The sequence below is a fragment of the Mustela nivalis genome (genome assembly GCF_964662115.1).
Source record: "Mustela nivalis genome assembly, chromosome: 10".
Taxonomy (NCBI): domain Eukaryota; kingdom Metazoa; phylum Chordata; class Mammalia; order Carnivora; family Mustelidae; genus Mustela; species Mustela nivalis.
The window spans coordinates 78,545,761-78,689,939 of NC_139029.1; the positions used below are offsets into that span (position 1 = coordinate 78,545,761).

Genomic DNA, 144,179 nt, shown 5'->3' on the forward strand with positions numbered 1-144,179 from the left:
CCTCCAGGATACCATGTTACATTTAGTTATATCTCCTTAGACTCCTCTTTTTTGTGACAGTCCCTCAGACTTGGGTTGTTTTTTGAGGTGTTTTTGAGTACTGGTCAGGTGTTTTGTGCAATATTTCTCATTTTGGATTTGTCTGATGTTTTTCCTCATGATTAGACTTGGGTTATGGGGTTTTGGGAGGAAGACTACAGAAGTAAAGTGCCATTCTCATGACAGCATGTTAGGCTTCCCTGCTATAAACACGACTTAACGCTGGATGTTTTCCTTGTTCACCTGGCTGAAGCAGGTTTGTCAGAGTTTTCAATTTTAAAGGTACTCTTTCCATCCCACTTCTATCCTGAACTTTGGAAATAAGTCACTGTGAGTAGCTCCCCTTTTGGGGAGGGGGAGTTACACCTTATTTCATTGAGAGTGCAGTATCTACAGAAATTATTTGTAATTATTCTGCATAGGATATTTATCTTTTCTCTTCCAATCACTCATTCCTTCATTCATTTATAATACTATGGATTCGTGGATATCTGTTTACGCTTCAGGTGGTTTTAATCTAGTACTGCATTATTTATTTATTATTTGTTCAAAATGTTAGAGCTTTTGCCATTGAGCTCTTTCGGTTGGTTTCTGTGTACCTTTGGTAGAACCTCATCATTTTGGTTCTTGAGTACTTCCTTACTTTCTGGCAGTAAAAAATTTGCTGGATTCTTATTGTATATTCTCTGTTCCAGCCCTAGAATCAGCTGTGTCTCAAGGAGCCCTGGTTCCTTTTGTTGGAGAATGGTTATTAGAAACCAAGATCTAGGCCCTGGGTCTGCTCATTACTGTGGGGCGTCATTGTTTCTATGTTCTTCCAGGTGACAACTTGGAAGTATACTAACCTCTGTATACATAGCTAGCTATAATTATTTCTGCTACATCCGTATTTATATTAAGCTAAGAGTTCACACTGATGTTTTCAACTCTAATCCAGTAGCATATGGATCAGTCTAGCCTTTTCCACTCACTTGTCTGTAACTTTCCACTCCAGCAGTGAGACACTTGGACCCCACTTCACTATCAAACAGATGTACTTATTTGCTAAATCCCAATATATATGTATATTGGTTTCAGAATTATTAACCTGTTCTTCCATGACACAAAACTTTACCAACTGGAGTACAGTGCATGTATACAGTTTCTTTTGTCTTTAGTCTTACAGCTACCATACATTTTCATAGTTACTTAGAATACCTGTTTTGACCCCACTTCCTACAGTGAGGTTATATATGTATTTGTAAAGCAGTTAGATTATTTTGTCACAGTCTAGATTCCATCCTGGCACCCCCAGCCTCCTAAGTGACATTTTAAAATTTTAAAATCTTCATGCTGTTCTGTGGATTTTGACAAATGTGTAACATCATATACTCACCAATACAGTATTATACAGAATTGTTTCACCACCCTAAATTATCTTTTATGCTTCACTTACCCCACTCTCTCTTCCTTTCTCCCTGAACCTCTGGCAACTACTGACCTGTTTTCTGTCTTTTTAGTTTTGCTTTTTCTGAAATGTTATATAAATGGAATCATACTGGGAGTAGCATTTTCAGACCGGTTCCTTTCATTTAGTAATATGCATTTAAGAGTCATCCATGTGGTTATGTAAATTGGTAGCTTATCCTTTTTATTGCTGAATGGCATTGTGTTATGTGGATATACCACAATTTGCTTATCCAGTTTTCTTATCTTGAGAGAGATCAGGGGAGAGCAGAGGGAGAGTGAAAGGGAGAAGCAGACTCCCAGCTGAGCAGAGAGCCTGACATGAGGTTCCATCCCAGGATCCTGAAATCATGACCTGAGCTGAAGGCAGATGTTTAACCCACTGAACCACCCAGGTGCCCCCTCCATTCACCTATTGAATAACATCTTGGTTGTTTGCTTGCTTCCAGTATTTTGCAGTTATAAATAAACTTGGTGTAAACATTTGTGTGTAATTTTTTGTGTGGACTTAATTTTCAAATCAGTTGGAAAAATACCTAAGAGAGTGATTGCTGGATTATGTGCTATAAACATGTTTAGTGTTATAACTGCCATATTGTTTTCCAAAGTGGCTTTATCATTTTATTCTTGCTAGCAAGGCTTTAAAATTCCTGTTGTTCCATATCCTTGCTAGCAATTGGTATTACTAGAATTTTGGATTTTAACCATTTTTATAGGTATATAGTAGTATCTCATAGTTTTAATTTACAGTCTTCTAATGACAAATGATGCTGAACACCTTATATTCTTATTTTCCTTTTGTATATCTTATTTGATGAGGTGTTAAGGTATTTTGCCCATGTTTGAATTAGGCTGTTGCCTTATTATTGAGCTTTAAGACTTCTTTTTATATTTTGGATACAAGTACTTTATGCTGTATGTATTTTGTAAATATTTTTTCCCAGTGCATCGATGTCTTTTTATTCTGTTTTAACAGTGCCTTTCACAGAGCAAGTTTTTAATTTTACTAAGAGTACTTTTTGTAACAATATGTTTTTCTGTGATTTTGCTTTTGGTGTTATATCTAAAGTACAATTACCAAACCCAAGATCATACAGATTTTCCCCTATGTTTTCTTCTAGAAGTTTCATAGTTTTTCATTTTATGTTTAAGGCTGTGACTCCTTTTGAGTTAATTTTTGTGTAAAATGTGATGTCTCTGCCTACATTCATTTTTCTGCATATGAATATCTAATTGTTCCAGTTGTTTGTTGGAAAAACTATTCCTTCTCCATTAAATTGCCTTTATACTGTAGTCAAAAATCAGTTGAGTAAACTTGTGTAGGTCTATTTCTGGGCTAACACTGTTGATCTATTTGTTCTTTTACCAATGCTATGCTGTCTTGAATACTGTAGCTTTATATAGTAAGTCAGTCTTGAAGTGGGTAGTCCAAGTCTGCCAACTTTCTTCCTTTTCAGAATTGTGTTGGCTATTCTAGGCCCTTTGCCTCTCTATATAGATCTTAGGAGGATGTTCACTGAATTTTAAAAACTAAAAACTAAATTTAAAAAGTTAATCTTTGGAGATGCAGAGTAAATGTGATGCTTTTGAAAATTTTTTCCAGGTGGTTCTTTGAAGCTCTGAAGTATCCTAAGTTTTCCAAGGCTAACGTCATCAATGGAATACTCATGACAGTGGTGTTCTTCATCGTACGGATTGTCCCAATACCTCCTTTTTATAGTTACATATATTCCTTGTTAGGAACAGAAGCCTACATAAGGCTTGGATTTTTAATCCAATGTTCCTGGATCTCTACCTGTGTTGTTTTGGATGTGATGAATGTCATGTGGATGATCAAAATTACAAAGGGTTGCATCAAAGTCATCTCTCTCATCAGACAAGAGAAAGCCAAAAGTAGTCTGCAGAATGGAAAACTTGACTAAAAGTGGGCTACTGATAAGCAAACTTCCTTACTACCCACATTATATCTACTGATAGGATGAATTCTTGGCATGTTCTAGTACTTCTTATTAATTATATTTGTTAACGAGGGTTTCAGTGCTCTTTTTTTTTAATCTTTAGAAAAGAGAAACTAAAACTTAGTTTTTATTCCAAGATTTCTTTTCTGATTTTCTTCTGCATTGTAAGCATGGATAAAATCTTAAAGATTTAAATAAAAAATTATACATATAATGGTGAATCTTTTCAGAAATCTGTTAACCTGCATTGGTATTTTTCTCTGTGAAAAGACAACTGTGCTTATTGGGTGCACTTGGTTTTATGTCATCAATTTTGCTGAAAGATGGGAACTGCTTTTATATGTGTAAATAGCTCTCAACCTTTTGTTGTACTGCACTCATTTCCCACTGTGGCTGTCAATACCCATTTAGAGCTTAATTTCTAAATTGTTGAAATGTTTTCTTCAGCTGTTAGAAATGATATATTTTTTGTTTAGATATGCTGTCGTTTATGAGTGATGAAATATTTTGCTTACTTTGGGAATATTAGTTCAATCATGGAAATACTTCTTTAATTTTTAAATATTTCAGATGTCACTTTATTATTTCTATTTTTAACATTTTATCAAAATACTGCTTTTTAAATTTGTAGTAAGTCTTAAGACAGATCTTAACAGAGCTCCTTAAGGGACAAATTCCTCTTTCTAAAAATGCATGTTATGTATGACTATTTAGGCTAATAGGAGGAATCATTAAGAAAAAAGCTTTAACACTGCTGTCTCTGTTTCCCTTGCACTTTTTCTGTGAAAAATATATTATTTCTACTTGTAAAACCTTCCCTAAGTTCAGAACATCATCAGTACCAAAGTGTTATCCAATGTATATTTGTCATGCTCCTAACATGACATAGGCCTCTTCTTAAGGAGACCAAAACTCCAAAAAGTCAGTATTCACATTTTTACTCACAGTTTACATCCATGCTTGCTTAACCAACATTTTGAGTGCTTTGAATTTCTGTCTTTCCTAAAGGACAGGAAAAAAATCGATAATTTAATCCAACTATTCCGATCATTAATATCCTTGTCTCATGTGATGATCAATGGCTGGTGACTCTGGTTTTTTGGTTTTGGGTTTTTTTTGTGTGTGTGTGTGTGTGTGTGTAAGTATATGTTTGCTTTTTCTTTGATTCTTACAACCCAAATATAGAATCATATATTAGCTATTACTGCCTTTATTTATTTTTCTCAAGTACTTGATTTTAATGATTGTTCTTACCTAAGAAAGAAAGAAATTTAATCAGTGATGGCTGCCTGAGTTTAATTGAACCCAAACCAAAAGATCTAATCCACTCAGTTTCTCAGCTGACAGGAGAATGATTCACTTTCACTGTCCATGTTATGATGGTGAAGGGAGGCTGGCTGAATAGATCAGACTTTGATTTGATTTGATTTGATTTGGCTGTCTAATGCAGAGAGAGCCTGATAAGTTTTAGAACATTTAAAGAAGGTAATTGAAATCTCAGTCAATAACTCAGTGAGAAAATCAGACTGATTGGTTTATAGTAGGTACACTTATTTTTGAAAGACTTAATTAAAGTAATGTAAAGTATAGGTATTTGTTTTTAAAGCTACTAATATTACATTGATAATTTGTTACCAAATTTAGTACTTTTGACATCATAGTCACTTAAGTGCATATTGGTTGTTTAGGGGGGTAGGAAAGCACATGGTTTTATCTTGCTCTTTTCTTGCTCTTTTGCAAGAAAACTGGATTTTTAAAAGGAAAACATTTATATTAGAAAACTATTTTGGAAATTCCTTTAAAAAGAAACAAAACTTGAAATAAATATTTTTGACTCTTGGGATATTTCTATAGTTTCTGAACACAGATTTTAAACCCACCATCAAAATGAAGATAATATAAAGCAATATATTGCAATGTATCATAATATAAAACTCACTCATCAGTGAGTTTCCATATAGCAGTTTCAGTTTTTATAGTTGCTATTTCATGCTTAAAACTTTATTTTTACTTTCACTGATAGCACTTTTCATTAGTATAGTTGCTCACAAAACAAGTGTTTAAAATATCAGTGTTTTGAACTAAAGTTCATTATCCCCTTAGTCAGCAATTCTTATTTTATGCTGACTGCATCACAGCTAATTCAACGTCCACATTCAATATCCAAAAGTAGAAGCTACATATTTCCTTGTACAACACGCATGAAATGGAAAAGACACTATCAACTGCCATACTACTTTAAGTCATATCTTTATAGGAGCTATACTTCACTGTTCTGTGATTGTATACACCTACCTAAGATACAAGGAGTTAAAGACAGAACATGTCATTTATTAAACGATGAATTTTTCATTTATTAAATGACAAACTTTTGCTAGACATTTTACATATCAAGTATTTTGACTACACAGATTAATTTAAATGATCCTATTAGGCATTCTGAATTTAACAACTATTAAAATATTTGTAGCAAATAAAAGCAAATTGGATAAATTTTTAAGCAGCTCTATTTTTATAGAAAAAGATTAGTGACAACCTATAACTATAAAGAGGTTCTTTGAATGTGTAGTAGGCAAAAAAATAACAATTCTTACAAAATTTTGAAAGTGAATGAAAATCAACTAAATAGCATGCAAGATCATGGATTCTGCATTTGATATTTTGTTTGGGAAAATTTAAAAATTATGAGCTTGAATTTGTAGAATTTGCATTCTTGTCTCTGAAATCCTTCTAGTGAGTATTGTTTGCATTTATTTAAAATTCAAAATGAAGTCATATATGAGTGCAAAAAAATTAACTCCTGCGTAAGTTGTGTCTTGATACCTTACAGTAGATTAAGACGCAATTTTTATTCCAGCTGTTTCGTTTTGTTGTTTCATGGGTTAGTGCTATGTTTAGAGAAATAATAATGTCTTCACCATTCCTGAGGGTGACTGATATACCGTGGATGCCCCAGTACGATTGTAAAGGTCTGGTTTTAAAAACTGCCTCATTTATAGGTGTTTGAATCAAATTCTTTTCTAAGTTTTAATCTGTTCGACTCAACTTTTTGCGGAAGTGTGGGTTTTTAGATTGTACACTTTCTGTGAGGTGCGTTGGGTGTTTGGAGAACAGTTCTTCATGGATGTGAAGGGCCAGTTTTATGGTTGGTTACACCATTTGTCATCATGCGTTAGAAACAGTCTTGTTGTGGAGATATCAAGGGGAAAGCGTTGTCATACTCATATTTGTTCTCTTTCATTTTTAAGGGAAATAAACATGTCCCGAAAGGCACTATTAAAGTAAATGTTTGAATAAATTTCAGTTTCTAGGTTACTCTTAACTTCAATATGGAAATAAACATACAAATTGGCTTTCAGTGGTTGAGTCTGTCACTTGAAAATTGAGAAATCCATGTCATTGTTGGCCTCATCAGTTATACTTCATGGAGCACTATGTGTTTGTGTGTCTTGGGTTCCAGAAGAAGCAAACTCCTACAATTTTGTCAGAAATGTGGCACAGTGTTTCTCCCTAGGTACTATCCAGCACAGCAGCGAGACCCCTCCTGTGTCTAGAAACCTTGGGCACACACACAAACCACCCAGCCTTGACCACAGCTTGGTTGACCACAGGCACACTAAAGCTCCTGCAAGGGATTTTTCACAAGAAGTACATAGGGGTCTGTGTGAGAACAGTGAGAAGCCAGCAGCACCTGGAGTTGGAGACGCCACGACTGATTTTCTTTTAAAAGGCATGATGCCTCCCACTCACCTACAAGTTTTTCTCTGAATCCTTCCAGCCCTTCTAACTTGTCCTCCTAACACCCTTAAGATTTTACCAGCACCTCCATCCCTTGTGTCAGCACCTTTCAAGATCTTCTTTTGAGGCTTCCCCATACCCATAAACTTTCTGGTCCATTGTGGCAAACTTCAGAGTTTTCAAGTATGTTCTTCCATTGGTGGGGGGGGGGGGGGAAGCACTGCAGTAAGTTTAAGTAGAGTTCAGCAAACCATAATTGCTAAGAGGCTATCGGAAGCTATTTAGTATTTAATAATACTTGTTATGAGATGAAACAAGGCTAATAAGGGTCTGGTTTTATTGAGAAACATCTGTAGTCTTTTTCTTAAACTGGCTTAGCAGTAAGAGCTGTATATGTGTTTCACTGAGGGATTCATTGTAGGCCTGTAAATTATCTAAATGTTCTTTCTTAGTCCCCTTGGCAGCAGAACAAATGGACGTAGCTCTGTTACGAGGCTGTTAGGAGGAGGGGCTGCTGGTCTGTGGCAGCATTCCTGAGTCCTGCTCTTTAATTGAGCTGGTTTAGTTATGGTCATGTTTCTTTTAACTTATCAGCAAGTGGATTACTCAGCATGTTTTACGAATGTAATACCCAAGGACTTGAGCCCTATTCCTTTCTAGCCCAGACCTCAAACTGCCCCTACCAGCCTTGGTAGTAAGTTGTACCTTTATTTGAAGATATTTTGGATAGCAATGGAGAACTGAAGGCTAGCTGCTAAAGATTGGTTTGTTTGCATTGAAAATGTTTACACTGGCTCCCTTGTTGGTTACACCATAAACCATTTGTTTGCACTGAAAATGTCTACAGCAAACTAGACAGTTTCGGTATCAGGCCCTATATTTAAGACCAAAAACAATGAGAAGTATTTCTAAATCTTAAAGATATAATACCTCTGGCTGAAAACTCGTTAATGATCATCTGTATATTTTTTTTCTTTCTGTCTTTACATAACTCTGTAATTAAGTATGCATTAGATATTTGCTACTTCTTGATTAATGAAGCTTAAAATATGCTATATATTTTTCTGTTTCTTGCTTGGTTTGCTTCGATTATAATTATGTCTGCTTTTTACTTAAGGAATTTTTGCATAGATAATACTCTTGTTACTAACTTGTAACTAGGATGCATTATAAGGTTTTTTTTGGTAATTATTAGAATTTGTAATAACTTTTAGACATAGATTTCATTTGAAAAAGCCGCTTGAAAATTGCAGCAAATGTGATAGCTCTAGTGATATACACATTTTTTTTCTGGGAATATACAACCTTACTATTTAATTGTTATAAAGATTTTGGAAGTCTTTCAAAATACATTTAACATTTTGAGAACACATCTCCTAATTTATTTCTGTAAGGCTGAATGAAGAACTTTGTCTTATTTATAAAATGTGGGACTTGGTAATTTATAAATCAGTGTTATTCAGATTTATCAGCAATTAAAATAGCAATTTAGTATTCTTGGTCTCTGGTTGTGCTTAATTTGAATGGGATTAATGAATATCTCTAGGTAATTCCCTTAAAATTTAAAAATGTCTGTATTCTTTGTATGTGTGTCAGTTTAAAGTATATGCAAGTTCTAAGCAATAATCTGCATGTTCTACAAGGTTGGCATTCCTTTGTCCTGACATTTTATTTAATATTAATTTTAAGAATGTATATAAAGTCAGTCCTATATGTATAAAAATATCCCTCCTCCCAATGAAAATCTTGAGATTTTCCTGTGTTAGAACACTAATGTGGTAAAAAGCTTTGTATTTTGTGAAAAAAAAATAAAATAAAATCACAATCATTTAGTGCAAAAGTTTGAGTCTGCAAAGTGTACACTATAACCACAATTAATGAATAGATGATAAAAATTACTTTCCTCAAGTCATCTCTCCTAGCATTTGAATCCAAAAGCTAATATTTATTCTTCAAGATGTTTATAGAGTTTGTTTACCCTCTTTCCTCCCTTTTGTCCTTGGGGTCCCTGCCATGTAACAAACCAGGAGGCATAGCAAACACTGTAGTCATGCTTGTTGATGGGAGGGATGGTGCTATCTAATCAATACACTCTTTTAGATTAAGTAAGACTTCGGCAGTTATGTTTTTAATCTGCTTCCCCGTGTCCTTTAGACCTCTCATATGGTCTTGAATGTTTTTTGCCTAATGTCTTGGTTGGAATTCTTCCCTTCTTAAATTGTCCATGGTCTTCATCTTGCATCTTGGTCCGAGAATATCCAGTGGATCGGAAGCAGAGAGCTAATTGCCTAGAATACTGAAGTGATTTGGCCTTTACAGGCGTATCATGAGTCATGCTTCAGAACATGCCTAAAATGTTGTGTCAAGACTGGCAAAGGAACAGCTGAATTTCAAAATTAAAATAGCAGCCACAGCTGTTCGTGGAGAGAGGCCACAGGTAAAATTACAAGGATTCAGAACCCCTCTAAGCAAGTGTAAATGGGTGTTCTCTCTTACACCTCAGGCTGTCTCAAAGATGAGCTACCCTTTATTTCCTAGTCTTTACCAAAGTTAAGTGATTTCATTCTCTCCCTGTCGATGGTACTTAAACATGCACAAAATAAGCAAGTTGGCAGATTTGCAATTTTCCCCATTGTAGTAACTTATCATCTGTTCCTAGATGCTTCTCACAAGTTGGACTCTTCAAATAAGGCCTAGGCACACCACATCTGCTTGAGTAGCTCATTGTTGTTTATGGCACAGTGCTCCTAGGCTTGGAGTTTGACTCTGCATTGGCTAAAAAGCCTCTTCCTCTTTTCATCTACCCTCAGCCAAATTCCACCACATCTAGTCTTGTCATCTCAACAAATTTTTGATTACACCATTCGAGAAATTACTTGAGCAGAACTTTCTAAGAAGGGGACTTATAGGGAGAAACGAAGGGCAATATGGATGATGGGCTGCATTTCTATGGATAAAGTTCAAGGATAGATAGAAATTTGGGATGGCACAGAAAAGGAAAGATAAAACAAAGTAAGAAAAGAATAAAAATCACAGAGAAAAAAAAAAAAACAAAGAAAATGCTACATATGTAAACATTGCATTTTGGGTGACATGAAATTACCAAAAATAATGTAATGAAATTCCTGTACCATTATAAGAATTTATTAAAATGCAATGTAAACATTCATTATATATGCCTTTTTTCTTCACTTTTTGTTTAAATTCCAGTTAACATGCAGTGCAATACTGGTTTCTGGTTAGAATTTGGTGATTCATCACTTACATACAACACCCAGGGCTCATCCTAAGTGATGAGCTTAATCCCCATCACATTTATCCCATCCCACCCCCCCTCCCCTCCAGTAACCATTTGTTTTGTTTCTTAAATGCCACATTTGAGTGAAATCGTATGGAATTGTCTTTATATATGTATGTGTATATATGCAGGTAATGGTATGACAGATCTGTCATTTGTCTCTCGTGGCAGTGTTTTCACCCAGTGCTGAAAGATGCCTCCATACAGGCAGGAATGAGGGGGCACCCCCACGGAGCAGTGATTCTAGCGGGCAGCTTGAGTCTGTGGAATATCCCAAGTCTTGGTCTGTTATAGTTAAACAAACAAACAAACAAACAAAAAACAACCAGCTAGGCCCAACAGTTAAGTTTTGTGGAATAATCTGTGTTGTCAGGCTCATCATGAGAGGTTTTAGGAGATGAAGTGAGCAGTTTTAAAAGTATGCTGTGGGGATGCCTGCCTGGCTCAGTCGTTAAGCGTCTGCCTTTGGCTCACGTCATGAGCCCAGGGGTCTGGGATGGAGTCTGGAATCCGCATCAGGCTCCTTGCTCATCAGGGGGCCTGCTTCTTCCTCTATCTGCTGTTTCCTCTGCTTGTGCTCTCTGTCAAATAAAATTTTTAAAAAATCCTTAAAAAATAAATAAAAGTATTCCGTGCTGTGGGCAAAAAGGATGAATGAATGGAAGTGGCACAAGGGGGTAGGATTTTGTTTGAATTGTAAATTAGAAAAGAGCAATTTGCAGAGAGTGAAGTGGCCAAGAGTCCAAAGTACCTGTGAAGACGTATCCTAATCTCTGTGAGTCTTAGTTTTGTTATCTCCAACATTCCTTACAACTCTTCCAACCTATGAGTAAGAGCTTTAACTTGAAACACAGCAATTAGAATGGAGCAGCAAGTGTAGCTTTATGGCTTAGTAATATGATTGGACTGGCATCTGAGGGAGATTCTCAGTGTCAGGTGAATGGGAGTACGGAAATAGGCTAGGGATGGAGAAATTGGCCAAGCAACTGCAGTGGTTAAAAAGTGATGCATGGCCTTGGACAAGGAGGAAAAACACAAGGGCCAGGTCTGCTAAATATTGCAAAGAGAGAACCAGAAGGATTTAGAAAACCGAATGTAACTCACGAATAATACTGTGGAACTGAGAGGTGACAGATGCCACTAGATGTGATGTCAGAACATGGGGAGCAGAGGACTCAATGGGAGGTTGGAGAATGGTGGTAGCTCTTAAGGGGCTACTGTAGACAAGAGGAAAGAGGGAAGTCAGGGTTTCAGGCATTCTATAAATGAGGAAAGGTTAAGGTACAGTAGTTAGGAAAGCAGAGTGGAGCCTGTGGTAGACTTTTAACATAATGGCCATGTGAAGAATTCATTCTTGGGGAAAGGAAAAGTCTCTCTCAAAGTGCCTCATGGTTGTAGCTTCCATCGGTTTTTCTCATTTCTGAACCATGGTCTTGCCTTGACCTCTTGCATCTGTGTATTCCAGGCTCCTGTCACTGACCCATGGTTTCCCCACAGCCCTTTCAGGTCTGCTCTCTGTCCTCATGACTCAGTGCTGCCCATGGTGTCAGCCCAGCCTTCTCTAGTCAGAGATCTCAGGCAAAGTCTAGAGTTGATGCCCACAGAAGGGCATCTGGGGAGTCTGGCTGCAGGTCTAGTAGTTGGAGACTGCTGCAGACGGAGAAAACTGCAGCCTTGCATCGGGGGCGGGTGGTGGTGGTTTGACTGCCAAGGTGAGGTGGTCATTGGATGGTGGGGGTTGAGGGGGGCAAAGTTCAAAGCAGGGAGCAGAAGCCTGTGTAACCTGGAGCAGGTGCAGCCAGGCTGCCACGAATGTGTTAGGTCTCCAGTTTCTGTGTCTGAATTGCTAGAAAGGTGACATGGAGAAGCACTCTAAAACGTTCCTTCTTCAACTGCCATACAGTCTCCTAATAGGCCTTTCCCACTTCATAGTCTCTCCCTGCCCATCTGTCACACACGTTACTGCCTGGCTCATTTTCAAACACATCCTAAATGTGTCACAGCCCCGCTCAGAATTTATGAACATTCTGAATAGAATACTCTACTCCCAAGTCAAAACTCTATCAACCAGATTTAAAGTTCTCAGTGATTTTACCCCATCCTATCCATCCAACATTCAGCAGGTGGATGCTGCATCCAAGCTGCATGCCCTTATACTTGCTATGCCTCAAGCCTGGAGGCCCTTGCCTTTCACAGATCTGTCACCTACTTTATCCTCAAGACACATATTAAGAGAATTGATTCTTCTCCATATAAACAAAACAAAACAAAACAAAAAACACATTCAGGTAGAGTTGAGAAGAATATTAAATCATATATATATATATATATATATTTCTAAAGATTTTATTTATTTATTTATGTGATAGAGCAAGGGGAGGGGCAGAGGAAGAGGGAAAAGCAGATTCCATGCTGAGTGTGGAGCATCATGGAGGGCTCGAATCTCATGACCCTGAGATCATGATCCGAGCCAAAATCAAGAGTCACATGCTTAACCAACTGAGCCACCTGGGCGCCCCAAATCATTTTAATATTTATTAAGCACTGGCTAGATTGCCAAGTGAGTTCCTGGAACAACCAGGATAAATAAATTCATTCTTGACTGAGCCTAGATCCCAGACCTTTGTGTCCTGGAGAAGCTTCTGTGGCCATAGCCAAGCTGTTATGTTTTCACTCAAAAAAATTAGTATAGCCACCTCCACTGGCTGGGGCAAGTAGTGGGAGCTCAGCCCACCTCAGGCTTCTGCACAGACTTTGTTATTTTGAGTAACATGGTGGAAAAACTTCATCTGGGAATCTGAAAACCTTGATTTCGGTTCCAGCTCACCACCTACTAGTGATTAGTTTAGGGAAGTGTTTTCACCTTCTTGGCATTTGTTTTTTTTTTTTTTTCATCTGTAAGGTGAGGAGTGCAACTGAGTGAAGTTGAAGGCCCCTTTTCTTTTCTATGAGAAGAGTAATTAGAATCAAGTTTGGGGTATAGCCCGGGTTATGGCAGGCCAGGAACAGCAATCCTGTCAGACAGCAACCCTAGAATTCTAGGGTTTCAGTTGCATACAATTTTCGAGGTGGCTTAAATTCTAACTTTGATTGTGACTATGTGCCCTTGAGTAAGGCCCCTTGCCGTGAGAGGAGATGGTATCACTTGCAATCGATGAACCTAGCCAAAAGAGTCTGAGTGTAATATTTGCTGAGAGCTTCAAGATTCTTCGGGGAAAGAGATAAAGTTTTAATGATGTACTTTCCCACTATACTTGAAGCCAAGTTCATTTTTAAAATACTCTTCCTAGTGTTAACCTTTGAAAGATATAAACATCTTGATCATGGTATCCAAAAATGGAACCCATTTTCTTTATTTCCCCACAAGAAAATATCAGAAAGGAAAGGGGATGACTAATGAAAATGTAAACATAAGTTATTTATTCCTTTTTCACCAAAACAAAACCTCTGAACCCTCCAATTATCTTGAGAAGCCAGTCTACCACTAATGGGTCAATTACCTTGGTTGACTCAATACTGGGTATCAGACTTGCCATAAGAGTTCTGTGTTCTTAGTGACTTTAAACATGGCCTGCTAGGGTTATCTGGTGGGCTCTGTGCAACGTCAAGGCCAGGATGAACTGGGATGGGGAAACTATTCTGACATTTGTTGTCTGTGACTTGGTTGGGTGGTACACTTAGTTGTTTCCTGTAACCTCACTGGTCTTTGGCTGACTGATAAAGGAATTATCTAGAGTAAAGATCCACTCCAGTTTTTACAGTCAGTAGATGAATTCTCTAAGACACCATGTCAAGAAGAAAAATAATGAAATAAGTAAATCTGCATTGCTCTGGGGGAAAATATGAATGATTCCTTAGCATTCTAATTAGTAAAAATAAATGCTAATTGGGATTTACATTCTAAAGAATGGAGTAAGAACATGGATGTGCCAGTATATTATTTTTGTTCTTTTCAAGTGACTAAACTAAAAACTTCTGTAACTTTGGGCCATTCTTTTTAGAAAGGCATCTAAGTGTGAAGCCATAAAAAAAATCTACTCCCCACTGTCCATCCCTTTCAGGACACCAGCTTCAACTGTTAAATATCCTTATTCCAGATCTAACCAAATGCCTACATTTTGTATGTTTAACTCAGGCTCCAGAAACCTGCTGGAAAATCTTCAACTCTGTGTAACTGGAGCCACCACAAATTCATGGAATCAGTCATTCACTTTAAAAACATTGATGCTTTAGGTATCAGGTACCATGCAAGCAGACAGTATAAATGGTGAACAAAACTGTCAAGTCCTTCCCCCACAGGAAGCTGGAAGGGAGAGGTAAGAAGCAGGGAAGCATATATATGTCAAGTGACTCTGTGGGTGTGTCTTTCCTATGACCCCGGTTCTAGCATAGTGTTTCACGTCTAGTAAATCACATAATCAGAAAACATCGAGTCAGCACTTACTATGTGCCAGGCTCTATTTTAGGCTCTGGAGGACATCAGTGAACAAGGTAGACAAGGAAGGTTCTGCTCTCTAGAACTTATATTCTAGCCATTGGAGAACAATAGTAAACAAGCAAGCAAGCAAGAAAGAAAGAAAGAAGAAAAGAAAAATGAAGAAAAGGAAGGAAGGAAGAAAGAAAAGGAAAGAAAAAGAAAGGGAGGGAGGGAGGAAGAGAGAGAGAGGAAGGAAGGAAGGTAGGAAGGAAGGAAGCAAGCAAAAAAATATACAAGGTAATTTCAGGTAATAATGAGTGCTAGGAAAGAAATAAAAGACAGTGGGGATTGGAAGGCATTTTAGAAAGGCCAGTTTGTGGAGATGACCCTCGGACTAAGACCAGGAGGAACCTGCAAGCGTTGTAATGAGCCTGCTAGGCAGGGGCAATAGCAGGTGCAAAGTCCCCGAGGTGGAGGTCCTTTGGTGTGTTTCACATAAAGGAAGCCACTGTGACTGGAATATGGTTAGTGAGAGGAGGAAAGAGAGACGATGTGGTCAGAGAGGTAAGCAGGCACAGTTCACACTGGGTTGTTAGGCCGTTGTAAGGTCTTGGCTTCTCATCATGCTTAGAATAAGCATTTCAGATTTTAAGCAGTCCAGGGGGAAAATGATGTGGGCTTATGTGCAGGCTCTCAAACATTTTTTAGCACAATACCCAAGAAGGCACATATTTTATGTGGTGACTCTGTATATAAACACATATGCATAATCAAAAACTTCATGAGACAATCCCCTTAACCGTGAGTGATGCACTCAGAGATTGCTATTCGATTTCATCATAAAACAAGACATCCTGGCTGTCACCTACTAAACTGATTTCATAACTTATCAATGGGTTGCAACTCACAGTTTTTGTAAAATGCTGGCTCAGACTAAAGTGCTGACAGTAGAGATGGAGAAAAATGAACAAATTCAGGGTATATTTTAGAAGTAGAGTTGACAGTGGTTATTGATGGACTCAGGAGGAGGTAAAGAAAAAAGCCTGATAAACGATGATTTTCTATGATTTTGGCTTGAGAAAAGGAGAGGATGGTCTTACATCCTGAGGTGGGGAAGACCAAGGAAGGAATATTTTTAAGAGAGGAGTGCAGGGGAAATCAAGAAATCTTTAAATAATTGAATAATTAAATAATTGAATTAAATAATTTTTAATTTTTCTTTAAATTTCTTTAAATAATTGAATAATTAAATAATTGAATAATTCTAATTACACATGTTCATGAGCATATAGAATATTTGTAATATTAATTGCTTACAGTACAAGCCAACAAAAAATCTTTTTTTGTAGACTCTTAAAAATACTTTAAAAATGTTAATTTTATTTTCATCATAGAAGCAAAATCTGCTTACTAAAATAAAAGAGAAAGAAATGGGATCCATGATCTAGCCACATAAAAATGACCATGAGTAATTTTTTTAAATGTTTCCTTAGTGTAACTTTTTTATGCATTTTTTTTGTCATCACCTAAGCTTTTATACAGATAATCATTTGGGATTGGAATTAAGTTAAGCAGTTTAGGGCTAATCAGTGGATTTGGAGACAATGAGGTTCATGGTAATTGATGTTCAATGATTAGCTTTATTTCTATAATAATAATGTGATTTTAATGGGAAACCCAGTGATTTAGTCCACTGTTTCTCAAACATTAAATACCCACACACATGATGACATCATATTTTTTCAAGCAGTCTTGTATATGTGCCCAGATTGGGATGTTTATACTCTATATACCCTCCAACGTCCATCTCCATACCTACTGAGAATCCTGTATAAAGATTAAAAATTTTTTTTCTAAATATAAAATAATAACTAAACATGCTTGTCCAAATTACATGTATCATTTTTTGGGCTCCTTCACTCTTCATTCTGATGCTTCCCTTTAAAAGCTACAAACTTTGAAACCTACTTCCTGACTCCTTTCCTTGATGACCAGTGATTTCATCAGGCCTAGTTGGCCTTTACATACAACAAAGCTTACACCACAGTTCTAATGACTATTAGATGCTATGTCTATAGTAATCTTAAATCCACAAAAATACTTTCTCTTACATATCAACACTTATTAGTTCTTCTGTTGAAGCATTGTCTTAGGCTTTATGTAAATAAATATGAGGAAGAAGATGGTCCTTACCCTCAAGGAGTTTATAATCCAATCTCATGATCAAACAACTTTTAAAAAATAAACTTTGAACAGCTTAAATATACTGAAATATTGTGAAGATAGTACTGTGCCCATGTACCCCAAACCCAATTTCCCCGTTAGTATGGTACATAGTTTTACAGTCAGTTTGAATCATACCATTTACAGAATTTTGAATTTTCCTCTTTTCACTTTATAGTAAATCATCAGTATTGTTTCCACTCAAAATGAATGCTAGTGGTGGCCAGTTGCTCTACATACTACCTATGCCAACCACCACATTCATCAGATGAGGTTAAGACCAGCATATGAAGTAAAACCACAGCTTCAGGCACCCGTCCCCAGGTCCATGAGTGTAACGTGGCTGCTTCTCACCTACCAGGGAGATGTAAAGATGTAGGGAATAGTCCTTTATGAATTCATTTAACCAACCAATAGTCCCTGAATGCCCAGGCACTGGGCTGGTACAGAAAGAGAAGTATTACTTGTCACTCTCTATTCTCCAGGAATTTACGTTATAAATGGTTTTTGAGTTGAATTCACAGAATCCAAGCACATTGAATTTCTGCTTTCCTTCAGTGAGTGGGAAGAGCAAAATGTACTGAGGAATGGGGAACCGAACATAATTTCAGAGGGTTTTTGTGGTAGGCTGATAATGGCCCTCCAAAGGTGTCTATGCCCTAATCCCTGTAATCTGTGAATGTTACTTTACATAGCAAAAGGAGCTTTGCAGATGTGACTAAGGATCTTGATTATACAGGATTATGCAGATGGATCCAATGTAATCATAAGAGTTCTTAAGTTACAGATGGTCCCTGACTCACAGTGGTTCAACTTACAATTTTTCAACCTTACAATGGTGTGAAAGCAATATGCATTCAGTAGAAACTGTGCTTTGAATTCTGAATTTTGATCTTTTCCCAGGCTAGTGACGTGCAGTTTGATACTCTCTTACGATGCTGGGCAATGGTAGCCCCAGCTCCCAGTCAGCCACGTGATCATGAGGGTAAACAACCAATACACTTAAAACCATTTTGTACCCATTCAGCCATTCTATTCCTTACTTTCAGTACAGTATTCAATACATGAGATATTCACCACTTTATTACAAAATAGGCTTTGTGTGAGATGCTTTTACTCAATTGTAGACTAATGATGGTGTTCTGAGTACTTTCAGGGTAGGCCAGGCTGAGATATGATATGCAATAGGTTAGGGTGTATTAAGCGCATTTTTTACTTATATTATTTTCAATTTATGATGGGCTTATCAGGACATAACCTCATCATAAATAAAGGAAGAGGCAGTGGATGTGACTAGAGGCACAGATGATAGGAATGGGATTACCAGTCAGAGGCTGTGAATTGAAGAACATGGGCAGCCTCTAGAAGCTGAAAGAAGTAAGGAATAGTCTCTCCTAGAACCTCCAGAAGGAATGCAGCCTTACCAGTGCTTTTATTTTAGCTCCTTAAGACCCATTCTGGACTTCCCACCTCCAGAACTGTAACAGAATAAATTCGTGTTGGTTTCAGCCACCAGATTTGTGGTAATTTGTTATAGCAGCAATAGAAACTAATGCAGTTGATAAGCTGACTACTTTTTATGAAAAGAAAAATTATTAGTAAGAAAGATATTGTAGGATTATAGAATGTTAGCCTCTAAGGTTCAACTCTGCTCTAATCTAATAGCTTCACTTTTTTAGAGGAAAATAATGATGGAAAGGAAAGTATCTGACAAACTTTTCCTTATTCAAACTGATTATATTGCTTTGGCTTTGAAACCATATATGTAGCAGCATGATTCATAATAGCCCAAACTGGAAACAACCCAAATGTCATCAATACTAGAATGGAAACCCATTCCCCATCTATTCCCACAATGGAATACTACATAGCAATGAAAATGTATGAACTACAATTACAAGGAATAATATGGGTGAATCCTGTGAACTCCTGTTATTGTTGAGTGAAAGAAGACAGATATTTAGAGTTAATGCCATATAATTCCACTTACATAAATTTCAAAACAAGTCAAAACTAATCTATGATGTTAACAGTTACCTTGGAGAGGGATGGGGCCTCGGTAAAAGGGAGGGGGCAGGATGGAAGCTTCTGGGATTCTGGCAATGTTCTGTCTCTTGATCTCAGTGCTGGTAACATGGGTAAGTTCATTTGGTAAAATTGATGTGATTTGTACAAACTTAGGGATGCTATAAATCAAAAAAAGTTTACTTAAGATAAAACCATATGAATGTGTGCTCCCAATGACTGTTTTAATAAGATTAATATAGGGTGCCTGGGTGGCTCAGTGGGTTAAGCCGCTGCCTTCGGCTCAGGTCATGATCTCAGGGTCCTGGGATCTAGTCCCACATCGGGCTCTCTGCTCAGCAGGGAGCCTGCTTCCTTCTCTCACTCTCTATCTGCCTGCCTCTCTGCCTACTTGTGATTTCTGTCTGTCAAATAAATAAAATCTTAAAAAAATAGTAGATTAATATAAAGAATATGAGCTTTCAGAATGAAAATAATGAGGAAAATCCCTTGCTGGACCCTTTTTGGATTCATTGCCCCCAAAAGGAAGAAACAACCCTCTCTGGCTTTAGAATATTGGATTTAAAAGGTTGTTCTAAAACATTTTAAACACCTTATGTTATACTTTTTAACCTCTCCTTTCTTCTCCCCTCAGAACATATTATTTTCAAGCTGGTGTTTAAAAATATTATTTAATTGTAGGGAAGGAAAGTCTTTAATAAGTTAATGATAAATAACTTGATAAATAAATATCAAATAACTTGATAAATAAATAACCAATTGCCTAACTATGGCTCTGTGGAAGAATAAGGCTTTCTGGTGTGTTTGGAATGAAATATTGAGGTAAGGTATCTGTACAAATCTGGTGGGTTCATTTACAGAATGCTGAGCAGTGTAAATTTAAATACTAAACAATCTATTAATTAAATGGTTTAAGTAACATTTAAATAATAAATATCCTACAGATTCAGAGTAGTATAACAGGAAAAAATAATTTCCTATAACAAATATTATTTCTATGGTGCGTGGTCCTCACATAATTTTTATTTCCTGTAAATAAACAAAACTATTGTAGTTAATAGTTGGATATCTTGGGGAACTTCTTGCTCTTCAGCAAACATTGAAGTGAAGTGCAATTAAATTTAAATAAATCTTTACCCCAGCAGGCTAGTGCTCTCTGTTTATTGTGTTTCTGAGGTCATTGGAATGGGAGCACTTCCAACATTCTCTTATCTTTGGTCAGGAGGATGATAGCCGGCATAGCACTTAGAATTCTCAAAGTACTTATATCAACAGGACTGCTCCGGCACAAGGTTCATTACCAAATATGATTGTGACCTCTAGCATTTCTTAAATTTTACCAAAGCCTGAAAACAATCTTGAAGGGCGCTTATAATTTTACTTCACACTGTTAAGGGAGCCAAAATTACAAAGTGAATATTGACTTAATACAGTTTATTTTTGGCAACTTATTTCCTACCAAAACAAAATGAATGAAAGTTGGTGCCCAACGCCAGGGGAGAATAGTAACGACAATAGCACCTTAAAAACATAAACCAAAGGGAAATAATATGAAAAAACTGCAATGCTGATCTGAATAGCTAAGAAAGAGAGAATACTGATGCCCTTATTTTTGAGGTCCAAGTTGGCAGCATATGTCAAATTAAATAATAGAAAAAGATGATTTCATCCATAATAGCATTTTTGTTAAAAAAAATTAGTTGGGAGAAATTTTGTGACAATAATATGAGATATTAGAGAATAAATGGAATAAAAAGAACATGTCATGGACTACATAACCAGGCAGGTTAGAAGGATGTTTAGTTAATTTCTGTGGCTTGCACAATGTTTATGTTATGACTGTATGCAGACATTCACGATGGAGTGGACTTTATTTTTATTGTCCTGACCCATCATGGTCACAGAGCAGCCTTGTCTGATGCTGGTTCTTTGGAATTGTTGATATTCAACAGGAGAGCCCCAAGGCCTAGCTGATAGTAACCAGGCAAATTCCTGGAGGCTGAGAGGTGCTTTCCTCTCCCTCAATACATTTTATTTTTTTATTTTTTTAAAGATTTTACTTATTTATTTGACAGAGAGAAATCACAAGTAGATGGAGAGGCAGACAGAGAGAGAGAGAGAGGGAAGCAGGCTCCCTGCTGAGCAGAGAGCCCGACGCAGGACTAGATCCCAGGACCCTGAGATCATGACCTGAGCCGAAGGCAGCGGCTTAACCCACTGAGCCACCCAGGCGCCTTCCCTCAATACATTTTAGAAGAAAAATATCATCACTCCCCCCCTTTTTTTTCCCCCTCAGAGTAGTATAACAGGGAGATGATAAAGTGAGAGATTGGATGGAATTATCTAGATGAAGCACAAAAATCATCAAAAATGGAATATTTATGTGTTAGGCAGACAGCAAAACTTGTGTGAGTGGTGCAACCTTCACAAACATGTGATCACATGTTTTGTTTAATAAATTGAGTCCATGCTAGGAAGCAGTTTCCATACTTTTCTTCCTCAGTAGTTTCTAATAATGCCAGGTACAGATTCAACCCAAAGTGGGGAGCTTTGTGGGTTTGTCCTCTTTCAGACATCAAGTGGAGAGAGCACTTGAATAGGATGAATCTACTGCCTTTGAGTCCCCAGGGTACCACCATTGAAGACTGGTCCTGCAGTTTGATAGGTGCGGTTGGGATGCCCTCACTGGTCTGACAGAGGAGAGTCGTATCATAGACGGGGTATTAGAGGTATAGCTACTTTTTCTGCTTGTTTTTCAGCGTATCTGTATCTCTCTATAGGGCTACAGTTTCCGGAGGTTGGTGGGGCAGCCAGAGTTGCCAGCAAGCCAGAGAGATGCCTGTCTGTGAAGTAATAGCTCAGATCTATGACCCAAGAAGAGCATTCAGTGCCCAGGGTAGTGTCGCAAGACACCAGTCCTTTCTTCTTGTCTTTTTCTCTTTTTTCTAAGGGAAGAAATGTGGGCTTTTGCATCTAGTAGCTTTACTTTAAATTCCACTATAGTAACATATGAGCTGTGTATTCTTAGACAACTTACTTAGTCTATCTGAGCCTTTTCTGTCTGCTAAAACTAGGAGTAATAATGGCCTTGTGCTTTCTGCTTCCTTTGTACATGGCATCTTCCTCCACCTAGCAAGTCTCACCTGTTCCTCTCCTTACCACTTGGTGGGAATTCTACCCATCCTTGAAGATCAAGTTCTAGTCACTCTTCCCTCAGTGGCTGCAACCTACTGTGATCTCTACTCCTTTTGAACTATGTATAGTAAATAGATACTCAAAGTACTGCTCAATTAGCACTCACCAGTCACTTCCTCTTAGAACATTATTCTTAAGGAGAAAGAAAAGAGCCAAGAAGTACACTTAGAATAAATTGTTTTGTTTATTTTTTTCACCAGTTTTCTGTTTCAGGCCTCCTGCTTCAGCATTCTTGATCTTCCAGCAGCAAAACAGATTTCCCTGGCACTTCTTAGATATTCCACTGTGTGTTCTCTCTTTCTCTGGTTATAGTTTGGAAGGGGGGAAAAAACAAGAAGCAAAATGCTATTGGACATTGCTTCTCCACCAGGGGTGTGAGCTTTCTAACTTTCCTGGCATTTCCCTCACCTCCCACTAGACCAGGAGAGTTACAAGTTTTCCCCTGAATGACTGAGATCAGCTCCATCATTGCTGCCAAATGACAAAACTGTTAGACAAATTTCTCACCAGTGGTTAGAACCATCTGGCTAACATAGACCCCAGCTAAACTTCAATCTTTTTATTCCTGCTGGTCTCCAGCAAAAACTTTCTCCAAAACATTCCTGACACTGCAACCAGTGTTATTTTCTTGGTCCCAACTCTTTGACCAGGCTCTGCAGTGATTTAAATGGTCATTCAGGAGCTCTACCTCCATTTCAAAGCCAAACGCCAGGCTATAAACAGCTTGTTCACTCTGGCTCTGCATCTGGACCTACTCCACTTCTGTCTGGGATTGTGTTAAACCATTAGCTTGCAACAGTATTTAGTTATTATTAAAAAAATTTTTCTACCTCTTGACCCCCTTCACCCTTTTCTCTTACCTCCTTTCCCCCACCTCTGGCAATCACCAATCTGTATTCTATATCTCTGTGCTTGTTTTAGTTATTTTTTTTTCAGATTCCACATAAAAAAGGATCATATAGTATTTTTCTTTCTCTGCCTGACTTACTTCACTTAGCATGAGAAGTTCCATCCATATTGTCCATCCATATTGTCACAGACAGCAAGATTTCATTCTTTTTTAGGGCTGAATAATATTTCATTGTGTGTGAATATATACCACAATTTCTCCATCTGTTTGTTCATCAGTGGACCATTAGGTTGTTTTCATATCTAGGCTATTGTAAATAATGCTGATTACATGGGGGTGCATACATCTTTTCAATTTGGTGCTTTTCTTCAGATAAATACCCAGAAGTGGAATTACTGCATTATATGATAGATAGTTCTATTTTTAACTTTTAAAAACACCTCCATACTGTTTTTCATAGTGGCTGCACCACTCTTCAGTCCCACCAACAGCACACAAGGGTTTCCTTTTCTCCACATCTTTGCCAACAACTGTTATTTCTTGTCTTTCTGGTAATAGCTATTCTAACAAGTATGAAGTGATATTTCATTGTGGTTTTGACTTGCATTTCCTTGATGATTTGTAATGTTGAGCATCTTTTCATGTACTTGCTGGTCATCATGTCTTTTCTGGAAAATGTATTCAGATATTCTTCCAGTTTTTAAAAACTGGATTGAAATTTTTTGGTATTATTTGTGATTTCTTTATGTATTTTGGATATTAGCCCTTTATCAAATATATAATTTATAAAAATTTTCTTCATTTAATAGGTGGTCTTTTCATTTTGTTGATGGTTTCCTTTGCTGTACAGAGCTTTTTAATTTGATGTAGTCCCACTTGTTTATTTTTACTATTGTTTCTTTTGCTTTTGGTGTCAGTTTCAAAAAAAAAATCATTGCCAAGATCTATGTCAAGGAGTTTATTGCCTATGTTTTCTTCTAGGAGTTTTATTGTTTCAGGTCTTAAGTTCAAGTCTTTAATCCATTTTGAGTTGATTTTTTGTGTGTGGTATAAGATAGTGGCGTGGTTTCATTCTGTTGCATGTGGCCTGTCCACTTTTCCTTACACCATTTATTGAAAAGACTATCCTCTCCCCATTATATATTCTTGGCTTCTTTGTCATAAATTAATTGAGCATATATATGTGGGTTTATTTCTAAGCTCCTTATTCTGTTATATCGAATAATGTGTCTGTTTTTTATGCCAGTATGATACTGTTTTAATTGCTATAGCTTTGTAGTATAGTTTGAAATTAGGGAGCATGATGTCTCCAACTTTGTTCTTTCCCAAGATTGTTTTGGCTATTCAGGGTCATCTTTTCCTTTTCCTTTTCTTTTTTTTTTCCTTCTTTCCTTCCTTCCTTCCTTCCTTCCTTCCTTCCTTCCTTCCTTCCTAAGAAAGGGAGAAAGAGGGAGGTAGAGGGAGAGGTAGGGAGGGGTAGAGGGAGAGAGGTGTTTTTTTTTTTTTAAGATTTTATTTATTTATTTGAGAGAATTAGCTGTGGGGAGAGGCAGAGGGCAAGAGAGAGAGAGAGAGAAGCAGACTCCTTCTGAGTAGGAAGCACGATTCCTGGCTCTATCCTAGGAGATCATAATATGAACTGAAGGCAGACACTTGACTAACTGAGCCACCCAGGCCTCCCCCACCCACCGCCCAGAGAGAGAATCTTAAACAGGCTCCATGCCCAGCATAGAGACTGACATGGGGCTTGAACTCACAACCCTGAGTTCATGACCTGAGCCGAAATCCAGAGTGTCCCTAAGGGCACCCAGGTTCCCTATACAAATTCTATACAAATTTCAAGATTATTCTATTTCTGTGAAAAACACCCCTGGAATTATGACAGGATTGCACTGAATATGTAGATTGCTTTGATTAGTATGGACATTTTAATAATATTCATTCTCCTAATCCATGAGCAAGGACTATCTTTCCATTCTTTGTGCCTTCTTCAGTTTCTTTCATTAATGTTTTGTGGTTTCCAATACACAGGTCTTTCACCTCCTTGGTTAAATTTGTTCCTGGTATTTTATTATTTTTGATATAACTGCAAATGGGATTGTTTTCTTTTTCTTTTAAAGATTTTTCAAATTTAGGGGCACCTGGGTGGCTCAGTGGGTTAGGCCGCTGCCTTCAGCTCAGGTCATGATCTCAGGGTCCTGGGATCGAATCCCGCATCGGGCTCTCTGCTCGGCAGGGAGCCTGCTTCCCTCTCTCTCTCTCTCTGCCTGCCTCTCTGTCTACTGTGATCTCTCTCTGTCAAATAAATAAATAAAATCTTTAAAAAAAAAGATTTTTCAAATTTATTTGATAGAGAGAGACACAGTAAGAGACGGGAATACAAGCTGGTGTAGTGGGACAGGGAGAAGCAGGTTTCCTGCTGAGCAGGGAGCCAGATGTGGGGCTCGATTCCCAGACCCTTATCATGACCTGAGCCAAAGGCAGATGCTTAACGACTGATCCAACCAGGTTCCCCAAGTGGGGTCGTTTTCTTAATTTCTCTTTTTAATAGCTTGTTATTTGCAACTTGTTATATGCAACAGATTCTTGTGTATTGATTTTGTATCCTATAACTTTACAGTTTACTTATTAGTTTTATCCGTTTTTTGGTGGAACCTTTGAAGTTTTCTATACATAACAGGTCATCTGCAAGTAGCAGACTAGATCACTCCTTTTCCAATTTGGATGCCTTTTATTTCTTTTTTTCTTTTCTTCTTTTTTTTTTAAAGATTTTATTTATTTATTTGACAGACAGAGATCACAAGTAGGCAGAGAGGCAGGCAGAGAGAGAGGAGGAAGCAGGCTCCCTGCTGAGCAGAGAGCCCGATGTGGGACTCGATCCCAGGACCCTGCGATCATGACCCGAGCCGAAGGCAGCGGCTTAATCCACTGAGCCACCCAGGCGCCCCTTATTTCTTTTTCTTAATGGCTCTGACTAGGACTTCTCATACTACATTAAATAAAAATGAGGAGAGCAGGCATCCTTGTCTTATTTCTGATCTTTAAGGAAAAAGCTTTAAACTTCCCACCATTGAGTATGATACTATTAGCTATGGGCTTATCATATACAGCCTTTATTACGTTGTGGTAAATTCCCTCTGTACCCACTGTTAAGAGTTTTATCATAATGGATATTGAACTTCACAAGTGTTTTTTCTACCTCCTTTGAGATAATCATTTGATTTTTGTCTTTCATTTTGTTATTGTGATACATCACACTGATTTACAGGTGATAAACCATTGTTACATCCCTGGAATAAATTATACTGATCAAGGTAGGGCTTGTAATCCTTTTAATGTACTGTTGAATTTGGTTAACTAATACATTGTTAAGAATTTTTGCATTTATGTTCCTATTCTTGTGGTCCTTGTCTGGTTTGGGTGTCAGAGTAATGCTGGCTTCATAAAATAAGTTTGGAAGAGTTCCCTCCTCTTCTATGGAATTGGCTTCTGATTCCAGTTCATGAGAGCAATGTAGGAAGATCCTGAACTCACCTCCTCCCACAGACATACTACATATGGAATAATTCCTCTTTTAAAAAACCCAAAGTATAGCTGAGTGATGATTACTCATTTTGAGCAAATGAGGAGACCACACTAAAGCAGCTAGGAAAGCCTGGCACAGAATCTCCCCATAAATCCCTCCATCCTCGGCATGTTGACCCACAACCAGGAGAAAAGTCAAAGACTGGAAAATTCCAAGCCTCTTCACACCAAAGACCAAAGGCTTAGCACCCTGTATCAGGCAGCTTAATTTTAAAGGGTACCCTGAGAGATGGGACCCCAAACATCTAACTTTGAAAACCAGTGAGACTCGTGTCTCAGTATCCACAAGACTGAAGGGATATGAGAAATAGCTCTTAAAAAGCCTGTGCATTCAAACTCATCCAGCCCCAGACTCAGGGCAGAGACAGACAATTGCACCCAGGCCTAAAGTGAATAAGGCTCATATTAAAGCATCTGCTTGAAGGGCAGGCATCTAACTTAACACACACATGTAGGAACCCACTGGAACATTCTCTGGGATGGACTCCTACAGGTGCCACTTTTGCCCTATCCCTTTGCCATGCTCTAGAGTATTTGTATCTCCTGGAAGGGAGCTTTTTTTGTGTCTGCAGCCCAGGGGCTTCCTTGGCCACCTGGCTCTGGAACCCAGGGCGGCTTGTGTTCTTGCTCCCATAGGATTGCTGTAATTGGTGCCACCCAGAAAGGAGCTCATACCCTTTTCTGGTGTACCATTTTTGCAGCTGCTACCATGGGTCACTTCTAGGTCACCTGGCTCTGGTAGCCAGTGGGGCTATGGTTGTGGATCCCATAGGACGGTAATGGAGGTAGAAAGTCTTTTTAAATAGTACTACCCCCAGGGCACAGCAAGAGGTCTTTCTGTGAAACAAAGTTCTGTTGACTAGCTAATCATCATGGCTGCGTCAGAGGGAAGGGAGGCTTCTAATTAAACACCCATCTAGGGCTGACTAGAATTGTTTCCAGATATTCTATCTTTATGCTCTCCCTGTGCTGTGCTCCACAGTTCCAGTGTCTCTGGGAGGGAAGGTTTACATGCATCTAGTTCCCTAGTTTTTATGTCTGGTGTCCTGGTTCTTATGACTGCTACCCCGAGGACAACACCTGATTGCCTAGCTCTGGTGCCCATGGGAGTTTGCATTCCTGGGACCCACAGGATTGTGGCAATCAGACATTCTTGGGAGGCTACCACCCCCAAGCCTTGCACAGGCAGCAGAGTCTTTTTGTTGACATGTCTTATTTTCCTGGTGCATTCAGCTCTTGGAATATTTGATCAATTCTCTTTCTAGCAGACTTTGGTCAGGACTCCTTGATGAACCCTTTACAAGTTTTCCTACACTCGATTCAAGGAGATTGGAGTATGAGGCTCTGATGTCTTCTCTGCAAGAAGGCCCTAGGTTTCTTTTATAGGGACTGAGTCATCTCCTTCCCAATGACCAGCTCTGCACACCAATGGGAGAGCCAGCTTTTGTTGGGACAAAAAGAAAAAAAGAAAAAAAATTCCCTTATTCCAGAATGATGGGTGTCTACTCATGTTATATTTCATAACTGAAGGATTACTCAAGTGACCCTTCTCTAATCCAAGAAGCTCAAGTTCTATCAAGTTTAAAAAGGCAGAAATAAAAACAGTGGACGGTAGATATCCTGTGATATTAGCTATCCTGTGATATTAGCAAAAGAAAAGAAGAGTTACAAAAAGAATAGGAAAGACCGTGGTAAAGAAAACAGGCATTTTATAGAAATGAGTGATTAACAATTTCAATCTTTATCAGGTTAAGAAGTGGGGACTGAGAAGGACCCACTGGATTTGGACCTCAAGTCATTGTTGGGTAGACACCTGACTGCACTAGTCTTCAAATCAATGAGGGGTGAAGTAGAGACTGTTAAATCTGCACTTTCCTTATAAGAAACTTGCCTGTGAAAGCAAAATGAGAGGGGATAACTGTGTATATGTTGTAGTGGGGGGGCAGACAGTGATGTTGAAGGTAGGCTTTCTCAGAACAAAGACAGTTTGAAGGAATTCCAGCATTATCTAAATACTAAAAACATTATCTGCTTCTTTAGGAATTTTGAGTTCACTGAAACCTGGTGTTTCTTGTTACGGAATTCCATCCAGGCTAACATTTAGTCATCAGGGCCCCTTAGTCTCCTCTCAGCTGTGACAGTTTCTCAGACCTTTCTAGTTTTAGATGACTTTGATGACTTTCTTTTGTTTTTAAGTAGGCACCATATCCCATGTGGGGCTTGAACTCACAACCCTGAAATCCAGAGTTGCATATTCTAAATAAATAAAAATCTTAAAAAAAAAAAAAAAAAAAGAGTTGCATGTTCTACTGACTACACTAGCCAGGTACTCCATGACTTTGGCAGTTTTGAGGAGTACTGGTCAGGTATTTTTTGTGTAATGTCCCTTGACTGGAATTTGTCTGGTGCTTTTTTCATGATTAGACTGGGATTATAGGTTTCTGGGAGGAAGACTCAGAGAGTCATTTTAATCACATGATAATCACTATGGATATGAAGCTTGATCCCCTGGCTAAGGCAGTATTAGTCAAATTTCTCCACTACAAAGTTCCTTCCCTCCATCCTCTTGCATACTGTCCTCTTTGGTTGGAAGTCACTATGCAAAGCCCATACTTAAGGAGTCAGGAGCTAGCTTCTACCTCTTCAAGCGTGGAGTATTTACACAAGTTATTTGGAATTTTCTAAACAGGAACTTTGTCTCTTCTTTCCTGGATAAGCCAATTTTTAGTCCCCCTATGAGACACTCAGTAACTTCATGCCTTGCTTACTGAGATTAAACTCGCAGGATAAATTTCATCCAGAAAGTTGGCTCTTTGATTCATATTTTTCAATACAGATTGCCATGCTGACAGTAGCAGAAATTGAGAGCACTGGAGAACCTCACAAAAATAATATTGAAAGTGTTCACATATTTCACATATCTTTTTTGCTAGTCGTTAACATTTCCATAGGCCAAGAAAGAAGTCATTTAATGGGAATGACCTGTAACTGAGAGATTTGAATAATATGAAGTTGAAATACTGAATCAACACTTTTATTTGTCAGTTTTCATTTTCTAGTTTCTGAATACATAAGATTGTTTAAAAAATTAAAGTTACTGAATTTCACCTCCTGATAATTAGCACTGATAATGAAAGAAAAACTATAGGATAAAACTGGTTGTGTGAAGCAGCCATAATTGATCTAGGCTCTATCACTTACTAGTTGTGTGACCTACTGCAATTTAGCTTCTGTAAGCAAACCTCCATTTCCTCAGCTATAAATTAGAAAAAGAATAATGTCTAAATAACAAATTTTTGAGGAGTAAGTGGGAAAAATATGTATTTATATATATTTTTAACCAGTTAACATACAGTATAATATTAGTCTCAGGTGTATAATATAGTGATTCAACACTTCCATACATCACCCAGTGCTCATCACAAGTGCCCTCCTTAATCCCCATCACCTGTTAACCCATCTGCCCTCACCTCCCCTCTGGTAACCATCAGTTATATACAGACTCTATAGTTGAGTCTGTTTCTTGGTATGCCTCTCATTCACTCTCTTTCTCTTTGTTTGCCCTTTACTGATTTGTTTTGTTTCTTAAATTCCATATATGAATGAAGATAGTATATTTTAAGATGCATTTATAACCTATAAAGTTGCCCCAGGCCCTAGGGGTGACACTCAGCCAGGGTGCACTGCCGTAGCCAGCGTGTTTAATGCCTCATGTTCATTAGATTGGTCGGGGCCCAAGCTGAGTCAGTGCTAAGTATTTTGAACATCACTGCTCTTAGCTACTTGTGAGACACACAGAGTCAGTTTCCTCCTGGCCCTCCCAGCCAATTAATTTATGTACTGTTGGAACTAGCGCTGTGTCTGGGCCTTGCTACATGTGAATAATTAAGATGCCTTGATGCCTGTAGATCTGGAGGTGGGGAGCCGGGGGTTCACCTTGACAGATTTTGAAAGGCAAACCTTGCTCTTGCTGAAGGGGTACTGGCTATGCCTGAATCAGCAAGTCCTGCTGGGAAGCCCTTCCCAGTGTAAGCACAGACAGGTAGATAGACATGCCCATGTAGTCACGCTTGTGGTTCTGTGGTCCCCTGTCGGCATGACCATTTCAGGCAGTGGACATAATTAGTATTCGGTAAAGATATCCCTTGATTTCTTTTTGTGAAAATGTTACCCAAAGCAATGAACATAGAAGGAAGACTACTCCCTGAAAAATTTCCTGAGTGTGTAAGCAAGTTAGAGATCATAGAAAGTTACCAAGAATTCCAAGCCATATTTAATACTGAATTAGGAAATAGTTGCTCCAGGTGATTATGTGATGCCAGCTAACAACAACAACAAAAATATTCAGGAGTCTCTCCTTAAATGTATTATTAATTGAAGACAGTTTATGGAATCAATTCCACTTCTGTTGAAAGAAAGATTCTTAGTACTTTTGGAAGAAATACTTAATAATATCGTAATTCCAATCACATTCCATGGTTTGTTTTTTCCAAGTCAACATTTTTGCTAAAGAGTTTTTTATTTATAAAATTATATTGACTACCAAAGATTGAATATATAATTTTTTAATAATTTCAAATCATTTGTTAATCTATATTTTTAAAGGTGATCATTCTGGGGAGAAAAGCAATCATATATTCTATTTTGGTATTAAAATCTGAATTCAATAGTCCATAAAGAAAAACAAGGACCCTTCAGCCTCCTTCTTATTTCCTAATGTTAAAGATCTGACTTCCTTTCAAGGATATATGCTGGGGTAAGAATAAGAACTCAGTGAACCATTCCAGAACTTGGTGGGTTTCCCTCTTTCCCTCCCTGAGTCACAAGTCTTGTGGTAAAAACAACAACAACAACAACAACAAACCAAAAAAACTTTCTTCAGATAGTTTCTGGAGATAAGGTTTTAAGCATAATTTATTTCTTCTCATCCATAAATATTTTATAGTTAAAAAAAATTCTTACCACTGAACAAAACCATCTTAATTTTGTTAAAACTATCACTTGAAATATTGAATTTGAATTCTACTAAAAAACAAATACATATTACCGAAGAAACCGGGGGTGGAACTGGCCATGAAAACCACCGGGTTTATTTACACATAGCGCAATATCTGGATGGCTTTCATTTGTGCAAGAGCCACAAATCTTAAAACCAGCAAAGTTCTGCGAAATCATCTCGTGATTTGCATCTTCTTACAGTTGGGGAAACTGAGTTCTCAGAGTTAGGTGGCTTGTGGGGAAACAGCTGCTCACAGGGAGACTGAGTAGGTTTGTGGTACTGCTTGCTTGCTTGCTTGCTTGCTTTCCCTTTCTTTCTTTATTTTCTTTATTATTATTATTTTTTAAAGATTTCATTTACTTATTGGAGAAGAGAGAGATTGTGAGTGGGGAGGGAGAGGGAGAGAGAGTCTGAAGCAGACTCCATGCTGAGCTCAGAGCCCAACCTGGGCTTCCATTCCATCCCACAACCATAGGATCACAGCCTGAGGCAAAACCAAGAGTCAGATGCTTAACTGAGTGAGCCACTCTGGCTCCCAGTCCTGTGTTCCTGGCTCCCTGCTCCCCGCTGCTGAGGGCATACAGCAGGCCCCCCTCGTCTGCAGGCATGTGTTCCAAGACACCCCACCCTGCCAGGGCGCCCGCACCTGTGGGTGCCACTGAACCTTCTATATACCACGGTTTTCCCTACCCAGACAGTCCTATGATAACATTTAATTTCCAAATTAGACACAAGAAGGGATGAAACATAATTACTAATAAAATAGAATGATTATAATGAGATACCTGTAATCAAAATTATGTGACTGTGGTCTCTCTCCCTCAAAACATCTTCCGGTGCTGGACTCCACGTGCCTGTGACGGTGGGGGCCCTGGGGCGCCTCGGTGAGGAGACGATGAAGCCACGTGAGTGACGCAGGCGAGTGACGTAGTGGTGGGCGACTCCTGACCTCCCGGGGATTCTTCAGGAGGAGGATCGTGGGCTTCCACACCGAGGTGGACCTGGGTAAGTGAAACTGCGGAAAGCAAGCCCGCGGGAAAGGGAGCACTCCGCGGGAAAGGGAGCACTGCTCTAGTTGCTCTAGTTGCTCTAGTTGCTCTAGTTTCAACCCAAGCCGACTCAGGCGCCTCCGGGGCTGCCGGTTGTCCCTGAAACAGCCAGCTTGGTGTGGCTCAGTGCAGCGAGCCAGCTGCGTTCGGACCGTGTGTTCAAGGTGTGTGAGAGGTAGTATCTTCTTTTCACTAGTGAGATGTGTACATCCGTGAAAACTGGCAAGTGTTACAGTAGTATGCCCTTTGCTGCAAGTGATGCAGTCCCCAAGACAACTGGTGAAGGCCGAGAAAGAAGGCGTTTTGGTGTTAGGATTCTGGGAGCGCTCACACAATGGAAGGAAGACCTGCGCTGCCAAAAGAAGGTAAGCTGTCTTCCAGCACAACCCGACCAGAACTGAGTGCTGCTAGGACTGTCATTCTCTCTCTCTCTCTCTCTCTCTCTCTCTCATTATCTTCTGTCTTCTTTAAGCTTTCATTTGAACTTCTGGGGATGGTGGGGTAGGGGTGTTACCCAACTGAGAACCGGTTCTGAACTCAGGTTTGACTGCTTGCATCTCCAAAGTCAATACCTGAGAGACAAGTGACGTGGGAAAGAAAAGCTTGCTCTGCTCAGGAAGCTGGCATCCTGAGAAGATGGTGGACTAACATCTCAAAGACCATATTCCCTGCCTAGGGGAGGCCAGACGGTTTGAAAGGGGAAAAGGGAGGGGGCTACTGGCAGGAGAAGCAGGTGCCCAGGCAGTTAGGTGTCTGTTGAGATGACCCTGAACAGAGTTGGTGGTATCTCTGGCAGCTCTTTTCAAATGTAGTCAGGCCTTACCTTCTGGAAAAGTCTGGTCCTTCACTCCTTAAGACCAGTGGTCTTCAAATTTCATGGAAAGGAAGTTAATTTTGCTACAGACCAAAGGGTTTAGTTCAGCAAGCAAGGAGTGCATAAGCTCGAAGCAAGTTAATCCTTCAGTGTAGTTTGATTGCTGGGATGCCTGGCTGGCTCATCAATAGAGCATGTGACTCTTGATCTTGGGGTTGTGGGTTTGAGCCCCACACTGGGTGTTGAGAGTACTTAAAAATTAAAACTAAAAAAAAAAGAGAGAGAGAGAGAGAGTGAGACAAGAGACTAGCTGGAGTGCTGTTCAGGGGAGAGGAAGGGGAAGAAGTTACTATATAAAGTCAAAACAAAGTTCACATTCAGCTTTGCAGACTTACTTAGGCCGTGTTATCTAATGGCTCTGACCTGATAATAGTCAGTTAAACGGTAACTTTCTCTCAGACTTTTTGGGAAGAATTACATGTAGTGATATGCATAAGTCACTTAGCATAACACTGGCCTATAGTAGCAGCTAGTCAATAAATAGTTTTTTGGTTACCATACACTTAAGATTCTTTCCTGCCTGGTCTTTCATCTCCCCCTGGCAGAAAAGCCAACATAAAAAAATTGTGAAGATCAGCTTCAAGAGCATCTAAGATGACATCAATTGTAAGGTAAGCCATTATTTTATTTACCTTTAAAATATGCTGCCAAAAAATATGTTGCCAATTATACTATGGCTCATCACTTGGGTTTTTTTATACTCCTTGAAAAAGCTTTTTTAGACTTATTTAGATGTATATTAAAAAGAAGATACACGGACGCCTGGGTGGCTCAGTTGGTTGGACGACTGCCTTCGGCTCAGGTCATGATCCCGGAGACCTGGGATCGAGTCCCGCATTGGGCTCCCAGCTCCATGGGGAGTCTGCTTCTCCCTCTGATTTCTCCTCGCTCATGCTCTCTCTCACTACCTCTCTCTCAATAAATAAATAAAAATATTAAAAAAAAGAAGATATGCAAAAAATTGGTTAAAATGTTCCTGAAACTCCTTCACATTCTGTGTCTGATGGCTGTGAATCAATGTATCAACTCAGAGGCATCAGTGTCTGTGTTTTTCCACATGTATCATCCTTTATTCCATCAAGAGCATCAGTAAGATGGCATTTCTTTTAAAGAAGTCATTGCACCAATGCTAGGATTCTAGAACTTTTTCCAAATTGCTAATACCCATTCTGCCATTCTGCAACTTTTGAGACTGCTGCTTTCATGATCTCCCCAGAAATCACCTGATCAAGGAAAACATCCAAGTTAATGCATGTGCGAGCTATGGAGGTGTCTGCTGCCTGGCCAATGGCCAGTGCAAAGTGCCGTGAATGGTGTAAAGAGACCCAATTTCAGAGCTGTTAAAACGTGAAAATATGTGCATCTAAGGGTTGATGTACAAATGGTAGACAGCGCACATCATTATATGTCCCACACTTAGAAAAAACAGGTCACCATAAAATTATTTGAAATAGTGAGCTCATTTAGTGCATTAAAAAGTATTCGAATAACCCCTCTTTAATCTATATAAAATGAGGTGTACTTGTCTTAGTCACATTTTCTTTCTTTTACATCAACAGGAAATGGTAGACTGAGTTTTAGGCTAAAAACAACTTACCCTAAGTCAAGGAACAGTTTTCTTCAGTTCCGTTAGCATCCTACTCACAGAGACAAATTGGTGCCATTGGAAGATACTTGGGACCTGCAGCCCCTTCTTGCCAACATTTGTTGTTTTAACATAAAAATCGAGCAGCAGCAAAGCTTAAGAGTTTTAAAAGAACAATTTCCTTTAATTTTCAAGTTGAGGGCATATTTAGCTCAAAATCAGAAATAAAAGGAATCTTATAAAAATATGATGAACTTACTAACCCGTATTTTCCTCCCAGCACTCTTTTTTTAAAAATTGAGATACGCTTTATGTAAAATAAAATGCATAGGTCTAAAATAGTACAGTTAAATGGCATAAAGTCATATAACCACCACCCCAGTCAAGAAATAGAATATTTCCATCATGACAAAAATGTTCCCTGGGCCCCTTTTCAATCATTTCCCCCGTCCCCTTCAACATAGTAGTCTTTTAACTTTAGACAGTATTCTTTTAACTTAAATCATGGGTCATGGGTCAACAACATATTAAAGTATCAAAAAGAAAAAAAAAGAAAAAACTTCTTAAGTGATTGTGAGTTATAGGGAGAAAAATCTGTTTTGTAACTTAATCTTAATTGCTATGGCTATGTTGTTATATATAATAACTATCCTGTCTTGCTATTTTTAAAATTATTAATATTAACCTGAATAGTAAATAAAATGTATACCCTAGTCACACATGCACAGGTGGAAATATGATCTGTTTTTAGCCAGGCTGGATCAGGTAGCTTGTGGTGTCCCATTTCAGTTTAGGACATAAACACTATATAGATTTGCCTACCACATGACTTTCAGGCTTAGCCCAGCAGTCTCAAAACTTTATATTGTGTAAATAATTACTTAAAATTTAATTTTCCTTTGCATATAACAACGTGAAGTGGAAACTGTGGGAGACCATTACTGGCATGTAAAAAGTTACTGTGGGTGACAATATGTTTCTCTTTTTCACTCCCCTGTATGAAACCAGGGGACTTTAGTAGGAGTAATTCACTACTTTTTGCCCAGTTGTACTTTCTTTATTCCAAATGTGATTCCAGTAAAGACATGGGTAATAATCTGCTTGCTTAATGTTGATGTGTGTTAACATGTTCAAGGGCTAATAAAATCTGGTCAGAATCAGAGTAGAGGTAATAAGAAAAAAATGAGCCACAGTCTATTTACTTTGACAGTAGGACTACGGGTTCACTCATTCTTGATTTATTCTACAAACATTGAGTGCCTTTTGTATGCCAGTCACTATACTAAAGTTGGAGGTACAACCAAAGATAGAATAACCAGACCAGAACCAAAGACAATTTTGGACAGAGTGGGATCTCAAAACTTGTCCACCCAACAAGAAGTCAATCAGTTCCAACAAGGAGTTGATCTCCCTGGACAATCACTTGTCCAGAGAGCGAGGACAAGTACAATGTCAATTACTCATCGCATCAAAGTCATACTCTACTGGGGTTATAGACACATAAGCAATTACAATACAGTTTGACAAGAGTGTAAATATGATAAATAGTGGGGAAATATAGGAAGAGTCCTCATCTCAGACTCTGATGGAGGGGTGTGATTCAGATCTAAAGAATGAGAAAGAATTTACCAGGTAAAGACGGGGGCAAGTAGCTTATAAGAAAGGAGAAGGAGATGGGACAGAGTATTTGGTAACATGATCCCAATAGTAGGAACTCTGGCCATGCTTCTTCTCGAAGTATAAAGTTCCTTTTGAAACAAATGAAGCCATCAGTGAAGAAATTACTGGCCAATCAAGGTTTCAAAGAGAAATGAGAATCACATAAATATAGCAGGATTTTACCTGAACAATAGACCAAGTATTCTAGATCCACTTTTCTATTCTAAGATAGTTTTTATATTCCTAGGGAGAGACAGAGACCCTTCCAACTGATCAAAGTGCCACAAAGGAATTTTGTTGTTGTTGTTGTTTTCTTGGTTTGATTTTTCTGTCCACTGAAAACAGAATGAAACAAAAAAGTGAAAACAACAGGGAAATACAGAAACCCTACCACAAAGGGACTATTGTCTTGATCCAGATTGCGTTAGAAAAACTGGCAAACTAGTGCTTCTCTGTTCCGATTGCTGGGAAACACATCACTGTCATTATGAAATTCTTGAGATGCACGCAGGCAATTTCATCTATTTCCATGATTTCAACAGGTTGCTGATTACCAGATGAGTTATCTCTTAAGACCTGTCTCTCCCTCTACAATACAACTTCCAAGGGGTATGTGTCAAAAAGCCATCATTTCCCTGGGGCCTGGTGTAATACTTGGCACATAGTAAGGTGTTCAATGAAAGCTTGTTGAATGAAAGTAGAAATTTCTTCCCAGCCATCTTTTTCTCCAGCTTTCCTCCTTGTACCCTGTGATGGGGAAATTCAAACATGATGGCCAAACTAGAATTCCTTGGCCTACACTGACAGCCCTCTGTTCACCTGGCAGGACACTTACCAGCTGGCCCCAGGAAAGGCTGCTGTCTCTCCCAAACTGGATTGGGAGCTTCTGAAGGATGGTGGTGGTGTCTTAATCAGTCATGGAATGCCTGAGATCTCCTAAAATCACTAGGATATAGTAAGTGCTCCTAACTTACTGAATAAGGAATTGTATAAAGAGTTTGTGAACTTTGCAATGAGTTTATTTGTATCAACAAATATTCACTGCATTCCTAATTCACTAGGTACTGTTTTAGGTATGGAGGATACAGAGGTGAAGAAGACTGATAAGGCCCCCAGCTTTATGGAGGTCAAAATTCTGGTGGAGACAGACAATAAATATGTCTGACTCTGTTTGACTGCTGACAGCTTTCAAGCCCCAGCCCTCCCTCTTTCCTGGTGTCCCGCCTCTGGACAAGTGGGTGAGGAAGTCTGGACACTCCCTCCTTTGTTCAGACCATAGAAACCCCAGCGATGTATAGGAGACTTTTAATTTTAATTTTAACCCTGGCCCCACCACAATGAACACCAGAACCTTTCACCCCTGACTTCAGTCAGGCCATTTTGAATTGCCCTGTTCTTCCCAGAAAGCCTCAGCATGTGAGCCATAAGCCCTTTGGATCCTGCTGGTACATGTATGTGTCCTCATCATTCTGGACACCTGAGCCATTTTGGTGGTGCTGGTGGGGGACTGATCCCATTTTCTGTGGAGCAACCACAAGACACATATAAACAAACAAGGTGATTTCAGGTAATGGTAAATATTATGGGAAAAATAAAACAGGACAGGACAAGCAGTGAGAGGTGGCAGCAGTCAAGGCATGGGAAAAGGGTAAACTCTGCAGGATCAGGTATGTGACAACTTAATCTCTTGACTAAAACTCCACTTGATGTTGTGGGGACTGCCAGCTGACTCCTAATATTTTCCCTTTCTCCATAGTAAAGGAATAACAACAGTATTTCATTTCCTCCTCCACTTTTAGCTGGACCTAGAATAAAAATGCCATTTACCAACCCCTTAACTGGGAGTGGTCATGGGACTAAATTCTAGTCAATGGGATTGGATGGAGTCCCATTCTCTTGATTAGATGCAGACTTGGTGGTTGGAGCTCCAGGGACCACCCTGGAGCATGGTATGACAGTGGACCCAAACTGTGCACAGCAGAACCACAGAAGGGAAGTACCATTGGTCCCTACCTTGCAGAGCACCCCAGCTTTGCTTGCCTCCCTCCACTGAAACCTCTAAGACAAAACCCCTGTGTCTTGTTCAAGGTGCTGAAGTTTTAGGTTTTGTGCTTTTCTCACTTGAATGAATCCTAAACCATACATTTGTTGGACTTATCACTTTTGAACCTATTATTTTCTCTTCATGCCTTTCACCAACTCTGTTTTCTTTACTTAGTCCATTTCTTTTCTTTTCCCTTCCCTCCCTTTCTGTTCTTTTCTCCTTATTGAGCATTATACAAAACTCAAATACCTTGACCTATTCTCTATTGAATACATTTTAAAAAGTAACCTATTATAGAGAATGTAAAATACACAAAAGTAGACAGTATAGAATACCAAATCTTTCTGCACTCACAACTCTGCCACACCAATTTGTAATCTATGGTCAACTCAGCCACAGCCATACTCCAGCCTCTCGCCCCTTTCTACATTATTTTGAAGCAAATATCAGATCTCATATTATTACCAAATGGAGTTTCAGGTCTCCCTATTGCTTAAAAAGCAGATGAAGCCATACTTTTCTTCTATAAATAAAGCCAACTTTTAAAAATTCATTATTTTTATTAACATATAATGTATTATTTGCTCCAGGGGTACAGGTCTGTGAATTGTCAGGCTTACACACTTCACACTACTCACCTTATCACATTCCCTTTCCAATATCTATAACCCAACCACCTTCTCCCTAACCCCCTCCTTCCAGTAACCCTCAGTTTGTTTTGTGAGATTAAGAGTCACTTATGGTTTGTATCCCTCCCAATACCATCTTGTTTCATTTATTCTTCTCCTATACCCTTAACCCCCCATGCTGCAACTACACTTTCTCATATCAGGGGGATCATATGACAGTTGTCTTTTTCCGATTGACTTATTTCGCTAAGCATGATACGCTCTAGTTCCATCCACATCATCACAAATGGCAAGATTTCATTTCTTTTGATGGCTGCATAGCATTCCATTGTGTATATATACCACATCTTCTTGATCCATTCATCTGTTGATGGACATCTAGGTTCTTTCCATAGTTTGGCTATTGTGGACATTGCTGCTATAAACATTCGGGTGCACGTGCCCCTTCGGATCACTACGTTTGTATCTTTAGGGTAAATACCCAGTAGTGCAATAGCTGGGTCATAGGGTAGTTCTATTTTCAACATTTTGAGGAAACTCCATGCTGTTTTCCAGAGTTTAAAACCAAATTTTTAACTCATGTTTTTCTTCACCTCCTTTTCATATTATCTTAAGTGTTCACCTTACTATTTCCCTGCTCTTTGCCCCCCCATTCCTTTTTTTCTCCCTCATTCCCCTCTCTTTCTGCATCTAATACATCATTTGCCAATAGCCCCCCCCCCACATTTTTTTTTAAAAAGGAAGTCCAGGTCTAATTTTCTCAGTCATAGATGTAGTTCTTTGATCTACCTACTTCTTTTGATTTTCAACCACTGAGAATCATTTTGCCAAAATGGCAGAATTTCCTCATTTATAGTTCCTTTGTGAGTTTGAAAGTATTTTTAAAAAGTCACATAGTCCCCAAACTACTCTCCCTCTGTCCCCATAATAAAAACTGGCTATACTAGTAGTACACTGTGAGAAAATGTAAAAGGAATCCAGTTTACAGTAATAACAAAAATTAAGTATTGGATGTTATTTTAATTATACAAACTCTAAAACCCGACTGATACTGAGGACTTGTTTTTATAATATAGATAAGGCATTGAACTCTTATGTCATTGGACCTGGGCCATGTGGATGTTTTCCCACAAAGCAAGCTAGAACTGCTTCAATACCACTCATGGGTAAGAATCAAACATGTTTCTCATAGGCAGAATGTAACCAAGCTTTTGGAGTGAGTACAAATTATTTGGACATGGTGGAGGTGGATCTTGCCACCAAGTGGTATGATTACAGAATCACTGTCAAATTCTTACAGATTTTATTTGTTTTTATTTTGTTTTCTTGGTGAAAAATCAATTTGTGACTTTTCGCACTGTAACAAAACAAAAAGAACTATGACCAATTAAACCAACAGTCTTTGTGTACCTTTGGAAACAGACTACGTTCCTAAACATTACAAATATATTTCTCCTCTGGGAAGTTGTGGGAAGTGGGTGTTACTCCACCCATTTCTTTCACCTACTACATTGACCTTAATACCAATAAGAAAATGTGAAAGAACTTGTAATTGTTGCTCGTTGTGTTTACTTGTCTAACTTAATACTCAAGTCTTTGAGAGCAAGGGCTTGTTGCTTTCATCTCTATTTCAAAACACTAAGCTTGTAGGGTCAGGCCAGTCAACAGTCAATGTGTGCCCAGAACATTTTATGAAATGAGTAAATACAGAAACTCTTCAGTAGGAGAACCGCTCACACAGCTCATTGAAGTTCAGGTTCATTTCGCAAGTTGGCATTTAATGCCTCTTTTATTCTTTACTCTTAGTGGTTCTCTCTCTGTCTTTTAAATTCCAGTTAGCTAACATAGAGCGTTATATTAGTTTCAGGTATACAATACTCTTAGTAGTTCTTAAAAAGCATTTTTACTTTTCTTATAGTCTTAACATGATCATTTTCCTTATCATGTCCCACTACTTCACTATTCTTAGCTTTTTTGACATGATACTAACATTTAACCAACCTCTCCTAATACTCTTAAAATTGTGTGTTCTCACTTCTATGCCCCAGTGGGGTTTGACATACATTTTCTGATACAGTGTATTTAGTTCCACATACTACTCATGATGAAGTGAGAAGAAGTGTTTTCTCAGAAAAGCTAAAAGAACTATTTCCTGAGCTAATGGTTTTAACTGGAGGTGAGAGATTTAAAACTTCTCCTCCTTATGGTCTTGGTAAAACAACTGTTTAGAAAAGTTGCATGTATAAATATTCTAGCAAAACATACACTGTTTAAGGGAGGAGAAGTATGGAGAGGGAGAGGCAGAGAAAAAGAAAGTGCTCTAACTAGATATTCATCTACATGTCTAGACATTCATTCCACATTTAAATATTTAGAATTTTCAGTAGCCTGTGAATACAAGAAAATTTATTACATTAAGGTAGGCTGTAGATATTTGACATGTAGCTGATATTTTCATAGTGTGAGAAATATCAAGCTGACATTATGCTTTCTCTGTGATGATTACTTCCAAATGTCAGAGAGTAGAAACTTATTCATGGGATTTCGGGGCCTTAGGATAGTGTCAATTTAAAAGACATTCACATCGACTTCTTTTTTTATTTAAACATGCTAAATGGAAGATGAAAAGCAGGTTAAGAAATCAACAGAGAAAGGAAGAGCAAAGAAGAAACATATTGACAAGAAAATTTTAAATAGATTGATGTACTCTTACATCAATTTCATGAAACCCTAGCTGACAGCAGGTTTTGTGATTGCCTCCTAATATTTCTGACAAGTGGAGCCTTGCTGTTCATATTATTTCACTCCCATCACTTATGTTGAATTTGGGAAATTAAAAATAAGATATGAACTATTTGACTTTTTGTAGACTATCCTTAATAAATAAGGCTAATAACTAAAATTTGTATTTTAATACTGGCATTGGACTTCAAACTAAAATCAAATAACTTATTGATATTTTAAATTTAAAATGTATTCTTTTGTTTACCAAACTCCTTAGAAGTTAATTATGAACCTACTGAATTGCTATTTTAGAAGTAACTCAAAGAAATTTTAAAAATTATTAAACAAATTGGCCACATCAGAGATAATTATGAGTTTAAATAAGCCTTTGTCTTTCCCAATTATGTGCACAGCAGTGCTCCTAATTACTTGGGGTCACCGAAATCCCATGGCATCCTGTGAAAAGCATTTCTCCTGCAGTCTATCTGGTTAGATTTCCTTTCTTTTGTGGGGGAAGCCAGCGTCTTCTCCTTTTTAAAAACCCCTTTTAGCAACAGTGGGAACGATGTTGAGGATAGTAACATGATTTTTGTTGTGACTTGTGTAGGTCAATGACAGGAGTCACCCTGTAGCCGTCTAAGTTCTCTAATTCATCTTACAAATTTATTTCTGACTCAAAGAAAAAAATTGTGGAACCTCAGTGAGCTAGACAAGCTACTTCCTGGAGCTGCAGAATTTGAAATTGTTACTTAGAAAAACAAAAGGACAAGCCAAACATGCTGGCTGATAGAACTATCTCAGAGGATCTTCGTAATCTTGTTCACTATATCAAAGCTGGAACAGAATGGATTGATAATTCTCTTATCCTATTGGTGTTGCTCAAACTCTTAAACTGAAATGCTGAATTCAAGGACGATCATTCCATTATTAAAGCTTTAAGTGTCCCATTGTTTTGTATTCATCGAGTATCCTAAAATGAGTAATACTGAAAAGCTAGAGTTTGCTACGTTTCCACACTTGATGTACTCCTCCCACGGCCAAGGAGTCTGGGCTGTTCCCTGTGAAGGCAGGAGACAACTGGGAAAGTTAAGACGTTGCCAGCACCCTGGCACATAACGACCCACAAAGTCCACAGCCACCCCAGTGACATCCTTAGAATGGCAGGAGCTGTAGGCCCTCTGCGTTTGCAGGGTTAAGAGAAACAGGTCTCAGGAATCCGACTCTGGCTCATAGTCCCAGTGCCAGGTTCAGCTCAGCATCTGGGCTCGTTATTGCCCCCGGCCTTTTCCGGGTGTCTCACACTGCCAGAGTCACCAACAGCTTCATCCGGACAGAGTGTTTCCTGCTGACTGCAAAGTCCCCAACACCCAGCTCCATTTTGGGCCGGACCAGGGCTCACCTCCTCACTGATCACTTTCCTGCTTGTTTTTGTCTTTCTAAGCTTCAAGTTCCTTTCTTCCACTCTGTCCTCTACCCCGAGCCCAGGGCCAAGTCTGGGTGGGAATGGTGGGCGTTCAAAGCCTGGGCTAAAGTTAGGGGATTTCGGGCTTTGCTGGGAGGCCTCCCACCTTCCTCTGTTAGAAAGCAGCGGGGGCGCTGTACGGTCGCCTCTGGCTTCCGAGAGAAGTCTCCCGGGAAAAGTCCCCCGCAAAGAGACCGAGCCTTGCGCCAGGACTGCAAGGAGCTTGGACGGCAGACACTTAAGCCAGCGTCCTCACCCCGCGCGTCGACCGTGGAGACGCAGGGCGCCCCCAAGTGGCCGCCGAGCCGCGCGGCTCCGGGCTGGTGAGGGCGGCGGCAGCGGAAGTGGAGGGGCGGTGGCGGCGGCGGCGGAGCCTGGGCGGCCATGGCAGATGCCGCGCGGGAGGAGCTCTCGGCCCTAGCGGCGATTTTCTGCGGGCCGGACGAGTGGGAAGTGCTGAGTCGCTCAGGTGACTACCCCGGCGAGGGAGGGCCCGGGCGTCCTTCCCCGCCACTGGGACCGGGCTGCCTGCCCCAGGGTCCACCCTCGGGGACCCGGCTAGTGGAAGGATGGAACGGCACGCCCCGGGACTGGAGATGTGTGGGAGCAGCCGGCAGAGTGACTCAGACGACCCCCTCCAACGTGGACTGTGTGTCGGCGTGCACTCCGCCCCGCAGGGGACCGAGACCGCAGCGCCCAGGCCGGTGCGGCCCGCCGGCCGGCCCCCGCCCCACCGCCACCGGCCGAGCGCCGGGCCCTGCGCCTCTGCAGCCTGGCCCCGGAACGCACTCCGTCCGGGTTCCCGGGCCGCCCGTGTTGACTTCAGGTCTCACCTTGAAAAGAGGCCTGTCCTGACACCCCCAATTTAAACCCAGCTACCCCAGATTACATTGTGTCCTTCCTAAGCTCTGTGCATTCATTATTCCTTCAGGGCACCCACCATAGTTGTAACTCTGTTAAGGGCATTGAGGGTGCCCAGCAGCAGGTGGGCGGGGACCCTGTCTGTTACGTAATCACAAAACTCTAAGCTCCTGGGACAGTGCCAGGCATATGGTGGTTAGTTAAATGTTTGTTGAATGAATGTTTGAATTGGCTCTATGCTCTATCCGAACCTTTTCTCGGTTATGTTTCCTAGTCGATTGCTCTTCTTTTGCGTTTTTCTGGCCCGCTGAAAGGTGACTGTCAGAGGCTTTTGGCGTGTTGATCTTTCAGCCGGCATGTACTGATGCCCTGTAAACCCAAGGTTTCAGAGACACAGCCCTTGTCCTCTGCGAGCTTACAGTCCAGAAGGGTTCTTTTTGGCTATTTTTTGATGATAGTTAAAATTTATTCTGTCCCTGTCTGTGACTTATATTAAGTAAAAACCAGAACTGCAGATTTTGAAAAAAGTGCAGTGATACAAATAATTTTCAATTTTCACTTAGCTTTTAAATACATTATGTAAATTCTTTGGCATGGGATTTAGCCTTCTGTTATGTTTCAGCAACTATTAAAGTTGCCTTTCGGACCATAGATTGGTTGACCTTTAAGAAAGTAGTCTAAAAATGTTCTGGGTATTGTGAGAAAACCATCTAGGACTAAGATGGGTTTCGTGGTATCATTTGGTTGGTTATTCACACAGGAAGCCAGAGCCAAGACTTTTCATTCTTTTTTCCTTGCATCACCTGTGTGACCACGATTATGTTCTAGGCACTGTGAACCAATTTGGGTAATGCAGCTGCTTCCTTTTCAGTGCCTGGCCTGTCTTGTATCCTATATAGAAACTGTTGTTGACAGTCCATCCGAAATACTTTATTTTTAGTGTTTTCTTGTCACCCTCCTTCTGATTGGAGGATTCATAATTCTTCATCTTTCTTACTGTCTCCATGTGTCTCTTTATTGATAATTACTTCTGCCTGAGGCAGTTATTTAGGAGATCATCAGTTTTTCTAAATTCTTTCATGATGGCTCAGTTGAAATATCCTGGAAAAATGAACACAAGATTTCCCATCACACCTTAAAGAGGATGGAGTGGTGGTGAGCTGGGTCATGAGTACATAGATAGCTATGCATGATACTGCTGACCAGTCAGAGAAAACCTAAAAAAGTAAGCATTGAAAGAAAGAGAGCAGATTTTTAATAGCGAGAACACTGTGGACCCTTTATCTGCTGTTAAATTGAGCATGACTTTCAAGCCATGCCTCCTAATTAATTTAATTCAGCATTCTGGCATCAATAAGTAATTGAATTATAAAAGAATTCAGTGTAACAACTTAGGACATTTTGTTGCTGAAAGGTTCATTGGAGAATAGAACAATTGAGTGATTGAAATAAGGATGTTTGATATCCACAACTGGGAATTAAGGGTAAGGTAAGGCTTTCTTTAATAGACCACAGTAAACATAAGTGGGCTGCTGGCTGTCGTTCTCACGGTCACTGTCAGCCTGGGTTGGACGATAGAAGATTGATACCAGAGCATTAACACCATCAGTTCCATTCTGGCCTCCCCACAAATAATGCTGCTTCTTGTTGCCACTGGAATTAGGCGAACATCCCAGTAGGTGGGATTGCACTTCTGGTATGAGATTGCCCAGGAAGGGTTAGGCTCCCAACCCAGGGGTCAACTATAAAGGCCATCAGATTGAAGAGGCTGACTAATTGAAATCAGTTAAGTTGGGCTAATTTATGTTGGGAATTTCAGGGGATATAAGCACATGGCCTCTTTACAGTGGTTACAGTAAGCCTATAGTAAGAAGCATCAGGTATAACTGTCTCTTAAAGGTACAAATGATGTAAATCCCCACACTGCTGTCTACTAGGGAGGGCTATGGGTAGACCAAATCAGAAGTATTCTGCCCCTCCTTGTATAGTCCAGTCAGGCCAGGTGCCAAGTTTAATGGGGTCACCTTCCATGTACCTCATACTTCAAATGAATCTTACCTGATGAGGGGTACTCTTAGCTTTTTCATAGAGAAGTTAACAGATGCTCAGGCTGGTTAAGTAACCATCAGGCACCAGAGTATATGGACCCTTAATAGAGATGGGGCTGCTGCATGAGGAAAAGAATTCTTACCAAGGGTAACACTTACGAAAGAGCAATAAGAGCCCCCATAGAAAGGAGATGGGTGTCACCCAACTTATGTTCAGAGTAATTCTACAGGGGTGTGTGTGGGCATGCATCTGTGTGCACACCTATCAGGTAAAATGGATACTGTTATAAATCCTCATTTTCCTGATAGTTGAGGGTCACAGATTATATTGCTGTAGTCAGTGCTCATTATATGTGGAGTTGTAGTTCTGGAAATTATCTTGTGGATCAGAAACTTGTAAAATGGGAGGTATATAAGACTCAGTATCATATAATATGTTGCACAGTAGCTTCAGCATGAATTTTTGTCTTCTGCTAACACTCATGTTCAGATTGGATTGGGCCCTCTTGCAAAATGAATCATGACTGTCACCCACTGACCCCTCTAAATCTGCTCAGCTCTGTTTCCTGCTGATTGTCAGTACCGTGCTCACCTCTGCAAAATCAATTCAGCCTTGAACTTAACTTCTAAAGGAATGGGATTGCCACTTTTAGCTTCACTTATTTTTAGTTTTCCTTTTGCTTTTTTTCCCCTGTAACCACATTTTTAAACACATATAAAAACCCAGCTATAGCATAAAAACAAGCACGAGGGGATGCATACTTGTGGTGAGTTGCCTGGGAGGAAGAGGAAAGAAAGCCCCGTGCAATGAAGTACAACAGGGGACTAGGGCCTGCTTCTTGGTTTTCTGAATAACGGCTTACTTTGAGATATCTAAAAATTGAAGAAAAAAAAGAAGCAAATAAAAGGAAAGTCAGTTGTATGTGATTTCTTAATGGCCTCCAAATAAATCTTGAAGAATGCATTCTATTAAATTGTTTACATTTTCCAATGTCTTCTGTTATTGGACAGTATTTATTAAGTTCCTATTGTGTAGCTATTAAAAACAGAAATTCTTAAAAATAACACTGCTGTGGAATTTGGGGTTCAGTTCAGTTTCTCTAGTTTGATTTTCTGTTGTTTGGAGTGTGGTTAGGTATACAATTTCTTTCATGTACTTGTAAGGAAGAACAAGGTCTGAAACCTATTTTGGTTAGTTTTCTATTTATGAAATTGATACACTTATAAGGCAGAGTGACTTACTTTAAAAAAAAACAAACAAACTAGGGAATTTATATGTGAATTTCAACCAGAGGCAAGGCCTACATCTTTTGGTAGGTTCTTTAGGTCTTCAAACTTAGGAATCCTAATTTCAGTTTTCTAGGGCAAGTGTAAATTTTCTAGGGCATAGGTGTTTATTGACAATGATGAGTTTGTAAGTTAATGTGTTTTTTGAGCTCAGGGAGGGGCAAAGATTAGTGTTAGATTTAGAGCACGATTCTTTTTTCTGTTAATCACTCTAAGCTGTTAATAGTCTTAAAGCAGATAGAGGCAATTTTGTTTTTTGTGTCTCTCTTTTCCTTTAATGAAAAAATCAGATAGACAGTACATGTGGTTATATGAAAAATTCTGACATGAGAGAGAGCCAGTTTAATTGCCTGTACAAACTAAAGCAGATATGAAATGGAAAGGTAATGCACATACTTCTAGAGTTTTAGGGAGAAAATGAGTTTTTAAAAGAATATAATTTTATTACCACATTAAATATCAGCAGAGTGAGGTCATTATTGGGCTTTTCATTTTCCTATAGAGATAACAGCATTTTGTGTAATTTTAGTTTGCAGCCCCAGTATGTGTATATGTGTTGGGGTGGGTGGGGGGAATGGGCAGAGTCACTGTCTCTGAGAAGACCAATTAGGAAGAATGTTAATCCTTTCCAGTTCTTGAAAGAATCAAAGCAATTTTTCTTCTAAACATATAACTAATAATTTTATAGTTTTCTAAGGCAAAAGTAAGGATTTCTCCCATTGCTTTTTTTTTTTTTTTTTTTTTTTGAGAAAGAGAGAGATGAGGGGTAGAGAGGGAGAGAGAAGGGAGAGAGAAAATCCCAAGCAGGCTCCACACCCAGCCACCACCCCGAGATTATGATCTGATGCGAAATGGAGAGCTGAATGCCCAGCCAACTGAGCCACCCAGGTTCCCTTCTCCCTTGTTTTCTATTTGCTGCCTAGGACCAGAAAATCCCTAAGAGAGAAAAATGAAAACTGGTAAGGATTTGAAAGGCCAGCTCAATAGCATTTTCCTACTTTCTCCCTGAACTGCCTGTTTCTGTCAGTTGGTTACCTGCACTGGGGAGGAACAGGTATATACATACTTACATGGCAGAGATTGAAACACTGTGGGTTTCAGGGGTTTGATCAGAAAGGGATTCTTGCTTGAAGGGAAAGCTTGCTTTGTGGACACAGGTACTGTATTAGTTTCCTGTGGCTACTGTAACAGATTTCCAACAATTGGTGGCTTAAAATAACACCCATTTTTTCCTCTTGTCATCCTGAAAGTCAGGAGTCTGAAATCAGCTTCACCAGACTAAAAGCAAGTGGTCAGCAGGGTTGTGTTCCCTCTGGGGGCTGGAGGGGGAGAATCCACTTCTTTGCCTTTTCCAGCTGCTAGAGCTCATTTCTTGCATCCCTTTGCTCATGGTCCTTCTCTGTCTTCAAAGTTGGTAGCATGGCATCTGACTGCAGTGATTACATTGCCTTGGACACTTGTGATTACATTTTCCTTGTGATTACATTTAGGTCCCTTCTCGGGATCCATAACCCAATCACATCTGCAAAGGCCCTTTGCCATGTTCTGGCAATTAGGACATATACATTGTGGGACCACTATTTAGCCTATCACAGGTAGCAGGGACTTCTGCACCTGTGAGCCCCATGGTTACAAGCTAGCGCTCAGAGCTATTTATCTGTAAAATTTAAAAGCTTCTTATAACTTATGAATTATTTCTTGGCTATTGTCTAAAAAGAAAATTTTAGATAGTCCAGTGGTGAAGAAAGTAGTTCATTTGGTTAAACCATAATAATTCTGGTGTGAGAGTACCACAGAATTAGTTCAAAATACCATGGAAATCATAAGACAGAGTTTATAGGGGTGATGTTCATTTATGATGAAGGTATGAAGATCTTTAGAAGTTATGCCTCCCTTTCAGGGAGAAAGTAGGCTCCCTAAAGGATTTCTGGAGAATTTATTCCATCTAATGGTCATACATTGTCTGTAGGTGTATTTATAGTGCCCATTTCACATAGTGAAATGTACTGATCCAACTGACATTTAGGGACTCTATTTAATAATAAGATATTTTAAAAAATAAGGAACTCAGTGGAAGAAAGAAGGGTTTTGAGAAACATGATGAATTGTGGAGGAATATGCTAAGGTTTGGAAAATTTTTCTTTATCCATACCCATTTTACTTAGGTAAACACATTTTAGTTGTATCATTTTTTTTTTTAGAAATATTTAATTAATTAATTTATTTGACAGACAGAGATCGCAAGTAGGCAGAGAGGCAGGCAGAGAGAGAGGAGGAAGCAGGCTCCCCGCTGAGCAGAGAGCCCCATGCGGGGCTCAACCCCAGGACCCTGGGATCATGACCTGAGCTGAAGGCAGAGGCTTTAACCCATTGAGCCACCCAGGTGCCCCTAGTTGTATCATTTTAATATGGTCTTTATAATGGTTGCTGTCTGTGTTTCTGGGTAGTGTCTTTAAATAGTAGTTCTTTGCCACTGATACCAAAAAGTCTATTTAAACAACAACAACAAAAACCTTTCTGTAGCAGATGTGTTTGGTCCTGTGTGAATCAACGTCTGTAACAATAGCTTTTACATAAGTGGAATCAGGTGGCTAGAAAGCCACATTAATGTTCTGTTTGGTTCTTCTGGGGCGGGGCGCGGGGCGTAGCCAGGTTCCAGTTGTTGAGGCTGTTGAGCAGCAATCCAAGTATGAAAATGAGAAAGGTTTGCCTGTTTCTGTCATGAAGGAGGATGGAACAAGGGCTTGTGGAGAAAGAAGCAGGGGTAGAGAGAGGCAAGTTAGCTTCAAAGATACTGGTCTGCACCCAGTTCTCTTCTACTCTGCTCTTCTGATGTGTGTGCTTCTGCCCCCTGCAGAATGAATCAGCCTGACGTTTTATCAACTTTTTGAAAAGTGGGGTGAAGCGGTGTGGAACACATCAGAGGGGTGAAGTGGAGCAAATCTGAAAGGGAGCAGTGTTTCATCTCCTAGCCTGTGTGTGCCTCCCCCTCCTCCTCGTGGAGCCAGAGAAGGCTGAATTGATGTCCGCCCCATTTTAGTTCATTCTGCTACCTTCATGTTACACTGATACTAATACATTTGAAGTCAGAAAAGAGCAGGGCCGGGCAGTTACTGTTTCATGCACAGTCATCAGTTTCTTGGGCCCTGCAACTACACTGCATTGTGGTGTTTGCTTTGACTTGAATCTGCCACCCGATGACCTGCCTTGGATGCACTGTGTAACTTTTAAATTAATCACTGATTTTATGTATATGCAGCACTGTTTCTCTGTATGTTCATGTGAGTTCATTACGAGTTTCCAGAGTTAGAACTAAGTGAGGGTAGGAAAAAAAAAATTGTGTGATGAGAAAGCCTTCTGGTAAACCTGACCAGAAATGGGGCACTAGCCAGTGGAAATGCCTCAGAAGCTCTGGATGCTTGGATGCAGGAATCCATGTGTATATGTGTATGGTTGAAGAAGAGAATCTGTAAATCATGGCTCTCTTGGGATTATGTGTCTCTTTGTAAAATATATCCAGTTTTCTCATGAAACATCAATTGACATTGGAAATGAAAATCTTAACTTCTTAGTGTGCCATTCAAATCGAATTATGTATAGCTAATCATTATTTTTGGATGCTTTCCAGGGACAGAGGGGACGGTGTTCAGAATTCTCACAAAAGCTGAAGGCCTCATGGGTGCCGACGTACTTTTAGAATTGGTGTTCCATTTGCCGGTCAATTACCCTTCGTGTTTACCTGGTATCTCAGTTCACTCTGAACACCTGACCCGGGCCCAGTCAGTGACTGTGAAGGAGAAGTTACTTAAGCAAGCAGAGAACCTTTTGTCGGAACCTATGGTCCACGAGCTGGTGCTCTGGATTCAGCAAAATCTCAGGCATGTCCTCAACCAACCAGAAACTGGAAGTGGCAGTGAAAAGTGTACTTCTGCAACTGGCATGACTGTGGATGATGGACTGTGGCTAACTCTTTTGCATTTAGATCACATGAGAGCAAAGACCAAATATATCAAAACTATTGAGAAGTGGGCTTCCGATTTAAAGCTGACAGGAAAACTGATGTTCGTGGGTAAAATAATACTGATTTTACTACAAGGAGACAGAAGCAATATCAAGGTGCCAAAAAGTTTAATGTTAAATATGAATTGGGCTATTTTCTGCTAAAATGGTGTGTCTATAAGTGTGTTTTGTGACAGTGGGGCAGGTTAATCATTAAGATGTTAATGGATCTCCATTTTTTTTAAAGAATGTCTCTAACTTCTAATTACAACAACAAACTTGCAAGCCTTGAAGAATAAGTAGATTATATTTTAAAAAATTATTCCACATAATGAAAGGGATAGGTCATTAAAAAAATCTCTATAGTGCATGAATTTTGTTTCTTTAGTTAGCTTTGAGCCTCAACTTTATTAAATGTGCACTAAAAGTTTGTGCATATCTGTATTCCATTCCTCAGGCACAGTGTCTGTCTGTGGGTACTGTCTAACTTTTTGGCAGTTAAAAACATATTCAGACACTTTAATTTGGCTTCTGTAATACCTGGAAAGAGGAGCTGATTCCTCCTAACCAGGATTTAGTGTTAGTGGAAGTAGCATCGTTACGCTGTCAGCTTGTCACCTCCTACCTAACTTTTGTTTTCCACCTGACTTGTCTCAGCAGCTGCTTTCAAAATCATGATCTTCTTCAGATTCTCCCAAGTTCGCACGCTCAACTCACCTAACCTATTTTATGTGGGACCAGACAAGGAAAGCTGCTTATTATATTTTAAATCTTGAAAGCACTACAAATCACTTAATAGGTTTATGCTTTCAGATGGGTTGGATCAAGAATACTTCAATTGAATTTATTCAAAACAGATTTAGTTTGCACAACCTATAATCTGAAAGATTTGTAGAATAACTACCTAGCTTTTTCAGAATGGGTGCTTATCACAATACTTACTTGGCATTTGGCTAACCAGATTAGTGCTGGGGTTATAGCATATAGATACCACAAATAATTAAAGCTGAATCAGTCTTGGTTTGAGGTCTGACCGAAGTACCAGATACTGCAAGGTGATTTATAGTATATCTATAAAACTTGACATTCTGGGTAAACTCCTGGCTGACAGAATGAATACAAATTAATTTCCTTGTTCATATTTCCCTAAAAGGCTCAGATTTTTCTTTAAGCCAGCTCAGGAGTGTTAGGTTAAGGCAGCTGTTTTGCAGATTGGATCCTTCAATTGATAAGTATTTATTTCATATATCTAGAATGTTGCTAATATAGAGGAATTGTACTTTTTATTTAAAGAGTTCTTTCTTTTTTATGAGCTTTCCCTAAAATGCCATTTAATATAAATATCTCTGTTAAAATTTTTAAGATTATATATCAGGATTGAGAATTACAGGTACGTATTTATAGATGTCATCCAATTTGGACAGGTAAGTGCTGTGTGCCTGTTAATTTCTTTCAGATGCAGAAGTAGTCATAACACTACCATTAGCTGGTACTGTTAATTGTGCCAAAGCACTTTGTGCCAGGGTGTCCTCTGTGTGCTTTGCACAAATTAACTTTTTTAATCATCACAGCTTCCCATAAGGTAGGTACCGTTCTGAGTACCATTTTTTGGAGTAGATTCCTGAGGCACAGTGGGCTTAAGTAACCAGCCTGGAATCAGATTTAGGAGGCTGTGCAGTCCAGATTTAACCCTGCATTGTTTGAAGGCCTCCTTCTACCAGCACATTCTGCTGCCTAGTATAGAAAGACAGTGTAGCCCTCTTACTGCTTGATTCAGAAAGAGAGTACTCTAGGCAGGAAAATAAGCCTGCAGATGCATGGCTCCTTTAAAACTAGGACTTGGAGATTCAGAGTAAGATATGTACTTAATGTACTGATTTATCATTTAGGAGTACCTGCTTCTTCAAAAAACCTCCAAAGTAGATGTGGACTCAAGTGGAAAGAAATGCAAAGAGAAAATGATTAGTGTACTGTTTGAAACAAAAGTACAGACAGAACACAAAAGGTATAATTTAGTACTATTGCAGATGGAAAAGTAACTGAATCGATAATTATACTCTGACAAATCTAGGCATATTCATGAGTTTCTCTTGTATAATGCAGGTTTCTGGCATTTGAAGTCAAAGAGTATTCATCGTTGGATGAGTTACAAAAGGAATTTGAAACTGCAGGACTTAAGAAGCTTTTCTCTGAATTTGTGCTTGGGCTGGTAAAATGAAATGGAAGACAGGAATCTTTTAGTCAGACAGCGGTGGCTTTTTGTTTTGTTTTGTTCTGTGTTTTACAGTGGATTTTGGGAATGGTTAATTGAAATTATCGTAAGGAAACAATTTTAAAGTTTCTCTGAAGCAAAATGATAGACACCATTCTAACTTCAGGAACAAAAGCCCATTTTGCTTATGGATTATTAAACTTTAAAAATGCCCATATATTCCAATTTTTGCCAGTAAAGGCTAAGTTTAATAGATGGAATGTTATTTGAAAGATAAATATGAAATGATGGTAAATGAGCCCTTGTGATTATATAGAGGATTTGTTTGGAACTGTGCAATTTTCTAGCTAATTTTCTTGTAATTAAATGAATTTTTTAAAAGATTTCTTTTCATGTTTACTTTTTTCATGTTTACATTTTTAGCATTTGGTCATGATTTTCCCCAATTCAGCCTATTATATCTATGTTTTAAGTTGGATGTTATGAAAAATATAACACTGATTTCTTTGTGCAAGTATATAAACTGTCAGTTTAAATACAGAACTTGACTTTTGATCACTTTCTATGGGGTCCTAGATAGCATAGTACTTATTAGTACACTAGTTAGTTATAGGACTAGGGAGTCAATTAAAATTAAAGTTAATATTATTGTTTTGGGGTCAATTAAAATTAAAGTTAATATTATTGTTTTGGGGAGGAGGGGCAGAAGAGGGAGAGAGAGAATCTTAAGCAGGCTCCATAATGTGGGGTGTGCTCTCAAGACTCTAAATTCATGACCTGAGCTGAAATTAAGAGTCACATGCTTAACTGACTGAGCCACCCAGATGCCCCTTAAAATAATTTTTGAAAAAACTTATCTTCAGGTTTTATAAGAAAAGAAATGTTTCACATAAAATGAACTTATTAGATGGAGGAAATGATATAGAGATACTATTTTTTATTTCTTAGGAAATCTGTTAAACTATGATAATCTTAAAACATATAATGACCTAAGGAGAGAAGAAGCCATAAAATGAAGGCTTGTATTACAATCTGTAACAAAAGCGTAAGGAGGCATTTATTATTTGAGAAAAGGTATTTGTGTTCATAAAGCCAAGTGTGCTTCCAAAATAAGGGGCCAGCTGATAGAGGAAAAGGCCATGCAAATCCCTCTCACTGCAATCTGTGAAGTATAGTGATGTCATTATAAAATCATGAAATGTTGTAGCATGCAGGTAGTGTTTCTTTCTTTCTTTTTTTAATTATTTTTTTTTGCAGGTAGTGTTTCTTGACAGTGCTGTTCTGGGACTTTGGTGGTTCAATTTGATTGTCTCACTTTCAGGCACCCTTATAATTAAATTGTACCTCCTATTAATCATCTTATGGGGTTCTAATGAGAAAGGAATTTTGATTCATTTTACCTCGTTCCAGGGTATTTATGATTTTTTCTTGGAGAACAGGTAAATATAGTTAGGTTGTTCTATGGGAACAGCAGATGGCAAGGAGAAGCTAGGCTACTGATATGCTCAACTGAAAATAGGCTGGAGAATTGAGGCTGGTCATTATTACTACTACTTCATTTGATTTACTAAGTAAGGAGGTTAAAGGTTATTGCCATCAAAGCTGTAACAGTAAAAAGGCTGTAACAGTAAAAGTAGTAGGGGGCTGGTCTGAATTTTATCACAACAGAACAGCTAGTCCATTATTTTACTTTGATTCTTCTTTGTTCAAGTGTTTTCCGCACCATGCTTTGTGGCTCTCCCAACTTTCAGCTTCAGATTTGACCCTCTAGAGAAGAAGTTGAATCAGGCAAAATTGAATATTGTTAGTGACTTTCTCCAAATTAATTAAATTTCTATTTGCTAAAATTATGTTTAAAAAGTATTAGTTATGATTAGTTTCTTGGATGTTTACATCTGAGTCTTTCACAAATACACATATCAGAGTGCAAAACTAACCTTGACAGTATTAGAGACTTACATTAATTTAATTTGACCATCTCTGGATAAAAGAAAATTTAAAATTATATGCAAAAAATCTTTAAGAGTCTTTCTGATAGTTTCTTACCTTTAGAGGAAGAGAATTGCTTCCATTGATATTTTTACCTCAAACTCTAATGCTTTCTTTTCAGCTTGAGGTACTTATGAAGAGACAATTAGGGCTCCCAGAAGACAGAAGAGGTGAGGCCAAGGGCTGGGACTCCTGAAGGACTACACTGTAAGAGTAAGACTGAAGTATAAATAAACTAATTGTCCTAGTACTATAGCTAAACTTTGAGGATTCTCTTAGGTCCAGAAAGTCTTAAACTTTGAATTTGGATTAAAGTAGTCCGTGATTCTAATGCCCCCATATCCTCCAGATCTTTGGAGAAAGATAACATTATCCTAGGCATCAAATTTTATCTATTTTAAAATTTTAATATTTTATTTTAAATTCAATATCCAGCAAATTTTAAGTTTTAAAATTCAGTATCCAGCAAATAATCAGATAACTGGACTCATGAATAGACAAGATATTATCAGCAAGAAACAACAGAAAAAATAGACAATAGAAATAGAACCACAGGAACTCTACTGCTGGAATTATTAGACATAGATCATGGAAAAGTTATGCTTAGTATATTCTAATAGACAAAAGCCAAACTTGGAACTGGTATTAGAAGCCATAAAAGGTGACATGGTATATTTGTATTTGAAAAATAAAATAAAAAACAAATAGAAATTCTAGAACTGAAAAATAAAATAATTAAAGAAATAGCTAATGAGTTAAAGCCCAGTTAGGAAATCCTAAACCAGCTTAGGTATTTCAAACAGTGAATTTAAAACAGGAATTGGTTAGAAGGCTGGAAGATCAAAAAGGAGAAGGAATGGGACTGGATGACAGAAAAGAAAAAGAGGGGAGGGTGATGTTCTCAGAGTTCAGAAATGGCCAAGAGTGTATTCCTGCTGCTGCACTTTAAAAACTGTTGTAATTGGTCCCAGATCTGCTCACTTGGTGCTGCCTAGACCAGAGCTAAAGGTGCTATCTCTGGTCTGTTGGAATTGCCACTTGCTACCACTACAGCAAATGCCAGCAACTATCACAGAACCCTGTGCTGCCTTCAGATCTTCCAGCAGTTCCTCCAAAATTGACCAAACCCAACAGGAATCCAGCTGGCAAAAAAGTCCGGGAAATGTAGTTAGAATATCCCAACCCAGATGAACAGCAGAATAGAGGAAGATGTGTGTGTGTGTGTGTGTGTGTGTGTGTGTGTGTGTGTGAAGTGAGGGGAGAGACCCAAGTGCCCATAGGAGGTAACCAGCACAATCTTCCTTTTAGCTATTAAGCTTTCCCACATACTCCCTACCCATATTTAAATTTCTGTACAATTTTTATGCTTCCATCTATGCAGACTTAGCTATATTTTGTACAAATAAAGAGGTTTTTGCCTTTTCCCTCAAAGGGGGAGAACTAAAGTGTCATCAGTTACTATTATATTCACCAGTGTTAATTCTTCTAGTTCAATCACAATTTCACAATTCCACCTGGATGTTCGGTAAGCTGAAGATAAAATTATAAAGTTCACCACCACCACGATCTCTTATATCTAACTTGAGGGAAGGAAGGGGAAGAACTTGAGGGAAGAGGGAAGGAAAAATAGTTAATAAATACAAAGATAAACAGAAAAAACAATGAAGCAAATTTTCATGAGTACTTTGGTACTTCTATAACTGGTCATTAACCTATAGCTGGTATTTATAACTTCTTCCTCTACTCTTTGCTCTTGGTCAGCACTTCTACTGGTCAAGGCTCTCTACCTAGTATAGTGGCCAGAACTTCATTTTGGAAGGATCTAAGTCCTCAGTAGTTGAGTTGCTTATTAACTTTGACTATAGAACAAGAAATATTAAGAGGCAAATCAGAGGATTTCCTGGGGTCCTGACATAGTTCTTATTGACCTCACTGTATATCAGTAACCCAATTTTGCTGGATCTGGGTCAGCACCCCAGCCATAATGGGAACCTCTTTCTTTGCTTGTTGGTTTAATATCATAAGGAGCCTAATATATTTGAGTGTCAATCTCAACTTCTAATTGATTTGAGTCATTTTGCGTGCCCTGGTAGAAACATTCTTTCCATGGGAACTAAGATTGCCAAATCAGCAGAGCCCAAGTTTACAGAGGTGAGAAAAAAATTCAGTGAGTGGATTATTAAATATAATATGGATAGAAGTCCATCCTATTGTTATTCCCTGATTTCTGGACCCTCGTATTCTGGCAGTGGGAGAAATACATCTTATACTGATCACTGATTCAAAATACTTTTTTACCTTGTATAATAGTACCTCAGCTTTTCAGAATCTTGCCTCCCAGCTGGCCAAGTAACTGAGTTTTTTGTAGGTCACTATATTACTTTATCAAGCTGGCTACTTCTTTGTGATTTGGTACAGGGAAAGACCTATGAATTTCATAGTCATGAGCCCATTGCTACATTTCTTTTGTTGTGAAATAAATTTCTCATTTAGATGTTGTATTTTGTTCTCACAATGTCTATAGTATTGTGGTTGGTAGTATTATAGGAAGGGACTTCTGATTCATATCCAAAATAAGGCTTTCATGTTTTTATAAAAACAAATTGCTGGCTCTTGCACTAGAGAAGAGATCCAATGTGATTAACTAGCAACTAGGCAGATGGTATCTCCCAGGAAGTGAGGCCCTACGGGTAGCTCAGCATTGATATCTGTTCAGAGCAGGTTAGGCACTTGCCAGTGATAACAGCAAGGTCAGTATTGGTGAGAGAAATTTTACGTTGCTTAGCCCATGTATAACTTCCATCCCTGCTGCCACATTTGCTTTGTAGAAGAGCCCACTGAGCAGGCACTGGGATGCTAGGGAAAGAAATTGACTGATGTCTACAGGATGAGTCAACCTGTCCATTTGATCAATGAAGACTTTCTTCAGAGTGGTTGCCCTTTGATAAGCATCACATGGGACACAAATATCCTCATATTTTGTGCTTGTCCCTAGGCGTCCATTCAGGTATCTCTGCCTCATCTCCTTGTCATTAGTCTTCTGATCTCATTCTTTCAAAGGGACTGATTTTCTGGCCAATCCATTAGCCACTGCCCATGAAATACTGTAGATCTATACCATGGACATTTCTTTACCTAGACAAGGTAGATAGCCAGAAGTATTGCTCCAAGCTCTGCCTACTGAGAAGATTTCACTTCAACCTTTCAGAGATATTCTAGATTGGAATGGTAATTGCTGAAGCATATTGTGAAGGACCATCTGTATCGCAGGCCTGAGTTCGTCCTTCCTTGGCTAACATGTTATGGGTGCTGCTCATGACGTGAGAAGAATCTCGTGCAATAGTTGCTGTAAGCATCTGAGCCACTTGATCACGAAGCCTGCCTGTGCCTTCAGGACCTGCTTGAGCTTGATCTTGCACACATCACTTCATTGTACATACTCAAATTTAAGATTTCATGGATGAAATAATACCCAGTTCATGGTATAGGTAGCTTGGGTCACATGGTCAGTTGGTATTCCACAGTCAAGTGTTTAATCTCATCCAAGATCCAGGAGCAGGCTAGGAGGTCTTTTTTAAGAGAAGGATACTTAAACATAAAAGAGAGCATGGCTTTGATTTAAAACCCTAAGTTCCACTGTGCTTGTGAGGGGCTCTACATAACATCACCACAGGCCATAACGGCATTGAGCTTCATTGGGTCTTCTGGGTTGCAAGGTCCACTCAGCAAGCAACTTGTACTGCAGTTTGGATCTGTAATTTTTTCCTGCTTTGGGCCCCACTCAAAACAGGCAACTCCATGGGTTAATCATCAAATGGGCAGAACATCACATTGAAAGACAAAATATATTGCCTCCAGGATCCAGAGATGCCTAGGAATCACTGTACTTAAGTGGCAGGCATAGAAGGGCAAGCAACTTGTGATATCCTGGGATATACCTGACAACACTGGAGCCCTAAAAACTTCATCATGCTTTTGGGCTTCTGAATTTGTGTGGGTTTTTATCTCCCTCTTTTGGATAAGGTATTTAGAGTACTTGCTAATTTCTGTTTACCAGGTTTAATTGGCATGATGTTCAGAGGGATGTTAAAATGAATGAAGTCCTTGAATACTGAATTATGAGCCAGAGCTATGATATAGTCCCAAAGTAAAATATAGTTGTGAAGTCAAAGTGTCAGGCTGTACTTGCTAGGTAAAAATAAACTGCTTCTAATGGGCTTTATGAATTGATACCAAGAAAAAGCATTTGCCAGATCCAGAGCTGGATACCAAGTACTCAGGGCTATTTGATTTGTTGCAGGATAAGACCACATCTGGAATAGCAATTATGATTGGAATCAATTATCTACCCAAATTTGATATTCTACAGCCATTCTCTGAGACCCATCTGCTTCTGCCAAGCCCAGTTGGTGAGTTCAATGGGGATGTTATAGGAATCACATTTGGAAAGGACAGAACATGGTCCTGGAACAATTGGTTACCTACATGGAGAAAAAACAATTTTAATTTTGCTCCTACCTAACATCATAACCAAGATTAATTCCAGATGTATTAGAGACCAAAATTATGTATTTTGGAAAGGCAAAAATATTTTAGAAGAAAATACGGAAGCGTTTTTTTCTTGACCTTCAGATCCTAGTGTTAAACGGGACACAAAAGTAACATCTTGATGGGAAAGATTGGTAAATTGGCACCATTAAAATAAAACACTTCTGTTCATCAAAAGATATCATTAAAGATCATGGAGAGGTAAGCCACAGAATGGGAAAAGGCGTTTAGCATTTAATTGATACAGGTCTCATTTCCAGAATATTAACAAATAGACAACCTGGTAGAAAAACAGGCAAAATAATCTTGAATAGATACTTCACAGCTGAAACTGTCCAAATGGCCAAAACAGTATGCAAAGGTGCTCAATGTCATTAGTAATTAGGGGGAATGCAAATTAAAACCACAGTAATACCACAAGCCACCCACTAGAAGAGTTAAAGTTTAAAAGATGGATAATAGTGAGAGTGGACAAAGAAGTGAAGCAATGCCAACATTGACACTCCCTTGGCAGGAGTATAAACTGACCCAACTACTTTGAATGAACAGTTTGCTATAATCTGGAAAAACTGACAATCCCATATCCTATAACCCAGCATTTCTGCTTCTTGGTATATACTTCACAGAAACATGCACAAACATGTGAGATTACCCATACAAAAATGCCCATAACAATATTATTTTTATTAGACCAAATGAAGCAACCCAAACACCCATCAACAAAGAATGGATGAGTTAATTGTGGTATACTCATAGAATGGAATATAGTAGGGCAAACTAAGGGAACAAAGTATAACCACATAGAACAATATGGATTCCTTTTATAAAAGCAAGAATGCTCGAATGAAGTAATCTCAAAGGAATATGTGCCATATGATTCTAAAAGTTCAAAAGCAGGCAAACAGCACTCAATTACAGATGAATATTCCCATGCTAAAACTCAAAGTCAAGCAAAGCAGTTGTTATACTAGAAGTCGGCATGGCAGTTACCTGCAAGGGGGGAAGGATGGCGTTGTGGTTGGGGTTGCATGTAAAGATTTGTTTTGTTTTGTTTTTGGAGGGGGAGATAGCTATGTTCGCCTTCCTGACCAGGTGCTCATTTCTCAGACATTTCATTATAGTCATTCATTAAGCTCCATACTTATTTTATTATTTATTTCTCGATTTTTCTTCTATAAAAGTAGGCTTGGCTCTTAAAAATGCCAGAGTTCTTACAATATTTTTTGTAAATAAGAAAAATATTGAAGATAATTCCTGAATCTTTATAATTAATAGCAATTTCTCCAATCTTATAGCTTGGCTCAGCCATGTAGAAAATTTGGAAGGTAGGTGTAGGAGGATAGGCTATTTTAAGTAGAGTTGTTAGGGCAGTCTTCTCTAAGTGGACGGCTTTTGAACCAATACTTGAATGAAAGGGACCAAACCCTGGGAATAGTAGGCAGCAGAGAGTTCCAGGCAGTAAGAACTGTAAGTGCTGAAGACCTGAGGCCTGAAGGCATATGGCCTGTTTGAAATAGATTCAACTGAGTGAAGATTACTTTTGCAGTGGAAGTTGTACGTCTACCTGTCTCAGCATGCCAAATGATCTCAGTCTTACTTCAGGTATGCTAACTTTATGAGACTTCTGCTTGCTAGCATTGCCTTAGACCCCTTAATTTGCTGTTTTCTACTTATTTTTATACAAGATGGAGAACACAACATTCAAATACTTGTACACGTAGAGCTATATAGGATGAAGAGGTTAACAATTTTGGAATTGTGGTACGATAGCTTAATTTGTCTGTCAGTTGATGCACCAATGTCTGAATTTGATAAATGAAAAACTGCATTTCAAGTGTCACTACTATAGAATGCGTAGGGCAGAAAAATGTATTTGAAATAAACATTAAAAATAGGAGCAATTCCCCCATATTATAAAAAACAGACAAAAATGTCTAAAGATGGTAAAACTGCCAGTGATGTACAAAAATGATCAAGAAATGAGAGAAGTTGGGGAATAGAATCCTCACTTTTGATCACTTTGTCATTTCAGCTCATCTAATGCCTAAGTCGGTTTGCTTTCCTCCCTTTGGTGTGAGACTAGATGCTTTTTTTTCCAAACAACTGGATTGTAGGTTTCAATTTCTTCAGATCACCTGAAGTGATGTTGCTTTTCTCCTTGCATCCCTCTTGGATTAGTCAGTGTTCTCCAGAGAAACAGGGCCAATGGGGTATGTATTTACCTATTTTAAGGAATTGGCTCAAGCGATCATGGAGGCGGGCAAACCCCAAATTTGTGGAATGGGCCGGCAGGCTGGAGACTTAGTAAGGGCAGATGTTATAGTTTGTGTGGAAGGCTGTCATTGTGGAGCCCTGGGGAAGAGCCAGTGATGCAGCTGAAGTCTGCAGGCAGTCTCCTCGCAGGATCCCCTCTTCCCTGGGGGAGGTCAGTCTTTTGTTCTATTCCCATTTCTAGCTGATTGGATGAGGTCCACCCACAGTGTAGAGGGCAGTCTGCTTTCTCAAAGTCCCTCAATTAAAATGCAAATCTCATCCTGAAACACCATCACAGGACCAAACATCCAGAATGATGTTTGGCCAAATATGCCGGCAGTGTGGCACAGCCAAGTTGACACATGCAATTAGCCATCACACCTCTCAAGAAGCCATCCATAGCTTTGCTTTTAGAGATGAGGAATGTGGCTTTCAGTTCCTAGCTGCTTTACTCATTGCAGTCTCTTACCATGTACCAAGGCTACAAAACACTGAAGCCCGCTGTGAATTTGTAGTAGCATTGGTAAGGAAGATACCATTTACAAAGCAAGTTAACAACTTGACAAACTGTAGTTTTCTTTGGCCTGAATGGCTCCTCTTGAGTCAGAATTGGCCACAGTAATATATTCCACAAAAAGCTACATTTCTACTAGCCTAGGAGTATAAAAAATATAGACTCAAAGATGCATATTGATTTTTTTTTTAAAAGATTTTGTTTATTTATTTATTTGAAAGACAGAGATCACAAGTAGGCAGAGAGGCAGGCAGAGAGAGAGGAGGAAGCAGGCTCTATGCCGAGCAGAGAGCCCGATGTGGGGCTCGATCCCAGGACTCTGGGATCATGACCTGAGCCGAAGGCAGAGGCTTTAACCCACTGAGCCACCCAGGCGCCCCTGTATATTGATTTTTTTAAAATAGTGAACTCACCTGCTTTGGGACAACTTTCTAGCATTCTAAGCTTGTGTTTGCTTAGTTCATTGTTATGAAGGGATATTAGGGGGGGATTCTGGAATTGTAGTCCTTTCTATGTGAACTCCAGCCTAGTTTTTTTCTGATGTGTAGACAATCCTGTTTCTTCATCATCAGGAGAAAAATGAACTTCTGCTAATCTTTAGTAATAGACCTTTCATGCAATGAGGAAAGCTGTGTTGTAAAGTGCTAGTGACTTCCAAATTTCCATGCATGGAGTTTTTCACTTCTTTATTACTTGGGAATTTTATCCATTTGCATATCGCCTTTCTGTAGCTGTGGCTCAAGTTTACACCTCAGGTCCTGACCTCTCTCCTGAACTCTACACACCCATTTCTAACTCTGCCTGATATTACAACATAGATGTCCTGCCAACACCTTAAATCCACTATGATGAAAACAAACGATCCCATTTTTTGCTGTTGTTGATATTGTTACCAAAACTGTCACTGGTTCCCAGGATTAATCTTGGATTTTCCATTGACTTCTTTCTTACTTCTTTGCATCCAGTTAGCTGCCAAATCTAGTTCCTACTGATACTTACATTCTCCCATCTTTTCCATTTTCATGGTTACACTGTATGCCAGGTTCTTTTTTTTTCTGAACAGGACTATTGGAGGTTTCCCATCTAGTATTCTCATCTCTGTTCTCCCTTTGACCCATCCTATACATTAATAATCCCTCATATAAAACTTGGGGTCAGATGTGTTTCAGAATGCAGATTTGTCTTTTTCATTGTTGGAGTTTTAGAAAGATAATGTGGAGAAGATACTTTATTTTACAGTCTCCCTAATCGGGACTGGGACAATGTCCTATAGCCAAATCTCATTTTTCTGCAGTGAAATATGAGTATTTACTTTAGATAGGATTAATAAAAAGTATAAATAGGCTTGTATTGTTCATGTTGAACTTTAATGCCAAATGAGTTCAGATAAGATTGGCTTTTGCCTCCAAGTAAAGTATCTAAAAAGAACTGAAACAACATCCTGCAATTTTGATTTTTAGAATTTTTGCTTTTGAAATTGTGGAAAAGACTTGGTAAATCTTAGGTAGGTAAATCTTCCTCAGGTAACCCGATCACTCCCATTTCCTACTGGTTTAGTTGTAAACTCTTTGCTCTGCTATTTTCAAATGCCTTCTCAGTTTGACCACAAAGCATTGTTTTCTGGTTTTGTCCCCCACTCATCTTCTACATACCCTTTTGACCTACTTAAACTGGCTAAATACTTCTTATTTTTTCTTCTGCATATACTCTTGAAATGTCCTATCCTCTTGTCCATTCTTCTGCCAACTATCTATTGATCTTTTTTCTGTCTTCAGAATGTTTCCCTCTATAAACTGTTTGATCCCCATTCTGGGATCAGTGATTGTTCTTTGGTCTAAATTCTTGTAGTAAGCATTAATTTTCCCATATGGGAATGGGGGTAATCCTCCTTCCTTATAATCCTTCTTCCTTACCTCCTAGAGGTAAATCAGTGGATTAAATAATGTTACAAGTGTGCCTAGCATGGTGGTAGACCCATAGTAGTACTCAGTTGAGGTTGGTTCTTCCTTTTTCTTCTTCTCCTTTTTCTTCCTTGCTTTTTCTTAGTATATTCTGTACTTTATATTATAGTTTTAAATGTGCTTTTATTGTGCCCACTATTAGAATGGGAGTTTTCTGAGGGTAAAAACTTACTTAGTAGAAGCTCAGCAAATATTGAGTTATGTGAAATGAATACAAATGGTTGCTAGAGAAATTTCATTTCCTCCTTTGGATTTTGGAAAGACTAATTTGTATGTCTATGAGTGTGCATTTAAAAACCCAAAACAGGGACACCTGTGTGGCTCAGTTGGTCAAGCGGCTGCCTTTGGCTCAGGTCATGATCCCAGGGTCCTGAGATCAAGCCCCACATTGGCTCCTTGCTTTGTGGGGACCCTGCTTCTCCTTCTCCCTCTGCCTGCTGCTCTCCCTGCTTGTGCTCTCTCTCTAACAAATAAATAAAACCTTAAAAAAAAAAAACCAAAAACCTCAAAATGCAAAACAAAAACAAACCTATGATCACAGGACCCATCTTGGTGTTTAGTGTCATAATTTCTGTTTCAAGGGTAATTTTAAATGTCCAGAGCCCTTGTACAGGACACTGCCCACCCAGATCATGGCAAGCCTCAGGGCCTAGAGGGGCACACTCTTTCTGGTACTTGAACAGCCAGCCATTGGGAAACCTTGCCAGAAACCAGTGGGAAAGGCAACTAACACAGTTCTTTGGCCCTGGTGAGATATAGTGCTTACTCCTATGGAGCCTGGATCATGGGAGAGCATAGATTCTGTTCCTGTGCTGTTTCTTAGGGCTCACTGCGGTGTCCCTGGGCCCCCTCAGGGAGGGGGAGGTCTCTGAACACCACCTTTGCTTTTGTGCATTTGGTCCTTTCAAGTTGGTTCTGATTATCTCCAAGCTCTGCAGTTTCCCTCCACAAATATCTCCCCTAAAACCCCTTTCTCTGCTCCCTCCTCCACCCCAAGAATATTATATCCCATGGAGAGAGAAAAGCTAGTGGTGGTAGAGGTCACTAGGTGTTTACCTAATGTCCATCTAACCTCCTTTCTTAATAAATTTTCTTAGTAATTTTCTAAGTAATTTCTTAGTAATGTAACGTAGGTACATTACTGTCTAGAATAAAAACAATATTTTGCAGTTCCCCTTGAAGCTAGTTATGGCCGTAAGATTAAATTCAGAGTAAAGGGAAGTGCTATGTGATGTCCAGAGAGGCTCTTCAAGGGGCTCGCTCTGAGCCACTCTTCGGCCCTTCCTGCCTTTGCCGCCTGGACAGTGGACACTGTGGCTGAAAGGCCAGCAGCAATGCTAGATTATGAGTTGAGGGTGAAAATGGAGCTGAAAATAGGAGCTATCTTCTAAATGCTTTTTTAATGTCAAAGAAGATACTTTTTTGGCTTTTGGCCCCATTTTCAGTTTTCTATCATATGCCATCCAGTCCAGCCCTGATGGATCTGAAGATTGAGACCTAGTAAAATAATAGAAGCTAAAATGTGACTGATTTTGAATTAGTCCAGATGCCTTAGTTATGACTTCAGTTTGTTACCTGGAGTTCTTAGGAACCTTGATTTTCTTGAAATGAGATTTCAAAAAATGTGATCTAAAAATTTCATTCTTTTGTTTACCTGTGTTCAGTTTCAACAGCCATTTCCAGTCATTAGAGGTGGTGGAGGCCTGAGCTGTTTGGGCTGGGTAAGGGATACACGAAGACGTGAGGGGAAATGCATGTGTGAAATACCATCCCACATCGTATCCTATAGATAAATATGCTTTGACTGTTTTCGGGGAGATATCACCTTGGAGCATTCATAGTTTATGTTTCCATGTTTCTAATAAAGTACATGTCAATGAACTGTGCTTTCATTTTTGTCATTATCATCTTTCTGTTTCTCAGAATTATTACTAATAATTATTGGAAATTCACACGGTGCTAATATCTCCAGTTGACCTAAATGACTTAAGCTTTTTGCTTGGAGTTTTCCAGAAGACAGAGATTCCTCTGAAATTAACACGCAGGGGGGAAAATGGAGAGAAATATGCAAATGTAATTTTTGCCCATTTCTTTGTTTTCTTTAAGCCCATGGCTGGATTTACATTGTCAGCCCACACAAATGTGAATTCCCAAGAAATCCAAGTAGGAAGAGAATAGAGAGAAGGGAGAATGTATTTGGTTTCTTTATGGCTAGATCTTTGTTCTAGGCCCTCAAGTATGAAGTTCTTTATATCTATTTATAAATCATCCATGTATGTCTGTGCCTGAACCCAATCCATGCACCAGGGAGCATCTCCATTAACTTGGATGAATAAGGTTCCCCATGATCCAAAGTTCAGTTCCCTAATTAACAGGGCTCTTTTGGAAACATTTTAGAGATGAAAACATTTTAACAATATTTTGCACTCATCTAATGGACAGAATGGCTAGAACATGATCTAAGCTCATTGCATGGGGGTCATCACTAATAGCTTGGACCCCAGCCTCCTGTAATGTAAGAAAGACAGGTCCTAGTCTGTGGAGGTGAATGAGCCTCAGCTTCCACTTCTACTGTGTGGACCCCAGTGCCTTCATGTTCCAGCTAGTGTTGGTTCCTCCTTTTTCTTTCTGCTCCTTCTGCTCCACTTCCCCTCTGTCTCTTTATCCTACTCACCATTTCTGATGCTTTTGCTTCCCTTAATCTCTGCCATCACAAAGACTGGCTGCTTATTGATTTCTTTCCTCTCTCTCTCTCTCTCTTTTTTTTTTTTTTTTTTTTTTTTTGCCTTTTCCCCCTTTGCTATCTCTTTTCTCCCTTTCTTACCACTTCTTCTAAAGTTTATGACTTTAGGGTAGCAGGGCTTACCTTTTAGAGCCATCATCATCCAATGAGAATGACAGCCAGTCACAATTTGTCTTCTTAGATGTCATCTCTTTTTTCTTTTTGTTATTTCCATTCATATTCACAATTGCGGGCTTTACAAATTCTTTTTAGGTTCATAGTCTGTTCCTGAAGGTTGACAGTGTTTGACTGCTTCACTGGGGTATCATATATATAGAAGTCATAGACCTTAGAACTAGGAAGTTCTAGGAAGAACTAAAAAAATAGTTTAATCCAATTCCTTTTTTCTAAGCAGAGTGCTGAAGTAAGTAACTTACCTAAGAGCATTCATACATCTGGTAGCAAAACCAGGACTAAGACATAAGCCTATACATCTTCATTTGGAAGAGAATTATATTAGCTCCTTAGTCCTATATATAATACAAGGAGACCTCAAGGAGCCAACAAACAATTATTGTCCAATAGCTACAGTCTCCAGGGAAATATCTCTTCTGTTCTGTTCTGGTGCTTTAGAGAGGAGAGAGGCTCTCCTTTATTCTTGATTTGTAAAATTATCCCTAAATATATACTCATGTATGCATTGTAAGATCATAGGGTTTCTTCACAAATGAAAGCTGTTTTCTTATGATTGCAATTATTTGTATATGAATAGAATGTACATGACCCAATGCCTGAAACTTGCTTCGTACATATTGGGTGTTTTGAACAGCTAAATGACTCTTTTTAGTTAGAAATAAGTACTCTGAGTATCACAGAGTCTTATATTTATGTAAAAAAAAAAAAAAACCTTAAAAACATCTTGCTATTAGAGAAATACGCATACAATAAAATTCTTTTACATTGCATGTGCGTATTTCACCTTCTCTAGAAAAGTAGAATCTAAGACTTAGACAGAAATGTGGAGTTTTAGCTCAACTCCCTACTCAGTGCAGTAATTTTTAAAAGTTATAACTCTGACAGATATCCAATGTCTGCTTGAAAACCTCCAGAGACTGGTATCACCCTTATGAGGCAGCTGTTACTGTTACTGGACAGCACAAGTGGATAAAAAGTTCCTTCTTGCATTGAATCAGAATCTGCCTTCTTTAACTTCTAGCTTTTTATCCTAGTTCTGGCCTCTGGAGCAACACAGAATTAGTATACTATTCTCTTCATGACAGCCCTTCAAATATTTGAAAGCAGATATTATACCTTTTCTTATTCTTTGCTTCCCAAGTTGCTTGAATAATTTATCAAAAATTACAGCTTCTCCTATTCACCTGGACATTTGCCTTTCATTACATCCTAATTGGTCAAAGTCCCTCTTAAAATGTGGCACCCAGAATTGAATTCTATATTATAGATGTGGTTTAACTAGCTGGAAATCCAATAGAACTGTCATGGGTAGTGATCTGTGGGTAGTAATTTCTCACGGAAGCATCCTAAGTCCCTTAAAAGAAGGTGGATTGTATGACAACGCTCAGTAAACTGTAAAGTGCTTTATAAATGATAAGCTTTGTTACATTCCATTTAAAAATACAAAAAATAATCAAGGAGTTTTTTTTTCCCCTGTCATTGACAACGTTGATTTCAACCTTTGGGTCTACAGTTAGCAAAGAGGCTGGTATTTATTCCTTGGTAAAAGTGTGAAGATAATTTTAAACTCAGCCATTATGTTGTGGTACTAGCTGAACAAGTTTTAAATAATCAGGTCTTTTTGAGGCTTTTTTTTTAAGTGTATGATAAATGTCATTTTTAACCTGTGCATACTCATTTAATGAGACAAAAGCAGTATCTCCTACTGACAAGGCATTTTCACATTCAAAGTAAAGTTTTAAATATGTAATCTGTATTTCTTCCATTTTAAAATATGAATTTTAAACTTCCATTCAAGACATTTCTTTTTTGAATTTTGTGTAATGGTTTAATATTGTCATCTAACCAGTCTTTCTCATTGCTGGGTATTGATTATATGTTAAGAACTTGAAAAAGACATCAATAAATTGTTTACCCTTCTTTCTTCACTAACCCTAGAAGACTTTTGGAAAGAATAAATTTTTATCTAAAATGTTTGTCACGAATTAACATCTTGAACTTTCTGACCAAGGGCTTAATGCCTAAATGGGATAATCTCAAAACTAACAGTAGCAGGTTACAGTTGGTATATATAAATGTGTATAGAAGTTAAATGTAAAATATAAATATGAAACCCAAATGGGATAAAGGTAGTGATGGGGAGCCTTGCACACTCCCTGGCACATAGCAGGTTCTTAATCAACATTGGCCTCATGAATGCTGCCTATTAGGGGAGGATTATTCCTAATCAGGCAGTGAGCGTGGTATGACAGCTGGAGGTTGAGTCCTGTAGATTGATGTGCCATTGCTCAAATGAGTACGGCACATTAGAGACTGCACTGTATTTTAAGACCTCATATCTCTTTCATTGGAGCATTATTTCTTGGTTAAGAAAAATTACTACATTTTCTAAAACATGACAATGTTGTGGTGGTTATAGTTGGATTTACAACATATGTCAAATACTCTAAAGAGCATGAATTATTTAAAAATACATAAATACTCAGAATAAAAATCAGTTGTTCTGTATTGCCCATACTGGAAGGAAATTTAGTAAAGAAAATAATCCAGTAAATCACTTCCAAGGATTAGAATATTCTGATAGCATGCTGCAAAGTCAGAATTTTGGAAAATCATCCATTTGTTGGCACATTTTTAAAAAAACTTGTATAATTTAATAATTCCTTTTTCTTTTTACAATCCTGGTGACTGGGGCCTGGTGATTGGAGAGGACTGCTTTGTAAAATTGGACTTAGAGTCACATAATTTAAATTTATATTACTCGGTCCAAAATTCCTCTTTCTATTGGATTTTCTTTCTTCTTAATAGTTTAAAAAATGTACAAATAGGTGAGCCTTTCTAGAGAAAGACTGCACTCTTTTTATATTTTGTGCACTTAATCTTCCAGAGCTAGGTATTAGTTGGTTAAATATATAATTTATAGTTATACATAGACTGAGCAAAAATAAATATTCTAATAGCATCCAGTTATTGTTTTTGGCTATACTGATGTGTGGGCTTTTATATCAATATTAGTGTTTTCTACACTTCATAGTATTTTCCTCCAGCAAGAACTGTCTCTTTGCTGAGAAGGAAAAAAAAACAACAACAAACTTGCTTACAAAATGAGGCCATTTTGCATATTAATTAGGAGGTCTTTGAACTCTAAGAATAAAAATCCGTTAATGCTTTGGGTATGAAACAATTATGCATTCAAGGACTTTGATTTTATGCTAATAATGCGACAAGCTTTACATTTTTCTTTGTTTTGTTTGCATTCCCTAAAGATAATTTAATGCAAATAATCCATCCATATACAGCATAGAGCGTGTCGGATGGTTTCCCTATAGTTAAGATTGTATCAGCACTCCCATTATAAATCTCTATTACCCATGGTTTATAATTTAATTGAAAAAACCCACTGCAGGCAGAAACTCAACACTTAGGGTTTCAGGCTAAAAGCAATATTTCTCTTTTAAAAATTGCCTCCTCTCTTTAATTTCATAGTTAATGGAAATGTAAGAAGGATCATCCCGGAGCTGATTTTGAACAAAGCCAAACAGATCTTTGTCTATAACTAAAATAATTTCTAAATAAAAGTAGTTGATATCTTATCATTGGCCTATTACTACAACATTTAACCAAAGGAGAAGAGACCACAATGGAATCTGCTTATCCTTTCTCTACACAAAAAAACACATACAAGGAGAACAAGAAAATTCTTTAAGACCAGATATCTATAACATATATGTTTGACAGTATGGTGTGAGGCATTACATTTTCCTTTGGTTTTCAAATGTGTACTTTAGTCCTTTCAGTGGATCTGGGCAAAGGCTGTGGAATTTGCTTTTTGTCAGTCTGAGCTAGGAAGAGGGCGCTGGGTGGAGAGCTGCCAGCTCTGGAATTCTATACTTTGTCTGCTGTATAAATCTTATCTTAAGTTTATGCTTCAGTTATCTTGATGGGATTCAGGGGTTAATTAACAGGCAGGCAGTTTCAGCCTGCTTACACAGTAGAATTGAAAAGATCAGTTTTTAGACACACGGTAGTTTTGTCATCAGCTTTTGAACCCAAATCCTGTAGTGTAGAAAGGTTAACCTGCCTGCCAGGTAATATGCAATCTCCAATCAAGACTTCACCATAGTTTTATCAACCCAGTGAGACAAAGAAACCGTGAGTTAGTTAGAACAAGATGTTCTTTATTACCTGCAACCCATCAACCTTTTCCTATGTAATTCCTACTTGTACTGCTGCATGTGAGATTCATGCCATGATTACTTAACCCTAAGCAAACAAAAACTTGCTTAAAGATGGTCTGGCTCTGTCTTTGCAATTCATCATGTTTCTATATCAATTGCCTTTGAGATCCTAAGGGGAGTTACTGAGGACAAGAACACAAACTCATATGTTACAACACTTAGCTGTGCATAAAGGGCTTCAATATATCTAGTACACACAACTGCTCAAAAGTACAGAAAGCAGGGGCATCTGGGTGGCTCAGTTGGTTAAGCATCTGCCTTTGGCTTAGGTCATGATCATGTGGTCCTGGGATTGAGCCCTGCATTGGGCTCCCTACTAAGCCGAAGCCTGCTTCTCCCTCTCCCTCTGCTACTCCCCATGCTTGTGCTTGCTCTTTCTCTCTCTCTGCGTCAAATAAATAAATAAAATCTAAAAAAAAAAAAAAATTAGAGAAAGCAGAAGCTAAGAGGTTAAGTGGTGGTTAGCACTCACTCTGTCCTGTCTACTACTCATTCTTCTGTGGTCCAGTGGCTCCTTAGTTCCCTTAAGGGAACTATGTTTTTAACTTTGAGAAATAGGGTCTCGTGACACCTTGATGAGAATCCCCTGTAATTACTTGCCATCTATTGTCGGAGACCATAAGGGAATTCACACAGTTTCTAAGTCCAATTCTTAAAATATTCCATGTGTGCTTAGATTTATAAATTAAAAAACTTAGAGCCTAGATAACATTCATATATATCTAAGCTATACAGTAAGTCAATGATGAAATAAAACAAGTCATGGATTTATTGTTCCATCTCTCTGATTAAAATTATTTTTAATGTTGATATTTTGATTATATTAGAAACATTGCTTAAGTATAAAGGTTATGAGAAATTCTTTTCTGAACACTCATAATTGTACAGTCTTAAGAGATTTTTGAGAAAATAGTAGATAACTATTTTCCAAGGATGGTATAAATGTAGTACTGGTATAATGATGCAGGGAATACACAAGAAAACTCCCTAGGGTTGCAGTAAATCTGGCAGTCCATATTTGTTATATATAGTGAAAAGCAGATTATCTTCTGATATTTATAAACTGATTCAAAGTTTTTTAGTTTCTGTTGTAAGAATTTTAATAGATCATTCTCTACTCCTCAGCCACCTCCTTTTTTTTCCTTTCTTAGATTACTTTTTTCTTTTTAAAAGATTTTATTTATTTCACAGAGAGAGAAAGAGAGCACCGCAGGAGGAGTGGCAGGCAGAAGAAGTATGCTCCCCACTAAGTGGGGAGCCCCATGCAGAACTTGGTCCTAGGACCCTGGGATCATGTCTTGAGCTGAAGCAGATACTTAACCGAATGAGCCACCCAGGCTCCCTCTTTAGACTACTTTTCCTTTTTTTAATTTAAATTTGAGAGTAAGAGAGGGCAGGGGGAGAGGGAGGAGCAGGCTTCCTGCTGAGCAGGGAGCCCCATGTGGGGCTTAATCCCAGGACCCCAGGATCATGACCTGGGCTAAAGGCAGACACTTAACAGACTGAGCCACCAGATACCCCTCAGCTTAGGTCTTGATCTCAGCATTGTGAGTTCAAGCCCTGGGTAGAACTCCATGCCATGCATGGAGCCTATTAAAAAAAAAAAAAAAAAAAAAGGTAATATGGAAAATACAGAGATTAAAAAACGGTAAGAGAATAATATCAACACATAAGGCTAATTCCACAGTAATCCTCTGTTTTAGGCACCATCACCTTTTTTATTTCATATATGAGGAAGCTGGGAGTCAGAGGGTTAAGTAATTTGTCCAAGGTTATCATTTATTTAGTATTTGCCTTTTTATTGTCCGGAAGAAAATTCCTGTTTGGGGGAGATTGTCTTTCTTCTATCCCAAACACGTGGTTGTGGTAAAGTGGAGGCTAATCAAAATTCTCATGTCCTTTGGCCACAGAGTGAGGCATTGGTACCAGAAAGGGCCAGTCATCATGCTCTGGTTCTATGGTTTGCCATACGATTCCATTGTGGTGGGCCGTGTGATCCAGGCATGTCCAAGAAGTGGCATTTTCTGGAAGAATTTCAACTGAAGTGCCAGGGAAACTCTTTTCTCTCTGGCCCTGTGGCTTGTAGAATGTGTTTTTATCATTGTGTTTGGCCATGGATTGATCTTGTGGGAACAGCTGACCTGAGAGAATGAAGCCAGCCAGAGGGAGCAGAACTGGTAGCTCTGGGAGGAGAGCAAGAGTAGATGGAGAGGAGAGAGAGAAGAACCTGATGAGGTTTGAGTCCTTGGATCCAGGTATTTCTGAAGGCACACATATACTCCAGCTTCTCCATGGTTTGCTGGTGTGAGCCTTGATCAAAACTGTCTTTATCAAGTCAGTTTGATTTCTTGTCTCTGCGTCAAAAAGTAATTTATTATTACATTTTTGTAGTAATAATAAAAAAAAAATACTGATTGAGCACCTAGAGTCAGGATGCAAATCTGGATCTGGCTCACCCTACAAACTTGAGCTTCCTTCCCAACCTTCCTTGGACACAACCTCTGCTAATGGTTTGATATTTTCCTCACCATTTCTTCTCCCCCCCCCCCTTTTTTTTAAAGACTAAACAAATATTGTATATGTAAATATTTAAATTTATGATATATGTTGCCGAATTGTCATTCAATTTGGCTTTACTAATTGATACTTTCCCTAACACTTATATGCTAGATATCTTATGTTGCACCCCGGTGGAGAGGGTGCAACATAAGATATGTGCTCTGAGAGGCTGACCTGGGGGTATAGGTCCTTTGCCTTCAGGCTTCTGTTTGGGTTGGGTTGTCCAGGATAGGGGACACTGGCGGGAGATGAGAAGGAAGGAGAGTTAAGAGATTCTGCTCCTCCTTGGCTCTTCCTGTGGCATTACTGAGGGTTGGCTGCCTTCCCAGACCTAAGGTTACAGTTCTCTCTGCTCTGCTTTGTTTTTCTGCATCCAGCCCTGGATACTGCCCTCTTCCTTGTGGGTTCCCTCCACCCTGCTTGACACCCTTATGGATAACCCTTTTATTAAATGCTCTTCAAATTACCCGATTTGAGTATGTTCTTAATTTCCTGTCTGGACTCTGAGTAATATTGCTTGTATAAGGGTGTCTTTTCCCTCCACATTTCATGTCAACATAGGGTATTGGCCACGTTTTTAATAATTTCAATTCTCATAAAGGGAAAATGGTATCTTGTTTTAATTTATATTTTTTTGATTATTATTACATTTGAACATCTGTTCATATGTTAATTGGCTATTTGCATATTTCTCTTAATTGCTTGTTAATATTCTTTGCCCATTTTTCTTTTGGGTGATCTCTCTTTCTCTCTTTCAAATTCCTATTATGAGTGGAGTATTTGTTCCTATTATATTTTCCAACTGATTGTTAGTATAACTGAAAATTATTGCTTTCATATTTTGTTATTCCTATAAACTCTCTGTTAGTTTTAATAGATGTTAATCGATTCTCTCAGATTTTCTATCATTTACAAAGAATGATAATGCTATCTCTCCCTTTCTGATGTTCTTTATCCCATTTTACACACTGGCTAGGTCCTCCAGAACACTCTTGGACAACAGGGGTATCAGTGGGAATCTCTGTCTTATTACTGACTCTAACTCTGCTTTTCCCAGAGTGTGTTTCACAGAACACGAACGCTGACAGATACCCCTTGAGAAAAGTTTAGACTGGTATGGGAAGCATAACATTTTTTTTTTTTTAAGATTTTATTTATTTATTTGACAGAGATCACAAGTAGGCAGAGAGGCAGGCAGAGAGAGAGGAGGAAGTATGCTCCCCACTGAGAGAGCCCAATGCAGGGCTTGATCCCAGGACCTTAGGATCGTGACCTGAGCCGAAAGCAGAGGCTTAACCCACCGAGCCACCCAGGCGCCCCAGCATTACATATTCTTAAAGAGTCAAAAGCTCTAAGTTGGTTTTTTGTTTGTTTGTTTGTTTGTTTGTTTTTGGTCTTTGCCTAATATAGCTCTGGTACTGAATTTTCTGTAGTATATTATTAGCCTTGTCATTTCCATAGGTCCTGGAGGACCCAAATACAAACAAAATATTTTGTAATAATATAGCTAAGCCACTGTGTTTTTATGCAAAAACTCTGAATTATTCCAAAGCTTCTTTATGTCTCTTCTCAGTATAGCAATATAAGCCACTGTATTTTGAATGTAAGGGGTCATGTGACACATCCACCACTTTGGCACGTGTTACTCTCAAAAGAAACAGCTGAGATTAAAATACTAACTTAAATGGAAGGAAGGATGGATGTCAGGAAATCCAGCTGGTTTCTCTCCCTCTCTTTCTTCTCTGTTTTATGCACACACACTCACACAACTAACCAACTCACCAAATGAATAAAGCATTCCTGCCAAGAGACCTCAAGGTACCATTTTCTTTCATGTATGGGCTTCCTTCGTAACCCAGCCTCCCTTCTTTCCAATACCTCTCCATTGTTTCTTCCGCCTCCTTCACTTTCTTCTGTCAAGTGTGCATGTGCATGCATGAATCAGCATGTGTTGTCTCCAGGAAAATCTCTACCATCCCTTTTTTCCCATTGCGATTATCAGTTAAAAATTACTATTCTCTTTGTTGATAGAAATCAAGTGAATATCAGAGAATACTTGTAATGAGAAAAGAAAAAAAGCACTCGTTTTTTAAACTCATCTCCACTGCTTAATTAATACATGTTATGTTTTCACATGAAATTAAGACCTGATGCAGAATTGGTGACAACAACCTCCAAAGACCTTGAAAAAGCTCAGAAGTCCCCTTCAGAATTCTCACAAATGTCTCATCTACATTTGCTTTCTCTTCCAATTAAGTCTATTATTCCCAGAGCATTTAAGAATAATAAACTATCTTTTATTCAATTTAACTTTCCATTTGCTTTAATTACTAGTATTGAAACAGTTTTGCTTTCTGCTATATTTCATTGCAAGTCTTCCAGCTACACTATAAAGCTAAATTAAGGCTTTTATAGATTTTTTTAGGATCAACCTGATTCTTATTTATTACTTCTAGGGTAATATTCATCTTAAGTCTTAAAAACTGACATATAAGTAATCTGTTAGAAAAGAACTCACTCAAAAATTGGCAGTTTCCTGTGTGGTGAATTAAAAAAAAAAAATACCAAAAAATGAACTCCTATTTTTATATAATTTCTTTAGTTAGTTCTGTTAGACCATTTTTGTGAGTGTGAATTTAAATCACATTTCAAGGTTAATATGGATTTACAGAAATTCATTGTTACCTCTACTTAATTGTTATGCCATTATTTTAGACATATGTTTATTTTTCATTTTCTGTAAAATTTCACTGATTTCTGAAGTTGTAATTCCCGTGTTTAAAAGAATGGAGCTCTGACTTTATATTAAATGAAATGGTATACCAGTTTTACAGGGGGGAGGGGTATGGTAGGGGGTAATGTTTGGAAAATGCCTTTTTCATGAAATCTATAAGAAGAAAAATTCATTATTGCTAATGAATGCAAGGATTTTACTTACTGGAAGTAGTCAAGTGGTCTGGTACAAAAATGCACATCGCATTATGAACCATAACACTGCGAGGTTTGTAATATAAGAGCTGCGAAATATATTTTGAATATCACAAAGACTGTGTTTCTTCCCCGGAGCATGCTTTTTGTTATACCCTGCTTCTCATATTCTTATCTTTTTCATGAGTATGAATCTCAATAAAATCTATGGATTGTGTTATGTTTAAAGGCTATTTACTGAACCAATATTTTCATAGATAAGATCAATAATATATGTGTAAACCTTTGAAATTTAGATTGGAGAGGAAGCTGCCTAATAAAACTCTGGTACTGAATTTTATACAACATCTTACCAGCCTTTTAATTTTATATTCAGGTCCCGAAGGATCAGAAAACAAACTGAACACAACTGCAATTATCTGGATTTAGCCTGGATGGTTTTATGCAAAAATTCTGAATGCATTTAATGTTTATGTATTGTGAAGCCACTGTGTCCTGGGTCCTCATTTCATTTCTTTAAGAACTTTTGTCTAATGTAAAAATTTTGAAGGAAAAATTTTATGTTTATACCTATTTAGTTGCACCGTTAGTTCAAGATACAGATTATGGAAGTGCTAGAGTTCTAAAGCATGTTTCAGTCAATGATATATATATTTTTTATAAAGTTGGTATCTAATGCTGTATTTGTAAGGCCATCAGTTATCAAACCACGTAAGTGTTAAATTCCTTTTGAAGCTTTCAAGAGGTATTTTAATTAAGTTTTCAAAATTGCTTTCGGATCATCTTCACAATTCTTTAGTGCTTTATTTCCATTAACAAAATAGTAATTAAAATTAAATTTTAAAGGAAATAACCACAGTAGGTCATACTTTTATTAACTTGAGGTAGATAATGAACCTGTCCTATTTAAAGACTGATCTAAATCTGCTGAGAGGCTAGGGATAGTATATTTTAATTAAGGTAATCCTTGTTTGCATCTAACAAACAGTATTGCCACTTAGAAATTTAAGATCTTAGTAATGCATATTAGTACGTTACCTCAACAATCTAATAGAGATTTAATACTTGTGTTTTAAAGAGCAATTTGTCATAAATTAAGAGCATTTGCATAGTAAATTTCAAGGATGTTATTCTTTGCAGAGTTTTCTATAATTAAGGAATGCATTAAACATTAAAATTTTATAATTTTTGTAGTTCTAGGAAAGCTTGCTTTGTATTAAACTGAGCCTTATTTTCAGCTGCGCATAACTCTATGGAAAAGTCCAGTCTTAATGAAGACATAATGAATGTACTGTCACTAAGATTTTTTTCCCTCTTAAATCTTGAGCGAAGGCTTATGTGTTTAAAGAATGTTTTATCATACGAAATGTCTGTTTACTTGGATGGGGAGTATTTAATCATTTAAAAAGTAGGCCAAAGAGACTTACCCCAACCCTACTGCTAAACAGTTATAAGCTGCATTGTATATAAATTAAGTGTTCTGTAATTGGGGGTGTGGGTAGAATCTTTCTTTAGTCAGTTAAGTGTTTACAGTATTCATATCTACTTTAGTTAAAGGAATTAAAAAGCCCATTTTAATTAAGAATGACAACCTTATTCTCAAGATTTCTTTTATTCTGATGGCTAACAAGATAATTTTAGCATTTGTATTTTATTGATATAGAGAGAATGCTTTTTTAAAATATGTTTAGGATAAGGTTCAGCATCCTGGTTCACCCGTGGTCAGATGGATTTTTGACTGTGGTGAGAGTCTCTATCACTTAGACATTTTTACCTGCGGATGACTTTAGGGTATGAAAGGATGTATTCCTCAGAGAAGGAATTTGTACCTTACTCAGTTTACCTTAGATTACTGTGTATTCTTCCTTCACATTATCTTCTCCTATAAACTACCTGAGTCTCTTTGCTTTTTCCAACCAAGAGAAAAGGATTTTCCACCAGGATCTACACAGTTCATTGGCTTGAGTTGTAGTAATTTTTAAAAAAAATTTCCCCTTGGCAGGGAATACAGATGTTTATTGAACATTCATTTAGGGGGTTGTCTTCTGTCAAAGAACTAATTCAGGTTATATGGGTGTGATGTGACTCATGATTTTTAACTCAGCACTGTATCATTTCTAATAATAATTATAAAATATTTAGATTCTTAGTTTTATTATATGTTGGAGCTCGTAAGGAAAGTGATATTTTGCTGTTCTCATAATTTTAGAGTTTTGATGCTGTCAATATATCATCATCATTATTATATAATTAGCTATAAAGTTTAATACTTATTATGTATTATAGTTATAGCTAAGAAATAATAGTAATGAAAGAGGATATTCCAATTCTTCCTTTCATTAGAAGGTCAGACAAGTGAAAATAGTAGGCACAGGACAACAGTAGTTGGTGAGTTCAAATCTCAAAATTATAATTATTGGCTGGCTGATCTTGGGCCTGAATTTCCTACATTTGTATGTTGGAATGTAGAAATTCCATTCAATTTTAGCTCCTTCTTTCCTCAACTTTAAAAGACTGTATTAACTTGAAAGCTCTAGTGGTTTCATAGATGACATCTCTGGTGAAGATTCTTTCTTGCCCTGTTTGTACCCCCCAACTGCCCATATCTACCCCTCAGTATTTAAGAGTTGGAAAATTAAACCCCAGAAAGACAAAATGATTGGTTGAGGGATAACACTAAATAATTTAAAAATAAAAGTGAATAGTGGCTGCAGATCAACTTAGCCAGGCGTTTCACTCCTATGGATGGATTAAGTGTTCCCATAGTAGGTAGAGTGCTGAGTTTTACCACTGGGAGGAATTGCCAAACTGTCTGTGATGGCAAAGAATATACAGTCTAAGGTCTTAGATTAAAACTACTTTCAAGCTATTTTGTTGTTGAGGTTGCACTGTATTAGATACTCAGAAAAAGCTGGTGATTGGAAGCTGGTCAGTGAAGATCCTGAATTGTAGATGACCAAATCTCACCTCATTGTAGCTGTTAAAAGCTGAAAATAGCATCCAACACCATTTGGCACTTCCTATGTCATGCACTGAGCATTTCACATTTATTAACATGTGTAATTATCACTACAATTTCATGAGGTCAGTACTGTTACCATTCCCATTTTACTTATGAGAAAACTGAGGCACAAAGAAGAGAACACTGTCTATGTAAGGAAGTCAGAGGACTGGGAAGCTAATCGAGGCCATGCAATGCCATAGCCTAACTGTTAAGCACTTTGCTATTCTGCCACTTAATATTCTATGAGCTGTCTAAGGAGAGTTGGTGCAAAGGTAGGTATGGAGCCCAGTCTTTCCTTCTGTGATTGTTTTTAGGTTGGAAGTAGCTTTAATGGAGGGCACACATGGAAAAGGATCCGAGAGAAGAGCAGCAGAATAGTGAGTAGTCCTGTCACACGGCTTTGGAGGCAGAAGATATGACTTTTATATATTTATTTATTTATAAATAAATGTGTGAGAGTATGAACAGAAGGGGCAGAGCGAGAGAGAGAGAGAGAATCTCAAGCGGACTCTGGACTGATCACAGAGCTACCATGGGGCTTGATTTCAGGACCCTGAGATCATGACCTGAGCCCAAACCAAGAACCTGACGCTTAACAAACTGTGCTGTCCAGCTGCCTTAGGAGATGTGATTTTTCACGTTGGTTTTGTAGCTCCTAGCATGACCTCAGGTGAGCTGCGGAAGCTCTCTGAATTTCCTGCTCAGTAAAGTAGTGATTTTAATGTCCACATGGTAGGATTGTTGTTCTACATCACCCATGTGGCAGATGCCTGGTTCAATCAAGGGCTCTATCCATAGTAGCTATTGTTAGGATTTACCCACTTATTACACTTAGAGAAATAAGGGATCGCAGTCGTACTCTTGTGCCCAAAGTGTTCCCGTTCAAAAGTTAAAGTCTGCCTCATTGTTAATCTTAGTGGCTTCTAATGGCCCTTGTTTTTGTGACATGGGTTTTATAATTGTGTTTTCAATTAAATATAACTTTCTCTTCTAGTTGCTCCTCTTTTCTGTATGAGAAGGTAGTAAGCATCTGCAGGAGATTGGAGGCTCACTATAAAAATATGAGATATGTTTATGAGCCACTTATTTGCAGTTAATCTCTATGATAACACTTTGTGGGAATTAGCACTGAAATTAAACTCATTTTGGAAGGACAATCCTAACATAGGACATTTTCATCTGCAAAGAGGAGAGGGAGCTTTATTTTTTCATTTCAGTAAATACAGAGTACCTATCATGTGCCAGATACTGTGCCTGGGTAGAGCAAATATATTACATTTTAAGAAGTCACTGAGCAGTTGATGGAAGCTGTTTCCTATGCTGTGTTGAGGTGGATTGTGATCCCAAGTGGGCAGGAAAGAATGCCATGGGTTGAGAAAGGGGGATGACAGACTGGGACTATGTATTTATTGTTCACGATGTAACTACAATAATATGAGCAAAACCAAACCCAAGTCATTTTTTATTAAAAAAATGTTTTGTTTTGTTTTTTTAAAGATTTTATTTATTTATTTGACAGATGGAAATGACAGAGAAGCAGGCAGAGAAAGAGGAGGAAGCAGGCTCCCTGCTTAGCAGAGAGCCCGATGTGGGGCTCGATGCGGGGCTCGATCCTAGGACTCTGGGATCATGACCTGAGCCTAAGGCAGAGGCTTTAACCCACTGAGCCACCTAGGCGCCCCCCAAAAAAGGTTTTTATAAAGTGTTTTGAATATGTTGACTATTTTGGACCTTTTTCTATTATATCTAAATATAGTTTGTATTATGCATATATTATATGATCACTGACATATTTTACATCACTCATACCATCATTTTATGCCAACTTGATATGATCAACATATAGATAGGAGTTTATCTTAAAGAGAAGTTATTAATTATTTTCATATATATAACAAAGACATAGATCCTTCCCTCTAGGAGATAGAGTTTAAACTAGATAGTACTAAGACCAGATCACTTTTTTTTTTTAATTTAAAGATTTTATTTATTTATTTGACAGACAGAGATCACAAGTAGGCAGAGAAGTAGGCAGGGAGAAGTGGAGGGGGAAACAGGCTCCCCACTGAGCAGAGAGCCTGATGCAGGACTAGATCCCAGGACCCTGGAATCATGACTGGAGCCTAAGACAGAGGCTTTAACCCACTGAGCCACCCAGGCACCCCAAGACCAAAACACTTTATAATATTGAACAGATACCTACATTGAATAAAACATTTTGTATTTCCAGAGATGTCACTTACTTACCTTAATCAGCATGTTGCTAGTAATTTTTGCTTCTGTTTCTGCAAAAACAGAAAGAACTAATGATTCAGTCCTAATGGGGAAAGAGCAAAGATGTCACAAAATCATACAGTTCTTTAAATTAGTTTTTTTTTCATACTTATTAGGATTATGCTTTTTATATATGATTGCTGCTCTAAAATATTAACCTTTAAAAAAATTCATTGCACAGCCGGCTGTACCTCTGTGATCTGCCCAATTACAGCATTCTGAATGTTTATACCTCATTGGGAATCCCCAGCGGGTTTCCCTCAATTCCCTGAAGAGAAAGAAAAATTCCAATCCTTGTTTCCCCTTCCTGCTTTTGTTCCCAGAGAGAACAGACAGGCTCCTCAAGAGCATACCCACCGAGGTGAGAGATCAGTGAGATTGTAGGACAAGGCAGCCGAGTTCTGCTTTGTTGAGCAGAAGGAGTGAGCCCTACAGTCTCCATGAGGTGTCTCGCTGTCTGTGGAGGGTTTGTGTGAACGGTCAGTTGAAAGCATTGACAGTGTTCCATTAGTAATGAATTATGGGAGTAATTTCATTAATTTCTTTACCTCAGTCGGTACATGTTAGTGTAAGTTGTTCAACCAAACATCAAAAGAACCACTGCATTGTAACCTTTTAGTCTTTTACTGTGTAACCAGGAACAGCAAAGAAATAAATTAGCGTAACATTCCTTTAAAAAAAAATGACTGGAGATAAGCAGTGGACATAATTTCTCCTGTTTTTAATTTAATAGCAGGTTTATGGTTTTATGCAAAACCATTCATATTACATTTGACCCTCTGGGAGCTGCCTGTTTTTTTTTTTTTTTTCCTTCTGTGGGTATAATTTTGAGTCTTTAATAATCTGTTGTTAAATCCAGTCTGAATTTGATTAATGAATTGTGATGAGCCAGTGCATTAATTTGCAGGTTTGGTCTAATGCCCTAAAAGGCTGCTTTGTTGTGGATGTTATTAACGCTAAACTCCTCAGGAGGAGCCATGGGATGGCAGTGTGCCCCAAATAATGGACCAGCTACATCTTTGGGAAATCCCAAGGAGGGAACTATAGCTCTAGAAGTGACTTTGGAGCTATGTTATTGAAGGAGAAAATCCTGATTGAGTTTAATGTTCTACAACAGGGGGCTGTAGAGCCCAGGGGTTCTCTGGATGGAATTCAGGGGGGCCTGTGGCTTTAGATCGTAAAACAATTCTTTACTTTCAGTAAGTTTTAACTGAAATTTCACATTCTGGTCAATTATAAATGTAGGCAGCAGACCACAGAATTATTAATAGTATCTGTGACTTTGTCATCAGTAAAAATTACAGATATTTTTATAACATATTACGGGGTTACAAGTAGCTCAACATGCCATTTGTGCTATTTGTGCTTATGACTGCTTCAAAATTATAGTTGTTATTAAGACAGCTGCTGGGTCTGGTTACTTAATGCGTTAGTAAAGAAATATACATATCACAAATTTTAAGGACAATAACCATATTTCAGTATGATTGGTTACATTTGTATTCTTATTTTAGACATTTAAATACATGACTCTGAGAAGGGGTCTATGGCTCCCAAATAGTTAAGAACTCACTGTTCCATATTGGAACAGATGATGTTCTATCATCATCTTTCTCTTTGGTAAACTGATACTTTACTTCTTCCTCAGAGCTTTGTTTACAGGCGCAGGTACAAGGTTCAGGTGCGTTAACCCATGTGGCCAGATGACAGTAGTGACTGTGGGATGCTAATATACAACTTCTCATTTATTCCCCTGCTTTCCTCCTCTGAGTTCCTGGAAGCTATGGACTGTTTATTTTATTCACTATTAATTTCCCAACCACTTATTATACTGTTTGACACATAGTAGGTACTTAGAAAATATTTAATGAATGAGTGATAGGTTAGGAGGAAATAACTTTTTTTTTTTTGCCCCATTTGAGTGAATCTGGGTTTTAAAATCATTTTTTGAAGTGAAAGAAAAATCTAGTCACATTCTGAAGATTTTATTGCACTGTAAAAGGTATTTACAAGGCATTAGGAATGTTTATAGGAACTAATATTAACCAGTTTATTGTCCAGCAGCTCTGCTTATCAGGGAACTATAGACTCTCATAACTGATTTTTTTTTTTTTAAGTGTTGTTGTCATTAAACAAAGAGAACTGGAATCCTCCAAAGGCAAATGTAGCTGCAGAGAGATAAGAAAATTAGATTAAGGAAAGAGGTTAGCATGTGTGCTGGGAGTGTGTATAAGTGTGTGGATGTGATTTTGTGTGTGTCTCTGTCAAAAGAGACCTAGCCCACATGAGAGAATCTTTGGAGCTGTAAGTTGCCTTGGAGATTATTTTTCAATTTAATTTAACAAGTATTGAAACTGAAGCACAAAGAGGTTAAATGATCAGTGACCTCCTAATTGCTAAATCCAATAAAGCCTTCCTGGACCTTATCTTACTCAACCATGCTCCTGCATTTTATGTTATTTACCTTTTACTTTTTCTGAAAGTCTGTGCATATGCTGTTTGCGCCACCCAGAATGCCTTCCATTCTTGCTCCTTTATATCTCTGCCCCCTACCCTTCTTCCAGAAGAATATACCTTTCACACCCACCTGGTCTCCATCCTAGTTCCATGGTTATGTTTTTTTTTAAATTTTTTTTTTAATTTTTGATTTTTTTATTAACACATAATGTATTATTAGCCCCAGGGGTACAGGTCTGTGAATCGCCAGGTTTACACACTTCACAGCACTCACCATAGCACATACCCTCCCTAATGTCCATAACCCCACCACCCTCTCCCTCCCTCCTCCCCCTGGCAACCCTCAGTTTGTTTTTTGAGATTAAGAATCTCCTATGGTTTGTCTCCCTCCTGATCCCATCTTGTTTCATTTATTCCTTTCCTACTCCCCAAGCCCCCCATGCTGCCTCTCAGCTTCCTCATATCAGGGAGATCATATGATAATTGTCTTTCTCTGATTGGCTTATTTTGCTCAGCATAATACCCTCTAGTTTTATCCACGTTGTTGCAAATGGCAAGATTTCATTTCTTTTGAGGGCTGCATAGTGTTCCATTGTATATATATACCACATCATCTTTACCCATTCATCTGTTGATGGACATCTAGGTTCTTTCCATAGTTTGGCTATTGTGGCCATTGCTGCTATAAACATTCGGGTGCACGTTATCAAAACATTTTCATTCTTGCCATCCCTAAGTAGCCTTCTTAGACATTAAACAACAGAAACAAAACTCTCCTCATTCGCTCCTCCACCAAATTCTGGTGTAATTTTAGAACCACAGATACACTATAGATCAGTTTATGGACTCTAGCCTTTTGCAGGGTAACAAACCAAACCGTTATAGTATCAAAGAGATTCTTACCTCCAAGAACTAATTTAATCTCTCTGGGGGTTGGATCACCCCTGCTGAGAATGCTTACTCTTGTAGAATTCAAATGTCGCCAGACTCTGAATTCAAAAGACATTGCAAAGGGCATCAACTTCTAGTTATTTTGCTAACAGAAATTCCAGTCTTTCCTACAGGATTTCTTCCTTCTCCCAACTTTTCAGGAGTGTTTACCTGTTTTGTATAAAAGTAAGTTTTGTTCCATCTGTTTGTTTCTACCTAGGAGGTAACGGAGAACATGGTCACTATCTCAAGGAAGGACTGGAAGAGAATTGTTCTCCATTTGTCTTTGGTCCTGACGGTCAAGCCCAGTGAAATGCAGCTGGTGGGCATAAATCTCAGAACCCTCTTAGTGCTGCTACAACTGCCTCGTGGGCTGGAAGATGGTCACCTTTCCTGCTCTTACAGCTGGTGACAGGTGCCTGTGTTTACGGGCCTTTACCCAGATCTCTGGTAGAGTAATTGCTCAGCCAACTGTGCTTTTTGGTGATAATAACTTCTAATTCCTATCTTACACAACTGTGTTCTCTGGGTGCATCTGAGACACCAAGTCAACTAGCAACTTCCTGAGTATCCCATGGTGTCTCTGTCCTCCAAATTTAGCTCATGCTCTTCTATCACCCTGGGATATTATTCTCCTTTTCAACTAGGTACCTCTACTGTCGTTTTTCCAGGAAGCTCCTCAGATGCTGTCCACAATCTATGCATGGATACCTTTCCTGCAAGATCCCATGGTTTCCTGCATTCGTAAAGTTATTATATACAGACTGCTTACTTTTCCGTATATCCCATTATCATCTAGCCTCCTTACACACAGAAAGCACGAGGGTTATGAGGTTTAGCAAATAAAAATACAAGATGCCAATTAAATTTGATTTTTAGATAAATAACAAGTATTTTTTAGTATAATTATATCCCATAATTGAATATTTGCATGTGGGACATACATATTTGCATACGGGACATACATACACTAAGAATTATTCATTATTTATATGCCATTCTAATATAACTGGCCATCTTGTATTTTACCTGGCAGTCCTAAGAACATGTCATGTGTTTTACTGTATTCCTGGAGCCTAGCACTGTTCCAGTCATCAAGGAGACACTGTAAATCCTTACATAGAAGGTAAATTTGTTTTAGAAACTAGGGATAGAGCAGTGAACAAAAGTCTTTGCTTTCTTGGAGGTTATATTCTAATGGGTTAATATAAATAATAAGTAAGTAAAATACATTGCATGTCAGTGTTGGTAAGTGCTATGGAGGAAAATGAAGCAGAAAAGGCGATATAACATGTCTAACATAGGACTGATTTTTCTTCTTGTCAAACTTGCTGTATGTTCAGTTTTTCTCATTTTAGCTGATGGCAACTCCATTCTTAGAGTTGTTTAGATCAAACCCCTGGAAAGTCATCCTTCCTCTCTTTTATACTTCTCATCCCATCTGTTAGGAATTCTTATTTGTTTCACCTTCCAGAATTTGCCCACTTGTTACCATCTCATAAAAAGTCATTCATCTGAGCTACCATCAACTCTCACCTGGATTACCGCAATAGGCTGGGATAGCATCACTTCTTCTGCCCTTGTTTCTGTATGTCGCATTTTCAACACAGCAATAGAAAGAGGTTTTTTAAATGTAACTCAGATCGTGTCATTTCTTTCTTCAAAATATTCCAATGGCTCCCTGCTTTCCTCATGTTAAAAGTCAGGTCCTTAAATGATCTTTAAAGATCTGGATGATTCAGCTCCATTATCTCTTTGATTTCACCTCCTGTAACACTTTCTCACTAGGGTAACTGACACACCATCTCAGTTTTCCCTGGGTGCCCTCAAAGTCACACATTCCAGGAAATCCCTGAGTCCCTGGTGAACTTAGACAGTTGGTTGCTCACCCTACCCCCCACTCTAGCCATTTGTGCCTTTTTACTGTCCCTCCAACATACTGGGCACACTCCACCTCTGGCTTTTGCACTTTATTCTCCCTGTTTTGAACATTCTTCTCCCTATATCTAAGTTATTAATTCCCTTCTACCTTCAAAGTTTTGTTCAGATGTCATTCTTCTCAATAAAGCTTGGTTTAAACACCATACTTATAATTTGGGGTGCCTGTGTGGCTCGGTGGGTTAAAGCCTCTGACTTTAGCTCAGGTTGTGATCCCAGGGTCCTGGGATCAAGCCCTGCACCAGCTCCCCGCTCAGCAAGGAGCCCCCCACCCCATCTCTGCCTGCCTCTCTGTCTGTCAGATAAATTAATAAAATCTTAAAAAAAAAGAAACATTAAACACCTACTTATAATTTAATTTTAACTCCTTTCACATGCCCTTTGAAGAGTATAACAAATGCTACTTGACCTGCCCCAGTTTTATTTGCAAAGCGTTTATCTACCTCTAACACACTATATAATTAAAGTAACTATGCTTATTGTTTGTCTCTTCCTTTTAGAATCAAGGCCCCGAAAAGGCAAGAAACTTTGTTTTGTTTACTTATTTGTCCTAAGCACCTGGGTCACATTGGCACTGGATTAATACCTGATGAATTGAACTGAAAAGGGATTGGAAGTTGTTGGTAGTGGAAAGAATTGCAGTGATAGTGGTCAGGGATGAAGGTGATATTTAAGCAGAGATCTGAAGAAATGAGGGAATGAGCCATGTGAATCTAGGTGAAGAAATATCCAGGCACATGGAAGAATATGTCATGGGGCAGGAATGTGCCTGTCATGTTTGCAAAGAGCCAGGAGGCAGTAAGGCTAGAGCAGAGTGGTCAAGATGTGGGGGGTAGGAGATGAAGGAGGTGATGGGATGGCAGTCCAGATGATGTAGAGACATAGTTGTGACTGTTATTTGGCTGTTACTATGAGTAAAATGAGAAGCCAATCAGATAGTTTTGTGGAGAGTGGTGACGTACTATGATTCAGCTTTAACAGTTTACACTAATAGCTGTGTTGAAAATTGGCTATAAGGAGCAAGGGTAGAAGAAGGAAGACCAGAGATTAAATGGAAATGAATCAAGAAAGAGATGATGTTGGTTTATACAAGATTAGCAGCTGGTGGTAGTGAGAAATAACCAGATTCTGGATAAATTTTGAATTGAAGCTGGCAAGAAATGTTGATGATCTGGAATGTAAGGATTGAGAAAAAGAAGAGTCAGGAATAATTTCTGATTTTTTCAAAGTAAAATTTTCCTTGCAGTATAATCATGCATATAGAAACATGCCCACATCCTAAGTAGAGCATGCTGAATTTTTCTCAGAGGGACAATACTCATGTAATCACCTCCTCCAGCAAGACATAGAACATTACCAGCCCCTGCTATGCTGCTTCTCAGCCATCATCCCTCCTTGAATAACCATTGTCACTGACTTTTTCCCACTCAGCACAACTTAAGCTGTGTTCACAAGTTTTGATGTCCTGTTTCATCATCATTTAATTCAAAATATTTTATAATTTCTATTCTTATTTCCTTGACCAATTTTCAAGTATTTGTTGGATGTTTTGTTTTTTATCTGGTTACTGATTTTTTGCTTAATTCCACTGGTTCCAAGAATAATACATTAATGGTTTCAATATTTTGAAATGTTGGGGGACTTGAGAACTCATTTTCTGGTCCAGAATGTGGTCAGTTTTGGTAAATGTCTCACGTTCCCTTATTAGATGGAGAATTTTGTGTCTGTCAATTAAATTAAGTTTATTAATATATTATTTAGCCTGACCAGTGAGTAATTTTTCAAAGTTTGTTGAAGTCTCCTACTATAATTGTGGACTTATCTATTTCTATATTTAGTTCTGTTAATTTTTGCTTTACTTTTTGAGAGGCTGAATTTAAAATTGTCATATCTTTCTAGCAGATTAACTTTTTTACTATTTAAAAAGTTCTTTTATTGTCAGATAAATCATACACATAAAAAAGAGATAATGTATAACATATATATATATAGTTTAAAGAATAATAGAAAAAAAAGAGTGTGAATCCACAACACACCTTAAAGATACCCTTGTTCTTGTTTATGTTCCTGCCTAGTTCTATCTCACACCACCATCCTAGATGTTTTTCTTAAAGATTTATTTATTTATTTAAGAGAGAGTGAGAGTGAGAGCATGTGAGTGGCAAGTTGGGTAAAGCGCAGAGGGATGGAATTTTCAAGCAGACTCCCCACTGAATGTGGAGCCAGACTTGGGACTCCATCTCACAACCCATGAGATCATGATCTGAGCTGAAATGAAACCACGGGTCAGCATTTAACCAACCACCCAGGCATCCCTATCCTAGTTTTTTTTTTTTTTTTTTGTTAATTGCTCTTGCTGTTAAAAAGAGTCTTATCATAATTATAAGCATCCCTAAATTATTGTTTAGTTTTATCATTTTTTCATCTCCACGTCTGGCAGATTAACTTTTAAATATTAGTAGGAAATGTCACTTTTTATGTTTAATTATAGTGCTTACATCTCTCCACTCTGTGATTTCAGATGCACTTATTTAGCAATGTGCAGTTGAATTTCTATTTTTTCATTTAGTTGGACAAACTTTATCTTTCAGTTGAAGTATTTAGTTCATTTACATTTAATGTAAGTAATGTATGGATATATTTGGGATTATATTTACTGGATACAACAGCGTGCATCTCTACTTAATAGATCTAATACAAATTACCACTTCTCAGACAATGCTAGGATTTACTAATGTATTAATTCCATTTACCCCCTTTGCCTGAGAGTATTGCTCTCATGCATTTTAATAATGTATTTTAAACTTCATAGTATATTATTATTGCTTTTTAGTCAATGGTCATTTATATTTATACTCATATTTACCTTTCTATTGCTTTTCATTGCTTCCTGAATTTCTGTCTTTCCATCTGGGATCATGTTCCTCCTGTCTAAAAACCCCTTCAGTATTTCTTTTAGTATGGATCTGCTGATAACAAATGCTCTATTTTTTTTTTTTTTTGGATGCCTTTATATCTGAAGGATGTTTTTACTGTCTATAGACTACTAAGTTGTCAAAATTTCTTTTGGCACTTAAGATGCATTCTATATTCTTCTGGCTTCCAAGGTTTCTGTTCAGAACTTAGTTGTATTGTTGTCGCTCCTTTGAAGGTAATATGCTTTTTCATCCAGCTGTTCTTATGGCTTTGTTTTTGTCTTTGCCATTTGCAAGTTTTACTATGGTGTGATGAGTAGCTTATTTATCCTGCTTGGAGTTTGGTATCTTTCATCTGTTTCAGAAAATTCTCAGACATTATGTCTTTAAATATTGCTTTAGACCCCATTCTCTCTCAAATGCACTTCTAGATATCCAGTTACACTTTTGCCATCACTCATGTGTCTCTTGCACTATTTTCTATATTTCCATTCTATTTTTCTTTGTGTTTTGGGCTATTTTGGGGCTGAATATTTTCTACTGAGCTCTTACAGTGCTAATCCTCTTTTTACCTGTGTTTAATCTGCTATTAAACCCTTCTGTTGACTTCTTAATTTTAATTATTGTATCTTTCACTTCTAGAATTTCCACTTGATTCTCTTTTAATGGATTCCATTTTTTTCTAGTGAAGCTATCTTGTCATCTATTTTTAAAATATATTTATCCATATTTGATAACTTTAATTTCTGAATTATCTGTGACCCTATTTCTATTGTCTTTCTTTTTCTTTTTTCTTATTTCTTGGTATGTCAGCTAATATTTTATTGAGTACCAGAAACTTTGCATGAAAAATTGTAGACGCTCTGGATGGTGCTCTTTTTTTCTAGAGAGGGTTAACTTTATACAATGGTAAGCAGCTAGAAAAAGAGCAGAGCAACTCAATCCAATCAGTGTATGACTGAAAATAATTGAGTCTCATCATTTATAAGGTCATAGAGTCATCTGCTTGGGTTCAACTTGTTTGTAGGCTGGGTAATCTTGGATAAGTACTTAATATTTCTGTTCATCAGTTTTTTCATTGATAGTACAGGCAAAATAATAGTACTTTCTTCATGGGGTGATTAAGAACATTAAATGAGTTCAAATATGAAAAGTATTTAGATTAGTACCATAGTAAGTGGTCAGTAAGTGTTAGGGTAGCTATTAAGTATTGCCCTGATCAAACAAACATTGAAGGCCAAAATCTTCTCCTTCCATTCCTGCATTTAATAAATATTAATTGGAATGGCTACTGATGAAACTCAATATGTGGAGAAAAGTAGACTTTGGTACAGGATGGGATCAGGAAATAGGGTGGAAATGTAAAGCACTTTAAACTTTTACTACATTTATAATAGAGTCAAAGCTATAATGTAAGAATCTCAGTGCTGGTCCTTTGTTATTCCAGATAATGTCCTACATGTAACTCAGTTCGTTCCCATAAGGCTAAGTAGAGTTTCAAGGTTTAAGTCTTGCATGGTGGAGGTGATTTTAAAGACTGGTAAAGTTTCTACTTGCTGTCTCTGAAGTGGGAGTGAGAAGTGGTTAGAGAAAGCAAGCCTTAGGAAGAAGGAGTAAATATTTCTAAAGTTCTCCCCAATCTATCTCCTGGGCTTTGTTTTACTTCCTTTTGGAGTGGTGCATTCTTGACGTAGGCTCCAAGAAAGATGTTCTATCAACCATGAATTAGACATAATTTCATTAGAGAATTTCCCAACTAATGTTTCTTCTTCACTTTTAGAAGAATCGTCCTAGTAGGATCATTCTAGTTTGATCGGATTCAAGGTACATGATTATGCCACAGACGCTGTACATGAAGCAATCTGTGTTTTGACTGGTGATAAATTGATAATCACCTAGCCGGCTCAGCCAGTCCACAGAGAGGCAGTTAATATTGTGAAACTTCAATAAAGTCGGCTGTCAATGCAATAGATATTACAGGTGAACTCCTTGATCTCTCATTGTAATCCTTTGAATCTCTGTTATCCATCACTCTATAATACATTTGTTTAGGAGGAAAATAAGCTTCTAAAATCGCACCATCAAAGCAAGTCTCCACAATAACATTTCTAAATCTGACATACAAGTCTCAACAACACTGTCAGAACACTATTTAGCTATCAAATTTAGTGAGGTGATGTAAATTTACAGAAGGATGGCAAGAGAGTGAAAAGTGTTCCCCTTTGTTTTCCTGGACAATAAAAAAGTTTTAGAAGCATATCCTTTCTACTCCCCTTACCAACCAGACCTTTGGGTAACAGGTCTTGGTATTAGGCTTCTGAAATTTTCCTACTGCCAAATGTTAAGTGATACAAAGAATAAGAATCAGCTACAGAAAGGTATAGCTTTGTTCTTATGAATGGACACAAAACTCTGAAGAAGCAAATAATATCAGCAGATGTTTTTTATTTAGGAAAAAGGATTACATTCTTTTTTGTTTTAGTTATCTTGTACTTGGTTTCATTGTCAAAATGAGTTATCACCTCAGTAATTCTTCTCAGAGAACTTTTATCCTACAAAGGCCAAAACTCAAGAGTAAAACCAGTCTTGGCTCCACTTAGCATTTCTAGGGTGTTACCTTTTATGAAGAAGACATTACTCTTCCCATGGTATATTTTGAATTTATATGAACATTCTAATGAATGATCTTATTGTGTGCAGTTTAGTCTCCCGAGGAAAGAATTTTCTTCTATTTAATCTCAGGAAATAGGATCAGCTCTGCCAAAGTATTATAGAGCCCAAGGAAACACTTCCTGTATTTAAATTAAGCAGCTTTAAAATTGCTTAAAGGGGTCTTACTAATTAGAATTCCAGTGGAGAAAGCTTGGGAAGGTTTCAGAGTGCTATATCTGAATCCACTTCTCTTCCACTCCTGGTGGGAATTTTGAAGGGATTTCACATCGTTTCCCTAGGAGGTCAATTACAGACCTACTTTCCCCAATAATTTTTGAATTCATTATTCTCAAATATCAAATACACAACGGAAAATATAGTCTTTAAGCTCTGGCACGAGACATAGTGATTGAATCAAAGGTTTCTTATAGTTTCAAAAAAAATTTGGCTTTCTTCATCTTTATTCAGAATAGGCTGGGAGAAGTGTGGAACCAAAAGTTTCTGAGGATATGGACTTCATGACAGCAAGCTCTTTGAGGATATGTATCGTAACTTTTCTCACAGCAACTTGCTCAATATTTTGTACAAAATTTACATTCAATAAATGTGTGATTAAACTCACTGATAGCTATTTCTTGGAAAAATACTTCTCACTTAGGTATGCTAGAGCAGCCTGACTCTTTTGGAAAAAATGGATCATTTTAGAATGTGTTTCAAGCAATCTTTAGTGTGTTTCACTTGTAGTTTATCTTTCATGCCAGTTGGACCTTCCTGGTGTCAGTAGAATGTTGCTAACAGGATGTTTGCTCTGGCTTTTGAACCTATCATAACTAAATTTAATAAAAGAGCTGGAAAGCAAGGGAGGCAAGCCCAAGATTAATTTCTTTCTTTCTTTCTTTCTTTTTTTTTTTTTTACATATGGTACATTATTATTTCCAAAAAGAAAATTATATCTAACATTGTAATTAAAGCAAATTTTCACAGACTTAATTGGCGGCAGTGTGTAAGATTTTTAATCATAGTAATAAGCAGTAAGTTGAAATGCTCAGAAGAGAAATAGTAAGAATAGCTGATATTTATTGACTACATAGATGAGCCAAGTTCATAACCTTTAGGAACAGTGCCTTCTCGAGCTGGGTCACATTTTCCATTTTTTTATTTAAGAACAAGGTGGCCAACTGTATTTTAGGCCCAATTTAATTTCTTTCAGTCCTAGGTATGTGAGGCTATATTCATTTTCATAGTCATGTTAAAGGTTTTGGAGTTTTGGATCTTTTGATAGCATTTCATCAGATGCTTCTAAAGACCTGACAGAAAATTCTGTGCCCCATTTACCTTGTGTCTTAAAGCCACATTCAGTTCTCCATTCTGGGACATCTTCAGTCATTGGACTCTGAGGAATTTGAAGAGCTCACTAAGGTACTTCATTTTGTTAAATGCTCCCAGCGAGCCTTCCTGTAGTATGTGGAATTTCATTAATTTGGAACTCAATGTCATTGCATTCAGACAAGGCCAGTCTAGAGGGCAGAATTTCAGAGGAATTCACAGAAAGGAGGATGCTGGAATACCCAAAGGAGGAACATAGAGGTAATATACCGATATTGTTATTTACCACACAGGAGATGAGCTCCAAGGGATTTTTAAACCATTTTAAACCTCTTGGTATAAAAAAAGATGATAGATAAATAAATTTATTGCATTTGGGAAAGGCATATGGTTCCTGCACTGTGACACACAATTACAAAGTTGTGAGCAGATAAGCAAGAGAGCAGAACTCACTCTCTTCCTCACTACTCTCTATGGCCGATGCATAATAAGTTTCCAATTAAGTTTTGTTGAGAGAATAAAAGAAATTGCTATGAAGGAAGATTTCTTAGGCTATTAGACCAAAATACCAACAACATGATCATCTCAAAAGAACATTAACTCTGGATTTACTTGTGCAAATGAGAAGGACAGTGTGAGGGGCGATGGGGACAAGTGATAAAATGAATGCTTGCTCCCTCAAGATTCAGTGTGTCCATTCACTAGGACACCTTACAGTATGAAGGAGGCTGGTTTAAGTAGGAACCTGTGGAGACAATAAGCTTTTGTTTGATTTTTAAAGCTTGTTTGTTTGCTTATTTGCCTCCTACCCTCAGTCATAACTGCTATGTGAGAATAGTGGGGTGGGATAATCTTAGATGAGCCACCTGACTTGGATTTTTCATCTCTGAGGAAATGAGGTTATAACAGGTGAGACTTGACATCTTTTTGAGCTATTATCTTGGATTTTTTTCTTTATTTCCCTTCTCTCTTACTTGCAACTCAACTCCACATGGTTTTATTTATTTTTTATTTTTATTTTATTGGCTCACCCCCAAATTATAAAATCTCTAGGAGAATATACTTATGCTTATCTTTGCCATTTACTATTTGATTAGAGCCCAGGCACTGTGAGGTTACACCATTAATTTGTAAATTTCTCTCTGATGGAAAAAAATAATCTCAAAGATTTTATTAATTACCCTAAGGACATTAACCAGCTTTGTACCTAACCTAGCAGTTTTATTCTATCTTTCCCTTATTAGATTGCCTGTAAACCCTAATTCCTCAAATGCTCTTTGTTTTTATTTTTTATTTTTATTCAAATATAATTAACATAGTGTTGTATTGGTTTCACATATACAATATGATGATTTGATAATTCTATACATTTCTCAGTGCTCATTAAGATAAGTATAGTCTTGTTTTTTCAAGATTTTTAAATTTATTTGTCAGAAAGAGAGAGCGAGAGAGAAAGAAAGTGTGTGCATAAGCAGAGAGTCTCAGGCAGAGGGAGAAGCAAACTCCCTGCTAAGGAAGGAGGCCGATGTGGGACTCAATCCCAGGACTCTGGGATCATGACTTGAGCCGAAGGCAGATGCTTAACCAACTGAGCCATCCAGGCACTCCATGTTAAGTGTACTCTTAATGCCCTTTTTGAATGAATTGTGTTGTTTATATGTTGGTATACACAGAGTTTCTGATTTTAAGACTTACTTGCAAATGGAAAGAGCACAGAAAGAAAATGAGAGATTGATTGGGGTGGGGTGGTGATATATAATGGGGCAGTTGAAGAAAGACTGATTCTTTCATTTCTTATTTTTTGGATTCCCCAACAGGAGAGACAGAACAATGGATTTCCTTCCATAGTTAAGATGTTGTATAATGTTCCTGGAAAGACCTGTGCGGATCTCAGCTCTGGCAGTCCCCATGCAAGAGGGCTTCCCCTAGCTGCCTCCTGTCCCCACCTTGATTCATATACCTGACAGGGCTGCAGCCCACTGTTCCCTTCTAGAAGTCTTGGGACCAGATTCTCAAGATGGATTGGGTTTTGAGAGAGAGAGAGAGAGAGAGATCAACAGGCTGTAATAGCCCCTCAGCTTACATTTGTTTTTCTATTTATTTCTCTAGGTAGGGATTTGCATTTCCTTCTTTTAGGAATTACCCTATTGGGACAAACAGCTGTTGAGTTATATGATGGGGAAGAAGGGTTATTGGTCTGAATTCTCACTTTTGGAAAGCAAGATATCCTGCAATTACTTCAGATACCAGGTCTAAGTTTCATAAAATTAAGCTTATTGAGTTGTGAGGCATTATTTCCAGTGAGCACTAGACTCTGTATGGAACACAGTAACATGTATGTAACATCTGAAAAGTCATTCTTTAAAAAATTATGAATAGCACCTTATTGTATGTTAGGAGCTTCATGGATTTTTTAAAAAAATGTATTTTCAAAAATTTGATTAAAAAACATAAGTTAGTTATATCCTCCAATGAATTAGGAAACCCATAATAGTGTTTACTTGGGGCTGAATTAATTCCCAGTATACCTGTCTGCTTCTTGGGTCATACTGTATCCAGTCATGGTGGAATACTAGTGGGACTACAGAGCTCTACCAGAGAATCACAAACCAGAACCAGGAATCCAAATAGAAATGCCCAGGTATTCTCAGTAGAAGAGGTCTTGGCATGCAGAAGATGCTCAATAAACATTTACTGAAAGACTAAAGCGGAGGAAATTGCTAAGAGCATGGTGGAGATGAGGCGGTTCCTGGCAACTTTATAAAACATAGCACAAGTAAACAATTACTTCTTGCTGGAAGCCATAGCGCAGAAGGATTGAAGCTGGTGAACTAGGTGCCACAGATCTAGTTCAGCCTCTGCTACAGACTTGTGTCTGTGGGCAAGATAGTTCAACTTCTATGAGCCTCAGTTTCCTCTCTGTAAAAGGAAGTGGTTTTCAAACTGTGGTTTTCCTTTTTCAAACTAAATTTTTTAAAGTATTCTAATGTACACAATAGGAAAAGTCGACCCTCTTGGGTTGACTCAAGTAAGGCAGACTGTAGCCCTGACTGCTGTACCACCTATCTGACCCCCATAGCACACAGTTTGAAAGACACTGAACTTCATCCATGAGGTCCTCTCCCGCCATGACATTTGTGGGCGGTGTTAATAACCAATACTATAAGCAGCTGTCCAGAGGCCAGAGGAGGGCACTCGAGGACATATTTTGAGAAGTACTACTTTAGAGTGTCATCTTCTCCCCTAAGCCGTATTCTGGCCCCGGTGGTCTCTAAGTCAGCATCACAATCCATGTTGTCTCCTATACCTGAACCCTGGGGATTATCCAGGACCGCCTCCTCAGTGCCCCTATCCACTAAGGCATGAACTGCTCTCGGTTTTCATCTCTGAATATTTCTGAAACCTACCATTTCTTCTCTAACTGCACTACCACCCCCACCTAGCTGCCTCCTGTCCCCACCTTGATTCATATACCTGACAGGGCTGCAGCCCACTGTTCCCTTCTAGAAGTCTTGGGACCAGATTCTCAAGATGGATTGGGTTTTGAGAGAGAGAGACAGAGATCAACAGGCTGTAATAGCCCCTCAGCTTACATTTGTTTTTCTATTTATTTCTCTAGGTAGGGATTTGCATTTCCTTCTTTTAGGAATTACCCTATTGGGACAGGCCTTTATCCTCTTTCTCTTGGACAATCACAAAAACTTTCACTAGTCTTCTGACCTGCAGTCTCAGGCCATCCCCTTCTGTGCCACTCCTTAACAGAAGTCTTTTCATTGATCCCATGGCCTAATGGACAATCCCAATCTCCTTCAGAGGGCAGGCGGGCTCTCCATGACCAGATGGACCTGCCTCCCCAGCCTCTACTCACATGTGACATCTTGTCCTTTATGCGCTGGCAGGATCAAACTGCCCAAAGTTCTTCAGATATACTGCGTCCTGTTACACCCTCGCCCTTGGGTCCTAGGGATTCTCCTCCTATCTTGCCCTCTACCTTTCTTTTCTATAGCTCCTTTATAGTTTCTTTAAAGCGTTGTGCAAGTGTTATCCCCCCATAAGGCCAGCTAAGGGCCCCACTCTGTCTTTTAGGACTCTGCTTGCCGCTACCACACTGTATTAAAGTAACCCAGATAGATATAGTTCCTCCACTAGATGTAACTCATTGGAGACCAGAATTAGTTCTTTTTATACCGTTTATTCCCCTGTGTCAAATACAGTGCCCATGAGCTTCTCACTAAGCAGCCTGTCTTGGGATTATCTCTGGTCTCAACACATCAGCTCACTGATTCGGCTTCCCGTGAGATTAGTCAAGAGATGTAAGTGAACTCAGGGGCAAGGGAAGGGCTAATGTAAAGTGTAATACTTACAAAATTAAAAAAACACTCTTTCATATAAATGCTATTCTAGTATTTATCGTAAAGCTGTTTAGAACTTTCAAAGTTCTGTTTGCTTTTCATTTTAATAATCTGCGTCATTTAAGAAGAGAAAAGTCAAAATACACAAGTGAACCATGGCTTTGTGCTAAGACGAGGGTAGACTATCCTCTAGGCAGATGGCCCCATAGGAAGGGAAGCTGGATTGGAGCGCCTCTACCAGCTACCTTTATGAAAGGGGCAGACATCCATGCCTAATGCAAAGAGCCACACATTTCCTCCTTGTCCTCAAATGACAATCTGTGGCTGCCCACCAAGCAGGGAAAGGAGTAGACTTCTCGGAGAGACTGAGAAGCATTTTGGTAGGTTTGCTTGTTAAGTCTAGCTTGCCATTCTGATGGGGTGAGCTAGTGGCATTCTGTGGTGCTTTCTGAACGTGACCCAGAGAAATCCCTTCTTTGCATAGGATTGTCATTTTGTAGAGCTCATTTTGCTTAGTGACAAAGCTGATTCTGTCACAACATGAGCCAAACAAAATGGTGATCACTGGCTCACGCGTGAGGGGTCACTTCATTTCCACATACCCTGTGGTAAGCATTGTTGATGAAGAGTTAATTATTGGTCTTCATGCATAAAGTGAAGGTGAAATTTGAGACAGATGTTTATTATTTGCTACATATATATATACATATATATTTTGTTAAAACTTCAGCCACAGAAATTGGCCAAAATTACCATCACAAAGCACAGCTTTTGTACATTCGGGGCTTCATCCTGATCTCTGACCTGTAGGAACAGTGTGCAGGTATGGTGATAGACAAATGGACAGACTTTTCTTTTTATTGACAAGAGGGATGAAGTTTCTTGAACAACTGTGCTCAGGCTGAAACAACTGCTGAGTTCCACCAGGGGCTGCTGTTGAACTTCTAAAAAAAAATCATATTTTAGAGAAGAAGTGGGGGTGATGGTGGATGGGGAGGGAGGGATGGGAAGGGGGTAGAGGAATAGAAAAAAAAAATCTTGGAAGGAAACCTGACATTTCTGTCGAAGGTGGAGGAACATGCTTTGCTGATGCCACACGTGGAATGTTTCGGAAGTGTCAGTAATAAATACTTCTATCAGAAATTTTCTCATTCTATATCTCTGCATATTATACCCCAAGGAGAGTCATACAAAGACATAGCTGTCAGGGTCTAATTTTGGATCTGAAAACTATGGCGGTTGTCAGGCATCATTTCCCATGTGTGATATTTATCTCCTCTCACAAACAAACTGAGTGCAGGGTTTTTAATTAATTTCCAAGTGTCTCCCATGATAATTTCCCCCCTAATATATTAATACGATGATTTAAACCTTCATTCAGAGGCAGACTTTTGGTTGGAAATCACTAAAGGCTTAGACGGTGTTTAGTATTATCAATAAGTTACACGTTCGTTGGTTTGCAGGGAATCAATAAAGTTGCCCTTTCCTCATTCTTATTTTTAGAGGCATCAGTGGGATTGTATCTCTTTTAAGTATATTAAGGAAATCATGAGTGAGCTGATTTTGTTATTTTTCTTCTTGTGATTGGAGGCAGTTCTGAGGCTGCTCCCCTTCTTGCTTGTGGTAGACTTACTTTAAGAAAAGTTCTTGATTTGATGAGAAGGGAGTGAATTTTCTCCTGTAAAGTATTCCCTTCAGAGAAACTTGATTTTTTTTTTTTCTTAAATAAAGGACCCAGAAATAGACCATAGAAAGGGACATATCCCTGAAATGTACAAATCAGTTGGGGACAGCAAGTGCATTCACCCCTTCTTTCCCTGCCATATCTCCCTCTCAATAGAAAATGTGCAATAAAAAGCATAACATCATAAAAATTCTAAGGATAAGAGGAGGATGGAGTTATAATGCATGTTTCTTAAATATCATGTTTTTAAAAGAAATGAAAATTAAAAAGTTGTGTCTTCCATAGGAAGTCACATTTGGTAGAATTTTATTTATTTATTTTTGGTGATGCTTTTATCTTTGTTATTATTATACTCTTAGCTAAAAGGTTACCCCAAATTTCATCAAGATTTTTTTTTTCTCATTTGACCTTTAAGGTATTCGATTACTGGGGTGACAAGGGCAGTCCTCGAAGAAATGTTTATCTTTCTCTGAAAGGGACATTCAAACACCTTTAGAAAATCATGACAATAAAAGGTAAATTCCCAAAGTCTTACATGTGCCTTCTAATTATTGACAATCAAAATATTAAATTCATGGAAATGCATGAAAGTCCTTATAGGACCGCAGCTTACACTTGTTGGTTTTTTCTGTATGAGGATTTATTTCTTTCCTCCTCTCTCCCAGCTGCCAGCACCTTCTATGCAAACGCTTTCTCTAGGTCCCTTAGGAAAATTTAACAACCGAATATCTACCTAGTGAGAAAGGAATTTTTTAAGCTTCAATTGCTCTGTTAATAATTTGTATTTTTTTTCTGTCTTGCAGTTTCTCTGTAAGCACCACAAAAATCAACTTTTTAAACACAGATTGATTCTGACAGTTTTTATTTTACTAGATTTCCAAGAATTGGTACAGAAATGACTCTTAATTGAAATGGTTCTCCTTTTTGGCTTTTATTTTATTGTCCTTTACTTCTTGACATCTTGTACATTAAATCAGAGGCTGTTTTAGAGACATGAAATGACAGCTTTTTCAGAGCCCGACTCTGGATCCTGATAGATCTGCACTTCTCAAAGCAGACAGGCTGCTCTCCACAGCCTGCAAGAAGCTTCCTGCGCGATGGGCGCGTCACCTGGAAAAACAACCATAAACTGCAGGTTAATCACCAAGGACCGACTCGTGTCAATTCCCCACTGCCCTGCTTCCCATCTAAGAGGAATAAAGCCAAGAACTATTTTTTTCCCCCTCTGCTATTTAATTTAACAGAATCTGGGCTCAACTTTAGTTGGAAATTATATTTCCTCTCAACCACAGTGGAAAGGCTACTCACGTAATTTGGTAGTGTGTTGTAAAGAAAAATCAAAGTGCCCTCATGGAATATTTTCCCCGATTGCATCTTCCTGTGATGAGAGAACACATAAAGTGAATGAGATGTGACACAGGCATGAACAGAGAACCCATTTGTTACACTGAAATTCTGAGAAAAATGCTATTTTTGTTACTGTGATGTTTTGGAGTTAGAAGAGGGTTATTTGGGAAAAAAATGTGTATTTATATCAGAGTCAAGAGGAATAAAAATGAGACAGGATGTGAAAATATGATAGCACAGGAAAGCACAGCACCACAGACCAAACCAGTCCTTGTTCAAGGTAGCAGGCAAATATCTTATAGAGGGAACGCTAACAAGATGAGCATTCTGGATTTGTTTTTCAGTTCTACCTAACTCTTTGTAACTTTACAATGTAAGATTCAGAAATTGGAGCCAATTACCATAATATGTGGTGGTTTGGTGGGAGCATGTTCTACATCAGACAGTTAAAAGGTTTTATTGCTATTAGGAGCATGTTAATGCCCTTGATAATGTCTCTACTTGCTTTGTAATGTCTCTCGTTGAAGTATAGAATTCTTTTATCTTCTTATTACATTATGCAAAAACTTGAATTGAAAAGATATTTGCAGGAACATTTAAAGTAGTGCATCAATCAGCTTCAAAGAAGAGAAAATGTTCTCGGAATAGCTTATAAAAGGATAACTGTCAGTTTTATTTTGGATGAACAAAGGCGGCAACGTAAAAAGCACTTTATTGTAAAAGCATACTGTGCAATTCAATAAATATGCCATATAAATATAAAAGAGAAGAAAGTTCATAATTATCTGATGACTTAAATGTAATTTAAGTAATACTTTTAAAATGCATCTAACAGTGAAGTACTCTTTTTCGGTTGGGTTCCGAGTTCCAGCCTCTAAGCCCCCATTAGGTGATAACTTAAATCTCTCTCTCTCTCTCTCTGAGATATTGTAAGGACTTGAATGGATTAGTCATGGTCCTGTTTTTAATATATCTCAGAATGATACAGAAAGGAGTATGTGTGTGGAAAGCATTAGCAAAATTTTAACAACCACTAATGGTGCAAGCTTTTCAAAATGATTTGTTCTTGTCTGCATGGTATTCAGTTGTTTCACATCCTGTCATTGCTCCTATAAGACAATTTTGAATTTGAATCTAACTGTATTGTCACTTGAAATAGCATTTCTAAGTGTTTTGTGTTTGTTAGGTAAATCTATCAGCATTGTAATTGCTGGACTTTCTAAGTCAGGGGTGTTTGTTACTTTGTTACTTTCTACAGGAGGATACTTGCACCCTTCCTTATATCTAGAAATATATATAGATGTATACATGTGTACAAATGTATATGTATATGAAATATATAGGTATATATATAAATGCGTATATACACACAGACACACAATTTTAGAAAGTTGACTTTTAACTGCAAATGCTAAATATATAACCTTATTTTCAAACGTGTTTCCCAGGCGGTAAACTTGAGCCTGAAAAATGCTGCAGAGATGACTCTTTGACAGGGTTTAAAAATCTACAGTTTGAACTGTCTATTAAAGAAAGTATTCAGATCCGGCAAATGGAAAACATATGTAAATTTTCAGAATAGGGAAAAAACATCTCCAGAACTCAGTTTTTCTATAATTTATGTTTCTACACATATCTGTACACATCTAGGCACAGACAGTTCCCTGCACATAGAAGGCACTGGATAAATATTTGTAGATTAAGGGTTAAAATACAAAAAGAAAAATATCTCAATCAGTAAAACTCTGTTTTCTGTTTTGTCACCTGACAAAGAGATACTTATCTCTTATTAAATAGAGGAATAGACATTTTTCCCAGACTCAGGCCTTTTTAAGATTCAAAAAAGTTCACTTGAAGTCAAATAACTAGCCTAATTCATTCCCCCACACTGTTGTCGCTTATAAAATTATATTAATGTTCGTAACATTTCTAAGAAATAATCTTCATTTATTTTAAAACTGTAAATATGACACCTTGTAATAAAAAATCAATTCATAACTTTATTTGTAACATCATTTTGCTAGTGACTGATTTCTTTTCACTATTGTACATGACGCCTAATTCATTAAAATAATGTCCTCATTTCAGTGGGTTTCGTCCAAACTCTGTAGAAAATGGACCTCAGTCTGCTGCTACTCTCTGATATACCCCATTTTCTCATCCCTTCTTTCTCTCGGCCTGTATGGGAACACTCTCATTTTGAAAGTACAAGGAAAATTATCTCATAAAAGAAATTTAATAACAACAGAACTTTTGAGATTTCAGAAACGTAGAATTCTTAAGTTATTGAACTATGGGAAAAGCCGTAATTTATAACCAGCAAGTTAGTATGTTGTACACATCTGTGTACTGTTTCAGAAAATAAAGGTTGTTACTATAGCAACTGCCACATAATATGGAACATACGTTATTTGTGAGTTGCCAGGCTTCGTGTTAAAAAAAAACAACAACTCCCTCCTCATGGCTGCTCACTGATGTTTCAAGGATTTCCACCTTTTCCTTTACTATTGTAAGGGATTCTCATTTTAATACTGTTATTTTAAATATTTTTCTTATTTTCAATTTCCTATGCTTTCGGAGTTTGTTGGCTAGATTAGTAAGTTTGCATAGAATACTTCTAGATTTGGTGACCACTACTGAGACATTCTCTCCATCTTATTTTGATTTTTAAGGAATTCTAATTCATTTTTTAGATAGAGCAATAAGTGTGTAGTAAGGATACATATAACAACTATGAAAACACAGGTGATATGTCTATTAACAGTTTATTTGGCCCTTTCAGGGTTTCATAATTATGTATTGTACAACCACAGTGGTTTTTGACCCTTTTTTTTTTAATAAAAGTAAAAATGTCACAAAGTATGTATCTACTTTATGGATATCATATTTCATTCGAAAATGTGTTTGTCAACGTTACATGTCATACTTAATTTCATTTGAAACAATTGTTCAGACAGCACTGGTCGTTTTATGATGACAAAACTTAACTCCTTTGTGAAGGATAGATTTCCAGTCTTTCTTGGTAAATGGTGTGTCAAAGGACAAGAAAGTTGACCCAAAATTCAGAAATTTCAATTTTGGGAGAGATCCTTTTAGTTTTATAGCCAGAATAATGAATCCATAAAAGAAACAAGGTAATAATGTAAGAAAGGAGCTCCTTTGATATGTCTGGACAAGGCTTCAGGATGTCCAACTAGTTTGAAGTAGAAGTCTGAAAACAACTTGACACTTAGAACAATGGTTTTTGACTCTTACTGGGTCTGCTTTGTGGCAGAGATTTTTGATATGTAGATCTGTCTGATATGACTGACTTTCTTGTACGTGGTGACTTCTTAGTCCAGATTTAATATATAATTATGATCATCATATATGTATCTTGTCAGCTTGGAGGTTCTTGGGGGCAGTTTCTGAGTTCCCTGTTGCACCAGAGGGGATGCTGGGGACTAGCTCTCCTTAGAGACAACTACTTCTCTATCTTCAGAATGTTCTGTGTCATCAAAATATACCATATCAAGCCTAAAAACAAAACACTTCTGGTGAAAATGGCAGAATGAATAATTATTTTCCTTTTTGGGGGAAAAAAACAAAACCAAAAACAAAAACTTGGTAGTTTAATCAACAAACATTTATTAACCATTCACCAAGTGCCAGGCACCATTTGGGGGCTATAACGATGAGTAAGAGCGTCCTTGTCTCTGGGGGACCGACGAGCCTCATCAGGGACGGAGGCATCCCACTAGGAGAGAAGCAGCCCAGCGAGGTCCACGCTGGGACCTCGTTCTTGTGGGCCTCAGCAGTCAATATCAGTGCCTCAACAGCAGAACAGTAACGCCAACATCTCTTGAACACTGACTTTTTGACAGATACCTCGGGCGCCTTTGTAATTTAATCTACACAATACCGGTGTAAGGATTTTACTGGCGAGAAACTGAGGCTGAGAGTGACATAGTCACTTGCCTGCCATGGCCCAGCTGAGTGGGGAGTCTCAAGCCGGTTATACCTGAGACATTCCGTCTTGACTCCTTGTCTCCATCTGCGCTGCTAGCAACCTTATGCAAGGCACGTTCCTCTCTCACAGGGCTCAGCGGTGTCTGTCTGTCTAATCGCTGTCCCTGCTGCCACTTGGCCCCTGCAGTGCTCTCCATAAAGCTCCCAAAATGAAGAACATGAAGCAGATCACGCGTCTCCCTTGCCGGGACCCTTCCAGGGCTTTCTATCACATGGGGGATAGAATCCAAGTTTGTAGTGTCTGCTGTTTGCTGCCTGCCAGCACCCCTTCAGCTCAGTTCCTGCTGCTTTCACCCAGCTTGTTCACTGGCCTTTAGACCAGAGGTCGGCCGGCTTTCTGTAAAGGGCCAGATAGAATTCTCACAGGTTTTTCAGACCATAAAATCCCTGTGGCATCTACCTGCTCAACTCTGCTATTATAGCTTGAAAGTTGCTACAGACAAACGGATGAGGGTGGCTGTGTTCTAATAAAACTTTATTTAATGAACAGGTAGTGGGCCAGATTTGGCCCCCACACCACAGTTAGCTGACTGTTATTTGGACTTACTGTCCTTCCTTTGTTCCTCTAATGTGCCAAATCTTTTACCGGAGGGTCCCACCTTCTGTTCCCAGATCTTCCGTGGCTATTAGCCCTCATTGTGAATGAGAGACTTTAACTTGGCTGCCCTATGTAAGTAGCTCTCTCTACCCCATCTGGACACCATATCATCTACATTATTGCCTTCACAGCTCCTAAACAGGCAAGACCCTGTTGATTTGTTTTCTTGTTTCTTGTCTGTGGCCCCTTTCTAAGGTAGCTCTATGGGAGGAGAAATCATATTTGCCGTGTTCACTGTGGTATTTCCACTGACTAGAGCAGGGCTTGAGGCAGAGGATAGATGCCAAGTAAATACTTTTAGTGGAAGTGCAAACCTGTCTGAAACCAAAGCTTGTGCTTTTAATGATGTCTCAGTATTCCCTTTCTGTAAACATAAAGTCACACCAATGATAATCTGAGGAATTGAGAACATCAGACCCATAGAGGACCTCTGTGTCCTGGTAAAACCCCACCTCCCAAGTATTTCCGGTGGACCCACGGAATAGTTCCCATGGGCATGTGGGTAAGTCCAGCGTCTCACCCTGTGGGTTCTGCTGAGTCCTGGCCCTTCCTATGTGGTCATCACTGCCTTTGCTGACACAGTTGCCTTGTCCCCTGGGTGGCTTCACTTCAACCAGGCTCCTGCTGTCACTCACATTGCTCTGCACTCACTGGCCATCTTGGATGTCTTGTGACCTCACCTCTGGGTACCACAAAGCCCACACGGTGATGGCCATGGCTCCTGATGGTCCCTGCTGCTGTCTCTGCTGAGACTCCATCTCTCTGAGTACAACTGTCCCTGTCAAGCCCAGGAGCCTTCTGTTTCCTGTCCCACTAGATGCCACCACTTCAAAGTGCCGTGCTGTTTCTGGTCAATGGTAGAGGTGGGAAGAACACCTAGATTTTGTTTTCTCTCAACTTAGTGGTTCCAAGTTAGTGCTGCATGTGCCCCAAGGCCTTATAGCATTTTCAACTTTTTACTTAACTGTCATCTCTCTTCCTAAGTATAATAGCTGGTGCTTATTATATGATGCTTATTTTGTGACAGGCCCTGCTGGGGGCTTCGTGTTCATTAACTTGTATAATTCTCATGACAGAACCATGAGGCAGGAATGCTATTATTACCATCTCCACTGAAGCTAGAGAGGTTAACTGACTCACTCAAGGCAACTCGTATGTAACAGAATTGAAATTTGAATGCAGGCACTGAGCTTTAGAATTCACGCTCTCAGTGCCAGTTGATATGACCTACACATGTATCCATGAGGGTGGAGTGGGGACAGGTGCAGGAGGCCAGTCCCACACTGTCCACTGATCCTCCCTCCCCTGTCATCCCGGGGTTGTTACCTACTCAATGACCCCTCTCAGTGCCCCGTGTGCATAATTCCTGGGGGCACACCATTGAATGTTAGACTTCTGCAGATAGATCTGACCATAGGCTTGAGGGAGAACTGCTTTCCCCACACCCTTGGTCAAATAAGATGCTAAAAGTAGATGCTTGAAATATGTCTGTAACACAAAGGAAGAATAATGAACTCTTCAGGGAAGGAAGAAAAATTTGAACTAGACTCTGAAAGATGAATATTGTTTTGTCCTTCAGAGACTTTGGATAAAAGGGCACAACTAGACCAAGCACAGACTACAAGATCTATAAGGGGTCAGCCTATGACAGGTGAGAGGTAAGGTGGGGAAGGGAGAGTGGGGTGGGTCTGGAAGAGTCCTTGATGCGTGCTAGGAACCTAGGACATTATTTGATAGGCAAGGGTGGGGATGGAAAGACAAGAGTGATGACAACAGCTTTGACCTCATAGTGCAGGAGAAAAGAGCTCTCTAATGTTCTATCAAGTGGAAGGTTTCAACTTACAGTTTTAAGTCTATTTAATGTCTGCTTGGTCTGTGGATTAACTTTTGTAGTATCGGTTGGCACAAGGCTGTATCTGCATGGTTCTAATGTGAGCTAAATACTTGCAATGCCTTTTTTCAGAATCAATTCCCTTTTGCTCATTCCTTGTGATAAAATTTCCTTTCATTTTATGCCTGCTCCCACCCCTGCCTCGGCTTGAGTGGAGGTGATTCCCGAGTATTCTATCCTTTTTATTTTTTCCAAAGATTTTATGTATTTATTTGACAGAGAGTTTGAAAGAGAGCATAAGTGGGGGGGAGAGGCAGAGGAACAGCAGACTCCCCGCTGAACATGGATCCTGATGTGGGACTCTATCCTAGGACCCTGGGGTCATGACCTGAGCTGGAGGCAGAGACTTAACTGACTGAGCCACCCAGGTGCCCTGAGTAGCATTCTATTCTACTAGAATGACCTCAAGAAGGTCTAGGACTACTGCAACAGAGGACCTCAACCTTGGGGATGATGTCACACTTGATTGCCTTGAATGGCTTCATCCAGGTTAACAAGTCTTCTGGGGACCTAAGTGGAATCTCTCATCCATCTTCCTGCTGTGAAGGTTATGAAAGCACCAATTCTTAGTCTGAGAAGCTGCCTGCCTGGCACGGTCATCTCTAATGACTTTGGAGGCTCTTCAGTTTTCATGGACACCTAATTAGGCAGTTATTTACATTTAATTTTACTTATTCTCGTGACTCCCTTCTAACCAGCACACTAATGAAGTTCTTCTGTGACATCACAATGCTCCAACTGATGAAGTATGTCTTCCCTTTGGGAATCAAACGCCTATTCGAAATTAATGAGTCTCGTAGACCCAAACTACTTGTGAATTTTGTCAGCTCTGTCTGTGAGAACTATTTAGACTTGCCTGACTCTTGTCAGAACAGAGATCTTAGTTCTTTGGCAAATTTACATAAAATTGTAAGGAGAGTAACCCAATCAATGTGATCTATGTTCTCTTCCGCCCCACAAGGAGCAGGGGGTATGGGGAGTAAGAAAAGATTTCCAAGGTCACAGAGGACCAGAACAGAGCTTAATGAGCCTTTTGAGGAATCAAAAAAGAAATGATCAGCCTGAAGAAACATTTACCATCCTTATAGTTGTTCTATTTTCCCAGGGTCAATCTAGGAACATGAATTTTTCTATTCCCATGATTTTCCAAGTTTTAAAAACAGGGGGATCCTTTTATTTAAAAAATGGATTCTGTAGTGATTCCCATACATAGAAAACAGGGAACAATGGAGTTGCAGTGGTTGGAGAGGATGGTGGAGTCCCAAGATCTTGTCCCATAATGCCTTTTCCTTACCTTACAGCTCCTCCCCTCTGCCTCCAGCTACTACAGGGCTCTGAAGAATTTGACGTGACTACCCCTGCTCTATCGCATCCATTCATTCTAACAGTTGCTCTAGGAGGTATAGCTTACATGGGAAAGGGTTTTAAGAAATATTCTAAGAATGTTCTGTTTTCTCTTCATAGTAAATTACTCTAGAGTTCCCTTGATTACCATTTGAAATGGCATGACTTCTTCAAAATACTACAAAGTACATCAAAATGCTATGGTTCTCAGAAGCATCCCTCCTATAGGTCTTTGTCTTCTTCCAGTCTATTCATTCATCTTCTTTTTTTTTTTTTTAAGATTTTATTTATTTATTTGCCAGAGACAGAGGGAGAGAGAACAAGTGAGCACAGGCAGACAAAGAGGCAGGCAGAGGCAGAGGGAGAAGCAGGCTCCCTCCGATGTGGGACTCCATCCCAGGACGCTGGGATCATGACCTGAGCCGAAGGCAGCTGCCCAACCAACTGAGCCACCCAGGCATCCCTATTCATTATTCTTATATTACCTTTATTATTCTTCCCACCAAGAAGGGGAAAGAGTGCCCTTGCTCCAGCACTAATTATTGCTCTATTTTCAATCTTGAGGGTGGGAGAGGTCCTGAATCATACAGAATATATATTCTAGAACCATGTATAAGTGAAAACCAACTTAAGGCTATTCTTAGACTAATCCAGCCTTTCTTTTTTTTTTTTTTTTAGGATTTTATTTATTTATTTGACAGAGATTACAAGTGGACAGAGAGGCAGGCAGAGAGAGGAAGGTCAGCAGGCTCCCTGCTGAGCAGAGAGCCCGATGCGGGCCTCGATCCCAGGACCCTGGGATCATGACCTGAGCCAAAGGCAGAGGTTTTAACCCACTGAGCCACCCAGGCGCCCTAATCCAGCCTTTCTAGAGAACTGGAAATATGAAGCTTTAAAATCATCTCCATTTCAAACTCAGAAGAAAAGACAAAAAACTTTATGTAAAGACAGTAAATAATGATATAATAGATTCCTATGCTACTGTAGTTGGTTCAGTCAATGAGAGACAAGAGAAGCGGGGTGTGTGGGTAGCACAGTTGGTTGAACCCCTGACTCTTGGCTTTGGCTCAGGTCCTGATATCAGGCTTGTGAAATCGAGCCCTTCGTTGGGTTTCCTGTTCAGTGTGGAGTCTGCTTGGATTCTCTCGCCCTCCCCTTCTGCCCCTCCCCACCACTTCTCAAATAAATAAGTAAATCTTTTTTTTTAATTAATTAATTTATTTTCAGAAAAACAGTATTTATTATTTTTGTACCACACCCAGTGCTCCATGCAATCCGTGCCCTCTATAATACCCACCACCTGGTACCCCAACCTCCCACCCCCCCCCCCGCCACTTCAAACCCCTCAGATTGTTTTTCAGAGTCCATAGTCTCTCATTCAAATAAATAAGTAAATCTTAAAAAAAAAAAAAAAAGTCAGGAGGAGAGAAGAAGGGCAGGGAGGGGGGAGAAGGAGAGAGGGAGAGGACGCACAGCTTATGGAGTGCATGGAGCGTGGAGAGAGGAGGACGGCTGGCCTGTTCAGGCACATTCATTCACTTCCACCTCTGGGGGACTCCATCGAGGGTCTCCTTCATGGGTAGCTCTCACCTGATGGTCAGCCTCACCCCAGTCCTGCCCTGATGTGACCTTCTGAGCTACTAGAAGCAACATGCACCATGTCTACCAGTTGTCAAGGTTCTTCTTTATCCCTGCCTCTCCTGGCTGCTTGTGAGGTACCTTCTGGAAGAATTCCCCTATGTTCCTGAGAATGCCTGCTCCGAGTCTACTCTCTGCATATCAAGGAAAAATCACTGTGCTGTGGTGCTTTTCCTCTTTTTGAGAAATGTTTTCCATGCATCCAGGAGAGAAGTAAAAAGTAAAGTAGTTTTTTTTCTTTCTTCAGGTTTTAATTTTCTTTAAAAATTGTGTGAAAAAAGCCTTTCTTTTTTAAAATTAAGAACTCATTCCTGATAGAGAAATGATTTCTCTTTGATGACTTTGCTATGCCTGCATACCATCTGTGATATTTTTCTCCACATTTTTCTTTAAAGCAAGTTAAAAGGCAATAATTCTAAGCAATAAAATTGGTGAAATCAAGCATTTGATGTGATATTATATTTTAAAAAATAAATAGATAACAATGTAAATATTGGATGGGAGGCAACTAAAATGATCCCCCTAGTGGTAAATGTTCTACAATTTGGGAAATACCATTCATTCTAGTAAATGGTCTGCTTCTGGCTTATTATGACTTTGAATATAAACTTAGGGTCTGGTACAATATTCTGCAATGCACCAAGAAGAAAAGAAATGGTAAAGCTGGTGGACCTGGAGGTTGCCAGGAGCCGATAGGTCCCAGTATAAAATTCATTAAAATACTGGAATGTTTTCAGTATAGGTAAAATGAATGTGTATCCAACATAAATAAAATATCTACACATACATTTTTTTTAAATTCATACCTCAGTTTTGAGTGATAAAGTTATTCTAGGTCTATGGTATAGAAGACGACTGTGCACAAGAATATCACTTCAGTAATTTTCTTGTTACTTTCAGCCAGTAACTCCACACAGCAGCTCATTGTCCTGAAGGTGGTGTGATGGTCCGCTCATTGTCCCATAAATAGACAGGGTTTCTATGATTAAAAAAAAAAATCATGCTACTTAATAATACTCTCAATCAACAGAGCACCTTTGTAGTTTCTCAGGAAAAAGATACAATAAGGTTATATTATTCCTTTATGTTTTTCTGTTTGCCACAGAATTTCCTTTTCAGATTCCAGGGCAAATAGAACAAAGGATCGGTTTTTATGATTTTTTTTTTTTTTTTCCTAAGAGTATGTTCTGGTGTCTCATTATTTGGAGATTGCTGTGAAAACTAGGATCAAAAACATAGATAGGCATAGTTAATTGTGTAATTCATAATAATAGCAAATTTTTCCTGTTCATAGGTCTTTTTGGATGCATTTTTTTTTTCTTCTGAGAAAGACTGAATGGAATAATTTTCTCCTTTTTCTCTCTTTTTCAAAACTATTGATGCGACACAATGCATGTTACATAATAATCACAGTTACCATGACTTTGGGGAAGCAGGGTTTCAAGTACACATGCTGTACAAAGGATTTTATGAAAATTTGGATTCTCATGTTTGAAGAGAATAAAAGGATTCCTTTGCTTCTTAGAAAGAAACCCTGAAAACAAACGAACAAACCGACTCAGGGCACGGACACCTAGCCGAGCCCACATCTGGGAAGAATGACGTGCCTTCAGCATGGTAGCTACAAGAAAAAGACATGTAATTAAGGAGGGGAAAAAAAATCAGAAACTGGAGCCATTAAAGAGACTGTGATATGAGGAACACATTGTACAGGAGATGTGACCACAGATCTCAGATCTGAGAGCTGAAAGGAAATGAAACCAGTTAAAATTCCACTGCTCATTCACTCCACAAGAGAAAGAACCTTCCTGTTCAATGCCACTTGCCACTTCAGTTTTAGAAACAATTAAAAGATGCAAATATTTGTGAATTGCGGCGTATGCCGTAATCCCGTTTTGAAAACCAACAGTGCCTTGTACCTGAGGTCCTCACTGCTGGTTATGTTGGGATTCAGGGGTTAAAGCAAACCCTTCAGAATGAGTTCAGTCCTGCTACTCAGACAAAGGGACGCAACTCTGAGTCTGCGTTCTGTTTGCCTGCAAGCTGTTGCCTATGCCAAATGAGCATTTTAAAAACCATTCAAATTAAGTTGAAAATTTGTAATTATATTTTCCCTTTTAATTGTAACTTATGCAAATGTTATATTCCAGCTGTACAAATAATTTTCGCTTCAGACTACAACATCCACATTAAATCTAGCATGTAACACCCTGATAGAAGATTCTTCCCAAGCTGTAGTTGCAGATTTAGAAGACTGGAGTCGGCGCTGTTAGTTATGGCTTTCGTTGCTGTTACCCCGCAGTTAAGTATAGATTGCAAAGTGGCAATAGAGAAGAGAGACACCTTTGCTATAATTTGCTGGAGACAATTTATGAAGAGAGCACCGAGAAAGAGAATAGGAAGGCAAACAAACAGAAAGGCGAGGTCTAAGAAACCTGGCTGTTTGAGAAAGTGGATATTGTATCCTTGCTGTAATTGATGAAGCTGGCTTGCAGTGCATTAGTTACAGGAAGAGGTTGCCTGTGATTCATTTGTTAATTGTCACGCATTTTAAACCACTTAGTGCAAACAGAAATTGAGTATTTTCCATTTTCAATGGAAATTTCACTTGGGGAAATCATGTATGAAACCATTAAAATTTTTAACCAAGGGTGAAAGAAGCATGGATTGTTTTACACACACACACACACACACACACACACACACACACACACACACGGGATCTCGCAAACGTGAGAAATGAAAAAGAAAAATCCCCTCCCTCCCAGATGCAGCACACTGTTCTGATTACCAAAGTGTTTTCTATCCATTAATTTGGGAAGGTTTTCATATGCTTGGTAGGCAAACACGCGGAACCCTGATGCGGAACCAGTTGATCTGCTTTTTGTGTTTAACTGTTCTGGAAGTGGTGGAAGAGATGGAAGAAGAAAGTTTACTTCACATCCTCAAGTAATTCACAAACTTGTTGAGAAACAAGGCAAACTTACGGAATGAGATGGACTATAATAAATAATACTGTGTGTTTATAGAACTAGCAGAGAGATCAACACTTCATCTCTCAGGGGGGAAAACAGCTCTAGTGTGGCTTAGTGATTTGTTCAAGGTCACACCTAATAGTGGTGAAAACATTTTCAAACTTAGGAGGTCTAACTTCTTGTTCTTTGTTTTTTTCCATCATGAAGGCATCTGTTAATTGAAAGCTGTGCAACTAAAGAATCTATTTGCTAAGCATGGGTCCTTCCTATATTTGCCCATGAAATGAACTTCGACTCAGTTGGAAATTGTATAGGTTTTAAAATACTTTCATAGGTCCTAGGTAGAGATTGGAAGGTTTTGTTGATCTCTAATTAGCTCTGATTGTTAAGATTGATTTTTAAACTGGGAAAATCCAAGATAAAGATCCCATAGCCCTGAAAAGTATGCTGTAAATCCATACGCTTTAGGTCAAAGAGCAAGTGATTAGAAGTCCGGATTGATTCTTGTGTAAAGGGGCACTGCGAGGAAATGCTAAAAACGAATGTGCATGGACAAAAACCCTGGTGGTGTGTGTCACTAGCTGGGAATGCTCATTAGACCTCATTTACTACTGCTCTTGGCACAGTCTGTTACATAGGCAGCTATGACAATGACTATACTTTATAATGCAGAGCCTGGGCACTGATGTCTACGAAAAGGACTGATGATGGCAGGATTGGTGTGTTGGTCTACGTGCAGTGATTTCCTGCGGGTAAGTATGGGTGTGCTTAGTTCTTTATACACCAGTTGATTCATTCAGCAGTTAATGTATGTACTGACTCATTCATCATGCATCTTGGGGGTGGGGGGCCTTTACCATGGTTCAGGCAAAATTACATTTACCACTGGGAATACAGATTGGCAAAGTAAAAATGAAATAACTTATTTAATGGATATCCACTACAGGGCAGTTGCTGTCTGACGGAACCAGAAATTCTTAACGACTCCCATCCAGAAAGCCAGCTGTGCTGCCTATATCCAAGGCCAGGTTGGTTTCCCCAGATCTCTCAGCAGCTGTCATCTAGCCAAACTGAGTGTCAGCCTTAGATGGTGACTCTTCCTCCTGTGTATCTTCCCAGAAGGTCATTCTGTAAGCCTATTCCACTGGAGGGTTCCAGCATCTTCTGTACTAGGATAGTGTGTAAAAGCATAGACTTTAGGGTGAGTTGTATGTGGCTGGTTCCACCACTCACAAGATGAAGGTCCTTACCACATATTTAGTTGTCTCATCAGGAAAATGAGTGTAATCTGGAGAGTTTGCAACAGGATAAAATTTAAATAAATTAATGCTTGACAATAAGGCCTGACAACGGTGGCTAACCAGTGATATTTTGCTAAAATGTGTTCTTCTCTCAATACTCCTTTCCATTTGCAAGTGATGTCTCTTGCCTGCCCTGTATTAGCTTCATGGGCTCATGACATTTTGCAGTGTGAGTAGTAACTTGGACATCTGGAGTCGGCAAAAATCATCTGGCTCCCTTTGACTACTTTGATACTCTAGTGGTGGACATGAGTGGGGCTACTGAGCTCATCTATGGCTACTTTCTGGAGGGCATCTGGAAATGCGGTTTTGCAGAAAGCTCACCTATGCTGGCTCCCATCCACAGGATCAGGGGGATTTCTGGGATGTAAATTGCTTCAGAGTTCCTTGACCCATTCTTCCCCTCCTCTTCTCCACCTTCTCTTTCTGCTTTCATCTCTCTTTCTCTTCCTCCTCTTTCCATCTAGTTTTCGGGACATTTACAAATACACTTTAACTCCGCAGTTCCTGACTCAGGCATTATCTTTATTAACATTTGCAGTTTGTGAAGATAAGAGGTTTTCATGACCTCTGCAGAGCCCCAGGGGAGGCCATGGCCCTGTATTTGTAGAGTCTTCTACTTTGATGAAATGCAGATAAATTGAAAAATCTGCCAAGAATCATTGTCCTCAGGATATTGGGAAACAAGCACTTCCATAGTTAATCGTGTGTGCGTTTTTAATTGTGGCCTAATAAATTAGCTTTTCTTTTTTATGCCTTTAAGTTCACTCTCAGAAAAAAATCTCCAAATATTAACATTTTTGCTTCCTGTGTGGTCAGCTAATTATCCTCAGAGTAGGTGCTGGACTGGGGAGAGCAAATAACAAAATCAGGTGGAGGAGGCAGGGATTTTCTTGTAAGTAGGAAGTAGGAGAAATTCTTTTCCTTCAAACCTTGAAACCCTATGAGGCAGTGGGGTAAGGAAAAATCACATACAACACGCTAGCAGCCCAGGGGACTAAGATTCACAACATGTTTTGTCCATCTTGCTAACTTTTTTTTTTCCCCCTAGGCAAAAGGTCTCTATCCAGAACTTCTGGATCTTTAGGGCACATAAGAATCACTGGGGTGGCTATTAAAATGCTGAATTCCAGAGAGTCTGAGTCACTGGATGACTCAGTTCGTTGGCTCTCATCCAGAAAGTCAGCTGTGCTGCCCATGTCCAAATCCAAGTTAGTTTGGGATTGGATGAGTTGGGACTTGGCAGCCTGTGTCTCAGAGCGTGATGAGGCACGGGGTCTGCTTTCCTCTCCCCTTTGGTTTCCACTCTTGGCTCTGCCCAACTTGGCAGGCTTGGCTAAGAAAGCCTGCACGAGAGGAGGTGCCTGGCAAAACAGATGCAGCTGTGTCAGAAGTGTTTATTCAGAACTCACAGCACTGCCTAATACACAGTGCCATCGGGTTGTTGCTCAGGGAGACACCTATGATTCCATTAATTATTTAGGGATCCAAAGTAGCCACCATTAATGAATTTGAATGTATTACAATGATCCTAATCAGAGTAACAGATGCAAAATGACAATATGATACACACAATTTTCCCCCAGCGAGTTACACACTATTAAGGTCTGTTGCAGTCAATGAATCCAGATGCTTCCACACTCTTACTGACCATGAAAGATCCTGGTTTCATTACATGAAAGAAAATAAGTTCATCCTGTCATCTTGCAGAGTTAAAGCGGGCTCCAATTCAGCAGCTGGTAAGGCATCATAAGTTGGTTTGCAATAATCCTGCTTCCATTTCAAGATTGACTGAGTGGAAGAATTCTATTGCATCTGGGTTTATCATTCCCTTTACATTATTTTTATGCTTTCCCAGATTTCTAGCTAAGAAAGCCTCTGATGGACTAAACCAGTTTTATACACACACTAGGTGAGAAGAAAGTGAACTATTTTTATCGAGGGTAAATTCATTAAAACCAGAGTGACAAAACCAAAGTTAACCATGATAAAATGGGAAGCATAAAGCTTCTCGAGATTATGTCAGAATTCTGGTATGCATGAGGCTGTGCATGGCAGCACTTCCCCCCTTGTCTTAAGGATCATACAAAAGGAAAAGAGAGAGGAAAAAAAAAAAAAAACCAACCAGGAGACAAATATAAGCCACAGACTGCAACACCTGTGAGAGCTGCCAAGAGAAGCTGAAACCGTGTAGTAGCTGTAGAGGAGGAAACAAAAAGAAGCATCACAGATGGCGGCGAGACATCCTGGGGATGGTGGGATGTAGGGGGTGCCAGCAAGAATACTCTTCCTGAAGGCGAAGGGCTCCCTTGAAGAAGTGCTAAAGTTAACAGAATTGTTAACGAATCCAGGTTAGCAGGGCTGGCGCGGAATTTGTCCTCTCCTGAGCTGGCTCTGACAGATACAGTAAAGGGCTGAACAAAGGATCCAAAGAGGAGCTGTATTTGCAGAGAACGACCTAATTCTAGGGCAGCAGGGAAGGACAATGAAGTCTGGAAGCCCACTGTGGCCCCACCCCAGGAAAAGAACCTCTGGAAAATAGCTGACTTGGGAAACTGTAACTCGTTCACTGATGAGAAGTTACAAAGGAAAAGGCATGGATAGAAAGATCCTATAATGAAAACATGTGGGAACAAGCAACAAAACTAACCAGCAGATGGAGAGCACTCCTAAGTAGATAAAAATCTTGTCCTAACAATTTTTCATGAATTAAAATAAAAATATACTCAATGAAGCAATTACCTTGATGCAAGAAGACCACAAAGCAGAAATAGAAGAATACAGAAGGGAGGTGGGAAGTCACTGAAAAACATGAAAGATGAGCTGAAATGCAGAATGACTTTGCTGAGTCCTCATAGGTAATAACTGACAAATTATTTTACTTAAAGCTGAGAGAGAAAGTAGTAAATGTGAAATGCTTATTTAGCAGTACAAAGATGACAAACAGAAAAATAATAACATACCACTGGGTGGTAGAGGGGAGAGAGAAACGAGGAGGAGGACAAAGAGAGAGAGAGAGAGAGAGAGAGAGAGAGTAAGAAAACAGCAGAGGCGACTTTTCTCTGCTGCACAATACCTGGGGCCTCATCTGAATGACTGGAGACTGGAAATATCTGGGAGATTCTTCACTTGCATGGTTGGCTCATGGGCTGAGATGACCTAAGGCTGAGTTCAGCTGGGACTTGACCAGAGTCCCAAGGTGTGATATCTCATGTTGCCCGAGCTTCCTCATGGCATGATGGCTTCGGGATACCAGACTTCTTACACTGGCAGTCCAAGAGCAAGTGTTCCCAGAAACAAGGAGAAAGCTGCATGGCCCTTGCTGAGCTGGCCCTGGAGTCACGTAGCATCACTTCCACTGTAGTCTATGGGCTAATGTAGCCCAGGTCCACCCAGACTCAAGACAAGAGGCAGAGACACCACTTCTCTAGAGGAAAAAGTATCAATTGTGCTCATGTTTAAGTCTGTCACAGTGTTGAAGGATTCAAATTTTGATCTAATAAAGCAGTTACTCAATAATATAAGAATAGACTAATATTTCCTTAATATGATAAAATACATTTGGCTCAGTGGAAATGCCAGAATCAAGCTGAATGGCAAACAGCAGAGGCATTCCTTTTAAAGAGAAGAAAAAGTCAAGGATATCTGCTATTACTAATATTAACATTCCTTGAGAAGTACTAGCAAGTACCTGAAAAGAAGGAAATAAAACTAACATTATTTGCAGATAATATATAATCTTTTACCTGGAATTTCCAACAGAATTAGTTGGAAAAAATGCTACAAATTGAGAATTCAGCAACTAGTGGGAACAAACTTAGTACAAAGAAATTAATAGCTTTCATATACAAACAGGAGAGAGGATCGAAAAAATACCCCATATAGTAGCAACTCATAATACTAAATACCTAAGAATCCACGTTAAAATGGTCTATTTGAATGACAATAAATATAATAACACACTTTACACTTGATCTTAGCCAAAAGGCCGAGAAGCGATAGACCATAACACACTTTAAAACACTCCTTAGAAAATCGAAACAACTTTGAAAACAGGTTGATAGAAATACTTAACATCATAAAGATGTCATTTCCCCCCTAAGTTAATTCTAATCAAACTAATAATTTGATTTTTGAAACAAATCATTCAATTTCAAAGTTCACCCTGAAAATTAAAAGTAGCCAACAAAACTCTGAAAGGAAGAACAATGGTGGTGGTGTTGGGAAGGAAATGAATCAGGTGATACCGTGTATCAACCCATCTTTTAAAGCTTAAGTAGATGAAGCAGTGTGGTAGGTAAATGAGTAGAAATAGATTAATGAAACAAAGCAGAAAGTCACCACATAGCCAGATATCCACAAAAATAGATCTCAATGTATATGGGAATTTAGTACATGGTGAAAGTAGATTATTCTAAAATTAATGTTTCAAACTGTAATGTGAAAAATCTGGAAAAAAAGTTTATATCTCCTAAATCATTATAGTAGAATACATTCCAAATGGATCAAATATTTCAGGTAAGAAAGGAAGTGTTGACAGTACTGGAAGAAAACACAAGGGCAAAGGAAATTCCTTTTAAGTCCTTAGAATGGAAAAATCTTTCCGACAATAAGATAAAATCTAAAAGAAAAGCATGAAGAATTCAACTACGTTAAAAAAAACTTTTGCATGTATAAAACACCATAATCAAAGTCAAAAGACATATTATTGCAAAATTTTTCAACTTCTCAAGGGTTAATCACTCTAATATATACAACAAGGAAGAAAAGGATAAGAAACAGCCAATGATATAGTCAAAAATGGAAAAAGGATATATGTAGACTACAAAAAAAAAAAAAGAAATCCCAATAGCTCTTCAACATATAAAAATATCCTAGACTTTGCACACAAAAAATGCAAATTAAATCTGCTCTGAGATGACATTTTTTAACCTTTCAGACTGGCAAAATTCCTTATGTTTGATGATACACCGTGTTGATGAAATTGTAGAGAATCTCATCAGTTGCTTGTGGAAGATGAATACAAATATTGTAACTACTATTTGATTCTCAACTTAGTGTCTAAGAAAAGAAACTCTATACCCTCTTCTTGATCTTTTTAAAATATTTTGAAGCCAGTAAAATTCCAAAGTTTTTGTTAGCTCTTATGTATGATGATGAATTGCTAACTTAGTCATTATACCACAGTGGATGAAAACCCTAGACCCTAGTGGAGTAAATATGACCCTAGGAAGTCACTATGACCTCAGTTTTCTCATTCAGGAAATGGACATGGTAACCACTTCATAAGTTTGTGTTGGGAATTAATAAGAGTTTTGAAGAATGATAGGATGAAATAAATGCTAGCTAATAATATTATTATTTCATACCATATCGGTATATCATAAAACAGGTTTTTTGAGGGGAGGAGAGAGGCTGGCTTTAAAACCTTACCAAAAATACCTCTTAGAAGATTTCTTATCAAGAAATATTTTTTAAAGCCTTTTTAAAAAAGTTATTATATAAAAAATTTTATGTGTAGTAATGGGCAATTTAAATGGCTATGGCAGAAAAGAAATGAAATGATGAAAATACTATGTTACTTCTCCTTAGCTCTTATTCTACCAATGGGTTATGCGTGGCTGGGTGGACTAGAGGAAAGGATTATTTTTCCAGTAGGTACCCTTTCTCTCTACTATTTTCAATCTCACCCTCTTCTCTCTGTTTCCCTTTGGTTAAAAAAAATCATAATGTTCATGTCTTCCTTGCCTTGGACAATACCCTCCTTTAATCTCATTGTCTCATGGAGCTGTCTTTCTTTCGGACCTCACCAGGAAACTTTTTTTTTTTTTTTTTAAAGATTTCATCTATTCATTTGAAAGACGGAGATCACAAGTAGGCAGAGAGGCAGGCAGAGAGAGAGAGAGAGGGAAGCAGGCTTCCTGCGGAGCAGGGAGCCCGATGCGGGGCTCGATCCCAGGACCCTGAGATCATGACCCGAGCCAAAGGCAGCAGCCCAAACCACTGAGCCACCCAGGCGCCCCTCACCAGGAAACTTTTTGGTGGAGTGTGCTACCTTTGCCACCACAGGACCATCCCCTTACTTCTTGCAGCCTGCATTCTAGTTCCCCTCTTCACGCTCCAGCTGCAACTGTTGACTCCAAGGAGCCAACCACCCAATGACCAAATCAAAAGCTCTTGCGGTTGTCTTCCTTCTGGACTGCATCTGCATTTAGCGGTTGATTATCCTTCTATTGGTACACATTTCATCACCCTGCTTCTCCCACCCTTCTGTCCATTTCTTTCCTCTTTTTCTGACTTTGCTTGCTTTTCACTTTTCACCCATCAGCATATGCACATCCCAAAGTTTACTCCTTATCTTTCTGTGTTTTTTGTTTTTTGTTTTTTTTTTTTTTAACTTCCTTGGAGCTTTTCCTCAGTCTCACCATTTCAACTCCTGGAACATGATAGAATATTCTCCACAAGGAATCAGCTTCCTTCTTTAAAACTATAAACCCTCCAAGTTAAAGGCAGGGAGAAGAACTTTAAAAGGTGACTTTCTTTTGAGATAAGATATCTCTATCTCTATCTCTATCTATCTATCTATCTATCTATCTATCCCTGGCTCTTGTTCCTCTTTCCCTGTTTTTCTTAAGTTTCCTCTAAATGTTTTCTTCTTCTGTAAACATATCCATACCTGGGGTTTTCCACAATAGGGGGAGTTTTCAAGAAAAGGTATTTGCAAAATTCCAAAAAGAAAAATAAGGAAAATTATAGAAACTCTATATGGCATAAGAACAAGTCAGTTTTAAAAAGACAGATATCCAAATTTGATATTGTATAAAAGAAACATAGCCTTATTCAGATAGCTAGGCTTGGTTGAGATGATGGGGACTGGCATCAAAGCAGCAGAGAGGGAATAGAGAAGTAAAGGTGGATTTGTGACATATTTATTGGAGGTAGGACTGTGATTGATTTCACTGTGCCAGTGAAGGCAAAGCAGGTGTTGAAGATGACTCCAAGATGACTCACTTGGGCAACCAAGTGAATGGTGATGATATTAATCAAAATGTAGGTACCAGTAAAAGGAATTCAGTCTGTAGGGAGGATATTGAGTTTGATTTAGGACATCTTGAACTTAAGCTACCAGTAGGGTCTTTGGAAGTAAGAGTCTAGGGGTGATATTATTAAATTTTATTTTGTAATTCTTCCCTTCTTGGGAGTAGAAGATCTCATTCATTTTCATAGTTTCAACTATTGTCTACATGTCTACATGACAGTGACTCCTGTGGCAGTCATCAGTGCTGGTCATCCAATGTTTTGGGTTTCTGCTTCCCAGACACATTATGGTAGGATGTACTTGCTGCTTTTTTGAAATTAGGTATGACCACGTGGCTTGCTTCGCTGATAAAACCCAAGAAGTGACATGTGTAACTTCAGTATGGAGGCTTAAGAGACAATGCATTATTCTCCACATTTCCTCCTCAGTGACAAAGGGATTGTGAAAATACTTTCTGAAGCACAGGCGTCCTCTGCCAAGTGTCCTAGCAAATATGACACAGAACACCGGCACAAGTCATGATTTTGAAAAGTAAACCTTTGTGATTTTAAGCTGGGTGTTTGTCAGCATGCCATAGCCTACCATTTCAAATAATTAATTCTTAAATCTTTATCTTCAACCCCTCTTCTACTAAGTGATCATAAATCCACTAATTTTGCAGAGCAGACCTCATTTCATGTAATTTTGTCCTTTCCAAAAGGGTCAATTACAAAATATAAGAGTGGATGTGATTTGCTTTTTATGTGTCTTCATAAGATCTTAGAACAACGGCTTTAAAAGTCTTTCAACCATGATACAGAGTAGGAAATAATTTTACATTAGGACTAGTAGACACATCAGTCAGAAACAAAAACTTCATGGAATAATACTGTTAACTACGTGTGAAGCATGGCAGCTTTTTATTTCACTTAAAAACACTTACTGCAAGTCTCTAAGTAGATGTTATGACCCAGTAATGGATCTTAACCTATAGTTTGCAAAACCCTGACTTAGGGTGCAAGCTTTGGAGTTGGAGTGTCTAGGCTCAGCCCTGGCTCTTCTACTTACTACTACTGCTGTGTAACATTCAGTAAAAGGTATAACCAGTGAGCCTCAGTTATGTCTTCTGTAAAATGGGGTACTAATCACTTATTTTGTAATTAAATCAAATTAAGTGTGAACATATATAAATATATAATCATTTGAATAGGTATATAAATATATAAATAAAATTACATATATGTGTATATTATATACATTTAAATTGATGGACATATTTCCTGAAACGTTTTAAGTGGTCATAAAACCCAAACCTTATTTTTGGCTGGGAAGATAAGTCCTGGTAAGACTGTACAGTCTGAGGATTCAACTTTTCAGGAGTGCAATGGGACAGATGTATCCCTTGCTGACATAGCTCACTCCCTGGTCTGCTTGTTCCCACAGCCGTTTGACCTCCCTGGTATATGCTCACTTAACACAGTTCTGTGCAAGTTGAGTCTGGGGGCTCCTTGTGAACGTGGGCTTGTATACAGGGATCCAGTGCATGATGGGGATGGGTCTGGAATGCATTTGGGGACACTCTGCTCTTAGGACCATATCGTATTCTTTTCTCAGCCTTCTTGCTGGTCATTTTGTTATGAAAGAAAACCTCCTTGCCACAGGACCTAGCTCTTAATTAACCCTTAAACCTGACACCAATCATCAACATCCTGTGTGTCTTTTTGATGGCTGGGTTGTCTTATCTCCCCACCCTATTAAGAGCTCGTAGAAGTTGTGGGTAGTAGGTGCTTACAGATGGGGATGTACTGTGATACTCTCTACCTATTTGTTTTCCTGGACACTGCCTATTGAGCTTTCAGTTCTTTGCTTAAAAACCACTTCCTCAGGGCACCTGGTGGCTCAGCTGTTAAGTATCTGCCTTCAGCCCAGGTCATGATCCCAGCGTCTTGGGATTGAGACCCACCTCGGGTTCCCTGCTCAGCGGGAGGCCTGCTTCTCCTTCTCCCACTGCCCCGGCTTGTGTTTCCTCTCTAGCTGTATATCTCTCTGTCAAATAAATAAATAACATCTTTAAAAAATAAAAAAAATCCTTAAAAAAAAAATCACTCCCTCTGTGTGCTCCTATCTTGAGCTCCCAAGGTCCCTCTTGGTTTTCTTATCTTTCAATACTTTCCAAACAATTATGAAATTCCTGTCTTTCCTGCTGGAATATGAGTTTTGAGAGGGTTAGAGATGTTCTGATTGGTTGTAACCTAGGACGAAACACAGTACTTTTTATTACAGAGCATTTTGGTATATATCATTCTAGACCAGACATCACATGCTTGAATGTCTGGAAGGACGACACAGCTCACATACGTGAGGCAAGTCAGCTGGTGGGATTTGGGGATTTCGTGGGCTTTACCCAAAGGGACAGCTACTACTTTACATCAACAGAACATTACGCAGAGGAAGTAGCCTTTCATTGCTAAAAGTTCTGATTTTTTTTCCTTAAATTTGAGATCTTCTGGATTTTAAACGCTGGTAGCTAACATTTTTTGGAGTAAAAAACAAAACAAAACAAAACAACCCTATAGGCTGCCAGTTAACAATTTACACTACGTATAATGGATAAATGTACACATGTAAAATATATATTTTGGGGGCGCCTGGGTGGTTCAATCAGTTAAGCATCTGACTCTTGATTTCGGCTCAGGGTTGTGAGATGGAGCCCCATGTTGGGTTTGAGATGGAGCCCCATGTTGGGCTCCATGCTGGGTGTGGAGCCTGCTTAATATTCTCTCTCCTCGGTAGACAAACCATAAGAGACTCTTAATCATAGGAAATAGACTGAGGGTTGCTGGAGGGGAGGGAGGTGGGGGGTGGGGTAACTGGGTGATGAGCATTAAGGAGGGCATGTGATGTAATGAGGACTAAGTGTTCTATATATAAGACTGATGAATCTGACCTCCACTTGAACTACTAATACACTATATGTTAATTAATTGAATTTAAATAAAAAAGTAAAAACAAAGATTCTCTCTCCTCCCTCCCTCTGCCCCTCTGCTCCTCTCCATCTTTCTCTCTCTCTCTCTCTGTCTTAATGTATTTGTTTAATCTGATTTTTAAAACTTCTTTGTGAGCATCTTTCTTAGCCAATCTTACATATAATTTTCAGTTCCCTTATTTGTCAGGCGGGGATAAGATGCTATTTCAAAGGACTGTTGTGAGGATCAAGTGAAATTGAGTATGGAAAGCCCAGAGAGGAAAGCTGGGTCCACAGTACGTGATTCACAAACGGGGTCCCTCTTCCCTCTCTTGTTCAGTCTTGTCAGAGAATCAGCAGCTTGAGACCGGGCTACAGAGAGTGTGTTCCCTGGGATGCTCTGGGAGGTCTTAATATGTATCAGGATGGCAGGGCTCCTAGGGGCAAAGAAATTTGGAGATTGTGACCCGAACCAATTTAAGCATATGTCTTTACAAAGGACTTCTTAGAGACTTTAATATGCTAATGTGCCTCCTAACTCTTCAAAAAGGGAAAAGAGATGCAATATTCCTCACATTTAATTGACCTGAATGAGTGTCTTACGAAGCACACTCCGTGTAATGCTGAATCCACTGGAGTCTGGCTTTAAGGCTTCCTGGGGTGCAGTGGCTACAGCCCAGGAAACAAGCTTCCACCGTGTGGGCCTGCGTTGCCCAGCTGCCTGCCTCACCAGCCCGCACTGGGTTGGCACTCGAGTGCTACAGAGTCAGAAATCCAACAACTTCATTGATCCCACAACGCTTTTGTAGCGAAGCCATAAACAAACGTACCCACGGAACAGCAGTAAGTTGATGCTGTCTAGTGAAGCCACCGTCTCCCTAGCATCGATTTTTATCTTTAACTAGCTATTCTCCCCGAAGAACCAAAGGAGGCGATTTCATTTCTGTGGATTCCATTCTTGAGATCGTTATGTTGATTATGTGTATTCTCTTTTTTTGTGTAGATGTTTGAAATTTCCCTAGGAAACATTTTCTTCTGCCTAAGATTGCACAGAGCATCATTTTAACACATAGTAAATGTTGCTGAGTAGAAAAATGCATGCGTTACCACGTATTTTTGCAAAGTAAGAGGTTTATATCTTTGTAATTATTTTCAATGTGTGTTTATTGATTTTTATAATACAGGGATATTAACTTGAAAGGGAACAAATTACATACAACAAATTAAGCACTTGCATGGATTAGAAAATGAAGGTAGTGCACTCAAGGCATGACTAACACATGAGTGTTGCAACACAGAAGAACTATGTGGTTTCATCGCATCTGGGAGGGTTTCATCCCGCCACTCGTCTGAAAGGCTCTTTAACTGGAATGCAGGTGCTGGAGGGAATGCATTCATGGAATCTTAGTATTTGAGAACCTCATCTAGGGAAACTGAGGACAAGATGAGTTAAGACCCCATACAAAAGGTCACAGATTATTAGAGACATGGCCAGAGTGAGAAGCTAGGTTCGGGGACACTGGCCCCATGTTGACTTTCCAATCACACATGGTGTCTTCTCCAAGGTCCAGTGTTACCGCTTATCAGCTATGTGTCCTTGGGCAAGTCACTCTTTCCTTGTTCATAGAACAAGAGCAATACTTGACTGATGGGATAATGTGCATGGACACAGCATTAGGTTTAGAGCAAATTAATGCCCTTTGAATAACACTTCATTCATTTATCTGAGATGTATTTATTAAGTCTCTACTAAGTTTTAGTCATTAATTTCTTGGAGAACAGATTTTTCCTTCCAGTACGGATATTTACTGAAAGTTTTAACATAACTTCCATGGCACATTTTTAAGTGTGTACGCATAATACTTAACATTTGAATAAAAACCTATAAAGAGGATACATTTAATCTCCAAATTCTAAAACCCCAAGACTTATAATATGATCCTAGAGCCCCTTGGACTGAAATTGCTATATAAACTACCTTATTAATGTCACAAACATTGCCATCCCCGATGTCTTTTTAAAAAGGACCATGATAAGTGACTCCTACCCTCCTAAATACTGGATCAAAAGTTCCTGGAGGGTGGAGTGCAGCTATCCCAGTGGGACAGTGCTTTCAAATGGTCAAGTTTAGGGATCTCCAATTTATCCTGTATCATAGAGTTTTTCTTTCAACTTGCTTTCCTCCCAGTTCAGTGACCTTGTTTCATTTATGGGTGAGGGTTTTGGGAAAGATGATTTCAAAATGGGGGATAAAAATTCATCAGGATCCTGGAAAGATTCATTACATGGTGACCATACCCTGGGTCTGCTTCTCTGTAGAGGCTGGAGTTGAATTTGTAGAAATAGAAGACATGGGGAGCAGCGATCATTTAGGTCATGTGTCATTTGTTCATCAGTGGTGGGCACTTAAACCAAAGATGATCTTAGATCTACTTGTGTTTTTTTAGAACTCAAAGATGGGGTTGGAAGGAGTAGGGTGTGGGAAACAGTATTAGATTTTTTTGAACATCCTTTTCAGCAGGACCTGATGTGTCCTTTAATTTCTGAATGTGACAGGTGGGTGCATGACATATCTTGGCTAACTCTGGGCAGGGGAAGTTCTGCTCCAGAACTATAAGAGACTGAGTGGGAGTCCTTGGAATTGCCTTACAGTTTCAGCCTGAGAACTGAGGGATTTCAAGCAGACCACATCTACTCTTTAGAGGAAGGTCATCTCTAGATCTTTCTGGTTGATTTCATTTTGATTGCCCTTTTTGGTTCTAAATGCACAGAAATAGTACTGGTTCCTAGAACACTTTTTTTTTTTTTTAAGTTGTTTTGAGCAAGTGTCTACTTTACTAATAAATTGGACGGGTTTATTCTTCAATTCATATTTGGCAACCCTGGTATTTATAATCAGCTTCATAGAGAGTCAATAATTATTCATTGGTACTTGCTGTCACCGGATTCTTGGCTATGTTTCCCTCCCTTTCATGAAATATGAAAATACATTTTCTAAATTTTATTGTATTTCCTCGAATCTTTTTTTAAAGATTTTATTTACTTATTTTTATGAGAGCGAGTGTACAAGTATGAGTAGGGGCAGGGGTAGAAAGAGAGGAATCCCAAGCAGACTCCTTGCTGAGTTCAGAGCCTGGTGGGGGACTTGATCCCACAACCCTGACATCATGCCTGAGCCAAAATCAAGAGTCAGACGCTCAACTGACTGAGCCACCAAGATGCCCCATTGCCTCAAGTCTTATATATTATAATGGTAAATGTGATGTCTTCTACAGGATAGTCTCCAACTTATAGATTATTCCTTCTTTCTAAATTTATTTATTTTTTTAGATGTTTATTTTGTTCTTAGAAAGCTCTTTTCCCAAAGAAATATCATACATATGGAGAGTTTGCCATATAACTATGTTCATCTGTAATGCACCTGAAATACTGTACATTTATATTGAAAAGTAGAGAAGGACACAATTACTTAAATAGCAAATAAAACTAAAAATGTAAAATGTAAAAATGTAAAAATTGAAAAATAAATCAGTATTTATTTACATTAATTGCTGTATATTGGGAAAAAGGATTTTAATTAACAGGGAATTTTTAAAACTTCAGAACAGCACCTGAAAAGGGTTTTCAGGATCATTAAAAGGGTTCATTATGTGGGTTCTTTAATACATCAGCTTTTGTTTTTCGATTGTTTTATATAAGTGTACTAGTAACATTATTCTTACATGACCTCAGCTATGCTCAGGTCAACTCTTTGGCCTCATAATATAAATTGAAGAGATGGGATGTGATAGGAATCCATAAAAGAATTCTCATTGAGCCTTGAAGGTCCTGAAGAGAATGTACATCAAGGATTAGAAATAGGGCTGCTATGGACTGAATCATATCTCCTTCCCCCCACCCCATGCCTTGATATGTTGAAGCCCTAACTTGCAATCTGATGGTATTTAGAGATGGAACCTTTGAGCAATACTTAGGGTTAGATGAGGTTATGAGGCTTTACTGTGATATTTATGTTTGGAATTTGAAGCTTTATGTTTATTTGTTTGTTTTTCCATGTAAAACCCTTGGCTTTTTGATTTCTCTCTTTTTTACATTAGAACATTATGAAATAAGGGTGCCTGGGTGGCTCAGTGAGTTAAGCCTCTGCCTTTGGCTCAGGTCATAATCTCAGGGTCCTGGGATTGAGCCTAGCATCAGGCTCTCTGCTCGGGAGGGAGCCTGCTTACACCTCTCTCGGCCTGCCTCTCTGCCTGCTTGTGATCTATCTCTCTCTGTCAAATAAATAAATAAAATCTTTAAAAGAAAAAAGAACATTATGAAATTGTTTTTAGGGCCCTGTAATAGGGACACTGGGATGGACAGTTCTTTTGTTTAATGCTTTTTCTAAGCCTTGGTTCCTCTCTCTGGATAACTTTTGTATTTCATGCTTAAATGAGGCATCACAGAGTTTTATGCGATTGTCTAATAAAGTAGCCTTATTTAATTAATTTAATAAACTAGCTATTTGTATTACAAGAAAAGAAGCCAAAGCCATGGAAGATTCACTGTAGTCGAACGTGAATCTGTTGGATCCAGGATAAGATGTTGCTGAAACAGCCTTCCCACACCTCCCCCACAAGTTTGGAGGGGAGTGGCTGTGGATGGGTTTTCAGAATTTTTTCTCAACGTTTTATAAGTGTTCCCAAATGTCTTTGGCTGTTCTAACACATGCGTGCTTTTTTTCCATTTGTCTCCTAAGGTTCTTTCAAGGATCAAGTGAGATAATGCTCATCATGTAAGCACCTTGTAAATGGTCAAGTTCTATGCATGCGTTAATTCTTCTCTGCTTTGTTACTTAGATACAATGGCTGTACTCAAAATGAATGCACCATGCACCGAGGGCAACTTCCAGGACCATGAGCTACCGCTCTGTACTCTCTCCTGCTACACTCCCGGGCTTACTTCTTAGTGAATGCTAAATGCATGTGGCAGGATCCTGACCCCAAATCATTACAATGGATAGACTGTGCGCGCAGAGCTTAAACTATACGTGCGCTTGCTGCAACATGATGGATATAACTGCTTGCTGAGAATTTGATTTATTTTCCAATAGTTTAGCATCCCTCTGCTTTTATCTGATATGACTATTTTACAAGCGTGTGTACCAAGCATGGCTTCAAAATTGCAGGTTATGAAATACAGAAAATGGAACAATTGCCGTGCATAGCAGAAATCTTCCTGTTCAGCCTGTGTGCTGTATATTTTAAAGTAAGATGGACTGCTGAATGGTGATGGGGGCTTGCCTTGGGCTTCATCATTTTTCCCCCTACAGGTAAAAGGAAATGCAAGACTTTCTTCTTCATTTTCGACTTCATATTGTTAGTTGGTTTTTCACAGGTTGGTTTGTGATGATGGGTTTTTGCCTTATCATTTGTTGGCATAATAAAAATGACATGATGATGGGGGAAGAGAGCAGTTCCCTTTTAGGATGGAACAGAGCCGCTGATACCAGCGATGAAAACGTAGCTGGCTGATGGGGATGCCTCCCCCTTTCCCATTTCACTGCAACCCAAATCTCTATTTTTTCAATAATACACTTGCTGGCAGAGAAATGCACATCAGAAACTCACTGCTATTATGTATATGCTCATGTTTGTGTGTAGAAGAGGCTGGCTGGTTGGCAGTCTGTGTAAGCTGTTGTACCAGAGTAGGGACTCAGTTCCTAGCAGGACAGCTTGCTTCGTTGGAGGTTTATTTATTTCAGGGTTCTTACCTCAAATATCCCTTCTTTCCCCCTGGTCAAAACGGACTCTGGGTTGCAAGTAATTGGCATCTAAGAACATAACAGATCGAGAGCTGGGTCGACTCTGATAACACCTGTACTCTGCTGGAGGTTTCCTTCAGGTCAGCTGTACGGAAAGGATTGCCGGGCAGCGTGGGACTGTGATTGGCATCATTTGGTTCAGACTTAGGCAGAAGCCAAGCGTGACAGACCTGGGGAACATGTGGTGGTGTAGCAGAAGGAAGGTGCTTTAATGGACGGTGCAGGGGCTGCAGAGATCAGGCGTGCACCTGCTCGTTGGATGTATCTGGGATGTCAGTCCCCTGGGACCTTTTCACCTGGCCTGAGTCTTCACCTCTGCATTAAAACCCTTGCTGAAAACTCAGATGCAGACCTGAAGGAGCGCTATCCCACTTTCGTGGTTAGACAGCACCCTGTTAAGTATCTTTCCTCCCATGCTTTGTCACTCCTGAGTTTCTTCCGTTTTAAGGACCTGAGTATCTCTTCCCATTGTTCTGCTGTTACCTTGGATGATGGATCCCTTGATTACTTGAAGTAAGTTAAGTCTATACAGAGAAGTTAGCTGTTATTTTGGAGGAGCAGATGGTTTCCTATTTCTTTTTGATAATAGTGCCTTCATTGGCTTTTCATATAAAACACATGCTTAGGGGCGCCTGTTTGGCTTAGTTATTAAGCGTCTGCCTTCAGCTCAGGTCATGATTCAAGGGTCCTGGGATCAATGCTTGTGTTCTCTCTCTCCCTGTCTCTCTCTATGTCAAATAAATAAATAAAATCTTTTTAAAAAACCACATGCTTAAACTTTATTGAGCATTTACTATGTTTCAGGCACTACTCTAAGCCTTTTACATGGTCTTCATTACACTTCTGTGAAGTAGATGCAGTAATTATCTCCATTTGCGGAAAGGAAACTAGGCCGTAGAGAGGTTAAATGACGTGTCTAAGGTCACACATCTGCGAATGGTAGAGAGGGATTTAAATAGGACACTTTAAAGTTGGGGTCTGAATTCTTCACCCCTACTTGAGGTTCCTTGTAATGGCATTTGTCAGGCACAACGAATGTTTGACAAATGTTTCCAATGTACTGAATTCTGATTTAGGGGTTATACCTAAAATAGGTCAAATAGCTCATGGAACATTCATTCTAGGGATATGGGGGAGGTCAGACATCAAACAAACAAACAAGCAATTTTATATAGGAATAAGAAAGTATAAAAAACCAATATAAAAAACTCAAGTGACTGGTGGAAAGAGAATGAACAGCAGGGGTTATTTCTTAGGAGATGGCATTTGAACTTTGACCTCGGTGAGAAGGAGCCAGACAGACAAATTTGTGGGAAGAAGGAGCAAACTGCAAAGGCCAAGGCCATGTGGTGGGAAGATACATGCTGTGTTCAAACACCGCCAAGCAGGTCACTGAGTGTACTGAGTGGAGGGGAGGTAATGAGAGACTTGAGCCGGACATGAGCAGGAACAGATGTCTTGGTGAAATAAAAGTGTCTTCAGGAATGACACATCCCATCTCCCCCAGCTCCGGGTGCCGTGCTTTGCACTTGACGCCATGTTGTTTCACTTCTCCATGGCCTAGCCTTCACCTCTCCTGCCTTCCTTTGACACTCAGCTCAGTACTCATTTCCTGTGGTGGAACTTCTCGAATTGGGTCTGAGTTTTGCTCCTTCTCTGGATTTCCCTTCATTTCTGTCTGAATACTTAGCATGCCTTTCTAATTTTTCATTTACCTGCTACTCTGAAAGAATAAGAGCTATGTGATGGCAAAGAGTATGTCTTGCTCCTCCTCGAATCCCCAGTGCCCCACACATGAAGGCAAATTAAAGTGAAGAATCACAATATCTCAGGGCAAAGGAAGCGTAGCAAATTCAGTGGCACTTGGAGTTTCCAGACATGGGTGTTAGATCTGTTTGTTATTCTTCTGTCCCTGCTCTGTTCCGAGGGTTCCTAGCTTCTGAATAATGAGAGATGATCTAGTCATTACGGCTAATGTCACATCTGTGTTACTTGTCACAATAACCAATGGGAAAAGCACTCTTACTTTTCCATTTGACAGTTGAGGTAACTGAGGATGAGGGGCACTGGGAGATTTCCCTGAGGATGGGCACCCATTTAGAGATGGAGCTGGGATTCAAGCTCAACTTTGACTCCCAAGCTCGTTCTCTTGACTGTGATGCCCTGGAGCCATTTTAGGCAAAAGCTGATTCAGCTTATGTTTTCATCAGGCGTGGCCTGATGGTTCTGGAAGCCCCTAAGATCACCCAGAGGATTTAAATGGAGCCAAAAATACTCAACAGCGTCCATCACTTTGAAGGGCAAAGGATTCTGGCCCCCGATCATCCCTGCCTAGCCACTGGATGACCATCTTCCTAGATCTCTGCACAAGCTGGGCGCATTCCTGCCTCAGTGCCAATGCTCCGAGTGTTGGCCTTTCACATGCCTTCCCCTACCCCCTCCTCCTCCAAGGCTTTGCTCACTGGTGGCTTGAACTTCCTGTGGTAGAGATAATTAATAATAACTAATAACTATAATAACTAATATAAAGCTACCATTTATGGAATTCTTACTACATGCCAGATAGGATCTCATTTAATGCTACAATACTTGGGAAGGTTGGTACTATGACTATCTCTATGTTACAGAAGTGGGAAAAAATGTAGGGAGGTGATCTGCAGGAATAAGGACTCTAGTACGGCAGGGCGTTTTTTTTCCTTCTCTTCTCTCCACTCTCTTGTTCTGTCTCTCCTTCCCTCTTTTCTTCCTTCCTTCCTTCCTCCCTTTTCCTTTCCTCCTTCTCTCCTCCCTTCTTCCCTTTTTCTTCTTCTCCCCCCCCCTTCCGTCTCTCTCTCTCTCTCCTTTCTCTACTAAGCACCATTGCCCTTTTCTGTAGCTAACAGTTAGTTCCCCGATGGCATTTGGAATTCCTTTCCCCACGTTGGGTGTGGTGTTGGTGAAATAGTCAGTCGAGGGGACTTCCAATCCTTCCTCCATGCTGTCACTTGCTCCAGCCCACCAGTGATGTGTGACCTGGTGTGGGCCAATCAGTTTTTCGCTTGAGACACTAAGCCATGGCAGAATGGTACCTGGATGGAAAAGTAGCTGGAGATGATTTAGCCGAGCTGTGCCCTGTCAGGATATCAATTTGCTGCCACCACCTTGATCCCTGGAGGAACCTTTACTTTTGCCCCTTCTGCATCCAGTCTTAAGCTACTCTTTGAATTCTGGGAGCTACCCTGTAGCTTTGCGATAAATCCCCTTTTTGGTTGAGCTCGCCAGGGTGAATTTCAATAGTTTATAACCAAAGAATCCTATCAGATAGAAATGGTCACACTGACCTCCATCCCATATCGCGTGACAGACCTTCCCGGATCACCTTGAGCACCCCTAAAATATCTCTTCCTCCATGACTGCCTAAGGTACCTGGGATGTTTGCTTTAATCGTGAAGTCTACCTTCTGTCAATTTAGGCTTTGGATCTCTTAATAACCATTCAACAAGCATATAATTGGAATCATATTTTGAGTCTTTCTTATTTAATGAGTGGTAGACATTGGGGCTCTTCATTCCCCCCCCCCCACCCCAGAGTGTGGAGCCGAAGATCTTCTATAAGGAGGCATAACACCTGTAGCAAACTGTGGTGTTTTTTTCTGCTCCCCCCAGTTTTATACGGTGAGACTTCTGGCTTCTCAGTTGAGTTTTGATCTTTGCTCTGGTGCTGCTGTGTATAAGAATTTGTTTTGACAGGACTGGTTTCAGATGTTTATTCTATAGTTCTAAATTTAAAATTCTGTTAGTTATTGGCATAGTTGAGCTTGCCTGTGGTCTGGTTGACCCATCATCAATAAAGAGGGGATTTACACTAAAAGAATATTAGATTTAGATGATCATCAAGGACAACTTGGAAGGGAAAAGAAAGTAACAACAAAAAAGCCCTATTCTGCAGCCTTAGGGTGAGGAAGGTGGACTGGAAAAGGAAGAGTAATTGTTCCATTTGGTTTTCTAGGAATGGTGGTATTCTTTGGGCCTAAGTGTGTGATCGTGCCCCTCCACAAGGAAAATCTACCCTTTTCTAGCATAGCTGGGCCATGTACACTCTTGCCTTCCTCTCTTTACCAACAGATTCTGAGGATCCCCCAGAAGACTGAGTATGGGATACTTGACAAATTTTAGGGTCAGCTGGAAATGGGTAAATGGCTGTGGGTGGGCTCGTTGTCCACCTTCTTCCATCTCCCTACAGGGAATTATTGTCTTTGTCCAGTACTTGCTCTTTTGTTTTTCTGGTAACAACAATTTGATTTCATTTGGGACTATTTCACAGTTTATGCGGTTCAGTCCATACCCTCATTGTCAGCCTCTCGGTGGGCTCACGCACTAGCCATATTACCCCCTGGGTCATGGCAATGACATATAATCCTAAGGTTTGCTTCTGAACTTCTTGGAGGAGTCCCTCCAAGTAGGTTATGGGATGATAGGAAATGGCTGTGGAGCTGCTGGCAGGCTGCTTGCTATGCAGTGCAGGGGAGGATGGCACCGAAAGAGGATGATACTTTCTGATGACAGTGTTGGAACACCTGAATCCAGCCTTGCCAGTCCTTGTAGCTTTTCACTGATGCGAGCCTATACATTTCCTTTTTGTCTCAAGCATTTTGGTCCCTAAAAGATCCACCTACCAGGACTCCTGATTAGCTTCGGGATCATTGTACCTCACAGAATAGAGGGCTAGTAAATTTTACAGACAGGAATTCTCTCAGCCTCCAAAGGGCTTCTTGCATCTTTCACTATGCATCTCCAGTGGAGAATAGTCAGAGAAGGGATATAATGACTTCTTTGTCAAGTTCAACTGAAACAGAAAAGATCTGAGCAGGTGATTGAGGTGTCAGCCCCTGCAGATATGTCCCCACAGTGTGGGAGGACCTTCATGGCTTGGATTATTATAGCAGAGAAATGCCTAGATTGTCAACAACAGTTGTATGAAAGAAAAGAAAAAAATCTCTTTTCCCCTTCTCTCAATTACTTCCCTTTACATATGTTTTGATGGGGCAAATATTGCAAAAAAAATTATTGCAAAAAATAAGCTGGGGAAACTTAAATTTTCCTACCAAAGAATAGGCACTGGAGTTTCTGTACAATCTCAGACTTTTCTTTTAGTGACTGAGAATGACAAGGAGCTAGCCTAGGATTAAGGGATGCCCCTTCTCGGTCACCACCAGTAGCATCCCCTGTCTTTCCTTTGATGAAGTCTCCCAGATCATGATAGGCTTCTCCAGAATAGGGGTCATGAGTTCTCCAGAATATGACATAATTTGACTTATCCTCAGAAATCAACTTGTCACAAACCTAAATTCTTGTTGGTTAACTAGAGTGACAAATGTAGAACACTTCTCTGTAGCCACTTGATTTCCTCTGGACTCACGACATCAAAGAAGCAGAGAACAGTTACTCTGATTGAAGGCTAAGTCACGTAGAGAGGCATCTAAAAACTGGATGAAAATGAAGATACAACCAAGAAAATGGAAATGCAGAGAAAGCTTGGCATGGAGGTGTACAGAGCCCGACAAGCTGACTGTGAGCGAAATGGAAGGTATCAGGATGTTATTGGTGAGAGAAGATAATGGAGAAGGGGAAAAGCTCCAGGGAAATGAGACTTGACTTGCTCTCAGAACTCCTCTGGTGCTGGGGCTTGATTGGCTAAGGATAGTCTAACATCTTGGTGACTTTAAAAGTAAGTGGCATTTGTAGCTTTCTTAGGAGAAAAGAAAACAGGAGAATGTACTGATCCTTTGAAGTTGTCTTAGGAAACTGCATTATATATTTAAAACGGAATGATGTTTAGATTTAGGAATAGGGTAGAAGCAAGAAGTGGAGTGTTTCACATGCCATAATTTCCCTGCACTTATTAGCTTCTCTACACTTCTGGCATTAGCTTTGTTTCTTATTCACATCTATGTGTACATATTTGCACAAATTTGCATTAGCCAGGGTGCTATGATGAAAAATTTGTGGACTTACTTTCTTTCTTTCTCCCTTCTTTCTCCCTTTCTTTCTTCCTTCCTTTCTTTCTTTCTTTCTTTCTTTCTTTCTTTCTTTCTTTCTTTCTTTCTTTCTTTCTTTCTTATCCTTGCTGCTCTACTTTAGGTGCAGGAGCATAGTTCTAAAGTGGCGGCGAGGCACTGTGTGTAGAAGACCCTCTTGTAGTCACCATTTCATGGAAGCAGGGGATATATGCCATTAGAATGGATTTGGGGGTTGGAGCAAACTGAATCTCAACACTGATTCCACCTAATTATTAGACACATGATAACTTGGACAAGTGACTTTTTCTCAGAGTGTCAGTTTCCTCATCTGTAAGGCAGGGATAATAATGCCTTTCTTTCAAGATTAAATGAGATGAGGTACACATGTCTGCAACAAGGCTGCCATCTTGGACACAGACTGTGATGTGAATGGTGCCTTCTAGAGTGGTGGGATGAAATTCTGGTCCCCACACCCTTCAATTATCTGAGACCTACCTTAACTTTAAGGTAAACAGAAAAGGACTTGAGCTACCATCCTTAAGACAGAGGTAAGATCAGCTCCTTTCTCATGTTTCCTAGGATTCTCTGTGGTGTGGTTGGTGGGGACTCGCATTTGCCTCTTGTCTCTTGCCTTCAATGTAGTTCCTGCTGAGATCTTGTCTGCCACCTTGTTTTCCACAGCTGCTGTTACAGATACAGTCCTTTTTCCTCCTTTCCCTAAAGATAATACCACTTGCCTCCAGATTTTACTGAAGATTTGGGTCATGCAGCAGAACTACAGCATGGAATAGGAAATACATTTCAAATGAAATACTTGTTTTTACTGGTCTCAAGCTCCCTGCCCATTCTGGCCCAGGGAATTCCCATTTGCTATCTTGCTTCTTTAGCTTTGGTAGCCCCTAATCTCTTGGGGTCCACTCCCATGGTCCCTTCCACCTTTTTTCAGATGCTCATATTTCCACGTCTCCTAAAACCCCATCTCCACATCTGCCACTGGAAAGCGGAAGCATTTTCTCACCTGATGCTGTAGTGCATTTAATAATCCCATTTTACACAAGGCCTTAAAGTCCACCGTTGTTGAATCTAAAAATGCACCTGGGCATCCATCTACTCTGTAATGAATGCCTGTCCCTTCTTCACTATGTAAAAGTGCTGCAGACCCTTCTTCTGTAAAACACTGATTGTTCCTCTATTCATTACAACTAAGCCTACAGTAGATGCTCAGCAAATGAGAGCTACTCACAGAATGAAAACAATAGTATTTACAATAAAAACAAGGCAGATATGGAGTTCGTCGCTTGTCTGTAGAGCCTGTGTCTCTTACGCTGACACTGAGGAAAGAGGAAGACACTGGCAGAAGAGGAACTCATTCAACAACCAGTTGCTGTTCCAGACACCTCAGTAAACAAAATTTCTCAGATAAGATGTTCACACGGCTCCAGTTTGTGTCTTTGTGTTACCCGTGGCACAGATGATACTCGGCTGACTCCCCTAAAAGTGATAGAAGAGGGGAGAAGCATCCTCAAAGAAGGAAAATTCTGTAAGTATTCTGGATCACAGCTGTTTAAAGCCCAGCTTCTTCTAGAATTGGTCTGCACAAGGCAGAAGGTGGACTTTGCCCCCTCCTTCAGCTTTTTGGTCAAATTTGCCTTCTTGCTGAGGAGGCCTTCCCTGACCAACCTTTCTGATTTGTAACCCCCTCTCCTCAATGTTCGCTCAGCCCATTTTTTCTTATTTTTCTCTATTGCATTTATCACCAGCTGGCAAACTGTAGTGTGTATTTGTCCTGTCCTGTGGTCTCTCTGTTCCCATGCTAGGATGTAAGTGCTACATGGGGTGTGATTTTATTCTGCCTTATTCATTGCTGTGTACTGGAGCCTAGCACAGAGCCAGGCATGTTGTGGTCTCAGTACAAGCTTGTTGAATGTTTATTGGCTCCCTGACTGAGAACCTGATAACAATGTCCCATTCTTCTATGTGCTGCTTTGTTTTTTACAGAGAGCTTTCATGCACCTCATCTCGGCTCATCTCCCACCAGCTTGGGGCGGGGGCAGAGAAGGAAGGCAGACTAGCATGGTGACATGAGCTCTCTGGGCCATCGAGCTTATGAATAGTCACCCTGGGGGCTTGAGCCCTTCTCTTTTGACTCCCAATCTCAGCGTCTTCTGCACTGCATCTACCAAGTCACAGCAAACAAGGGCTGTTTGCATAAAACATAACAAATACTTTGGGGTAGAAAGAGTGATGGAAGCATTTGGGGCTAAGCATCCCACAGCATCTCTGTTGTCCCATTATCCTAGTCTGAAATGCTTGGCTGAGCGGTTCTTGCCTGCCAAAGTGAGGCCAGGTACACATACATCATGATGGCTCCTCACCAGCTGCAGTCTTAAATATGGAGGCTCCATGCCAAGTTTAACAAACCCAAACCAAAAAAAAATCAAACCCAAACCAGACTCACTATAGACCTTTCATGAGCGTATCTTAACTAGTCCAACAGCATGGGAGTGGGGGGTACAAGAAGGAGTAAACCCCTGAAAGTGGATGGGCGTAGGGGCTCCTGTTCATAATAATAAAGACATTTGTCCAAAGATTTACAGTCACCACATTTCTTTAACATTTACCATCAAATTTGATTTAAAATAATTTTTTTTAAAAGAAAGTCTCTTGATTAAAAGGGAGGCAGACATGAATTTGTCTGCTTTACAGATGGGGAAGCTGAGGTCTGGACAGATTGGGCAATTAGTCTAATGCTAGATGATTTGTAAGGGACAGAATTGAATTTTCAGCTGAGGAGTTTTGAAGCTAAGATTGGTGGGTTCTTTTTATGTTGGTGTGTTTCTCAGGGTTTAGCATAAATAAGAATCACATGGAGAGTTCAAGTACCCCCACATATTTTGATTCAGTAGATTTGGGTGACATCCAAGAATTTGCATTTCTTCTGAACTCCCAGGTGATGCTGATGCTGCTGATCTGCTGATTACATGTTAAGTAGCATTGACATCGACATTGGAGCAAACTTCACAATTTCCTATGCATTTGGGTTTCCTTCTAGCCATCTCCCTGCAATCCCTTGTACTACACATTTGACATAGGTTCCTGCTATACACCTTTGCCTACTCCATTCCAAGGAGCTGGCCTCTATACTGTTTTTTGAGCACTCCATACATGATCCTACCCCAGGATCTTTGCACTTGCTTTTTCTTTTGCCTAGAATGCTTTTACCCCTAGAAAGCCATGTAACTCATACCTTCTTTTGCTTCAAGCTACTCAGATGTCACCTTTGCAGTGACACCTTCCTGACTACTCCCATCCCTAGCACTCTGTATTACTTTCTATAGTGTTTATCGCTTCGTAATATGGCAGGCAGTTACTTATATTTAATTTGTTCATTGTCAATTCTGAGGATAGATCTTCATCTTCTCACCATATTCCCAGTATCGAGGACAGTGCCAGCCATAGAGCAGGCCCCTAAAAAGTAGTTTCTGAAGGAATGGAGACAAGGAGGGAAGGAGAGAGCAAAATCAAGGACTCTGCCATCTTGTAAACCCAGATTTTCTTATAAATAGAAGAAAACTTGTTTTTGTTTACTTAAGTGAGAAAATAAGAATATATTTTCAAACCCTTAATATATTTATTTAACTTTGAGAAGTTAAAAAATTGTAGAAAAGCACAAGGAAATCACCCAGGTATGTATCACACACAACTAACAATTGTTGCCATCTTGTCAGATTTACTTCAGTATTTAATACAATAAATAAAATTGTTAACTTTCCATGCCTATTGTCTTGTTCCGCTTGCCAGCTTCCTGGTGGGGAGAGGGTGGAGAGCCCTCTGTCATGAATGTCGAGTATTTTCTTCTGTAAATAAATCTTATGCAGTATTATGCATCTCAAAAAACACAACTTGATGCAAAAAAGAAACTTGCCGAATGAATTTTTATAGTACAATGTACTTACTTGAAATACACACCCACAACTATATCCTGTTCAGTCATTAAACTGAAACTTCTTTAAGTAGAAGAGAGCACGTGGATTAAGTTTTAGAAAGATCAGTACTATTTAAGAATAACTCTCCATAAAGGAAATCTTTATAATGGAGAGAAAATAATGATCTAACCCTGTTTAAGATGATGTCACTTTCATTTTACATGTTCTGTTGAGTTTGTGAGGATTTTAAAAAACTTTATGGTGATAAGATCTAGAGAAATGCTAACATAGGTGGGTTTGATTTTATTCATTGATATAATTGTGCAGTTGAAAGAAGCCCTTGGAATGAATTAGATGCATGATTGATTAATGATTAACTTCATTCATTCTTGGTGTACGGTACCTGGGGATAAAGCTTTCTGTACTATGTTTGTTTGCAGAACTCTATTTAGCAAACCTTTGGTCTTGGTGACTATATAAATTGGCAATTACATGCACTTTAAACAGAGGAATATTGTGTTGAATTAAATTGTACAGTGGTTTGGTTTGAACTGGGCTCATGCTAGCAAGTCTTTTGCTTATTAAATCTGTGCAGTAGGTATAAAATCTTTATATTATCTGAAGAGTTTTACTCTTTTACAAAACAAGCACATTATCAGATGGCTTCTCAGAGTGTGAAAAGAATAAGAAATTAAAATGTATTTGAATCATGAATCACATTTGATAGCATATGTTCTTTTCTCTTTGCCTCGTTTATGCATGAGGCTCAGTACTGGGAAGTGTGTCCAAAGGCTGCTGTGAAAGTATCCCTCATGTCTAAGGAAGGAGGAAGACAGGCTCAAGGACTCTGGGGTTTTGCTCAATGCTGCCTCTTGCAGGCAGGAAATATTTCTTTACCCATTCATACTTTTCTTTAAATTTCCCTAGAGTTTGCCTTCAATTCTGAAATATTTGCATTTAAAATATACATTTATTTAAAGTTTCTAGTTAAGTCAACTCACTTAAAAAAAATATTTATTTGAGAGAGAGAGAGATATCATGAGTTGGGGGAAGGGCAGAGGGAGAGGAGCAGACTCTCCTACTGAACATAGAGTCTGTCACCAGGACTCCAACCCAGGACACGGTGATCATGACTTGAGCTGAAGGCGGAAGCTTAACCGACAGAGCCACCCAAGTGCCCCTAATTCACTTTTTTATCCTCAAATCTTGACACAAAATGGATACTCCAAAGAACATGAACCCTGTTTATCCTAGCATTCTGTCACATTTCCTGGTTGACGGGAACAGTAGGGTGATAAACAAGACTGTCAAGTATTAAGTTAAGTTTGAGAAAAAATCGTATTTTCACTGCCTAATTAATTATGCTTAAAGTTATCTTACTGGCAATTGATTTGAGATTTTTGTTTTTTAAGCCAGTTGTTTTCATCTGTCTGTCTTGGTTTGTCCATTTATAAAATGCAGCAAGAAAAATACTATGAGTTCCCTCAATTAAGGTAACCACATACGAAATTATATGAGCAACTGCTGACATTCACTGTTTGTTGATGGTGTGTCCAGGTACTGTTCAATGGCTCAGTGTGCTGCTTGTGGATTCATTTTTTCCCTCACAACTGCTGCGTGTGGCAGCTGCTTTTATCATATTCACATTTAGAGTAAGAGTCCACAATGCTAGGAGGTCAGGAGATAACTTTACTAAAGTACAGAATTTTTTAGGAATTCTCA

General features: G+C 38.9%; 2 protein-coding genes and 3 long non-coding RNA genes across 15 annotated transcripts in view; all 5 read left to right on the forward strand.

The window, feature by feature from the left end:
* LOC309843334 (TLC domain-containing protein 4-like) overlaps window positions 1-9,021 on the forward strand; it is a 106,580-nt gene extending 97,559 nt beyond the window's left edge. For all 9 annotated transcript variants that reach the window (XM_082688754.1, XM_082688758.1, XM_082688760.1 and 6 more), the window contains one exon: window positions 3,089-9,021. In XM_082688754.1, the coding sequence (XP_082544880.1) occupies window positions 3,089-3,407 (319 nt within the window). In that variant the 3' untranslated portion in view covers window positions 3,408-9,021. The remainder of the gene's footprint in view (window positions 1-3,088) is intronic.
* Window positions 9,022-26,387: 17,366 nt separating this feature from the next.
* LOC309843347 lies at window positions 26,388-29,068 on the forward strand. Its single transcript, XR_014300090.1, has 2 exons — window positions 26,388-26,503; window positions 28,523-29,068. It is a non-coding gene; the product is annotated as an uncharacterized lncRNA (long non-coding RNA).
* A 3,496-nt stretch (window positions 29,069-32,564) lies between these two features.
* Window positions 32,565-41,473, forward strand: LOC309843341. 2 transcript variants are annotated; one of them, XR_014300078.1, is made up of 5 exons: window positions 32,565-32,778; window positions 33,019-33,187; window positions 34,242-34,307; window positions 37,767-37,895; window positions 40,690-41,473. It is a non-coding gene; the product is annotated as an uncharacterized lncRNA (long non-coding RNA). The 2 variants fall into 2 exon arrangements; XR_014300077.1 differs by having other exon boundaries at window positions 33,019-34,307.
* A 2,659-nt stretch (window positions 41,474-44,132) lies between these two features.
* Window positions 44,133-54,589, forward strand: RWDD3 (RWD domain containing 3). Its single transcript, XM_082688751.1, has 4 exons — window positions 44,133-44,268; window positions 51,624-52,111; window positions 53,884-53,999; window positions 54,098-54,589. Exons 1-4 carry the CDS (start codon window positions 44,184-44,186, stop codon window positions 54,210-54,212), a joined length of 804 nt encoding a protein of 267 aa, XP_082544877.1. The 5' UTR covers window positions 44,133-44,183; the 3' UTR covers window positions 54,213-54,589.
* Window positions 54,590-54,903: 314 nt separating this feature from the next.
* Window positions 54,904-102,542, forward strand: LOC309843344. 2 transcript variants are annotated; one of them, XR_014300086.1, is made up of 4 exons: window positions 54,904-56,408; window positions 60,496-60,604; window positions 102,061-102,160; window positions 102,449-102,542. It is a non-coding gene; the product is annotated as an uncharacterized lncRNA (long non-coding RNA). The 2 variants fall into 2 exon arrangements; XR_014300087.1 differs by having other exon boundaries at window positions 54,904-56,365.
* The last annotated feature ends 41,637 nt before the right edge of the window (window positions 102,543-144,179 follow it).

Coding starts and splice junctions, on each gene's coding strand:
- RWDD3 (XM_082688751.1), top strand. CDS start 44,184: ATGGCAGATGCCGCGCGGGAGGAGCTCTCGGCCCTAGCGGCGATTTTC. Junction 44,269..51,623: donor GGAAGTGCTGAGTCGCTCAG/GTGACTACCCCG, acceptor GATGCTTTCCAG/GGACAGAGGGGACGGTGTTC. Junction 54,000..54,097: donor GTACAGACAGAACACAAAAG/GTATAATTTAGT, acceptor TGTATAATGCAG/GTTTCTGGCATTTGAAGTCA.